This window comes from Oncorhynchus mykiss, chromosome 8, assembly GCF_013265735.2.
Source record: "Oncorhynchus mykiss isolate Arlee chromosome 8, USDA_OmykA_1.1, whole genome shotgun sequence".
Taxonomy (NCBI): Eukaryota; Metazoa; Chordata; class Actinopteri; order Salmoniformes; family Salmonidae; genus Oncorhynchus; species Oncorhynchus mykiss.
Window position 1 is genome coordinate 15,241,915 of NC_048572.1, and position 144,179 is coordinate 15,386,093.

The 144,179-nt window shown below is 42.6% G+C and overlaps 3 protein-coding genes across 5 annotated transcripts; 2 read left to right on the plus strand and 1 right to left on the minus strand.

The window, feature by feature from the left end:
* The first annotated feature begins 16,396 nt into the window (after positions 1-16,396).
* Positions 16,397-18,417, plus strand: LOC110529464 (homeobox protein Nkx-2.2a-like). Its single transcript, XM_021611645.2, has 2 exons — positions 16,397-17,109; positions 17,574-18,417. Exons 1-2 carry the CDS (start codon positions 16,866-16,868, stop codon positions 18,116-18,118), a joined length of 789 nt encoding a protein of 262 aa, XP_021467320.1. The 5' UTR covers positions 16,397-16,865; the 3' UTR covers positions 18,119-18,417.
* Positions 18,418-32,713: 14,296 nt separating this feature from the next.
* Positions 32,714-35,017, plus strand: nkx2.1b (NK2 homeobox 1b). Its single transcript, NM_001124224.1, has 2 exons — positions 32,714-33,195; positions 33,373-35,017. The coding sequence occupies exons 1-2, from the start codon at positions 32,829-32,831 to the stop codon at positions 34,038-34,040; spliced, it is 1,035 nt and encodes a 344-aa protein (NP_001117696.1). The 5' UTR covers positions 32,714-32,828; the 3' UTR covers positions 34,041-35,017.
* An 828-nt stretch (positions 35,018-35,845) lies between these two features.
* Positions 35,846-82,082, minus strand: LOC110529465 (5'-3' exoribonuclease 2). Of its 3 annotated transcripts, none has more exons than XM_021611646.2 (31): positions 81,617-82,081; positions 80,967-81,094; positions 80,679-80,790; positions 80,446-80,557; positions 80,242-80,300; positions 72,325-72,414; positions 72,024-72,096; positions 71,777-71,827; positions 70,416-70,573; positions 68,569-68,643; positions 68,047-68,180; positions 67,873-67,930; positions 67,477-67,584; positions 67,154-67,198; positions 64,898-65,041; positions 64,608-64,652; positions 63,887-63,975; positions 59,613-59,748; positions 57,065-57,172; positions 56,892-56,981; positions 56,611-56,683; positions 56,319-56,402; positions 54,209-54,306; positions 53,551-53,630; positions 53,387-53,443; positions 51,781-51,849; positions 48,042-48,176; positions 46,754-46,884; positions 41,632-41,695; positions 39,216-39,372; positions 35,846-36,184 (listed from the first exon to the last, which is right to left on the minus strand). In XM_021611646.2, the coding sequence occupies exons 1-31, from the start codon at positions 81,689-81,691 to the stop codon at positions 36,122-36,124; spliced, it is 2,901 nt and encodes a 966-aa protein (XP_021467321.2). In that variant the 5' UTR covers positions 81,692-82,081; the 3' UTR covers positions 35,846-36,121. The 3 variants fall into 3 exon arrangements, with proteins under 3 accessions (XP_021467321.2, XP_021467323.2, XP_021467322.2); XM_021611648.2 differs by lacking the exon at positions 81,617-82,081 and adding an exon at positions 81,215-81,520; XM_021611647.2 differs by lacking the exon at positions 64,608-64,652 and having other exon boundaries at positions 81,617-82,082.
* Positions 82,083-144,179: the final 62,097 nt, after the last annotated feature.

Sequence of the window (144,179 nt, forward strand, 5' to 3'; positions counted from 1 at the left end):
GGCAGAAACAGCTGGTTAGTGGTGATATAGTATAGCCTTTACCAACAGACTACAGGGCAGAAACAGCTGGTTAGCTGCTATATAGTATAGCCTTTACCAACAGACTACAGGCAGAAACAGCTGGTTAGCTGCTATATAGTATAGCCTTAACCTACAGACTACAGGCAGAGACAGCTGGTTAGCTGCTATATAGTATAGCCTTAACCTACAGACTACAGGCAGAAACAGCTGGTTAGCTGCTATATAGTATAGCCTTAACCTACAGACTACAGGCAGAGACAGCTGGTTAGCTGCTATATAGTATAGCCTTAACCTACAGACTACAGGCAGAAACAGCTGGTTAGCTGCTATATAGTATAGCCTTTACCAACAGACTACAGGGCAGAAACAGCTGGTTAGCTGCTATATAGTATAGCCTTTACCAACAGACTACAGGCAGAAACAGCTGGTTAGTGGTGATATAGTATAGCCTTTACCAACAGACTACAGGCAGAAACAGCTGGTTAGTGGTGATATAGTATAGCCTTTACCAACAGACTACAGGCAGAAACAGCTGGTTAGTGGTGATATAGTATAGCCTTTACCAACAGACTACAGGCAGAAACAGCTGGTTAGCTGCTATATAGTATAGCCTTTACCAACAGACTACAGGCAGAAACAGCTGGTTAGCTGCTATATAGTATAGCCTTTACCAACAGACTACAGGCAGAGACAGCTGGTTAGCTGCTATATAGTATAGCCTTTACCAACAGACTACAGGCAGAGACAGCTGGTTAGCTGCTATATAGTATAGCCTTTACCAACAGACTACAGGCAGAAACAGCTGGTTAGTGGTGATATAGTATAGCCTTTACAAACAGACTAGAGGCAGAAACAGCTGGTTAGTGGTGATATAGTATAGCCTTTACCAACAGACTACAGGCAGAAACAGCTGGTTAGTGGTGATATAGTATAGCCTTTACCAACAGACTACAGGCAGAAATAGCTGGTTAGCTGCTAGATAGTATAGCCTTTACCAACAGACTACAGGCAGAAACAGCTGGTTAGCTGCTATATAGTATAGCCTTTACCAACAGACTACAGGCAGAGACAGCTGGTTAGCTGCTATATAGTATAGCCTTTACCAACAGACTACAGGCAGAAACAGCTGGTTAGCTGCTATATAGTATAGCCTTTACCAACAGACTACAGGCAGAAACAGCTGGTTAGTGGTGATATAGTATAGCCTTTACCAACAGACTACAGGGCAGAAACAGCTGGTTAGCTGCTATATAGTATAGCCTTTACCAACAGACTACAGGCAGAAACAGCTGGTTAGCTGCTATATAGTATAGCCTTAACCTACAGACTACAGGCAGAGATAGCTGGTTAGCTGCTATATAGTATAGCCTTAACCTACAGACTACAGGCAGAAACAGCTGGTTAGCTGCTATATAGTATAGCCTTAACCTACAGACTACAGGCAGAGACAGCTGGTTAGCTGCTATATAGTATAGCCTTAACCTACAGACTACAGGCAGAAACAGCTGGTTAGCTGCTATATAGTATAGCCTTTACCAACAGACTACAGGGCAGAAACAGCTGGTTAGCTGCTATATAGTATAGCCTTTACCAACAGACTACAGGCAGAAACAGCTGGTTAGTGGTGATATAGTATAGCCTTTACCAACAGACTACAGGCAGAAACAGCTGGTTAGTGGTGATATAGTATAGCCTTTACCAACAGACTACAGGCAGAAACAGCTGGTTAGTGGTGATATAGTATAGCCTTTACCAACAGACTACAGGCAGAAACAGCTGGTTAGCTGCTATATAGTATAGCCTTTACCAACAGACTACAGGCAGAAACAGCTGGTTAGCTGCTATATAGTATAGCCTTTACCAACAGACTACAGGCAGAGACAGCTGGTTAGCTGCTATATAGTATAGCCTTTACCAACAGACTACAGGCAGAAACAACTGGTTAGCTGCTATATAGTATAGCCTTTACCAACAGACTACAGGCAGAAACAGCTGGTTAGTGGTGATATAGTATAGCCTTTACCAACAGACTACAGGGCAGAAACAGCTGGTTAGCTGCTATATAGTATAGCCTTTACCAACAGACTACAGGCAGAAACAGCTGGTTAGCTGCTATATAGTATAGCCTTAACCAACAGACTACAGGCAGAAACAGCTGGTTAGCTGCTATATAGTATAGCCTTTACCAACAGACTACAGGGCAGAAACAGCTGGTTAGCTGCTATATAGTATAGCCTTTACCAACAGACTACAGGCAGAAACAGCTGGTTAGCTGCTATATAGTATAGCCTTTACCAACAGACTACAGGCAGAAACAGCTGGTTAGTGGTGATATAGTATAGCCTTAACCTACAGACCACAGGGCAGGAACAGCTGGTTAGCTGCTATATAGTATAGCCTTTACCAACAGACTACAGGCAGAAACAGCTGGTTAGCTGCTATATAGTATAGCCTTTACCAACAGACTACAGGCAGAAACAGCTGGTTAGTGGTGATATAGTATAGCCTTAACCTACAGACCACAGGGCAGGAACAGCTGGTTAGCTGCTATATAGTATAGCCTTTACCAACAGACTACAGGGCAGAGACAGCTGGTTAGTGGTGATATAGTATAGCCTTTACCAACAGACTACAGGCAGAGACAGCTGGTTAGCTGCTATATAGTATAGCCTTTACCAACAGACTACAGGGCAGAAACAGCTGGTTAGCTGCTATATAGTATAGCCTTTACCAACAGACTACAGGCAGAAACAGCTGGTTAGCTGCTATATAGTATAGCCTTTACCAACAGACTACAGGCAGAAACAGCTGGTTAGTGGTGATATAGTATAGCCTTAACCAACAGACTGCAGGCAGAAACAGCTGGTTAGTGGTGATATAGTATAGCCTTAACCAACAGACTACAGGCAGAAACAGCTGGTTAGCTGCTATATAGTATAGCCTTTACCAACAGACTACAGGGCAGAAACAGCTGGTTAGCTGCTATATAGTATAGCCTTTACCAACAGACTACAGGCAGAAACAGCTGGTTAGCTGCTATATAGTATAGCCTTTACCAACAGACTACAGGGCAGAAACAGCTGGTTAGCTGCTATATAGTATAGCCTTTACCAACAGACTACAGGCAGAAACAGCTGGTTAGCTGCTATATAGTATAGCCTTTACCAACAGACTACAGGCAGAAACAGCTGGTTAGCTGCTATATAGTATAGCCTTTACCAACAGACTACAGGCAGAAACAGCTGGTTAGTGGTGATATAGTATAGCCTTAACCAACAGACTGCAGGCAGAAACAGCTGGTTAGTGGTGATATAGTATAGCCTTAACCAACAGACTACAGGCAGAAACAGCTGGTTAGCTGCTATATAGTATAGCCTTTACCAACAGACTACAGGGCAGAAACAGCTGGTTAGCTGCTATATAGTATAGCCTTTACCAACAGACTACAGGCAGAAACAGCTGGTTAGCTGCTATATAGTATAGCCTTTACCAACAGACTACAGGCAGAAACAGCTGGTTAGTGGTGATATAGTATAGCCTTAACCAACAGACTGCAGGCAGAAACAGCTGGTTAGTGGTGATATAGTATAGCCTTTACCAACAGACTACAGGCAGAAACAGCTGGTTAGTGGTGATATAGTATAGCCTTTACCAACAGACTACAGGCAGAAACAGCTGGTTAGTGGTGATATAGTATAGCCTTAACCAACAGACTACAGGCAGAAACAGCTGGTTAGCTGCTATATAGTATAGCCTTTACCAACAGACTACAGGCAGAAACAGCTGGTTAGCTGCTATATAGTATAGCCTTTACCAACAGACTACAGGCAGAAACAGCTGGTTAGTGGTGATATAGTATAGCCTTAACCAACAGACTGCAGGCAGAAACAGCTGGTTAGTGGTGATATAGTATAGCCTTTACCAACAGACTACAGGCAGAAACAGCTGGTTAGTGGTGATATAGTATAGCCTTAACCAACAGACTACAGGCAGAAACAGCTGGTTAGCTGCTATATAGTATAGCCTTTACCAACAGACTACAGGCAGAAACAGCTGGTTAGCTGCTATATAGTATAGCCTTTACCAACAGACTACAGGCAGAAACAGCTGGTTAGTGGTGATATAGTATAGCCTTTACCAACAGACTACAGGCAGAAACAGCTGGTTAGTGGTGATATAGTATAGCCTTTACCAACAGACTACAGGCAGAAACAGCTGGTTAGCTGCTATATAGTATAGCCTTTACCAACAGACTACAGGCAGAAACAGCTGGTTAGCTGCTATATAGTATAGCCTTTACCAACAGACTACAGGCAGAAACAGCTGGTTAGTGGTGATATAGTATAGCCTTTACCAACAGACTACAGGGCAGAAACAGCTGGTTAGCTGCTATATAGTATAGCCTTTACCAACAGACTACAGGCAGAAACAGCTGGTTAGCTGCTATATAGTATAGCCTTTACCAACAGACTACAGGCAGAAACAGCTGGTTAGCTGCTATATAGTATAGCCTTTACCAACAGACTACAGGCAGAAACAGCTGGTTAGTGGTGATATAGTATAGCCTTTACCAACAGACTACAGGCAGAAACAGCTGGTTAGCTGCTATATAGTATAGCCTTTACCAACAGACTACAGGCAGAAACAGCTGGTTAGCTGCTATATAGTATAGCCTTTACCAACAGACTACAGGCAGAAACAGCTGGTTAGTGGTGATATAGTATAGCCTTTACCAACAGACTACAGGGCAGAAACAGCTGGTTAGCTGCTATATAGTATAGCCTTTACCAACAGACTACAGGCAGAAACAGCTGGTTAGCTGCTATATAGTATAGCCTTTACCAACAGACTACAGGCAGAAACAGCTGGTTAGCTGCTATATAGTATAGCCTTTACCAACAGACTACAGGCAGAAACAGCTGGTTAGTGGTGATATAGTATAGCCTTTACCAACAGACTACAGGGCAGAAACAGCTGGTTAGCTGCTATATAGTATAGCCTTTACCAACAGACTACAGGCAGAAACAGCTGGTTAGCTGCTATATAGTATAGCCTTTACCAACAGACTACAGGCAGAAACAGCTGGTTAGTGGTGATATAGTATAGCCTTTACCAACAGACTACAGGCAGAAACAGCTGGTTAGTGGTGATATAGTATAGCCTTAACCAACAGACTACAGGCAGAAACAGCTGGTTAGCTGCTATATAGTATAGCCTTTACCAACAGACTACAGGCAGAAACAGCTGGTTAGCTGCTATATAGTATAGCCTTTACCAACAGACTACAGGCAGAAACAGCTGGTTAGCTGCTATATAGTATAGCCTTTACCAACAGACTACAGGCAGAAACAGCTGGTTAGTGGTGATATAGTATAGCCTTAACCTACAGACCACAGGGCAGGAACAGCTGGTTAGCTGCTATATAGTATAGCCTTTACCAACAGACTACAGGGCAGAGACAGCTGGTTAGTGGTGATATAGTATAGCCTTTACCAACAGACTACAGGGCAGAAACAGCTGGTTAGCTGCTATATAGTATAGCCTTTACCAACAGACTACAGGCAGAAACAGCTGGTTAGTGGTGATATAGTATAGCCTTTACCAACAGACTACAGGCAGAAACAGCTGGTTAGCTGCTATATAGTATAGCCTTTACCAACAGACTACAGGCAGAAACAGCTGGTTAGTGGTGATATAGTATAGCCTTTAGCAACAGACTACAGGGCAGAAACAGCTGGTTAGCTGCTATATAGTATAGCCTTTACCAACAGACTACAGGCAGAGACAGCTGGGTAGCTGCTATATAGTATAGCCTTTACCAACAGACTACAGGGCAGAAACAGCTGGTTAGCTGCTATATAGTATAGCCTTTACCAACAGACTACAGGCAGAAACAGCTGGTTAGCTGCTATATAGTATAGCCTTTACCAACAGACTACAGGCAGAAACAGCTGGTTAGTGGTGATATAGTATAGCCTTAACCAACAGACTGCAGGCAGAAACAGCTGGTTAGTGGTGATATAGTATAGCCTTAACCAACAGACTACAGGCAGAAACAGCTGGTTAGCTGCTATATAGTATAGCCTTTACCAACAGACTACAGGGCAGAAACAGCTGGTTAGCTGCTATATAGTATAGCCTTTACCAACAGACTACAGGCAGAAACAGCTGGTTAGCTGCTATATAGTATAGCCTTTACCAACAGACTACAGGCAGAAACAGCTGGTTAGTGGTGATATAGTATAGCCTTAACCAACAGACTGCAGGCAGAAACAGCTGGTTAGTGGTGATATAGTATAGCCTTTACCAACAGACTACAGGCAGAAACAGCTGGTTAGTGGTGATATAGTATAGCCTTTACCAACAGACTACAGGCAGAAACAGCTGGTTAGTGGTGATATAGTATAGCCTTAACCAACAGACTACAGGCAGAAACAGCTGGTTAGCTGCTATATAGTATAGCCTTTACCAACAGACTACAGGCAGAAACAGCTGGTTAGCTGCTATATAGTATAGCCTTTACCAACAGACTACAGGCAGAAACAGCTGGTTAGTGGTGATATAGTATAGCCTTAACCAACAGACTGCAGGCAGAAACAGCTGGTTAGTGGTGATATAGTATAGCCTTTACCAACAGACTACAGGCAGAAACAGCTGGTTAGTGGTGATATAGTATAGCCTTAACCAACAGACTACAGGCAGAAACAGCTGGTTAGCTGCTATATAGTATAGCCTTTACCAACAGACTACAGGCAGAAACAGCTGGTTAGCTGCTATATAGTATAGCCTTTACCAACAGACTACAGGCAGAAACAGCTGGTTAGTGGTGATATAGTATAGCCTTTACCAACAGACTACAGGCAGAAACAGCTGGTTAGTGGTGATATAGTATAGCCTTTACCAACAGACTACAGGCAGAAACAGCTGGTTAGCTGCTATATAGTATAGCCTTTACCAACAGACTACAGGCAGAAACAGCTGGTTAGCTGCTATATAGTATAGCCTTTACCAACAGACTACAGGCAGAAACAGCTGGTTAGTGGTGATATAGTATAGCCTTTACCAACAGACTACAGGGCAGAAACAGCTGGTTAGCTGCTATATAGTATAGCCTTTACCAACAGACTACAGGCAGAAACAGCTGGTTAGCTGCTATATAGTATAGCCTTTACCAACAGACTACAGGCAGAAACAGCTGGTTAGCTGCTATATAGTATAGCCTTTACCAACAGACTACAGGCAGAAACAGCTGGTTAGTGGTGATATAGTATAGCCTTTACCAACAGACTACAGGCAGAAACAGCTGGTTAGCTGCTATATAGTATAGCCTTTACCAACAGACTACAGGCAGAAACAGCTGGTTAGCTGCTATATAGTATAGCCTTTACCAACAGACTACAGGCAGAAACAGCTGGTTAGTGGTGATATAGTATAGCCTTTACCAACAGACTACAGGGCAGAAACAGCTGGTTAGCTGCTATATAGTATAGCCTTTACCAACAGACTACAGGCAGAAACAGCTGGTTAGCTGCTATATAGTATAGCCTTTACCAACAGACTACAGGCAGAAACAGCTGGTTAGCTGCTATATAGTATAGCCTTTACCAACAGACTACAGGCAGAAACAGCTGGTTAGTGGTGATATAGTATAGCCTTTACCAACAGACTACAGGGCAGAAACAGCTGGTTAGCTGCTATATAGTATAGCCTTTACCAACAGACTACAGGCAGAAACAGCTGGTTAGCTGCTATATAGTATAGCCTTTACCAACAGACTACAGGCAGAAACAGCTGGTTAGTGGTGATATAGTATAGCCTTTACCAACAGACTACAGGCAGAAACAGCTGGTTAGTGGTGATATAGTATAGCCTTAACCAACAGACTACAGGCAGAAACAGCTGGTTAGCTGCTATATAGTATAGCCTTTACCAACAGACTACAGGCAGAAACAGCTGGTTAGCTGCTATATAGTATAGCCTTTACCAACAGACTACAGGCAGAAACAGCTGGTTAGCTGCTATATAGTATAGCCTTTACCAACAGACTACAGGCAGAAACAGCTGGTTAGTGGTGATATAGTATAGCCTTTACCAACAGACTACAGGGCAGAAACAGCTGGTTAGCTGCTATATAGTATAGCCTTTACCAACAGACTACAGGCAGAAACAGCTGGTTAGCTGCTATATAGTATAGCCTTTACCAACAGACTACAGGCAGAAACAGCTGGTTAGTGGTGATATAGTATAGCCTTTACCAACAGACTACAGGCAGAAACAGCTGGTTAGTGGTGATATAGTATAGCCTTAACCAACAGACTACAGGCAGAAACAGCTGGTTAGCTGCTATATAGTATAGCCTTTACCAACAGACTACAGGCAGAAACAGCTGGTTAGCTGCTATATAGTATAGCCTTTACCAACAGACTACAGGCAGAAACAGCTGGTTAGTGGTGATATAGTATAGCCTTAACCAACAGACTGCAGGCAGAAACAGCTGGTTAGTGGTGATATAGTATAGCCTTTACCAACAGACTACAGGCAGAAACAGCTGGTTAGTGGTGATATAGTATAGCCTTAACCAACAGACTACAGGCAGAAACAGCTGGTTAGCTGCTATATAGTATAGCCTTTACCAACAGACTACAGGCAGAAACAGCTGGTTAGCTGCTATATAGTATAGCCTTTACCAACAGACTACAGGCAGAAACAGCTGGTTAGTGGTGATATAGTATAGCCTTTACCAACAGACTACAGGCAGAAACAGCTGGTTAGTGGTGATATAGTATAGCCTTTACCAACAGACTACAGGCAGAAACAGCTGGTTAGCTGCTATATAGTATAGCCTTTACCAACAGACTACAGGCAGAAACAGCTGGTTAGCTGCTATATAGTATAGCCTTTACCAACAGACTACAGGCAGAAACAGCTGGTTAGTGGTGATATAGTATAGCCTTTACCAACAGACTACAGGGCAGAAACAGCTGGTTAGCTGCTATATAGTATAGCCTTTACCAACAGACTACAGGCAGAAACAGCTGGTTAGCTGCTATATAGTATAGCCTTTACCAACAGACTACAGGCAGAAACAGCTGGTTAGCTGCTATATAGTATAGCCTTTACCAACAGACTACAGGCAGAAACAGCTGGTTAGTGGTGATATAGTATAGCCTTTACCAACAGACTACAGGGCAGAAACAGCTGGTTAGCTGCTATATAGTATAGCCTTTACCAACAGACTACAGGCAGAAACAGCTGGTTAGCTGCTATATAGTATAGCCTTTACCAACAGACTACAGGGCAGAAACAGCTGGTTAGTGGTGATATAGTATAGCCTTTACCAACAGACTACAGGCAGAAACAGCTGGTTAGTGGTGATATAGTATAGCCTTTACCAACAGACTACAGGCAGAAACAGCTGGTTAGTGGTGATATAGTATAGCCTTTACCAACAGACTACAGGCAGAAACAGCTGGTTAGTGGTGATATAGTATAGCCTTTACCAACAGACTACAGGCAGAAACAGCTGGTTAGTGGTGATATAGTATAGCCTTTACCAACAGACTACAGGCAGAAACAGCTGGTTAGTGGTGATATAGTATAGCCTTTACCAACAGACTACAGGCAGAAACAGCTGGTTAGTGGTGATATAGTATAGCCTTTACCAACAGACTACAGGCAGAAACAGCTGGTTAGTGGTGATATAGTATAGCCTTTACCAACAGACTACAGGCAGAAACAGCTGGTTAGTGGTGATATAGTATAGCCTTTACCAACAGACTACAGGCAGAAACAGCTGGTTAGTGGTGATATAGTATAGCCTTTACCAACAGACTACAGGCAGAAACAGCTGGTTAGCTGCTATATAGTATAGCCTTTACCAACAGACTACAGGCAGAGACAGCTGGTTAGCTACTATATAGTATAGCCTTTACCAACAGACTACAGGCAGAAACAGCTGGTTAGCTGCTATATAGTATAGCCTTTACCAACAGACTACAGGCAGAAACAGCTGGTTAGCTGCTATATAGTATAGCCTTTACCAACAGACTACAGGCAGAAACAGCTGGTTAGTGGTGATATAGTATAGCCTTTACCAACAGACTACAGGCAGAAACAGCTGGTTAGCTGCTATATAGTATAGCCTTTACCAACAGACTACAGGCAGAAACAGCTGGTTAGTGGTGATATAGTATAGCCTTTACCAACAGACTACAGGGCAGAAACAGCTGGTTAGCTGCTATATAGTATAGCCTTTACCAACAGACTACAGGCAGAAACAGCTGGTTAGCTGCTATATAGTATAGCCTTTACCAACAGACTACAGGCAGAAACAGCTGGTTAGCTGCTATATAGTATAGCCTTTACCAACAGACTACAGGCAGAAACAGCTGGTTAGTGGTGATATAGTATAGCCTTTACCAACAGACTACAGGGCAGAAACAGCTGGTTAGCTGCTATATAGTATAGCCTTTACCAACAGACTACAGGCAGAAACAGCTGGTTAGCTGCTATATAGTATAGCCTTTACCAACAGACTACAGGCAGAAACAGCTGGTTAGCTGCTATATAGTATAGCCTTTACCAACAGACTACAGGCAGAAACAGCTGGTTAGCGGCTTAAAACCAAAATATCAACAACAACTTTCTATCGCTGGAATTGAACTTACAACTTTTGGAATCAGAGCAGATGCTTACCGAAATCTACTTGAAGGTAACAGCGCTTAATAGTGCCCCTAGTGGCGGGTTTCCACGTCATCTTCCAACGTCCTCAGACATGGATGGAAATGGAATAATGACTTGTATCCTGGATTACCTGGCTGTACAGAAAAACACGAACTGTATGGGAACAGCAGAGATAAATCATTTCCGTTTAAAATACCTATTTGTTCAGATCAAATTCCCAATCGCCTTCCCAAAACGTATTTGTTCCTTTTCCCCACTGTACGTACGTGTGCTCTCTTCATTCATGATGGTGAGAGCCTGAGGGGCGGCTCAGAGTCTGAGGGGAGCCTCAGATCAGGTAGATAAGGAAGAGTAAATGATGACATTGTTGCCATGGATGTTTAGGACATGTTCTCTGCAAGAGGTTAAACCGGCTGCTCTCTCTGTTTGGTATGAACCTATCCTGAGGCCAAAGCTGTCAGACTTGCTGTCAGAACGGCATCATCCAATAATCTATATTTGTTGTTCTACATTATTGCAGGGATATTTCACATACTGAACGTGCGAATTGAACATGTTTTTCACAATCTGAAGGAAATGTACTAGTCTTTCACTTCAGACCTTTGACTGCTATGCAGTCATCTTGACAGCAAACCGTTTTCTTATGGAGAGTGTCAATTGCCATTCTCAAAACCCATGGGATGAGGAAGAAAAAGGGATCTGAGGAGAGAGGATGTGAGGAACATGTGTGCAATTGAGATTCTCCCTTACTGTTGTAGGACTGCCTGCTGTCAGTGTATTATTGATACAAAGGCGCCACCATCTGGAAAAACATGCAAATTACAGTTCTTATCCAAATGCATGACCTAGTCTTTTTCGGACAGTGGATTTAAACATGCTATTGGAGCCTATTTTGCATACCTCTGTGCTTCGCAGATGTAGAGGGTTGAATTACACAGGTGGTGCAGTGCTAGTATTTCAACTGTGATTTTTGTATTTATTATGCCTCACACATCTCCTGTTGAAACCCCTATGGTTTAACCCACTGCACTCTATACACTTTTCATCTTCTTTCATCATTGAATGAATGATTGACATGTCGACACGCAGACCATGCCACCTGCTAACTTGAATTGAGAAGAGTTTTATGGGGAATACTACTACTGGTGGATGTAGGCCAGTGTCAGTGTGAGCCAGTAGGTGGCCCTCTTCACCTAACATTGACAAGGAAGTACTTCTAAAGGCAACGATGGGATTGGTTTAGGGCAGACAGAGGCTTTCAAGTTTGAAGTTGTGTTGTACAGTGGAATACCTTTCTTGCAAGCTCTTTTCCAACAATGTAGTAATCAATATCAGAAGTAAAAAAATATTATACTATAACATTAAGTAAAGTACAACAAAAACACACAATTAATGGAAAATAAGAAGAACATGAGAAAGTAACAAGATACAGTGCCTTGCGAAAGTATTCGGCCCCCTTGAACTTTGCGACCTTTTGCCACATTTCAGGCTTCAAACATAAAGATATAAAACTGTATTTTTTTGTGAAGAATCAACAACAAGTGGGACACAATCATGAAGTGGAACGACATTTATTGGATATTTCAAACTTTTTTAACAAATCAAAAACTGAAAAATTGGCCGTGCAAAATTATTCAGCCCCTTTACTTTCAGTGCAGCAAACTCTCTCCAGAAGTTCAGTGAGGATCTCTGAATGATCCAATGGTGACCTAAATGACTAATGATGATAAATACAATCCACCTGTGTGTAATCAAGTCTCCGTATAAATGCACCTGCACTGTGATAGTCTCAGAGGTCCGTTAAAAGCGCAGAGAGCATCATGAAGAACAAGGAACACACCAGGCAGGTCCGAGATACTGTTGTGAAGAAGTTTAAAGCCGGATTTGGATACAAAAAGATTTCCCAAGCTTTAAACATCCCAAGGAGCACTGTGCAAGCGATAATATTGAAATGGAAGAAGTATCAGACCACTGCAAATCTACCAAGACCTGGCCGTCCCTCTAAACTTTCAGCTCATACAAGGAGAAGACTGATCAGAGATGCAGCCAAGAGGCCCATGATCACTCTGGATGAATTGCAGAGATCTACAGCTGAGGTGGGAGACTCTGTCCATAGGACAACAATCAGTCGTATATTGCACAAATCTGGCCTTTATGGAAGAGTGGCAAGAAGAAAGCCATTTCTTAAAGATATCCATAAAAAGTGTTGTTTAAAGTTTGCCACAAGCCACCTGGGAGACACACCAAACATGTGGAAGAAGGTGCTCTGGTCAGACCAAAATTGAACTTTTTGGCAACAATGCAAAACGTTATGTTTGGCGTAAAAGCAACACAGCTGAACACACCATCCCCACTGTCAAACATGGTGGTGGCAGCATCATGGTTTGGGCCTGCTTTTCTTCAGCAGGGACAGGGAAGATGGTTAAAATTGATGGGAGGATGGATGGAGCCAAATACAGGACCATTCTGGAAGAAAACCTGATGGAGTCTGCAAAAGACCTGAGACTGGGATGGAGATTTGTCTTCCAACAAGACAATGATACAAAACATAAAGCAAAATCTACAATGGAATGGTTCAAAAATAAACATATCCAGGTGTTAGAATGGCCAAGTCAAAGTCCAGACCTGAATCCAATCGAGAATCTGTGGAAAGAACTGAAAACTGCTGTTCACAAATGCTCTCCATCCAACCTCACTGAGCTCGAGCTGTTTTGCAAGGAGGAATGGGCAAAAATGTCAGTCTCTCGATGTGCAAAACTGATAGAGACATACCCCAAGCGACTTACAGCTGTAATCGCAGCAAAAGGTGGCGCTACAAAGTATTAACTTAAAGGGGCTGAATAATTTTGCACGGCCAATTTTTCAGTTTTTGATTTGTTAAAAAAGTTTGAAATATCCAATAAATGTCGTTCCACTTCATGATTGTGTCCCACTTGTTGTTGATTCTTCACAAAAAAATATAGTTTTATATCTTTATGTTTGAAGCCTGAAATGTGGCAAAAGGTGGCAAAGTTCAAGGGGGCCGAATACTTTCGCAAGGCACTGTATATACAGGGTCAGTTCCAGTACCATATTTACAATGTGCAGGGATATTGGAGTGGTAGGGGTAGATATATATAGGGGTAAGGTGACTAGGCATCAGGATATATGCTTGTGTATGTGTGTGTGTGTGTGTGTGTGTGTGTGTGTGTTTATTTGCCTGTGCTTACCAGGCAGGCAGTTGGTTCCTCCTCCATCTTGCAGCCAGTAATGGTAACAGTTTGACAGGTCTGCCTAGGAGCTCTGCCCCCTGACACCACTTCACACTGGTTCTTCTCTCAATATTCTGTCTGGGTTGATTTGATTATAAAACAGGGATCTGCCAGCATACAGAATAAGGCTGGCAGGGCCCTCATTCTATATGATGATACATAGGTCACGATTACATACATATTGTGATTATATGCCTCACAATTCTTTGTGTAGGCCATTGCAATTCAGTTCCGCAATAGGATGGAACTAATTGTTGTTGTAATGCATTACATTTGGAATACTATGGTACTAAGGTATTTTAAATATAAAAACTTTCTTCCTGATAAATCTGCTAACAAATCCTCAACGTCAGAATATATCTGATAACATGTCATTTAATTGTTGAATCGATACAGTATTGCATTAGTTATCACAATACTGTTTTTCCCCTGGCCCTAGGAAGGATGTTTATTGTTGTGTCCTATGTCCTTGGCTTGTTTTGACCCTAAAGGTTAGAATATAACATCACCTTTAACTAAGAACCTGCTGGGAATGTTTGTTTGCTCCTTTGAGAACACAGAGAAGCTTCTGCTTGGCCATGATTTCTCTCTCTTGGACTGAGCCCAATTGACTATGGTGAAAATGGTTCAGTAGTTTCCAAAAACCAAGTAGTAAGTATCATGATGTGTATAATAATAACAAATAAGGTTTACAATCTGGCAAACATTGACCCCTAACTTAACAAACATCCATTTGGGCTACAAACATTCACCAAAGATCATAAATATGTGTACTTTAATAAACCATTGATCATCCTATATCAATTACCGAAAGGTTGTATTTGTCCTGGAATAAAGTTGTGTAAATTGTAAGGGGAGACCCTTCAGAAAGTGATCTGGTATCTCAGGAAGCAGGCGAGCAGAACGTGCATGGGCTCAGTGAGAGTTGTTTACCCTCTTTAGGACCTAAAGGCACTAGTGTGTACCATACAGATTGTTTTCCCATGGTGTGTACACTGTGAGTGAGAGAGTAAACATGTAAATATCAGTGAAGTAGTCTTGTAAGCGATAGCCTCTCAGTCAGTCTAAATTAGTTTAAGAAACCTGTTACTGGTCAAACAAATACACAAGCGGTGCCATAGTTATAACACAACAATAATAATAATAACGTGTGTTTGTGTGTGTGTGTGTGTGTGTGTGTGTGTGTGTGTGTGTGTGTGTGTGTGTGTGTGTGTGTGTGTGTGTGTGTGTGTGTGTGTGTGTGTGTGTGTGTGAGGTAGCGAGGCTGGGCGGTCAAAGATGAATGAAGAGATAGTCCATTGAAAGCAGTTGAATACCATGACAACTAGGGGCAACCTCGGATTTATTCCAAACAGTTACGGCACATTGTAAGGGGGCGTCAATCATCTATTATCTTGCAACCGAAATAAATGCAAAATCTTAGCCTACACAAAAACTTCCAAAAGGAGCCGGACATTTGTCTACATTTTCCCCATTGTCCGCAGCTTAGCAATCGGTTTGTACGTGTGTTTGCTTAGCCTGACCACCCAGGACTCCCGGAGGATTCGCTGAGAACGAGAATCATTGTCACCCACATCACATAGCCTACTAGATGAGGGCAGTGGAGCATAGACAAGGGGAGAGACATCAGAATAAAAAGATCTAAAACTTAATAATATGAACACGATATTCTGCGTGTTATATTGACTCAACGGCTTCTCATTCGATTTCCCGTGAATTTAAAATAAATTGTTGCAATGAAATAAGTGTTATTATTATGAAGAAATGTTGACTAACATTCCAAAGGGAAATAGCCTACTTGTATTACATTGTGTAGCTATTGATAGTCTAGCCAATGCTTGGATGGATGCATGCTGTAGTTAGCTATTTATGACAGAGACAAATAATTATAGTGATCAGAATAAAGACATAATATGGTAATAATATGGTAATAATGATGATAGTAATAAAGGAGAAAATGACAAACATGAAACATTTTCATCCTACTGCAAGTTCCGTATGTAAGACTCAATAAACGGAATTTATTATTCTCCTCTTAGAACGTATTTATCCAAATGTAGTTAGCCCATTTACAATAAACGCCTTGTAGAGATGTCAAACAACGTTCTGAGCCAGGCTATGTTTCATTCATGATAGGCCCTAGGATACTTGACTTAAGCCTGAACCAAAATATTGACCTAAAAGGTCTTCATGAGTTATCCGTATTAAACACCCACAATTCAAACTTCGATACGTAGACTAATAACATGCATCTTTAAAGGGTGTTTTTGCTCCTAAATAGATATGTATTTGCTTTGAAGCGATACATTATAATGGTTTGAAGCAATGCAGTATGGTGGTTTGTGTAAATGACATGCACAAACGCCCCTCCCCATCTCGGTAATTATCTGTCCCATAATACCAGTCATCACATTTCCGAAGCACCAATGACAGAGATTTGGATGTTCCCAAACCCTAGCATTTCACACCCACAAATATTCTTCATCCACTTGACTCCAAGGACCTCCTACACGCGTTCCGTCTTTCCCTGGTTTATTCCGATTCATTTTCCATTGCAGGCTCAGTGTTTTAACTAACCTTATATAGACCAATCCGACTGGCGATGGCTTCCTTTATGCAAGTGCTTCTAGTCGTGCAGCATCCATGAGCCTCTCCTCTCCATAAACTCCTGCGCTCCTCCATGACCAACACATTGGAGCACTCTCGACAAGCCAGCGATGAACAACTAGCATACTGCATGCCAGGATTCATTCTTCGTTTGGCTTGAATTAACCCAAACGACACGGCCTGAATATCATCTTAACCTCATTTTGAAATAGTGTCCTCTTGTTCAGTTTTACTGGTTCAGCATAGCAGCAGGGATAAAAACGAACTCCTGTTTACAGCGCGCACCACAGACTTTCTCACACCATGTCGTTCAACAACACAAAGATGGGCTTCTCTGTAAAGGACCTTCTGGATCTTCCTGACACCAATGGAGGTTCTGGAACGGAGGAGAACGAGGATGAGAACGAGGAGGAAACTAGTGAGATTATGACGCAAAATCCATCTTTAGAAAATGCTGGAAATGTGCCCTATAAGAGCCTTTTGTGTGATGGTGGTGGTAATTCCTACTCAAAATGGCTTGCCTCCTCCAACAGCATCCAATATTCACGTGAGTAGCTCTTAAAAAAAGTTTCATAATCATCTAGGTATATAATAGATTTGTCCACTTCCTAGTCATATCATCCTTTCAATTAGTTATCAAATAAGCCATTAATGAAAACAAAAAACCTTTGCATTAACGTTTTCACTATTTCATATTTTAGTTAGGCATATATCTTATGGGTTTGACTTATTAGTCTACTCTTAAAGTAGTTTATTCATGCGTAATCAGAATGTGTAATATTATACGTGCTTAATGCAAGTCTCCTTGCGTAATTATCCACGCGTAATCGTCATAGTTTAGCCCTTGTCACCAATAGGCCATTGTTTTAGATTATATAGGTAATCTCTTCAATATTTTCCATTCTTTGCTCAGATTAACTATGGGCTATGATGGAATATTAACTATATTTTCACTGTATTTATTGTCCATCTTTTATAATAATCAAACCGACGATTTTTCTTTTTAAACAGGTTTGTCAGTTGATTCTCGAAACGAACCCAAATCTCCAGAGCTCTCCGCTGACGAATCCCAAGATATCGACAGAGACACCGCAGTTGACAGCAGCGACTCTGGAACGAAGAGGAAAAGGAGGGTGCTGTTTTCCAAAGCGCAAACATATGAACTAGAGCGACGATTTCGACAACAGAGATATCTCTCTGCGCCTGAGAGGGAGCACCTTGCCAACGCACTACGACTGACACAGACCCAGGTGAAGATCTGGTTCCAGAATCACCGGTATAAAATGAAGAGAGCACGCGCTGAGAAGGGTATGGAAATGGTTCATCTCGTGTCCCCAAGACGGGTGGCAATTCCGGTTTTGATTCGGGATGGAAAACCGTGTGACACTAGCAAAACTCAGGAATTTGAGGCCTCGTTCAGGGCTGGAATACCTCTCTCGGCGTATAGCGCCTATTCTCTCCATCACATGCATATGCGCTCTCACTACAGCCCCGACGCCATGTCACAACTGCCCAGTCTGCATCACTTGGCGCAAATGTACCAATGGACTTGGTAGAAGATGGATAGGCCTACTTCAAATAACTTTGATTCGAAAAATATAAATACAACTTTTCCTGATTTGGATTGAAATTATTCTCTCTATTTTACTCATATCAAAGTTGATTATGGGGTGGCCCATGAGGTCTGGACGATGTTACGCCTCGTGAGATTCCGTTAATTTTATAATGTTTGCTAAATGAATGTTATAAATAAATGTTGTCTGTTGTAAAGTGCTCATATTATGAATTAATTTATGTTTTTTGGTGTACTGTTTATTTAACTTATATATTTATGGCCGTGAATAAACCTTTGTCAGTTTGATGTGGTTATTATTCATTTATTAAACTACATTCAATTACTTTTATACAGATCCAATAAGGGAATCGAATAGACACTTCATTTAGGGTAACTTGTTTATTATTTGTTAAAATTGTTATATGCGTATAGATGCAGTTACGCACAAAACTAGATGAATACGAGTTCCTTTTTTAAAGTAGCAGATCGTGCAAAACATGTTTTATGTTTTCCTGTATCTAATTCCGGGCAGATTTACTATTGAATCACAGAGGAAAAATAGAAACAACCCTGAAGTGAATCTCTATTGTAAACAGTCTTCTCAGAAGTAAAAACGCCCTATGCACGTGCCTACAACAAATAGGACTATTTTGCTATATTTTTCTTGCGTTTCCAGATTGAAAAAGTGTGTATGGCCAGGGTGTAATCCGTTACATGTAAGGGATTACAAATGTGTTACATTACAAGAACATATATTGTAATCAGATTACAGATACTTCTGAAAAACTAGAATACTTGATGATTACTTCCAGGATTACTTTTAAATTCAGAAAGGATGTTTGCGAAAAAAATCTTTGACACTTCTCTGTTTTCTCAATGACATTTAAATCAGCATTGAAAAAAGATACAAGTTTAAGTTTGTTCCACCTGAGCGAGTGTGACCAGAGGTCAGAGACCCCTATGACGACACACCAAATGTGTTTGATGGATCGCGGGAAAAGAGCAGAAATTGATTTTTGTAGGCTACAGTCCAAGCTATGTCTTCCAATGGTGAGACTATCCAACTTGAATAAAAGCTTGGAGGTAAGGATGACCGCAGTGGTGTAGTCTACGGCGATAGAGATATCACTTATTGTTGATATCTACATAGCGCATTGATGTAAATCACACTGCTGCTCTCTCATTTAGCTATTTGCGCTTTACGGATTGTGGTTGTTGTGGATGGCTGTTCACATCTAAATGCATATTTGAACCCAATAATGGTTGAATTCAAGAAGTTTAACCTGCCTATCAATCATTGTTTTTGAAACCAGTGGACAGCCAGTGAAAATGCGCTCTTGCAGCAACTGCATAGCCTGTGGAAAAAAAGTCTGGCTTCTATTACTCAGTCTAATTCATGCTGGAAAGAAATACATCCATAGGCCTAATGGACACATGCTCAAACCCGCACTCTTTTGATATACTTAAAATATGTAGTTGCTACAGTTTTTGGACTTATAAATTATATATATTAATGTAAAGATATCATTTAATCTTATGTAGTAGAAATGTATGTATGTAGTAGAAAGCTATGGGTTAGAAGAAGCCTATATAACCAATCCATAAAGTAAAATGTAACATCCATGTACGGCCAGCAATGTAAACTTTTACATTTTTATCCTGCAATAGAAGTCGTTCAATTGGTAACATACACGTTTGTCTTCTTCTAATGCCTCTTAAGGGGAAAGTAATCTAATAGTAACTGAATGTAATCAGATTACGTTACTGAGTTTCAGTAAACCAAAAGTTATGTTACTGATTACAATTTTGGACAGGTAACTAGTAACTGTAACAGATTACATTTAGAAGGTAACCTACCCAACCCTGTGCATGGCTTATAGGATTGTATATGTATGGATATTAGTACATTCTGTAGTTAGAAAATAAGAAGCATCCTCTGTTGTAATTATATAAAAGACCCATTTGACATTCTCTATTCCTATAAATAATGTTTCCTGTTGCAAAAAAATCATTATAGTCAATAGAAACACAATTGAAACTACATTATTTTTCACTCAGTTTCTCACCGAACTGCATTGCTTATCAATTCACAAAGAAACCCCCAATTATAGAATAGAGTGCAGCTGTGAATGTTTTGCTGCACAGCATGGAAAAGAGAGGGGATGTTGTGGCAGTGGTGGATGGAGAGCTGTGGAGGTTTTTGTTCCTATTTCTGCTGTGGAGGTTTGGTCAGCTCATCTCTCAGTAAGGATAAGGAATAAGTATCTGAGGTTTTGTAAAGGCTGTCACTTGGCTCTTTTGTGACCCTTGTTGGACACGTTGTATTCCGTATGGGCAGCTGGCCTTGTGGAGGGGATGGGGAGGGACCCCTAATAAAACCCAACTTGTGTCTGCTTTCAAACATCCCATTGTTACCACCCAAGGGGGAAAATAATTACAAATTCATGCAGCATCTTTTCAGGGAGGGGGTCCTTATCCTTAGGTTCCTCTGTGCAACCCCACTCTTTCCATCTCTCCCTCTCTCTCGTACTTTCTCTCTCTCTCTAAATATTTGTAACCAGTTTTTCAGATACTTTGCACATAAAATATCTGTACTCACTCTAGTTTTCTAAAACACATGTTGTAGTCAATGGATAACTGTACACTCATCATGCACTTCAAGCACAACTTTGAAGTGATAAATAATACACAATAGGTTTATAAGCTATAATGTTACTTGCATTCCTTAAAGAGTACCACAGTATGAGTCATAATACCCATAAAACCCAGGGGTCAAACAGGGAAATGGTTCCAATTGTTTTTCCACCATAAATTATTCCCATAGGTGATTTTAGAAACACTTCAAATAAGGGCTGTGTTTCGTGTAGGCTTACCCTGGCGTGAAGTTTTGATAACTGTGTAAATCTCATTAGGACAAGGTGACTTTTATCAATATATTCACCTGTATTTACCCCCAAAAATGAAATGTTAATAAGCTGCTAATGTGAGTCTCATAAAGAATTACAAATGCCATGATCAGGACGAGACTGATGAATTGAGGCAAAGGTAAGAATCTCTGGATTAACCATCTAATGTTAGCTAAATGTAGTAATTAATAAATTGGCAACATTTCTTTAAATGAACAAATGACACCACCAATGTGGGGCTCTAATAAGTCAACCAGCAGCTGAGCATCAAACAACTATGTAGTATTTGTCGCCACAAGATGGCAGTATATGCCTTAATGAAAAAGGATAAAGATGCCTACAGTGTTCACAGGGGATTTGTATTATAACCATTGGCTATACTGGATATCCCTTACCTCTTCCCAGAACCAATATTACACCGACTTTGTCATTTGAGCAGTTAATAATTGTAATCTAATTTATTTGCATTGAGCATTTTAGACAAATGTTTTTTTTCCCTCAGTTGTTGTTACAGGAAGGTGTAGGTCTTTAATTAATGAGATATTTTTTTCAAAATGTATTTTGATCATATCTATTTAAATCTAATCATGTTTAGAGGTTAAGAGTTTGAATATCCATTGACTAGTTTAACAGACAAATAACAGTTAAACGAGAGTGTCTGTAAAAATCTTGTTTTGCTCAACATTCACCTCATTCAGTTTAGAACAGGCAGCATGGGCACATGGGAGAGCTGTTAGGGGAGTGGTTTGTCCACAGAGGGGAGCAGTTGGGCAAAGTACCTTGGATGAATACACAAGAATGTTCTCATTTACTAGTGATATTTGAACCTACATGCATTAATGGAGGTGGAATGGTGGGGGGGGGGGGGGGGGGGGGGGGTAGTGACATGCAGTGACAACATCTGTATCACTATTTGTTTATTTTTCAGGGGTTCTTAAAAACATTCTTCAAGCTCTGTCAAGTTGGTTTTTGATCATTGCTAGATAGCCATTGTCAAGTCTTGCCATAGATTCTCAAGACGATTTAAGTCAAAACTGTAACTAGGTCACTCAGGAAAATTAAATGTCATCTTGGTAAGCAACTCAAGTGTATTGGCCTTGTGCTTAGGTTATTGTTCTGCTAAAAGGTGAATTTGTCTCCCAGTGTCTGTTGGAAAGCAGACTGAACCAGATTCTTTTCCTCTAGGATTTTGCCTGTGCTTAGCTCTATTCCATTTATTTTTATCCTAAAAAACTTCCTAGTCCTTGGTGATGACAAGCATACCCATAACATGATGCAGCCCTCTCTATGATAAAAAATATGAAGAGTGGTACTCAGTGATGTGTTGTGTTGGATTTGCCCCAAACATAACGCTTTGTGTTCAGGACATAAAGATAATTTCTTTGCCATATTTATGCAGTTTTACTTTAGTACCTTATTACAAACAGGATGCGTGTTTTGGAATATTTGTATTCTGTACAGGCTTCCTTCTTTTCACTGTCATTTAGGTTAGTATTGTGGAATAACTACAATGTTGTTGATCGATCCTCAGTTCTCTCCTATCACAGTCATTAAACTGGAACTGTTTTAAAGTCACCATTGGCCTCATGGTGAAATTCCTTAGTGAGTTCCATCCTCTCCTTCAACTTAGTTAGGAAGGACACATGTATCTTTGTTGTGACTGGGTGTATTGATACACCATCCAAAGTGTAATTAATAACTTCACCGTGCTCAAAGGGATATTCAATGTCTGCTTTTTTTAAATCCATCCACCAATAGGTGCCCTTCTTTGCAAAGCATTGGAAACCTTCCTGGTCTTTGTGGTTGAAATTCTTTGCTCGACTGAGGGACCTTACAGATAATTGTATGTGTGGGGTACAGAGATGAGGTTAAACACTATCATGTTGAACACAATTATTGCACACATAGTCCATGCAACTTAGCATGTGCATTTTTACTTCTGAACTTTTATTTTACCAATTGGTAGTTACAGTCTTGTCCCATCGCTGCAACTCCCGTACTGACTCAGGAGAAGCAAAGATGGAGAGCAAGCCGTACTGCTTCTTGACACACTGCTCGCTTATCCCAGAAGCTAGGAAACACCATACAGCTGGCAACTGATGTCAGCTTGCAGGCACTCAGCCCTCCACAAGGAGTCGCTAGAGCACAATAGGACAAGGAAATCCCGGCCGGCCAAACCCTTCCCTAACCCGGACGACGCTGGGCCAATTGTGCACCGCCTCATATGTCTCCCGGTCACAGCCAACTGTGACACAGCCTGGGATCAAACTCAGGGCTCTAGTGACGCCTCTAGCACTGTGATGCAGTGCCTTAGACAGCTGCGCCACTTGGGAAGCCACCTTCTGAATTTATTTAAGCTTAACATAACAAAAGAGTTTAATACTTATCGACTCAAGACATTTTAGCGTTTCATTTTTTATTAATTTGTAAACATTTTTTCAAACATAATTCCACTTTGACATTATGGGTTATTGTGTGTAGGCCAGTGATACATCTCTGTAACACATTTTTGGAGGAAAACGTCAAGGGATGTGAATGCCTTCTGAAGGCACTGTACCTCCTGACAAAACTACAGATGTAGGATATTAATTTAATCTGTCTTCTGTTGCTGAGAACGTGTAGTGTATTCAAGGTTTAAACATTCGTAATTTCAGACTTGATTTGCCCTCACGAAAAATGTATCAACCCCTATAAAACAAATTCCATTAATTATAATCCACATAATAATTCCCATTTCCTGCCGATTCAGGATTATTTTCCTGCTGTAGCAAACTGGCTCAATTTAAGATCCTACATCTGTAGGAACTCCAGTCCTGACTGTAACTCTTCCACATATTCAGCATTCTTTACTTATTGATTTAAACCATAACCATTTCAAGTGTGGTTTTCCCTTCTTTATCAAAGACAAAGCACATGTTTTTGTGTTAATTTCCCCCCCCCCCTCCCCATCACAGTGGGGGGATGAAGAAGTAACCTTCGGTGAAGAAGTGAAACACCTACTATACCTCTGATATATGATCCAGAATGATAACCACACTGAAACCATACTATGTCCTTTGGGTTATGCTCATCCTTCACAGGAAGAATAAATAACATATACGCTAGATAATGACTTTCCTCATAAGGATAATAGTGCTGCCTTATCCTATAGAATTGTCATACAGTGATATACAATGGTTGATTTGGCAACCCTGAGCTGAAGGACCATTGTATCCCAGTAAAAGAATGCTGCCTGCAGACTCCAGTAGCCTCCTTCAACCTCAGATCCTCAGGAAGGAGCATTGTGAACCGTCATCCATCCTCCCCTGGACAATGGCTAGTCTCCCTTGTTTCCTCAGTGCACTCTCCACCTCTTTCATACCCACAGACAGACATGCTCTGTGAGCCTGGAGCAGCACATGGTGTGCATCCCAAATGGCACCCTATTCCCTATATTAGTGCACTACTTTTGACCAAGCACTACTTTTGACCAGAGCCCTATGGCCCCTGGTCAAAAGTAGTGCACTATATAGGGAATAAGGTGCCATTTGGGACGTGCAAGAGTTTCATTCCCTGCAGCCAGTGGCACAGATGTTAATCCCATGGCACAGTGGCACTCTGGAAATCTTGTCTACTCGTCTAAGCGTGGCCTTGCCTGTCTGCCTGGCTGCTGGTCGTCCACTCCCTCTCAAGAGCTCTTCACGAGGAATCTGACCGACGCCACACCCTGTCCCCTACATAGTGCACTACTTTTGACAAGAGCCCTATTGGCCCTGGTCAAAAGTCGAACACACTAAATAGGGAATAGGGTACCATTTGGGATGTAGCCTGGATAGAACGCATGTCTCACAATAAAACACGACAACAACAAAACACAACACGACACAACACTCAGGGGCTCCTGAGTGAAGCAGCGGTCTGAGGCACTGCATCTCAGTGCAAGAAGCATCACTGCAGTCCCTGGTTCAAATCCAGGCTGCCTCACATCCGGCTGTGATTGGGAGTCCCATAGGGTTGTGCACAATTAACACAGCGTCTTCCGGGTTAGGCTGTCATTGTAAATAAGAATTTGTTCTTAACTGACTTACCTAGTTAAATAAAGGTTTCAGTAAATAAAATAAAAACACAACAGCCTAAGGCATTTATTTTGGACTGAATATACCTTTCGCCTCTGGTTCATCATAAAGATGTCAGTGCTGTAACTAACTTGCATGTAAGGTGAACTATTTAAATCACTAACTGAACAATTCCTATAAAATGTTTGAAACCCTATCACTCAAAATAGTATCCCAAATAAGCACTTTTTTATTTTTGCACTGACTTTACTGATAACAGCTTTATTGAGGAAAAATGTACTTACTATGACGGTGATATGTGGTTGTTTCACCTAGCTATCTTAAGGTGAATGCACTAACTGTCAGTCACTGTGGATAAGAGCATCTTCTAAATGTATTTTGTCCATAGATTTCATAGATTAGTGGGTAAGAGGTCAACGATTACCCTCCCCCTCCCCCCTCTTCCTCTGACTGGGAGTTGGTTGCTGGGCTGGCCAGGGCAGGAGCCAGGTGGTCTGGATCCCTCCTGTGAGTGGCTTGAGTGGCTGCCTTTCCAAGAGCCCCGGAACACAGCTGCTTGTCCCATTGCTCTTCACAAGAGCAGGGGATTAAATGGAGAAGAGAGAGAATGAGGGACAGAGACAGAGAGAGAGTAATAGGTAGAAATTGAAAAACGGGAAATGGAAAAAAGGGAGGGTAAATCGAGATCTTTCTAGCAAACATAGTAGGCCTATGTCATACTGCATACAGACATGAACCAGGGTTGTGAGAATAGAGGGTTTCACAAAACAGCATCTTCAATTAAAGGTGTTCTTGTCAAAATCTGAATTTTGAACTACATTTCCTGTGTATACGTGGCATGCGGCTCTCCCACCTTCTGTCAAGGTTCATGAAAGGTTAGTTTAGCGCGAGGAAGTTAACCTCAAAAATCTGGACAAAATGGAAGTAAGAAATTATATTTTTCCTACAGCTTTATTTCTAGAAACTCTAATGGTATTACGCGGGGAGTCACACAAGGTAGGTAGGGATAACACAGAGAATGGCCCTGACGAGAAGATCTCCGGATGCAATTAACAAAATAGAAGTCAGAGTTTATTCAGCAAGGGTGCATGTCAGGAGACCACTCCCCCGTATAAGACCGACACAAAATCAATAAAGCTTTAGTGTTAATGATCATTCTCTAACATGAGGGATAAACTGTGGGTGATGTTCTGCCAGATGGGTGTAAATCCACGTTAACTGTTTTTTCACATCATAATGACTGTGTAGTGTTCTCCTTAACACAAAAGAGAACACACAACATGATTAGTCTCGTAATATCCCAATATCAATACGTCGTTTCAAATATTGCATTTTTCCTGATCCGCAGAGGGCAATCTTCTTCAGTTAGCTGGGACAGAGATGTGGGTGATTTCGATGAAAATGCAATCACTCTCCTGAGTGTTTATGTGGTTTGCTAAATGAATTGTGACGTGCGCTGCAAAGAATAGGCGGGAGAAAATCAATTTAATTGCGATACCTAAACTGTAAAGTGCCACTTATCTTTATACTCGCTGTTGGGCACTTTGTGGCTGTGCTTTTCATTACGGTGTACTAGATAGTAGCATAAAATCATATTACACGTGAATAACCTGATTGAAATAGTGATAATATCTATCACATTACACAGTCATATACAAAATAGCAGAATTTTTCCACATCCTCAGCATATTGTACTAAGCTCATAAGGTACATTATTCAATAATCAATGGGTATAGCCTACATTTAATTACAATAGAACAGTAGTCAATCTTACAATCTATTCCTGTAATGCTCCTTACACAGTATGCTATGGCCCAGCTGTGTGAGGCTGAAGTGAACGGCCGTCATATTACACATGGCATCTGCAAACTAAATTGGCTAGCATGATACAATGGCTCACATCAAAGGAACCATCACAGTTCATTTCAAGTGCATGCACAATACACCAGGCCAAGGATCAGGCATGTCCAGCGAAGTAGTCTTCTTCACAGAATATAAAATCTTCCTTGTTCTTGGTGGATGTCTTTGCATATTCATCTATTTTCAAGTGACCCTTTAATTATAGACAGCAGATTCATATTCCTTGGATCTTTGTTTTGTACAGATGTTTTCATGCCAATAATTGATAACAAATATTTCATGACTATATCTCACAATTAATTTTAGCAATAGGGGACAGAATCACAATAGGACATGGTTATACATACATATATAAACCTTTACATTCATATAATTAATAATTTAAGCCATTCAATGGCTCAATAAAGACATTGAAGAAGGTGATATGGAAAATATGTAAAGACCCCATTCCCTATCATATCAGTCTGGATGCTTTGCCTCATGGTGTAAAAAAAAAAAGACTAAACATAGGCTATAAAGAGAGCTGTTGTGCTGAGATGTATGGTGTCCCAAATTTGGGGAGCAATATATGTAGAAATACCATGGAACTGGAAATAGATCTTTATCTCCTTTTGGAGTTACCATGCTAGCCTGCCAATAGAATACCATCAAATTGATGTGTGTGCCCTTGAGATGATTGGACCTGATATTGTTAGGTGTGTCATAGAAACACCCTAGAAAGATGACCTTGAGATAGGCTAGCTACATACAGTATAGGCGTATACTAGGCTATAGGCCTATAATCATTATTATCCTCGTCATTGGTATGTCTACTAGTCTAACAGCTTACTATGGCATTTGACCAATTTCGCTTCGAAATTGATTATTTTGCTTAATTTTCTATAAAATGCGCTATAAAAATAGAACCTGAAAGTTTCAGATGTGTCGATTATGCACGAATTTCTTGGTGTATGTGTATCAGTTTCTATTCCTGCTTCTACTAGCCTACAGAAACACCATTCAATTCTAAATTATTATATACGATAATTTATTTGATATCGGCCACTGATATCCTTTGATTGCACTTTAATCAATACAGTTGTCCACACTTGAACGATATAGCCTACTGCAGAGTCCAAAGCTAAAGCCACAGTCCCCAACGTATTAGCATTTAATTCCCTAAGAAACATGAATTGAAAGACAAAGAATACTGGAGCAGATGGACAGGGTCTTGAGTAGGCTCACACTTTTATCACTTGGAAATGTGTACAATGCAGACCCACGTATCTAGACGACTGCATGCGAAAAATGTAACAGTTTGGTGCACTAATCTGCCCAAACAATCAGCACTTAATAAAAGGGTCGATCCATAAAATACACATTGGGAAAATCAAAATACAGTAAAGCAATAAATTAAAGCCCTCCATGAGCAGAAAGCTTGAGAATAAACTGCTATTATACGTATACTAATATGTCCATATTTCGCTTTAAATTCGCTTTAAAGTAGTACGTATATTCTACATATAGATGCCGCTTGAATTTCCGGATAGCACATGGTAATCGATTATGTCTAGAATACAACTTTTTCTTAAAATTATATTTTACACGATACCCAAGTGCTTCCATTAAATCAATTAAACACATTACAAAATGTGTGTGGTATCTTATTAAATAGCCTGTTATCATGTTAAAACAATACTCTAAAAACAATCCTCTATTATACGTAACTAAATTGAATGTCAATTATAGGTTTATCTTCTTGTGATTTTGGTGCACTGCTGTAAGTAATTCTAACTTGTTTTCTCAGGTAAAGAGGTGGTCTTTGGCGACAGGTCAGGTTACATTTTATTGCAAAGCATAAATGACTAGGCCTGACATCTCATCGTGCCATGATATTTCTCCTGAATGTCAAAATTAAGATTAGTTCAGTAGACTTGACTAATTTCACAACTGTATCAAGTAAATTAATTTTCCAATTGTTGATTTATGCATTTAGGCTACTATGCTCTTTAGACCACCAACGAGATTTTGCTCGTGCATGCCCCCAAAAGCCATTTTTATAGGGTATAGACTACCTACCTAAAAGAGAAGCCACCGTGTGTGCATGCAGTGGAACCTAATATTTAAATCTGACCTCTCCTCTTGTGAAACATATTGTCATTATTTACAAAATTGTCAGACAGTGTAGTCGGCAAACATAGCCTCTAGGCCCTCGGTTGAGCAAATACCCAGGGGGTTTGGTGTAATTCAAATGAACTAATCGTTCATAAGGGATTGACTAAACAAAGAGAGCAGACATACAGGTTCGTCTCGTGCACAAGGAATGACGAACCAACACGATTCGATAAGATTAGTAGTTTGTAGCACAGCTGTACAACTTAATATAGCTGCCCTTTGTCTTGCAAACAGGACTTCAATTTCTGTAAATGTCTCTTCTGCAGGAAAACGAATAGGCGCCAACTGTCCAGCAACATTCTGAAACCGTCGAACCGTGTAGGTTACAAAATATACTTCGGTAAATCATTTCTATCCATCTTGTTTATTTCTTGTTGACCTCGACGTGACATGAAAGTTGAGATCATAGCTTTTCGTTTAGTTGAATTGGGTTAGCTAACAAGCACGGACTCCGCACAAGCTCATTTGCTTCACTTACATCTCCGGTGTATTAGCAGGAACGGTTCAGGACCCGGCCTTCACTCTAAGCGCACAAACCCTTTACTGACCTCTCCAAATCTCTCATGTTATTGAGCCAGTGATGCCGAAATGCATCAAGTGCCCCATTGATGGCAAATATGCCATCCCTCTACTGCAAGACATAGGGGTATTTTCAAAATATATTATATTTCAAATATAACCTCAAAACGAATTGCATTTTTTGTTTATGATCCTAAAATATTTGATATGCATGTATAACCCCATAAATGTGTAGGGTGTACTTTTATGGGGGATAGGTAATGCACAATTATTATATAGAGGTAATATATAGCATAACAATATTTGAACACAATTCAAATATTATTTAGAATTCACAATAATTCGCAATTTGGTCCATTTATGTCACCTCAAAATAATCTGTCATTGTCGGGAAGCAGAAATTATGTAAAAAAATAAAGGCCTATGATTTTCTTTTTTTTGGGGGGGGGGGTCATTGTTCTGCTTAGTGCTAGAGTGTCTCTTATTTTCTTTCCCAATCAAAATGTCTGTTGTATTTTGTGCTATATTAGTTATGATGAAACAGACTATTTACATCCAGTGTCGCTGCATCTAATCAAAGGTGAAATTGAGTTTACTGTTTTGGCCTATAACTAGTATTTACACAATTACCTAAAACAGTTTTTGGATTGTTTAATCATTTGAAATGTCTAGGAAAGTAATAGGCCTATATCGGCCATAGGTAGTCTATGGGCTATATTGTTGTAAACGATTATGTAATAATACCTTTCTATACAATGTTGACCTATTTTGGGTTTAAGCGGTTTGCTTCATAGGATGATATTACATTATGTCAAGAATATAGCCAATTTGCTACACCATAATCAGCTCAATGTTCTATCGGTTTCTATTAATAATTGCTACACAAACGATTAGGTTACGGAACACCAATCTATCATAATAATTGCAGTCTAATTTGACCGGCTTCATTCATATTGATCAGGTATTCATGATAAAAAGTTACCAGTCATAGAAACATGATTAAGACAAAAACAATTTACCTCCAATGCAATGGACCCGAGCTGAAAATATCATTTTCACCTGCTGTAAACCAGCACATGCGATAGTCTATTCGAATAATATTGTGTGAATAGGCATATGTATTGATAGCTATCAATGCACGTTTTAATGTAAATACCGAAGTCATTCGTTTTTTTCGTTGTCTATGGAGCCATGATAATAGGAGCGCGTACGTTGGAATGAAAGTAGTGAGCAAAATTAGTAGTGTGGTGGTCCCTAGCCATACCCTCTGCCTGAAAGGTCCACGAGGTTGAGAGGCTTGGTTATTTGCATACAGAAACACACTGCACGGTGATGAGTATCTGCGGTAATAAGGCTACTTCTGGTAGCCATCACAGCACAATTGGTTTATTATTAACTATGATACAACGGGTGCATAGCCTACACATGAAAAGTAGAAGAATTTATCCAATCTGTACATTTTAATGAAATGTATGCTACAATTGTGCGAGGCAAACCTTGACGCAGGCCTGAGCAAAATTAGGAACAATGTTATCGAAATGAAATACTCTGGGCTTATAGCCAACAAGGGAACAATAATAGAACAATATGCTATACAGAATAGGTCTGCATTCGACAAGACAGAGAAGAGGACATTTAAGAACGTTTTTTAATTGGAAAATTAACAAAACTGAAACCATGAGTAAAGAGTAAACAAGAGAACGTTTCAATAGGCCAGTCAGTATCTAGCAAACGTGACTGTTCTTCAGCACTTAACCATTCTACGGCCTTGCAATCTCTTTCTGCTACAGGGACTTCACCTCTATGTGCACAGAATTTAGAAATGATCTATTAAGTTTTACTTCACTTTTATAAAGATTGACAAAAGAGAACATTAGGTGAAGATAACAGACATTGTATTTAACTGAACTAAATTCACCTGTTATTAAGTCAATAGCCTGCACCAAAGACATTCCTGGTAAAAAAAAAGAATTAGGCAGTTTAATAGTGAGTGACTTGAAAGTCACGAAATCACCATTACATTTGACCCCTTTCAAATGTTCAGATTAGCCTACTCGCATAGCCTACCTCTGAAGCGTTCGATGAGTTAAAGCACGTGAACTCGAAATCGTCTACCTGAGATAAAATTACCATTATAGATCAAAGTCTAAATGACAATGAGTTATTAACAACATTAGCATGCTACTGGTGATCCATCATTTTTGTTTTAGAAAATATAAGGCCTTAATACGCATTTAATTGTCTTAGATGAATCTTGTTCACATCAAGACTGGATTGGTTTGCATTGAATCGCTGGCATTTTTTGCGTTCTATGAGGATATTGTGCTATAAATTCTATTCTACCCGCGAGCTGTCCAAAATTAAATGGAGGCTAATTATAAAAGTACAAGGATGACTGGAATACAAGTCAACAAGTGGAATTTGTCCGTCTTCCAATGAGTGACTCGTTAACCGCAGTGAACACAATGTCACTGGAAAACACATGAAGGCTGTTTTTATTTCTTCACATCTACATATTTAAACATATTAATCCACTGTATTGTCTGAATGAAATGTAGTAAAGAATAAGCAAAAATACATAACAGCTCATAAAAACGATATGGTCTGATGCACCCATTTGTCAACATGAGAAATCACACACATAAAAATGCAAAATGATCAGAATGTGGCAGGTTGGATGATGAACTAAAGTGTCTTCATTTTTGTGCCCGATTCTCCGTCTCGTGTCTGCTCCAAGAGCTCTCGAGTTAATAAAAAGGTTGCCATTTCATTAGGCTATGGCAACAGTTTTACCTAACTTCAACAACACTATAGCTTGAGACCAAATAAACTTTTAAAATACGTTTCAAATCAAGTCCATATCCGAGGTATTTGTGAAGTTGACGTTTAAAGTTCAAACCATCTAGACGGCATCTTGCTGATCTGAACTAAAAAGTAGCATTTTCCTCAATTACCCCGGTAAAATGTCAATGGCCATTGTTGGATCGTTTGGCTCGTTGCTCCGCCCCTTGTGTTTGTCGTAAACCTGGCGCCTGGCTAGAGTAAACACAAGATAAGAGCGTCCAACGCTCCCCTCCTTCTCCAAGGCGATCAATTGGATATCTCAGACGGACCCACAAGTACTCTATTACGTAGGTGTCCTGTGAGCAGTGAGGGGACAACAGCACCACAGTCGGGCTTGTTCCGCGTTCAGCCATATTCACCTGCGGGCTAAACCATGTCCTTGAGCCCAAAGCACTCAACTCCTTTCTCAGTGACAGATATTTTAAGCCCGATCGAGGAGACCTACAGAAAGTTTGGAGGAATGGACTGTACAGGGAGCCTCGCGTCTCCGCTGGGAGCATATCGACAGACTTCGGTGTCTCAACCGGGACTGCAGCAGCACTCCATGGGCCATAACAACGGGGTGGCGAGCGCTTATCACATGCCACACAGCGTCTCCCAATTTTCCAGCGCCATGGGTGGATACTGCAACGGCAGCATCGGTAATATGGGAGACCTCCCGTCGTACCAAGACACCATGAGGAACGGCGCAGCAGCAACTGCATGGTATAGCGCAAACACCGAACCCCGCTATCCAACAAGTAAGTTGAAAAAGCTCAGTCTTGTTTCTTTTCAAATAAATGCCAAAGACAATTCGTTTTCAATAAAAAATAATAATAATGGAAACTACATTGTAATGGTGCATGATGCACAGCACCTAATTTAGACAGCATCTAATATGAATTTATTTAACAGCCTATATCTGTGCGCTATTGCAGTTTCTAGATTCATGGGGGCTTCCAATGGGATGAACATGGCCGGGATGGGGACGCTTGCTGGGATGGACGCCACCAAGTCCATGGTGACCCTACACTCAGCGCCCAGGAGAAAACGAAGGGTGCTCTTCTCTCAGGCCCAGGTGTACGAGCTGGAGAGGCGGTTTAAGCAGCAGAAATACCTGTCAGCACCTGAGAGGGAACACCTAGCGAGCATGATCCACCTGTCACCGACACAGGTCAAGATTTGGTTCCAGAACCACCGGTACAAAATGAAACGCCAGGCGAAGGACAAAGCCACACTGCAGATTCAACAGGAGAATGGCAATGTGTGCCCACAGCAGTCACCGAGGCGTGTGGCAGTCCCGGTTCTCGTGAAGGATGGTAAGCCCAGTCAGAACGGATCCAGCACACCGACGTCTGGGCATCAGCAGGTGCAGCAGCAGAACGTCTCTAGTGGAGCGATGACAGCTTCGGGCAGTGCGGTGGTCAATCACCATCAGAATCAGCTGGTGCATCATCCATTATCCACTGCTGAAGAACTGGAGGAAATGTCCCCCAGTCCCCCTATTTTACACAGCCAGATTAACATGGCTCAGACAGAAGCGGCTCTCATCGAGTACACCAATAACATGGTCAGTTCAAACCTGCTTTATGGCAGAACTTGGTAGAAGGAAGAAATGTACATTTGAATTCGGGAGACAATAACGTCAAGTGGATTTTAAGCCGGAAAGACATTGGTCGTTGATGACATTGAGGACAACAGAAGCACCAGAATTTCTTGACATTTTGGGAGGTGCATGGTGCACATATTATTAATTAACAGTCGGCCGTGCGTGTATACTTTTGATCAAGAGTATTTGATAAAAATGAGACTCCCAAGCACTCCGTAACGGTATTATTCGGGTGTAAAAGGGAGTGAAGTTATTTGTTGCGATTCAATTCTTTAAGGACACGAGGGTATCAGTCCGAAGTATTGTAATATTTCGATGAATGAACCTTAACTGTATATAGCTAACAAAAATATTTCATGTGACTATGATTTTTGTTTTTAAACGAAATATTTGTTAAAAAATTGTTTTGGTAAATTACAAAATGTGATTGCTGCTGCATAGCGTACATATATACAAATCACATTCCTGTTAAACTTTAACAATATATCGCTTGGCATGTAAGCATTACTGCTTATTTATGTTGATAGAATAATTATGAGGCACATTGACTGGAATGCATCGAATTTCACAGGTATAGCACAATGATTTCAAACAGATCTAATGTAATTTAATTATTCAAATGATATTGTACTTTACATTATAGCAATGTTACAATTTGTGTTGTTTCTTTCTTATTACCACCACACAATTATTGAAAGAAAACAGATTCAATACATGTAAATTCCAATATTTTCTGCCATTACAAGCCATCATGGTTAAGTGGAGATAAACATTTAAGCACCTAGTCTATACAGCATGATATAAAGTCCTAAAACGCAAGACTACTTGCAGGAGATTAAATTGGACCTGTTAGGCTAATGTTTGGGCGAAAAAGGTATATTATCAGGTGATGAAAGGTTAGAATTTCCAAGCAACTGTAACTGCACTCAATTGTTTCAGATTGTCATTTCCAATAAATATATATATTTTTTTTTATTCCTGGGTTCTTTGTGACTTTGAAATACAGGCTAGCAAAAATGCTAATTAATGTGAAGCTAAATTAGCCTAGTTGATAATATGACCCAAATTAAATAAAGGAATGGGCACATAATTGAGACAAATTATTATAATAATTTTGGTGGGTGCTTAAATTTTTCCTATTTCACACATGTACAAGTGTATATTATTGCATGTGTGAATTGCATATCCAAACTCCCCCTGAGACATCTTCACAGTGGGGTGAAGGCCAGGGTTTGCCATTATCAACGGCGACCCAGGAGCGATTAGGATTAGTGCCTTGCTCAAAGGCTAACAACAGATTTTTTCACCTTGTTAGCTCGGGATTCAAACAAGCAACCTTTTCGGTTACTGGCCCAATGCTCTAACCACTAGACTACATGCTGCCCTGTACTGCACGATCCCAGCTTCAGCACCAAGACGCCAGCAAGCCGAAAAAGTACATTGTGCTACCTGCCCGCTAAAATACCATTCAGCCATTCATCTACCTATGAAAATGGACCGTGACGATTTAATGAAACAAGACAGGATATAAAATAGGATGCTATTGGTTAATGACATTATTTTGCCTCAAAAACAAAGGCCTGATGCAACTGCCGTCGAGTTCGCTGATCTAAATTAATGACTAAAGAATTAAGTTGATAAAAACCTAAATAAACCCATTATCCACAGAGTTTAACTCCTTAATGATTTAGGTATTTTAAGTTCACAAACAAATTAGAATTATTTTTTCTACGAATGCTTGACAAAAAAAAGCTAGAGGTTGACAGAAATCAGCAGAAATGTGATTCTAAAAACCAAAGATGTGATGCAAAAAGTTGAATTTGGTTTTATTTCAGAAAATAGAGTAACTTGTACACTGAAATATGGAGCTAATCTTTCCAAATGAACTGACAATGACAATTGTCTTGACTGACTGGTATTTCACAAGTTTTACAGGTATTCTTAAAAATGCATTACATAGAAGAACATTTTAGGTAGAATTAAAAACAAAAACATCTTACAAGTCAACAGCCTGAAAAAGACGTGTATTTCGAAAAAATTAAAAATTAAAATCGCCTTCAGCACTACTAGGTCTGAATTTAACTCCAATTGTATTTTCCTTCTGGGGGTGGCAAGTGGTAATTCCGTCCAGAGTGGTATCCCTGTAAAACACAGAAAACAAGGGCCAAATCAGTCAGAAATTTGAGTATGAAGATCAAAGATGTCAAACATTTCAACAGTTTGCTTCATACTAATCTTCTTCTAATGTATATTTTGAGAGGCTGAATTAGTAGTTACCCTCTGTCTCCCTGCCATTTACAGTGCCTTGCAAAAGTATTCACCCCCCTTGGCATTTTTCCTATTTTGTTACATTACAACCTGTAATTTAAATAGATTTTTATTTGGATTTAATTTAATGGGCATACACAAAATACTTCCAAATTGGTGAAGTGAAGAAAATAACTTGTTTCAAAAAAAATCTACAGAAAAGTGGTGTGTGTATGTATTCACCCCCTTCGCTAGGAAGCCCCTAAATAAGATCTGGTGCAAACAATTACCTTCAGAAGTCACATAATTTGTTAAATAAAGTCCACCTGTGTGCAATCTAAGTGTCACATGATTTCAGTATTATTTACACACACACACACACACACACACACACACACACACACACACACACACACGTTCTGGAAAGCCCCAGAGTCTGCAACACCACTAAGCAAGGGGCACCACCAAGCAAGCAGCACTATGAAGACCAAGGAGCTCTCCAAACAGGTCAGGGACAGAGTTGTGGAGAAGTACAGATCAGGGTTGTGTTATAAAAAAACAGAGACTTTGAACATCCCACGGAGCACCATTAAATCCATTATTAAAAAATGGAAAGAATATGGCACCACAACAAACCTGCCAAGAGAGGGCCACTCACCAAAACTCACAGACCAGGCAAGGAGGGCATTAATCAGAGAGGCAACAAAGAGACCAAAGATAACCCTGAAGGAGCTGCAAAGCTCCACAGCGGAGATTGGAGTATCTGTCCATAGGACCACTAAGTCATACACCCCACAGAGCTGGGCTTTACAGAAGAGTGGGCCAGAAAAAAGCCATCCCTTAAAGAAAAAAAAAATAAGCAAACATGTTTGGTGTTTGCCAAAAGGCATGTGGGAGACTCCCCAAACATATGGAAGGCACACTGGTCAAATGAGACTAAAATTGAGCTTTTAGGCCATCAAGGAAAACGCTACATCTGGCACAAAACAAACACCTCATCATCCTGAGAACACCATCATGAAACATGGTGGTGGCAGCATCATGCTGTGGGGATGTTTTTTTACCGACAGGGACTGGGTAACTGGTCAGAATTGAAGGAATGATGAAGGCACTAAATACAGGGAAATTATTGAGGGAAACCTGTTTCTGTCTTCCAGAGATTTGAGACTGGGACAGAGGTTCACCTTCCAGCAGGACAATGACCCTAAGCATGCTGCTAAAGCAACACTTGAGTGTTTTAAGGGGAAACATTAACTGTATTAGAATGGCCTAGTCAAAGCCCAGATCCCAATCCAATTGAGAATCTGTGTTATGACCTAAAGATTGCTGTACACCAGCGGAACCCATCCAACTTGAAGGACCTGGAACAGTTCTGCCTTGAAGAGTAGGCAAACATCCCAGTGGCTAGATGTGCCAAGCTTATAGAGACATACCCCAAGAGACTTGCAGCTGTAATTGCTGCAAAAGGTGGCTCTACAAAGTATTTTAATTCCAGGTTTTAAGGCAATAAAATAGAAAAAAATTCCAGGGGGGGGTGAATACTTTCGCAAGCCACTATCATACGCATGCAAAATAACTGATCACTATCCACATAAACAATGTTCTGACTTAAAGCCATAAACAAACATCAGTAAACAAACATGTGCATAGTATAGGTAAGTGCTCCTAATGCCCTGGAGGCATGCTCCTAATGCCCTGGAGGCATGCTCCTAATGCTCTGGAGGCATGCTCCTAATGCCCTGGAGGCATGCTCCTAATGCCCTGGAGGCATGCTCCTAATGCCCTGGAGGCATGCTCCTAATGCTCTGGAGGCATGCTCCTAATGCTCTGGAGGCATGCTCCTAATGCTCTGGAGGCATGCTCCTAATGCTCTGGAGGCATGCTCCTAATGCTCTGGAGGCATGCTCCTAATGCCCTGGAGGCATGCTCCTAATGCCCTGGAGGCATGCTCCTAATGCTCTGGAGGCGTGCTCCTTGTAAGGTGGACATTGTTGGCGTCAATAATAGTTACTATCCAGGAAAAAGTTACAAAAGGCCTAATTCATGGTAAACAGGAGTTAGTGCACTCAAACAGGCAAAAGTCACTTTGTGCAGGCTTTATTCCATGATCAAATGAACACAGGTAGGGCTGGGCGATATGGCCAAAATCTCATATCCCGAAATAGGTCATTTCATATCCAGATAACGATACATTTCACGATATACACATTTCCTGTAAATTCAATGAATAAATAGTATATATAAAATGACCACATGTAAAGGCCTATTTCTTTTACATTTTGAATTATACTTAACAAATAAAAGGTATTTGCATTTGGTACCTTGGGTCGAGTGTTAGTATCAACTCACAAAACCCCCGTTTCTCAACCGTGTAAATTGGGGCCATGTCTTTGCAGATGTAAGTTGTAACGGCAGCTCTTATCTCTTTCCATCTTCGTGATTCTTTGCCATATGGTGTGCCGCGGGCAAAAGCCTCTTAAAGTCTTGAGTCGGGGGTTTGTTTTGAGCACTTGACTGTACTTTTCTAGGTCTCATCCATAGACTCTCCGTATTGTTTCACATGATTCTTGCGTAGGTGGTAAAAGAGGTTAGTGGTGTTCGAGTTTGTTGCGGCATATTTTGCGGAGGTTGGTTTTCTGGTCCGTGTCAGACTTTTGATACCCAAACCACGTCTATGCGACTGAAGTTACCCCTCTTTTAGGTACGAGCTCCCTGTCTCCGTGCCACGTTCACTATCCTCCATGTTTGTTTGTGGTGCAAATGTCCTTCCACACGACATGTGTAGATGTTTTTCTATCGTCACACGATATAAATCGTCATATCGCCCAGCCCTAAACACAGGTATATTGACGTTGAGGTCACGTCTTCCTCATTATTGATGTCATATGTTAGTCCTAAATAAAGTCAGCTGAATAATGTAGTTACCGGTTGTCCTCCACGGTCTCCTCTGCGGTCTCCTCTGTGGTCGTCCTGACCACGCTGCTGATGGTAGCCGCCCTGGCCCTGCCCCCCTCCGTGGCCTCCTCTCTGAGGCGACCGGTCCCAGCCATGCCCACCACCACCACCACCACCATACTGCTGCCTGTGTGGGTACAAACATTGTTGTTTTGGACTTTATGACTTGTTTAATTTGTTAGTTTCTGGACTGTAGGGTCTACATCACAAATCAACTCTTAACTGCCTTGTCATAGAAGATGACTAAACGAAATCACCACTAACTTGCAATAATTTAGATGTTATAAGTAAATTAGACAAACCAGAAATTAAAACAGCTAGCCAATGAACCGTTCAACTCATCATAATATAATACAATAAAAAATAGTTTCATAGTTTGCCGTATTGTACATTGCTCTTCTTAGATGTATTTTTCAAATTGGCATTATCACAGTTTACATTTATTCCGTTATTAGGGTTAAGTGCCTTGCTAAAGGGCACAGCTTTTTCACCTAGTTGGCTCGGGATTCGAACCAGCAACCTTCCGGTTTCTGACCCAACGTTCTTAACTGCTAGGCTACCTGACGCCCTGTACTAGCATGATCAGCTCCAAGACACCAGCAAACCGAATAAGTAGATTGTGCCGATTCATATCTAAATTCTGACATCTGTATGTGCCTTAGCCTTTCAGTACGTTTACATGCACAGTAATAACTCAATATTAAAATAGATGGCAGCAGGTTGAGTATGGCAGTCATGTTAACGCCTTAATCTGCTTATTTTAAATCTGCGCATGGTCATATTCGAAGTAAGCAAATGCCAATTAAAACACCTGGTTTCTGAGTAATCTTTCAAATTAGGAGTTCTAGTGGTGTATTTGATTTGCGCATGTGACATCACCGGTAGTGCAAGCTTCCCTCTTATGCATGAGTGAAGTGAGATCGGAAAACTGAAAGCATGCACTTAGTTTTCATATAAACTTTATATGTCCGATTATGCTTCACAAAACTAATTGTTTGCGTTTTTTTGCATTTATCATAGTCCCATCGTAGCCTGATTTCAGATGTGTCCTTGTGAACAATATTAGGGAAATTGCAAAGCATGTAAACGTTTAAGTCAAACTATTATATTAATCTCACTATCCGCAATTGTTTTGTGTGCATGTTAGCGTCTCATAGACAGCTACAAACACATTAGCCATGCTGGGCAATTTAGGCTTCAGGCCCTCCCTGCTCCAGTCCTACCCATTATTCAGTCTAAATATGTCAAAGCGCCTAATCAGGAGCAAAAAAAAACCCCAAACCTTTTCCAGTTCTATTGATGCAGCTTTCAATTGACCATGGTGACCTAGCAACATCCCTGCTAATTAGTATCGACCTGGAGATTTAATTCAGAAGAAAAAAATGGCCACCCATTTCACATGAATAAAAGTATGAGAATATTAAATGTATGCCAAAGTATCTAATAAACCAGACATTTACATGTGACTTGAATCGTGAATTGCACTCATCCCTAAAAAGAGGACGCCACATTGCATGTGTGTGACGCCCACACCACCAGTCCAAGACTAATGCCTCAGCAATGTGTCCATCCATAAGCCAAGCCACCATATTAAGTCTCATATTATTCACTACAATGGTCGAAGGAAGAAGGAACCGTCCTAGAAGGGCCCATCCCTCATTATTGAACCATGTCACATTCATCCCCAATGCCAGACTTAGTCGTGCACTGGAATCCGTAATCCCTCCTACAGGTTCCTTATGCATGTAATTTCAGTCCAGCTGGTATAAGTAGTTATAGAAACAGTTTTCAGTTCACCACTAATAACTAGTGACCTAAGGTGACAGAGAGCCACAATAGACCTGGAAGGCCTGAACAGTTGAACCAAAGAAGCTGATTAGTCCTTCAAGAGGTCTGGAGAAAGAATCAATGACGGGTCTGTGCGGACACTGTGGCGCCGAAATGATACTGCCAGAGCAGTATTAGTGATGCCTCATTAAGTTGGCCAAACCTCCTCAAGAGAAATTTGTTTAGCGCTCCCAAATTCTTAATTCATCTATAAGCCCCCCCATGGTGAAGCCCAGTGGCCTCAACTAATAAAGCAAGATGTTTCATCTACCTGTACATTTAGTGGGACTCAGTGGTCCCCCACTAAAGCACTGGAACAGTTTGTACTAACCACATATTACGCTAAACCTCATGTGTAGTAAATAAACTAATGTGTATCAAGGTTAACTTAAAATGCTGCAGCGAGCACCCCTTAAAAAAAATAAAATACTACTACATCGGTTTATAAAGTTTATATAAAATTCTACTGCATCAGTCATGAACTTAGTAGGCCCAGGATGAGGGAATACCGTGTAAATACATGCCTATGTATAAAAAGCAGACAAAGCCGTAGACTCACCTTGGATATTGCTGCGGAGGGTTGTATGGGGGAGGTGTCCCTAGAAGACCCTGCTGCCTAGAATCTGTGGGCGACAAGAGACTTTCAAAAAAGGGCGCCAACACACTAAGTGAACATAACGAGCGCAACTCTTAAAGAGCAATACTTTATTTATCTAAGAATTTTGTTCTGATGAGTTGCCATCAGTGTAATTTCCACACACACACACACACAAATAGATACAATCAGCTATGAGATTTGTCTCAGTAGAGTGTAAATGTTAGATTGACAAAATGGGACACCACTTAATTTGAAAAATAATAATAAGACAATTCCTTTGAGTGAAAGTTAAAAGTGCTGCATGAAATGTTTGCCAATCAATATGGAAACTCAGATTTGGTATACAACACTGCAACAGCATGTCAAAATGTACAAGTTAATTAACCCAATTAATTTCAGCTTTAACCTCAATATCAAACCCATAAATTTCAATCTTAAAACTGATCCAAGAGATAAAACAATCCCAAAGATAAAATGAAGCCCATTGAAGCACTAAATCACAATAAGATTTGAGGTGGGTGGAAAAGAGAAAAAATGCTTCATTTGCATTCCTTCCTTCAGGAAAATGAAATAAGCATTCAGTGGGCAGCATTGTGGATGGCTCAAGTACCCCTGGTTCTAGCGCAGCGAGCCCCTTTGAGAGCCGCTTCTTCTAGATCCGCTGTTGCCAAGGCAATGACCAGCTGCAAGCCTGGGACTTGTTTGTTTATAGGGGCAGGCCTGGTGAGTGGGTGAGACAGGAGGAGAGGGGGCGGGGTGAAGGGTGTGATGAAAAGAACTTCAGCAAAGAAAAGCCAGTCATTTACAAACCTGGATTGGAGGCTGGTGTTAAAAGAAATTTGATAAGAGGCGATGGGATCCCTGGGAAATAAACACGTTTGGCCTGGTGGTACAATACCTAGTGCTCAATGTTATGACATGTAGAGAGTTTAACATGGTCTGAGATGACCAAGAGAGAATATAGACTGGTTGGTCAGTCTGATTTACGGTGGAATAAAGTAGACCACAAGCCAACATAACTGAGCAAACTAAGGTTTTCAGATGTATAATTTTCAGCCACTTGAGAAACAGTTATTTTTTCTATGTATAACCGAAACATACCAACAATGCATAACTGTTTGTCCAGACGAAGTGATTAGGTTGGATCTGTAGATGAGTAAATCTTGACAGTTAATAATCTCTTGGACCAACACAACCTTATTGAGGACCACCCACTCTGGCCTGTGTCTTCTGTCCTACTCTGATGACCAGCAGGCAGTCACTCAACGGCGGACATTACAATTACACACCTGTCAATCTCCTTAATTAACAATGATCTAAAACTCTAGAGCCCAGGGCCATGTGATACAAAAGACAATGAAGGATTACACCTAAAATCCCCCGGTACAATATACAGTCACTGTATTAACCCAAGGGATTACAACTAGCTCAAACCAACTCACATGTCCCTCAATACACATGTTCTTCCATTACTATAGTAAAACAGTTGGTGAAGTTAAAAGTCTAGAACTTATGTTTGGAAATAGAATTCCATGGGATAAGACCGTTAAACTGCAACTTTTAAACGGTGCGACAAAAATACAATGTGACTGGACGTCAAAAGACTAAATGGCGACCAGCGGTGTCTCCCCGGTGGGTCATTACACAGCAGCCATTTTGAATAGGCACAACAAAACCCCACAGCATGTTTCAGAGACAGCGCGTTGACACATCACCACATGGGGGTAGAGGTGCAGTCAAAGGGGAAGTTAACTTTGGTTTCAACCCTCCCTAGTCTACCACACATCCAATCAAATGGGATCCTCCCAGAAGGCTTTTATCAGAAGGGCCAGTGTGTCCAGAAGCACTTGACAATCTCATTACCACCCCCAGTCTCCCAGAGCAGCTAGCACCACTAATCAGCAAACGGGGACACCGGGAGGGACACAGGAGCCCCCCCCAACCCAACACAAAGGACCCAGCCGGACCAGGGTGATTACTGACAACCTAGTGGATCCTCTCAGAGAGAGACAGTTAACAGCAACAAAAGCATGTCTTTGAACTCCGAGCACACTACCGTCCTAGAGTTGTTTTCTAGTCTGGTCTCAATAACTAGTCAGGCTAATTGTGTTGTTGGGACCGATAATGCCAAGTCTGCATGTATACAGTGCCTATAGAAAGTCTACACCGCACTTGAATTTCTACACATTTTGTGTTACAAAGTGGGATTAAAATGGATTTAATTGTACATTTTGTCAATGATCTACACAACATACTCTGTCAAAGTGGAATAACAATTCTACTATATTTGAAAGACTAATGAAAAATAACACTAATATATCTTCATTAGAAAAGAATTCACCCCAGAGTCAATACATGTTAGAAACACCTTAGGCAGAGTCTTCTTGGGTAAGTCTCACCTGTATTGTGCTAAATTATTCAATTTAAAATTATTCACGCTCTGTCAAGATGTTGGTGATCATGGCTAGACAGCAATTTTAAAGTCTTGCCATAGATTTAAGCATATTTAAGTCAAAACCGTAACTTGGCAACTCAGGAACATTTACTGTCTTCTTGGTAAGCAACTCAAGCGTAGATTTTGCTTTGTGTTGTATGTTATTGTCTAGCCGAAAGGTGAATTCCTCTCCCAGTGTCTGGTGTAAGACAGACTGAAGCAGGTTTTCCTTTAGGATTTTGACTGCGCTTAGCTCCATTTCTTTTCATCCTGAAAAACTCACTAGTCTTTGCCGATGTCAAGCATACCCATAATATGATGCAGCCACCACTATGCTTGAAAATGCAGTTAAGTTACTCAGTGATGTCTTTGAACCCCCCCCCCCCCCAACATGAGGTTTGCATTTATGCCCAAAAGTGTATTACTTAGCTATGTTTTTTTGCAGTATTACTTTAGTGGCTGGATGTATATTTTTATTCTATAGATTTGCACTCTTCTTTTCACTCTCATTGAAGTCATTACTGTGGAGTCACTACGCTGTCATTGAAGTCATTACTGTGGAGTCACTACGCTGTCATTGAAGTCATTACTGTGGAGTCACTACGCTGTCATTGAAGTCATTACTGTGGAGTCACTACGCTGTCATTGAAGTCATTACTGTGGAGTCACTACGCTGTCATTGAAGTCATTACTGTGGAGTCACTACACTGTCATTGAAGTCATTACTGTGGAGTCACTACACTGTCATTGAAGTCATTACTGTGGAGTCACTACACTCTCATTGAAGTCATTAATGTGGAGTCACTGCAATGTTGTTAATCCAGCCTCAGTTTTCTACCGTCACAGTCAATGAACTCTGTAGCTGTTTTTATAAAATCCCTAATGGTCTCATGGTGACATCCCTAAGCAATTTCCTTCCTGTCCTGCAGCTCAGTTCAGATGGACGGCTGCATCTTTGATTTGTCTGGGTGGTTTAATACATCAGCGACAGCATAATTTCCATGCTTAAAGACATATTCAATGTCTGATTTATTGTTACCCATCTACCAATCACAGCAGTTTCTTTATGAGGCTTTTGAAAAGCTCCCTGGTCTTTGTAGACGAATCTGTGCTTGAAATTCAATACTTGACTGGGGAACCTTACAGATGTATGGGGAAAGAGGAAGGGGGTAGTCATTAAAAATAATGTCAACCCCCAGTATTTCACACAGAGTGAATTCATAACTTGTGATTTGTTAAGCCAGATTTTACTTCTGAACTAGCTTAGTTTTGCCTAAACAAAAGGGGGTGAATACTAATAATTTTTTAATAAATAAAAATATATTTTCACTTGACATGTGTATTTTGTGTAGATTAATGACCCCCCAAAATGACAATTACATCTATATAAATCCCACTTTGTAACAACAAAATGTGAAAAGTTCAAGGGGGTGTAGACTTTCCATAGGGAATGTGGTTATTAATCTCATTAAATATAACAATTCATAATCATGAAACCTGTACATAAATGAGTTGACCAAAATGGCTAGATTCTCTTATTACGGATGGGCATGGGAATAAATACTACAATTATTTCTACAATTATTTCATGTAAATTGCTCTTACTGACTTAATGTGTAGGCCATCTGGTTATTCAAGGAAAGTGTCAAAGGTACAGTAGTTGGTGAAATTAAGCAGTTACAATTCACATCAACTAAATGTTAATATCAAGCCGCCAGAAGTGTAGGAATAATTACATCTCTTCAGGAGGACTAGAAGAACATGAATAAAAAAATCCCACCGTCACGTAAAGTGACAATTTGAAGAGAAACAGGCCCACAATCAGATGGGCCAGAGTATTAACCCTGATTGCCTTAATCAAAATAACTCTCATATAGAAAAAGAGAGGATGAAGTTCGGTCCTACGCTGCTAATTGGCAAGTTTACCATCAGGAATAAACAGCATAGGCCAGGGGAGGCACTGGCTGCCACAATCCGAAGGAGCCAAGGCTTATTTGCATCAAGTGCCACCATAATAGTCTCGACTCCCCCACAAGCTATCAGCAGACAGATGAGATTATTCATCCATTTGCAAATTGGCACATCAAAGTCAAATTGGAGAACCGAGTCTGCTTCCCAAATGACAAACTATTCCCTATATAGTGCACTACTTTGGACTGGAGCTCTACGGGCACGATATAGGTCAAAAGTAGTGCACTATGTAGGGAATAGGGTGCTATTTGTAACACACACCTGCTGTCAGAGGAGCATGAGGCAAGGGCCCAACCAGGAGCCTCTGATTAGGGGCAGGGAAACAGAGAGAGAGAATGTCCCCCCTCCATATGTAGGTTCCATTCTCCATTCTAACTTCCCAGTGTTGAACAAAGGGCCATTTAATTGTATAATATAGTTATTTGTCTTTTCAGAAGAGGTATGATATCTCAGCCAAGGAGAAAGGAAGCGAAATGTTCCCGCAAGTAAGGAATGATGAAACAAAAGGCCTTATCGGAACGGAGATTACTGGCCGTCTGACAGCCTTTCTACTGCCCATTTTAGATGGAGAGAGAGTTACTACTTGACACAATGTAAAGGCTATATTTTAGTTGATCAGAAATGCAGTAAAGGTGTGTTTGTCAAGGCCTGCCCTGCCTGTGTGGGTGTAGGTCTTACGTTGGAAGGGTGGGAGGTGACCACCACTGCCGCAGTGGGGGGGCCTGTTGTAGCTCCCCTGGTGGTAGTTGCCAGGGGGCGCAGCGTTGCTGTACTGCCCACCTCCCTGCTGCTGTCTGTTCATGCTGTGACTGAAAACAACAGAACACGCAGAGTAAGTCACAGACGTTAAACATCAGTTAACGGCTGTTCCATATACACTTCTATAAGCGCCAGCTGCCAGCCAAATAGCTGACTACTAACCCTTGTGGCCGGGTACTTAATTGAGGAAGACATTTGGGTCCGGATGCCACGCCAAGCGCACCCAATACGGTGGCTACTTTAGATTCAGGAACACACCAAGTCTGAGGCATTAAACATCAGCTAACGGCAGAAATCCTACACATACAGAACACATTTCATAAAACATTCCTACTGAGATGTAGTATATTATAGACATGACTGCTAATACTAACCATTTCCTGTCACAGCTACACAGACTGACGAGTTTCAGAAGAAAGTTTTGTTTCTAGCCATTTTGAGCCTGTAATCGAACCCACAAATGCTGATGCTCCAGATACTCAACTAGTCTAATGAAGGCCAGTTTATTGCTTCTTTCATCAGCACGACAGTTTTCAGTTGTGCTAACAATTTCAAAAGGGTTTTCTAATGATCAATTAAACTTTTAAAATTATAAACTTGGATTAGCTAACACAACGTGCCATTGGAACACAGGTGTGAAGGTTGCTGATAATGGGCTTCTGTACTTCTATGTAGATATTCCATGAAAAATCAGCCGTTTCCAGCTACAATAGTCCATTACAACATTAACAATGTCTACACTGTATTTCTGATCAATTTGATGTTATTTCAAAAACAAGGACATTTCTAAGTGACCCCAAACTTTTGAACGGTATGTGTGTATGTGCGTGCACACACAAGTTCAGAATCAGCCAGATGTTCAATTGCCCAGGTTCCTTAAAGGGGCAATGCGGGATAGGTACATTCATTTTTAGACTTCCATGAACTTTGAACTTGGTTTAACTATTTACTTTGTTAATGTAACAGTGAACACTGTATAGTTTAAAACATCCCTCAGCTGTTCATCAAAAAAAGCATGGTGGGGGTGAACATTGTTTGAATTAGACTGCAGATTTAAATGATAATTCAGCCTTCTGAGAACATCTGACTAAGTAAAATAAAAGAGCCTAGATGGCATAAATCAAAAGGTGGGTATTTAATGGCGACTGTTGAAGGGACATCATAAAGGTCGGTCAATGCTATCTAGTTTGAAGTGGTGTGCACGTACCCCAGGGCCCTGAAGGCTGACTGGTCAAGGTGGACCTGCTGCCTGTTGGAGTTGAAACCCAGTTGGGGCCTCCAGTTACCCCTGCCACGGTTACCTCTCTCCCAGTCCCCAGGCTTCAGAACCTTCTCAGGCATCCTGAGGAAAGATTGTGGTAAGTACAATTTTTAGATTTTTCAAACAAATTAACAGTAACAAACAAACACCACCATACAATGTCAGAGCTCCATGATCAAACAAAAAATAAAGACAACACACATTTTAGACCCCACATGGGAAAATACAGTGCATTCGGAAAGTATTCAGACCCCTTCCCCTTTTCTACAATTTGTTACGTTACAGCCTTATTCTAAAATGTATTATATTAATTCCCCCCCTCAATCTACATACAATACCCCATAATGACAAAGTGAAAATAGGTTTATAAATGTTAGCACATTAACTTAAAATAAAAACAGAAATAACGTATTACATAAGTATCAAGACCCTTTGCTACGAGACAAAAAAAAAATAAAAAAAATCAGCTTGGTTGCATCCTGTTTCCATTGATCATCCTTGAAACGTTTCTACAACTTGGGGTTCACCTGTGGTAAATTAAATTGACTGGACATGATTTGGAAATGCACACACCTGTCTATATAAGGCCCCATAGTAGACAGTGCATGTCAGAGCAAAAACCAAGCCATGAGGTCGAAGGAATTGTCTATAGAGCTCCGAGACAGGATTGTGTCGAGGCACAGATCTGGGGAAGGGTACTAAAACATTTCTGCAGCATTGAAGGTCCCCAAGAACACGGTGGCCTCCATCATTCTTGAATGGAAGAAACTTCTAACCACCAAGACTCTTCCTCGAGCTGGCTGCCCGGCCAAACTGTGCAATCGGGGGAGAAGTGCCTTGGTCAGGGAGGTGATCAAGAACCCGATGGTCAATCTGACAGAGCTCCAGAATTCCTCTGTGGAGATGGGAGAACCTTCCAGAAGGACAACCATCTCTGCAACATTCCACCAATCAGGTATTTTATGGTAGTGGCCAGATGGAAGCCACTCCTCTGAAAAAGGCACATGACAGCACACTAGGAGTTTGCCAAAATGCACCTAAAGGACTCTGACCATGACAAACAAGATTCCCTGGTCTGATAAAACAAAGATGAAACTCTTTGGCCTGAAAGCCAAGCGTCTCATCTGGAGGAAACCAGGCATCAGCTGGCCAATACCATGACTCATGGTGGTAGCATCATGCTGTGCGGACGTTTTTCAGCATCAGGGACTGGGAGGCTAGTCAGGATGGAGGGAAAGATGAACGGAGCAAAGTACAGAGAGATCCTTGATGAAATCCTCCAGAGCGCTCAGGACCTCAGACTGGGGTGAAGGTTCACCTAACAGGACAGCGACCTTAAGCACACAGCCAAGGCAACACAGGAGTGGTGTCGGGACAAGTCTCTGAATGGTCCTTGAGTGGCCCAGCCAGAGCCCGAACTTGAACCTGATCAAACATCTCTGGAGAGACCTGAGAATAGCTGTGCAGCGGATGCACCCCATCCAACCTGACAGAGCTTGAGAGGATCTGCAGAGAAGAATGGGAGAAACTCCCCAAATACAGGTGTGCCAAGCTTGTAGCTTCATACCCAAGAAGACTCGAGGCTGTAATCTCTGCTAAAGGTGCTTCAACGTAGTACTGATTAAATGGTCTGAATACTTACATGAATGTTTTGTGACACACAGAAGGGAGATAAAATTGTGCATACATATAATGTAAACAAAGTTTGGAATTACACATGAATTCAACAAACAGTGAACAAACAAGGAAATCAGAAATTTAGATTTTTAATACATTTGCAAACATGTCTAAAATCTGTTGTTGCCTTGTCATTATGGGGTATTGTGTGTAGATTGATGAGCAAATAAAACAATTGAATACATTTTAGAACAAGGCTGTAATGTAACAAAATGTGGAAAAAGTGAAGGTGATCTGAACACTTTCCAAATGCGCTGTATGTCCATGGTATCACATCAGGACAAGTAAAGATTGTTTTTATTTGAAGTCCATCAGGCCTTGCCAGACAGTGACGTTAAAGTGAGTGACTCGTCAGTAGCCTACCAAATTGCATCGGTAAGAGAGCCATTCACTTAGCTCCCTCATATGCTTACTGGTAGACTTTTTGGAGATTATCTACAAATAAATTATGAAAACATTCAATGAATATGGTGAATCATTCTCACCGCAAGAACAATAGGTAGGCTAGTGGAGAGATATCATATTTTGCACAGGAGTGAGGCTAAAAGAAAACAGCTTGAATTGTTTTAAGCCAATGATACTTATATGGTATATTCAACGATATTGACATATGTCTAGTGATTTAATCAAAGTGTTCACAACGGACTAGTCAACTGCTGCTTTCTGTGTAGCAAAGCCCCGGTCAAACACCTGCTTCATTCATGCCTGTATTGCAGATGGCTGAGAAAACTCCTCAAAAGGAAGCTTGAAGCCTGTGGAAGTCAGCAGACTGCTACAGGATTCTTTAAAGGCCCAAATGCAGTCAAAATATTTTTTCTCTTGTGTTTTATATCATATTGTACAACAGCTGATGAAACACTTTTGCGCCCCTTGGGCGGTGGAGATCTTCAGGGTAGTAAGTTGGTTTGTTGATATCCCTCTAGTGGTGTAGGGGCTGTGCTTGGACAAAGTGGGTGGGCTAATATCCTGCCAGGTTAGCCCTGTCCGGGGGTATTTTCGGACGGGGCCACAGAGTCCCCCGACCCAACCAGTCTCAAGTATCTATGCTGTAACAGTCTATGTGCCGGGGGGCTAGGGTCAGTCTGTTATATCTGGTGTAATTCTCCTGTGTGAATTTAATTATGCTCCCTCCCTCTCCCCTCCCCTCCCGGAGGACCTGAGCCCTAGGATCATGCCTCAGGACTACCTGGCCTGATGACTCCTTGCTGTCCCCAGTCCAACTGGTCGTGCTGCTGCTCCAGTTCTGCCTGCGGCTAAGGAACCCTGAACTGTTCACCGGACGTGCTACCTTGTCCCAGACCTGCTGTTTTCCGCTCTCTCTCTCCCTACCACACCTGCTGTCTCGACCTCTGAACGATCGGCTATGAAAAGTCAACTGAAATTTACTCCTGATGTACTGACCTGTTGTACACTCTAAAACCACTGTGATTATTATTTGACCCTGCTGGTCATCTATGAACGTTTGAACATCTTGAAGAACAATCTGTCCTTAAATGACCATGTACTCTCAATCTCCACCCGGCACAGCCAGAAGTGGACTGGCCACCCCTCAGAGCCTGGTTCCTCTCTAGGTTTCTTCCCAGGTTCCTGCCTTCCTAGGGAGTTTTTCCTAGCCACTGTGTTTCCACATTTGCGTTGCTTGCTGATTGAGGTTTTAGGCTGGGTTTCTATATAGCCCTTTGTGCCCTCTGCTGATCTAAAAAGGGCTTTATAAATACATTTGATTGATTAAAAGTTTTATTTATTTATAAATCCTATTTTTCCCCCGCCTGAAAACACAATCTAGCATTAGAATGTACTAGACGGCCACCAAAATAGAATAGAGCTCATTTGGCAAAAATGTCAACCTGGGGGGGAGCCTGGTTGGCTACATGTGTTTGTGGAAAACACTGAGAATATACACCAGGTGTTATACACACAGTAAGATTATATACAACACCGATGCAATGGGAACATGTTAATTATAAAAACAAAGTATTCAAATATCTATATATAAAAAAAAACTTACTTAGCTCCAGGAAGAATGACAGCCTTGAACACAAAGGTCTCTCCGTACTGTGGGTCCTTATATTTCACCCTGCCAAGATAAAAAGGAACAATTTACACATTTATAAAACATCATTTTTGCTACAATTGATTTGATGAATTATTAATGTGTTAGTTTATATCGGAACTTAACCTGTATTTAGCCTTAGTGAAAACAGAAACATTATTTCCAAGACATGGATCCCCTAAGAGTACAGGCAAAGCTGACCCCAAACCTTGCCTTGGTAATATATTCAATAACCATCCTGCCCCAAGGAGAAATGCAGTGATCCCTGGTATTATCATCCTCCGATACTCCAGCGCTGGTCATAGAAAACGGTATCAATTCAAGTTTGGCATGAGTCTTGTTCCAGCTCAGTGTGAATGAGGGACACGTCTTCAAAATGGCCCCCTATATCTGGTCAAAAGTAATGAACTATATAGGGAGCCATTTGGGACGCAGGCCCGGTGTGAATGAAAGAGTCTCAGCTTCTCTTAGAACTGACCCCCCAGAGGGCCCAGCAGGTCATTTCATCTAAGGACCCAGTGACAGTTGCAGCCCTCTTGTGGTAAATATGAGAGTCTGAATTCAACCATTGTAGCAAAAAAAAAAAAAGAATTTAGTTTCACACAGAAGTTGACCTTCGACATCGCCTCCTGGTCAAGATCAATCACGAAGTTAGGCAGGAATGTGAATTTACGACTTACCACTAAGGATTGTCAACTTGCCCTTCTGGTGAAAATTATTACGGAATTCAGTCTGTGTACAGCCAGATATGGTAAAACATTCAAGTATGAATAAATTGTAGCTTCCATCAAATTTAATTGTTGCAGATAAAAGGCTCTGCCTGATGACATCGGGCACATAAAAAAAAATTTTTTTTAAAAATTAAAAAAAAAAAAATCGCTTGTGGTTATAGTCCCATGTACCGAATACAAAATATAAGTTAAATGGGTTCCCATCACATTTTCAACTCTACTGATGGTTCTCACAAAAAAAGGCTTGCGTTGTATAGCGAGTGTACCCACTCTGGTATTGGCATGTGCGCTCGAGCCAACAGCATGCAGGGCAGATGCAGTACTCTATCTACGCCGCTGTTGGCTACAGCATATGTATAGCCTACATGAGATTATTATGGACAAAAGAGCAAGATTATTTTAGTCAAAAACGTCAGCCAAGCGTTGATGAACATGTCAGCAGAATAAGACCCTCAATATTTATTGAAAAAGAGCATCAAGCTCATCACCTTGCACTTTCTCGGACCCTGTGAAGTTCATAATTGATTTAATTTGTAGCCTAATAAACTGCATACTTTCCCTAGTGGGAGGACCACACAACATGTCATCACGTGACTACAAATTTACTTTGTCGACATTTGGAAAATGTACATAAAAACGTTGTTTCCATCAAGCCTGTCATGACATTTTTTTATCCTACATGTACTTAACTCACATAAAAAGGTTGGATGGAAACCTGGTTAATAGGACTATGGAAGAACAAATATTGGGCAGCAGACCAGACAACACCATTTTGGTTACGTATACCCCCTGGGAACAAGAGGTTGTGAGTGTAAAATATGAATCCTTACCCAATGGCGGTGTTCTGTGCAATGTCCCGCAGCATGGGGATGGGAGACTGCACTGGCCTAACAAATGATGTTTCACAGTCATAGGTTAGCCAGGATTCTCTCCACAGAAGGATGGATAAATGGTAACTTCTAAATTGTATGATAATAAAATAGATATTCCTTACTTATCTGGTAGGATAGGGTCTTCGTCAAGATTTAATGTACCTTGAATTCCATGGCATAGTTCTGCTGGCATCTCAGTGCCCTGAGGAAAACACACAGAGCAATGTTAATATTTAAGCAATAAGCACAAGGAGTGTGTGGTATATGGCCAATATACCACAGCTAAGGGCTGTTTTTAAGCACGACGCAATGCAGAGTGCCTGGACAGAGCCCGTAGTCGTGGTATATTGGCCATATATCACAAACCAAGGTTTATTGCTATTGCTATTATAAACTGGTTAACAATGTAATTAGAGCAGTAAAAATAAAATGTTTTGTCATACCCATGGTATACGGTCTGATATTCCACGGCTGTCAGCCAATCAGCATTCAGGACTCTAACCACTCAGTTTACAAAACACTATACAATTTTAAATAAAAATTTTTAAATTTTACCTTTATTTAACCAGGCAAGTCAGTTAAGAACAAATTCTTATTTTCAATGACAGCCTAGGAACAGTGGGTTCCTGCCTGTTCTGTTCGACAGATCGACCTTGTCAGCTCAGGGGTTTGAACTTGCAACCTTCCGGTTACTAGTCCAACGCTCTAACCACTAGGCTATCCTGCCGCCCCACAATAAACTATTAGTTGATCAGGCTGCAGGGACATGGCTTTACATACCTCATGAGATTCTCCACGGTATAGTTCCTGGATGAAGTCACAGCAAGGATGAGACTTCCCAACAAACAGCATATCACTGCCAAGGCTGTTCCTCTTGTCTGAAAGAAAGAGAAAACATCAGCTGGAGTGACTGACAGTCAATATTCAAAACAATTTCTAAAAGGGAGTTCTATACACAATAAACCTATTGATTAGCACTAACACCACGGTCATTCAAGATACACATGGCTATGCGAGTTCAGGTAGTAATTTCACAGGTGGAGTACTTCAGTGATAAAGTAATGTTATACAGGTCATTCAGAAAGTATTTGACCTTTTCTCCACATTTTGTTCAGTTCAAGCCTTATTCTCAGATGGATTAATAAAATATCTACACACAATAACACAGAATGACAAAGCAAAAACAGGTTTTTAGAAAGTAGGAAAATTAAAAAGAACAGAAATACCTTATTTACATAAGCATTCAGACCCTTTGCTATGAGACTCGAAATTGAGCTCAGGTGCATCCTTAAGATGTTTCTACAACTTGATTGGAGTCCACCTGTGGTAAATTCAATTGATTGGACATGATTTGGAAAGGCACACATCTGTCTATATAAGGTCCCACGGTTGACAGTGCATTTCAGTGCAAAAAACAAGCCATGAGGTTAAAGGAATTGCCCATAGAGCTCCGAAACAGGATTGTGTCAAGGATCAGATCTGGGGAAGGGTACCGAAAAATGTCTGCAGCATTGAAGTTCCCCAAGAACACGGTGGCCTCCATCATTCTTGAATGGAAGAAGTTTGGAACCACCTAGACTCTTCCAAGAGCTGTCTGCCTGACCAAACTAAGCAATCGGGGGGAGAAGGGCCTTGGTCAGGGGGGTGACCAAGAACCCGATGGAGCTCCAGAAGAAACATCTCTGTAGTACTCCACCAAATCAGGCCTTTATGGTAGTGGCCAGACGGAAGCCACTCCTCAGTAAAAAGGCACATGACAGCCCGCTTGGAGTTTGCCAAAAGGCATCTAAAGGACTCTCAGACCATGACAAACAAGATTCTCTGGTCTGATCAAAATATTGAATTGTTTTGCCTGAATGCCAAGTGTCACGTCTGGAGGAAACCTGGCACCATCCCTACAGTGAAGCATGGTGGTGGCAGCATGCTGTGGGGATATTTTTCAGCAGCAGGGACTGGGAGACTAGTCTGGATCGAGGGAAAGATTGTACTTTAAAAAAAAAATGTTTTAACTAGGCAAGTCAGTTAAGAACAAATTCTTATTCACAATGATGACCTACACCAGCCAAACCCGGACAACACTAGGCCAATTGTGCACCGCCCTATGGCACTCCCAATTACGGTCGGTTGTGATACAGCCTGGATTCGAACCAGGGTGTCTGCAGTGATGCCTCTAGCACTGACCGCTGTGCCACTCGGGAGCCCCTTGATGAAAACCTGCTCCAGAGTGCTCAGGACCTCAGACTGGGACGAAAGTTCACTGAAAAGGACAACCCTAAGCACACAGCCAAGACAAAGCAGGAGTGGCTTCGGTACAAGCTTCAATGTCCTTGAGCGGTCCAGACAGAGCCCAGACTTGAACACGATTGAACATCTCTGGAGAGACCTGAAAATTGCTGTGCAGCAATGCTCCCTATCCAACCTGAATCTGCAGAGAAGAATGGGAGAAACTCCCCAAATACAGGTGTGCCAAGCTTGTAGCGTCATACCCAAGAAGACTTGAGGCTGTAATCGCTGCCAAAGGTGCTTCAACAAAGTACTGAGTAAAAGGTCTGAATAGTTATGTAAATGTGATCATTTTATTTGTAATACATTAGCTCAAATTTCTAAAAAGCTGTTTTCGCTTTGACATTATGGGGTATTGTGTGTAGATTGATGAGGGATTATTACATGAATTATTCAATTTTAGAATAAGGCTGTAACGTAACAAAATGTGGAAAAAGTCAAGGGGCCTGAATACTTTCCAAATGCATTGTACATTCATCTTCTAAAGGTGTGTTCGTCACACTTGAAATGTTTAATTAATAAAGTACTGTAACTGTACTACTGTGATACATATTCCGAAGGAGTGGTTTACAATGGTGGATTGAAGTTGAAGAATCCCATTACTCACTTTCCTCTGGAGAAAGGTTTGGGTAGACTTCAGCCAGGGCTGCCCTCAGCCTGCGCTCATCCACGAAGGGAAGCAATGCAACACCTACACACGGAGGGGAAAACGCATTCAATCAAATGTATTATATAAAGCCCTTTTTAAAATCAGCAGTAATGCTTTACAGTTACCAGGCCTGGACCCCAAAGAGCAAGCAATGCAGTGAGTATATCATTCAGGACATACAAACTAACCACCTGCATTCACTGCCATGTCAAGGTGTCCATTTAAATAGTCCATTACTCTGTTGACTTACCCTGCCAAGCGTATTTCTTTCCATTCAAGTCAATGGCAAAGTCATCAGGGTAGAAGTCAATGATGGAGGATTCCTGTTGGAGACGAAGCGACAGGTTAGGAAAACATGGGTGACAAAGCAGTTAAATCAACTTCTATGATCATAACATTGATCACACTTTATTTGGATGGTCCCCTAAATAGAACATCTATCAGTTCCACATCTATTGCCCCTTATAGATTAGCTACATATGCTCGGACTATGCTGAAATAGTTAACATTTTAAAATTAAGTGAAACTTACTGGGTTGCTCATGAGTGACCGCCATGTTTGGGGCAGGAAGTTTCCACTGGCGGCAGGGAAGACACCCATCAGCTGTTCCAGGGGCTTGAACTGAAACACAGGAACATTAGACCACACAAAACAGACAGGCCTAACAATGGGAGAGAGAGAAGCCTGACGTCCTCCATTCTTACCGGCTTGGTCCCAAGCTCAAAGTCGGTGAACATGCCTTTGATGTCTTTGAAGTCCGAGGCAAATGGGGCGTAGTGGAACGGGAAGTACCACTTCCAGGACGCGCACCCCTGTCAATCAACAGACAGTTAATGAGAGGACCAGGAGAAATGATCCTTCAATAACAGAATTTCCACTAAGCGTGATTAAATTACTAGCTAGCTAGGGGTCCATTTACTCCAGATTTGACTTGACTTTTCATTTATTGACATTAATGACTGAATTCAACATCAGGAAAATAGTAAATCATTACTTTGATTTATTTGCGTAAATAACTGACAATTCAACAGGAAACATTTGAATACATAACCTACTAAATAAAAACGCCCAGGGATTAATAAATACCCCTGGACTAGGCCTACAGATGAGGTCAAATATATTGCACCCTTGCAATTTACAATGTAGTGCATTGAGGGCAAAGAAACACTTGACTCAAACCACATTCATTCAAATTTGGAATAATTGAGTTCAGGCCATTGATGAATTTGAAGTAAAAAATAACTAAAAAATCTCAATATCAGTTTAGATGTTTTCTTCTTGGTCCTGTGCAATTGTAAATCAAACAAATACACGTGTGAACGCCAAACGTTTTCTCAATTTCAATTCATTTTGAGAGAAAATGGGGAGCTTATATGACCCTCTAATCTAGGTGACACTTGCCTGTGACTGACATTTAATTATCTTAAGATTGCATACTTGGAAAACTGGTAGGCGAAGTAGAGGTCGTTAAACCATAAAAGTTGAATCATTGGAAGGAATGGTGCAAATGGCTTGGAATTGGGTTTGGGAAGTCCGCCAACTGGCAAACGTACATGTCCCAAAACACTTTCCAATACCAGAGTTGATCAGGCTGTTGAGTGTGTCTAAGTTGTCCCACTCCTCTTCAATGGCTGTGCAAAGTTGCTAAATATTGGCGGAAACTGGAACACAGTGCCGTACACGTCAATACAGGGCATCCCACACATGCTCAATGGGTGACATGTCTGGTGAGTATGCAGGCCATGGAAGAACTGGGACATTTTCAGCTTCCAGGAATTGCTTCCAGATCCTTGCAATATGGGGTTGTGCATTATCATTCTGAAACATCAGGTGATGGCGGTGGATGAATGGCATGACACTGGGTGTCTGGATCTCGTCACGCTCTCTCTGCATTCCAATTGCCATCGATAAAATGCAATTGTGTTCGTAACTTTTGTCTGCCCATACCATAACCCCACCACCACAGGGCACTCTGTTCACAATGTTGATGTCAGAAAACCTCTTGCCACTCAACTTCATACACCCTGTCAGCCAGCTGCCCGGTACAATTGAAACCGGGATTAATTCGTGAAGAGCACACTTCTCTAGTGTGCCAGTGACCATCAAAGGTGAGCATTTGCCCACTGAAGTCAGCTACGATGCTAAACTGCAGTCAAGTTAAGACCCTGGTGAGCAGGACGAGCATTCAGAAGCTTCTCTGAGACTTTCAGTTTGCACAGAAATTCTTTGGTTGTGCAAACTCAGTTTCATTATCTGTCTGGGTGGCTGGTATCAGACGATCCCACAGGTGAAGAAGCCGGATGTGGAGGTCCTGGGCTGGGGTGGTTACACGTGGTCTGCAGTTGTGAGACCAGTTGGACGTACTGCCAAATTCTCTAAAACATAGGTGGCTTATGGTAAAGAAATGTACATTAAATTCTCTGGCAACAACTCTGGTGGACATTCTGGCAGTCGGCATGCCAATTGCACGCTCTCTCAAAACTTGAGACATTTCTGGCATTGTGTGACAAAACTGCACATTTAAGAGTGGCCTTTTGTCCCCAGCACAAGGTGTACATGTGTAGTGATCATGCTGTTCAATCAGCTTCTTGATATGCCACACCTGTCAGGTGGATGCTTAACTTGGCAAATTAGAAATGCTAACTAACAGGGATGTAGTGCTTTTCATGGATCATTTATTTTAACCCATGAAACATGGGACCCACACTTTGCATTTTTGTTCAGTGTATATTCAAATTATATTTGTGCAGGGGCAGATTTTTTACTTAAAAAAATTCCACCAAAGAATCCAGGCTTGAAACACGTATCCTTGGCTAGTGATTTACAATTTCAAAGTTACACCAATGGTTGACTGTTGGCTGGATGGAATGCTCTTCTCTTAGAGCAGGGCTTTCATAACTCAATCTTATTGGTATATTAATACATTTACTGCATGGTGATGTCACCATGGAAGGCCCAAACTCCATCCCACCAAAAAAGGATTAAACAACTCAAACAGCTCTTACACTAAAGGAGCATTATCATAATTTTCACAATTTCACAGTATTATTCCAACCTCAGTGTGGGAATATTTATTTTTTACTGCACTGGGCCTTTAAAGGCAATTTTGTGGCGGCCATTATGTTAATTCTTCACTGTGCTCGTTAACTTTTTCAAATAAGACCTTGCAAGTAAGCATTTAATTTTACTGTGTACACTACACTGTATCCTGTGCATTTGAAAAATAAAAGTTGATTTGAATCAGTGTCATACCTGGTAGTAGTATCGGAGTACCCAGCAGAGACCCTCCACGTAGGACTTCACCACCTTTTTGCGGAAGTCATCGTCAGTCGCGTCAACATCAAACTTGGTTTTGTAGTATCTTTGCTTCCAGCCGTCCTCCCACAACCTAACACACATGGACCGTCATGTTCTATTGTAAGGTTGGGATGACAAAGCCATCTAAACAGCCAGCAAGGCCAAAAGACTTGGGCCTCCTAATCAATAGAACTCTGTGAGAAGGCCATACTCAGTCTTGCATGTCTATCACAATTCTGTGTAACATATAATATATGCAGTGCATTCTGAAAGTATTCAGACCGTGACTTTCTCCACTTAAGTTAAAGCTTTATTAAAAAATGTATCAATTGTTTCCCCTCCATCTACACACAACAACCCACAATGAAAAAGCAAAAACAGGTTTAGAAATATTTGCAAATGTATAAAAAAAAGAAACTGAAATATCACATTTACATACAGTTGAAGTCTAAAGTTTACATACACTTAGGTTGGAGTCATTAAAACTCTTTTTTCAACCACTCCACAAACTTCTTGTTAACAAACTATAGTTTTAGCAAGTCGGTTAGGACATTACTTTGTGCATGACAAGTCATTTTTCCAACCATTGTTTACAAACTATTTTACTATATCACAATTCCAGTGGGTCAGCTTGGAAAATTCCAGAAAATTATGTAATGGATTTAGAAGCTTCTGATAGGCTAATTGACATAATTTGAGTCAATTGGAGGTGTACCTATTTCAAGGCCTACCTTCAAACTCCGTGCCTCTGCTTGACATCATAATCAAAACAAATCAGCCAAGACCTAAGATTTTTTTTTGTAGACCTTCACAAGTCTGGGGCATCCTTGGGAAAAATGGCTAAATGCCTGAAGGTACCACGTTAATCTGTACTAACAATAGTATGCAAGAATAAACACCATGGAACCATGCAGCCGTCATACCGCTCAGCAAGGAGACGCGTTCTGTCTCCTAGAGATGAACGTACTTTGGTGAGAAAAGTGCAAATCAATCCCTGAACAACAGCCTTGTGAAGATGCTGGAGGAAACAGGTACAAAAGTATCTATATCCACAGTAAAACAAGTCCTATATCGACATGACCTGAAAGGCCGCTCAGCAAGGAAGAAGCCACTGCTCCAAAACCGCCATAAAAAAAGCCAGACTACGGTTGCAACTGCACATAGGGAAAAAGATCGTACTTTTTGGAGAAATGTCCTCTGGTCTGATGAAACAAAAATAGAACTGTTTGGTCATAATGACCATCGTTATTTTTGGAGGAAAAGGGGGAGGCTTGCAAGCCGAAGAACCCTATCCCAAACGCCATGCATCATGTTGTGGGGGTACTTTGCTGCAGGAAGGACTTTTGCACTTCACAAAATAGATGGCTACATGAGGTAGGAACATTATGTGGATAAATTGAAGCAACATATCAAGACATCAGTCAGGAAGTTAAAGCTTGGTCGCAAATGGGTCTTCCAAATGGACAATGACCCCAAGCATACTTCCAAAGTTGTGGCAAAATGGCTTAAGGACAACAAAGCCAAGGTATTGGAGTGGCCATCACAAAGCCCTGAACTCAATCCCATAGAAAATTTGTGGGCAGAACTGAAAAAGCTTGTGCGAGCATGGATGCTTACAAACCTGACTCAGTTACACCAGCTCAGGGTTAAATGTCAGGAATTGTGAAAAACTGAGTTTAAATGTACTTGGCTAAGGTGTATGTAAACGTCTGACTTCAACTAAGTATTTAGACCCTTTACTCAGCACCTTTGGCAGAAATTACAGCCTCGAGTATTCTTGGGAATAAACAATACAAGCTTTGCACACCTGTATTTAGAGTTCCTCCCATTCTTCTCTGCAGTTCCTCTCAAGCTGTCAAATTGGATGGGGCGTGTTGCTGCACAGCTATTTTAAGGTCTCCCCAGAGATATTCGATTGGGTTCAAGTCCAGGCTCTGGCTGGGCCACTCAAGAACATTCAGAGACTTGTCCCGAAGCCACTCCTGCGTCGTCTTGGCTCTATGCTTAGGGTCGTTGTCTTGTTGGAAGGTGAACCTTCACCCCAGTCTGAGGTTCTAAGTGCTCTGGAGCAGGTTTTCATCAAGGATCTCTCTGTACTTTTTTCCGTTCATCTTTCCCTCAATCCAGAATAGTCTCCCAGTCCCTGCCGCTGATAAACATCTCCACAGCATGCTGCCACCACCATGCTTCACCGTAGGGATGGTGCCAGGTTTACGCCAGCTTGGCATTCAGGCCAAAGATTTCAATCTCGGATTTCATCTGACCAGTGAATCTTGTTTCTCATGGTCCCAGAGTCCTTTAGGTGCCTTTTGACAAACTCCAAGTGTGCTGTCATGTGCCTTTTACTGAGGAGTGGCATCTGTCTGGCCACTGTACCGTAAAGGCTTGGTGTGATGCTGCAGAGATGGTTGTCCTTTTGGAAGGTTCTCCCATCTCCACAGAGATACTCTGGAGGTCTGTCAGAGTAACCATCAGGTTCTTTGTCACCTCCCTGACCAAGGCCCTTCTCCCCCGATTGCTCAGTTTGGCAGAGCGGCCAGCTCTAGGAAGTCTTGGTGGTTCCAAACTTCTTCCATTTAAGAATTATGGGAGGCCACTGTGCTCTTGGAGACCTTCAATGCTACAGAAATGTTTTGGTGCCCTTCCCCAGATATGTGCCTCGACACAATCCTGTCTAGACGCTCTACGGACAATTCCTTCGACCTCATGGCTTGGTTTTTGCTGTGACATGCACTGTCAACTGTGAGACCTTCACGTCTTTCCAAATCATGTCCAATCAATTGAATTTACCAAAGATGGACTCCATTTCAATTGTAGAAACATCTCCAAGATGATCAATGGAAACAGGACGCACCCAAGCTTGATGTTGAGTCTCATAGTAGAGGGTCTGAATACTTATGTAAATACACTTTTTTAAATCTGTAATACATTCGCAAAAAATTCTAAAAACCTGTTTTCGGATTTGTAATTATAGGGTATTGTGTGTAGATAGATTACTTTTTTTATGTAATACATTTTAAAACAAGGCTGTAATATAACAAAACATGGAAAAAGTCTAGGGTTCTGAATACTTAATCAAATCTCCATAGACAAAGATTGGCTGTAAAATGGTCCATTCTGAATTAGTCTGACTTTCAACATGGCACCGTCACAGGATGCCACCTTTCCAACAAGTCAGTTCTTCACATTTCTGCCCTGCTAGAGCTGCCCCAGTCAATTGGAAGTGCTTTTATTGTAAAGTGGAAATATCTAGGAGCAACAACAGCGTTGGCCACACAAGCTCACAGAATGGGACCGCCGAATGCTGAAGCGCGTAAACATAGTCTGCCCTCGGTTGCAACACTCACTAGAGTTCCAAACTGCCTCGGAAAGAAACGTCAGCACAATAACTGTTCGTCTGGAGCTTCATGAAATGGATTTCCATGGCGGAGCAGCAGCACACAAGCATAAGATCTCCATAAACAATGCCAAGTGTTGGCTGGAGTGGTGTAACGCTCACCGACATTTGACTCTGGAGCAGTGGAAACACGTTCTCTGACGTGATGATTCACCATCTGGCAGTCCGACGGACACATCTGGGTTTGGTGGATGCCAGGACAACGCTACTTGCCCCAATGCATAGCACCAACTGTAAAGTTTGTTGGAGGAGGAATAATGGTCTGGGGATGTTTTTCATTGTTTGGGCTAGGCATACTTTCGGTCATATAGTGCATTATAGCCAGTAAGAGACCATTTCCTCATCTTCCATACAGGATTTGGGAATTACAATGGTCCATTGAAGACATGGAAGAGTAACTAGTTTACTGCTTTAGGAAGCAGCTGAAAGGTTTCGCCATATTAGTGGATTGGCGATGCACTGCACACATAATGAAAGATGAGCAGCATCTGTCTAGCCAATCCTTCACACTGGCCCACAGGGAGAGCAGCCTTGTAACAGCAAAGCCTCCATGAATACCAATTTAGCCCAATGGATTCAACAGCCTTCGCGAGTACATCACAGAAGAATTTATGAGAATATGCCTCCTTTCCATATTAATAACTTGCAGGCAGGAGGAGCTCCCAACCACAGAGGAGCTCCTAAGGGAACCATGCTGAACTGGAGAGACATAAATCAGACCATCACACCCTTGCTGAGAGGCCTGCCTGGTTGGTTGACTGACTGACTACTTGGATGAGACTGTCCTGGTTGGTTTACTCCCTAGTTGACTGACTGTAGCGTAGCCATTTACCTGACGTTATCCTCAGGCTCTGGCTCGCTGTCACTGTCCTCGGCTTTCCGCTTCACACCCCGGCCATCCTGCCCATCACTGCTTCCTGCCTGGACAAAACACACATCCTTACAAATAATTATACCTAAACCATCTGGCAGCAGATCGGTTTCTACCAATTGGGGACAGATTTTCATTCAAATATTCTAAAATCCACATAGAACAAATATGCACATGTCCCTCCAGAGGTCTTTCCATTAGACTATTGTGCATAAATCACTTTGGCGCTAAATCACTTTGGCGCTTAAGTTAATGTACTGAATAAAAACAGTTTAATGCATTTCCAGCTCTACCTATGTGTTTGTCAAAAACTTGCGATAAATAGCATACTTGCCCAATTATAAGAAAATAAAACATTCAGTTAATGTGTGCAGACCTTCACCTTTGCCACACTTCATTCATGTGCAAATATCTCAGGCTATTTATCTCATACATTTAAGTAACAAAGGCAGATTGAATAGAGGCATTAAGAGCTTCAGAATATACACTAATAAAAAATATAAACTAGCCCAGACCAGCATCAAAAAAACATGGAAATGTGTACTGCGCTCACACTTAAGGTACATATAAACGCTTGAACATGGACAAAAGTCCTCCACCACATTTGATCAATAAAAGACATGTACAATTCTAGACCAGTTACAAATCACTATAAATCAGAAGGTTCTCAGTGGAGGCATACCTGGCCACCATTCTTCATCATGGCTTTTAGGGATTGCGCAGCATCCTGAAATAAAAATACATCTTTAAATACCTATAAATTGTATAAGTGTCCTATATCGCCCTAACACCTCAACATTCATATAGATGTTCACTGTGCGGAGAGCTTGCGAGGAAGCATCTCATTGTACTGGGTACACTACACTGTATCCTGTGCATATGGCAACGTTGGATTTTAGTGGATAATAGCTGTTTTTTTCTTGCATCGTTGACCAGAAGCAATATCCCCCTGATAAGCCCCCCCCATCATACCTTGTTGTGCTGGTCCCTGCCCTGCATCCTCATGTCGAAGGCTTGGTGTCGGGCGTTCTGGACAACCCCAGGTCTGCCTCTGCCGCCAAGGGCCTGGGGGGCGAACTGACCAGCGGTCATGTAGGCTGGGCCCTGCTGCTGAGCCTAGGAAACACACAACTTATCATTTAGTTTAACAATTTGGGATACCTAGTCAGTTGTACAACTGAAATGCGTCATTCGCATTTAACCCTGATTCAGAGAGGTGGGGGGGCTGCCTTAATCGATATCCACGTCATTGGCGCAGTTGTTGTCCGGTATTAACTGCCTTGCCCAGAGGCAGAATGACAAGATTATTACCGTGTCGGTTCAGGGTCTTCATCAACCTTGCCAAGGCTTTCGACTCTGTCAATCACCATATTCTTATCGGCAGACTCAGTAGCCTCGGTTTTTCTGATGACTGCCTTGCCTGGTTCACCAACTACTTTGCAGACAGAGTTCAGTGTGTCAAATCGGAGGGCATGCTGTCCGGTCCTCTGGCAGTCTCTATGGAGGTGCCACAGGGTTAAATTCTCGGGCCGACTCTTTTCTCTGTATATATCAATGATGTTGCTCTTGCTGCGGGCGATTCCCTGATCCACCTCTACGCAGACGACACCATTCTGTATACTTCCGGCCCATCCTTGGACACTGTGCTATCTAACCTCCAAACAAGCTTCAATGCCATACAACACTCCTTCCGTGGCCTCCAACTGCTCTTAAACGCTAGTAAAACCAAATGCATGCTTTTCAACCGTTCGCTGCCTGCACCCGCACGCCCGACTAGCATCACCACCCTGGATGGTTCCGACCTAGAATATGTGGACATCTATAAGTACCTAGGTGTCTGGCTAGACTGTAAACTCTCCTTCCAGACTCATATCAAACATCTCCAATCTAAAATCAAATCTAGAGTCAGCTTTCTATTCCGCAACAAAGCCTCCTTCACTCACGCCGCCAAACTTACCCTAGTAAAACGGACTATCCTACCGATCCTCGACTTCGGCGATGTCATCTACAAAATAGCTTCCAATACTCTACTCAGCAAACTGGATGCAGTTTATCACAGTGCCATCCATTTTGTTAGTAAAGCACCTTATACCACCCACCACTGCGACCTGTATGCTCAAGTCGGCTGGCCCTCGCTACATATTCGTCGCCAGACCCACTGGCTCCAGGTCATCTACAAGTCCATGCTAGGTAAAGCTCCGCCTTATCTCAGTTCACTGGTCACAATGGCAACACCCACCCATAGCACGCGCTCCAGCAGGTGTATCTCACTGATCATCCCTAAAGCCAACACCTCATTTGGCCGCCTTTCGTTCCAGTTCTCTGCTGCCTGTGACTGGAACGAATTGCAAAAATCGCTGAAGATGGAGACTTTTATCTCCCTCACCAACTTCAAACATTTGCTATGTGAGCAGCTGACCGATCGCTGCAGCTGTACATAGTCTATCGGTAAATAGCCCACCCAATTTTACCTACCTCATCCCCAAACTGTTTATATTTATTTACTTTTCTGCACACCAATATCTCTACCTGTACATGACCATCTGATCATTTATCACTCCAGTGTTAATCTGCAAAATTGTAATTATTCGCCTACCTCCTCATGCCTTTTGCACACAATGTATATAGACTCTTTTTTTCTACTGTGTTATTGACTTGTTAATTGTTTACTCCATGTGTAACTCTGTGTTGTCTGTTCACACTGCTATGCTTTATCTTGGCCAGGTCGCAGTTGCAAATGAGAACTTGTTCTCAACTAGCCTACCTGGTTAAATAAAGGTGGAAAATAATAATAATAATAAATAAATAAATAAATAAAAGGGATTCAATCCAGCAAACGTTTACTGGTTACTGGCTTAACACTCCTACCCGCCCCCCTCCGAGATCTAAAAATCTGCCATTGTCCAAAAAAGCAAATAAGACTACTGGCATACAATACAGCAGACTTCAAGGGCCACAGTTGTGCACCCCTGATTTAAAACATCTATTAAGGGAAGGTTTCGAACAATACACAGCGCTACCACATTGACAATATAAATCAGAACAAATGAAAAATAGTTGAATTGCCCATTGAAATAAATGGCCTTGCATGCATACTCATAATTCTAAGAAAACATGAAGGTAAGGGGTTAAGTTCATCCAAAACATATTGTCAAGGAAATGAGAATGCATTCAACCACACGGTACAAAGTCAAGCTACAATAAAATAGCCCAATCCACTTCACTTACCTTCATTCTCTTCTTTTTGTCCTTATTCCTTCGCTTGAATCCCTCCTACAAGACAAACCTCATTTACACAAACAGTCAACTGGAAAAGTTACAGAACAGTGATTAACCGCAACTAAAATTGGCATCAGCTAAAATATCTTAAAATGACAGCGGAGTATCTGACAAATACCCGCTCGAAAAGAGAATTTATGAAACACCCAAGTCATGATTCATGTAAAGCCTATGGAAAATCTCCCACCCCTCAGTTTAACAAAGGAAGAAAATTATCTATTGAAGAGGAATAATTCCCTGCTGAAAGCTACTGCTTCCAGCTTCCATCTTACATCGTCCTCTTTGCGCTTCTTGAAGATGTTGTCCTCAGCCACGCCGATGGCCTGCATGATCAACTCAACACTCTCCAATTTGACAAAACCATTCTCTGTGATGTAGCCCTGTGAGCAGAGAAAGACCACGTTAAGGCTATGAACAGATACCTGGGCAAGGAAGAAAGTCAGGACAGCTTTAAGGGCCAGTTTCCCAGATACAGTTTAAGCCTAGTCCTGGACTAAACAACTATTCCAATAGAGAAATGACACAGAACATGTATTTTCATCCAGGACTAGGCTTAATCTGTGTTTGGCAAACTGACCCAACGGCTTCTGGGGTGGGGGATTCTAAGTAACGTCTCCTAAGAAACCATGTGAGACAGTCATAACCAAGCCTACACAGAGAACACTTACTCCAGTCTTGTGCACGACGTCTTTGTAGATGCCCACCAGTCGATCTATCGCACCCTCTCTGAAGGACACATGGAACATACCATCAACAATTGAAAAGTATGGAAACAGCAAGAATGTATTTTTGTCAAGGTGTTTTCAAGACGATAAGCTTCATCTCGGTTCCGTCAGGTTTACCTAATCTCTAAGGACGGTAAGTGAGGCAGGAAATCATTGCCAACAAAGAAGCACATGAAGACCCAGTCGTCGACAGTCCTCTCAAAGTCAAAGGGAAAGGGCAGACTGGCCATTGTCAGCTCTCGCTCCAGGTACTATAGGAAAAGGGAGCATGCCTTGATAAACTGATAAAAAAAACTAAAAAAAGAGATATGTCTCATTTTGATCTGAAATGTAATGTTCATTTCTCTACCATAAGCCGCCTGTCAGTAATAAAGCCCTTTTGTGGAGAAAACTCATTCTGATTGGCTGGGCCTGGCAGTCAAGTGAGTGGGCCTATTGCTGCACCCCCTGCCCAGTCATTTGAAATCCATAAATTAGGGCCTGATGAATTCATTTCAATAGACTGATTTCCTTATATGAACTGTAACTCAGCAAAATCTTTGAAATTGTTGTATTCATATTTTTGTTCAGTATAGTTACATGACCATAAATATAATTAATAGGCTTTTTGGAAATTCTAAGATGTCAGACAGAACGTACCTCGCGCAAAACGCACAGCCTGATGAATATGAACTCCTGTTCAGAAGCCGGCATAGTGTCTGCAAACTCATCGTGCTGCAATAAGAACACATTATTAGTCATAATTGCTCATAAAACGGAGAGCAAATGTAATGTACACTTTTTCGGGGGTGGTTTACTGAGCACAGATTAAGCGCAGGCTTGAATGGTAAACCAAACTCAATGGAGAATCTCCATTGAAAATGCTTTTTAGTTTAAAACCTTTTGTAACTAGGGGGCAGTATTTTCATTTTTGGATAAAAAAGGTTCCCGTTTTAAACAAGATATTTTGTCACGACAAGATGCTCGACTATGCATATCATTGACAGCTTTGGATAGAAAACACTCTGATGTTTCCAAAACTGCAAAGATATTGTCTGTGAGTGCAACAGAACTGATGTTACAGGCGAAACCCAGATAAAAATCCAACCAGGAAGTGCCCCATATTTTGAAAGGCCTGCATGCCAATGACTCCTTATATGGCTGTGAATGGGCTACGAATGAGCTTTCTACGTATTCCCCAAGGTGTCTACAGCATTGTGATGTCTTTTTACGCATTTATGTTGAAGAATAGCCGTAAGGGACCACATTGAGCAAGTGGTCACATGATGGCTCCCGCAGAAAATCTTGCGTAAAGTACTGAGGTAGCCATTATTCCAATCGCTTCTAATGAGAAACCAATTGTCCCGACGGATATATTATCGAATAGATATGTGAAAAACACCTTGAGGATTGATTCTAAACAACGTTTGCCATGTTTCTGTCGATATTATGGAGCCAATTTGGAAAAATGTTCGGCGTTGTAGTGACCGCATTTTCCGGTCGATTTCTCAGCCAAACGTGAAGAACGAAAGGGAGCTATTTCACCTACAAAAATAATATTTTGGGGAAAAAAGGAACATTTGCTATCTAACTGAGGGTATCCTGAGTGAAAACATCCGAAGTTCTTCAAAGGTAAATTATTTAATTTGATTGCTTTTCTTATTTTCGTGGAAATGTTGCCTGATGCTAGCAGAGCCTAGCATAGCATTATGCCAACTTACACAAATGCTTGTCTAGCGTTGGCTGTAAAGCATATTTTGAAAATCTGAGATGACAAAAGTGTGATTCAATATATTTCATTTGTGATTTTCATGAATAGGAATATTTTCTAGGGGTATTTATGTCCGCTGCGTTATGCTAATTAGTTTGAGGCTATGATTACGCTCCCGCATGCGGGGTGGGTAGTATCAAGAAGTTAAGACTAGGCTTAGTCTGCCTGTGAAAATGGCCCTTAGAAGGATACTTTAGGATTTTATCTACTTCCTCAGTCAGATGAACTCGTGATAATTCAATTTTTGTGTCCGTGTCCAGTATGAAGGAAGTTAGAGGTAGTTTAGCAAGCCAATGCTAAGTAGCATTAGCGCAATGACTGGAAGTCTATGGGTATGTGGTAGATTCTCCATTGAGATGGGGTCAATTCCAAATTTAATTTGAAAATCCAATTAAATTCTTGATTTCCCCCATGAAGTGGAGAACTTAAGTGGAATTAAATTAGAATTTACGGAATGAAAAGTTACAGAATTGGAATGGACTTTATTTTATTTTTTAGGCTGTCTCTAGAGTAACATGCTCAGACCGAAGGAAATGAATCCCAATTTGTGTAATTGTTAGGGATAATATTGAATTGAGAACGTAAATATTGAAATTTACCCAACATTGGAATTCAGAGGAATTGGATTCTCAGAATGCAAAGACTGACCTGGAATTTGAATTTAATAAAATGTACAGGGAGAGAGAATTGAATGAGGAATTGACCCCAACCTTAATGTCTATAAAGTAAAATTTACCTCTCCCTGTTTCTCCCTGGCCACTCCCTGGCAGTCCTTGATCTCATGGCCTTTCTGTCCACACATAGCACAGGGCCTAGGCTGGTTGGGCTTGAACTCTTCTCTGATGATGGTGAAATTGGGCTCGTGAGTGGCAAGACCCAGCATGATCAGGTCAGCTAGGGAAATGAACAGAAGATGCCATCCAAATTCAAAAAAATACAATTGGAAGTGAAGAGGAAATTCAGTAACTCTGTTTGGACAGTGGTAGTTGATGAAAAAGCTTCTTTGTTGTTTAAATGTAAACCAACGATTTTCAGCCCTAGACCTTGATCAGGGTTTTTGTGGAAACAGAAAATCTTGAAATACAGTGGAAGGCAGAAAACAGCTCTGAAGTACTGCGTTTTATACATGTACTGTCATCAGGAACAATGAACTCAGGTTTCTAAGGCTTTATGTTAATTAAATTACCTAGTCCACATGAGCCACGCATGCATTATCATCTACATGTGTCATTAATATACACGTACAATAGCATGATTTATCCATTTGAGGGGAGTGAAGCTTCACCCAAAATGGCACCTTATTCCCAGCATAGTGCACTACTTTTGACCAGAGCCTTATGTGCCCTGGTCAAAAATAGTGCACTATATATAGGGAATAGGATGTCACTTGGGACAGGCTGAATGACTCAGGCTCCTCTTCAAGCTAATTACATGCAATATTTTCCCTCTTTTGTCTACCAAGGGCATCATGAACCATTGAATGACTGAAGCTTTTATCTATCATGTCCTGCATAATTTCACCCATTTAAAACTAACTGGCCATTAATATAGCAGGACAATAAGGCCGGCAGAAAACAGAGAAGCCCTATCCTCTAACAAAATCCAAGGTTGGAGAGTTGCAACTAATGTTGCCAAACTTTTAAACAAGTGTAAGAACATTTTTATATTCACTATATCGATAACCATTTAGCAAAGCATCGCCTGCAGTTATGGTGCATAACTAAATCCTTTGCCGTCGTTTTAGAAAAACAAACATACGTTATCACGGTTATCATACGTTATCAGGTCTTTTGCCCATCTGGCTCAATAAGGTAACATTGTGTGCCCTACAACTATTAACAAACATTTATCAAATCCTGAATAGGTATCATTGTGCATTTAGAAGCCTTCTAGCTGGTTTGACAAGTCTTTCCTACAGTAAATGTGAGATCTAATTTGCATCATGTCTGCATTTATCATGCACTCTCATAATTCATCAATACTATGAAGGATACACGAAGCACAGCTTTTTGGAAGAGTTCTTGCCATTGATGCTCAATTTTCTCCCATTGTGTTGGTTACTCATTACTACAGAGACCATTGTGGTGCAAAGCTTACCGTCAGCTCCACAAAGACAGTGGTGTGTGTTGGGGTCATGGTGGGGTTGAGCTGTATAAAAAATAAAACAAATTTAAAAGATAAACGCATCATTACATATAGTTAGCTTACACACGATTGCAAAGCGTGTACTAAGATGGAAGGCCATTTGTGACTTTGTAATATGCCTGTGATTTCAGCCAAGTATGTCACAAATGACCTTCAAAATGGTCAACAATTTCATATTGAAAACTATCTTGACTCCTACCTCTCTGCCGTCTAATATAGTCCATGATCTTATGCTCCCCCTCACCAGGGACACTGGCATCAGACAAGATTACCTAGAATGAACAAAGAAAGCTGTCATTTGAGCAATATTGAATGCATATGACAGTGTCAGACATGACCTTTGTTTAATTTCCAAGAAAATATGTACTTCTTGACTGAGTAGAACAGACCAACACGTAAAACAGCAAGCTTTGAAATTGTAAAAATTAAAGAGCACCAATGCATTAGAAATTGTTGGTCTTTTTCCACAGATGCCATCACCTTTTTGGAATAACACCTACTGTAATGTTACGCCATCCAGGGTCATTACTGAGTCTGTCTGCAACGTAGTAACGGAGACACTTTGCAAGGTTGTCCATGAACTCTGTGCCCTAGAGATGATTTTCAAATGAACAATAATTAATTTTCAGACAGTATTCACAACTTTGCAGGTTCACAAAAAGAGCTGGTCCAAAAGTACCAGGGGCAAGTTCTTCTGCACTGTTAAAGTAACTGTCCAGTGTTTCCAGATTTCTAGGAAATATGACCTATAGCCAAATAATTCATACTTACACACACATACATATACACACACATATATATACACATACATATATACATATATATATATATATATATACACACAGTGCCTTGCGAAAGTATTCGGCCCCCTTGAACTTTGCGACCTTTTGCCACATTTCAGGCTTCAAACATAAAGATATAAAACTGTATTTTTTTGTGAAGAATCAACAACAAGTGGGACACAATCATGAAGTGGAACGACATTTATTGGATATTTCAAACTTTTTTAACAAATCAAAAACTGAAAAATTGGGCGTGCAAAATTATTCAGCCCCCTTAAGTTAATACTTTGTAGCGCCACCTTTTGCTGCGATTACAGCTGTAAGTCGCTTGGGGTATGTCTCTATCAGTTTTGCACATCGAGAGACTGACATTTTTTCCCATTCCTCCTTGCAAAACAGCTCGAGCTCAGTGAGGTTAGATGGAGAGCATTTGTGAACAGCAGTTTTCAGTTCTTTCCACAGATTCTCGATTGGAGGTCTGGACTTTGACTTGGCCATTCTAACACCTGGATATGTTTATTTTTGAACCATTCCATTGTAGATTTTGCTTTATGTTTTGGATCATTGTCTTGTTGGAAGACAAATCTCCGTCCTAGTCTCAGGTCTTTTGCAGACTCCATCAGATTTTCTTCCAGAATGGTCCTGTATTTGGCTCCATCCATCTTCCCATCAATTTTAACCATCTTCCCTGTCCCTGCTGAAGAAAAGCAGGCCCAAACCATAATGCTGCCACCACCATGTTTGACAGTGGGGATGGTGTGTTCAGCTGTGTTGCTTTTACGCCAAACATAACGTTTTGCATTGTTGCCAAAAAGTTCAATTTTGGTTTCATCTGACCAGAGCACCTTCTTCCACATGTTTGGTGTGTCTCCCAGGTGGCTTGTGGCAAACTTTAAACAACACTTTTTATGGATATCTTTAAGAAATGGCTTTCTTCTTGCCACTCTTCCATAAAGGCCAGATTTGTGCAATATACGACTGATTGTTGTCCTATGGACAGAGTCTCCCACCTCAGCTATAGATCTCTGCAGTTCATCCAGAGTGATCATGGGCCTCTTGGCTGCATCTCTGATCAGTCTTCTCCTTGTATGAGCTGAAAGTTTAGAGGGACGGCCAGGTCTTGGTAGATTTTCAGTGGTCTGATACTCCTTCCATTTCAATATTATCGCTTGCACAGTGCTCCTTGGGATGTTTAAAGCTTGGGAAATCTTTTTGTATCCAAATCCGGCTTTAAACTTCTTCACAACAGTATCTCGGACCTGCCTGGTGTGTTCCTTGTTCTTCATGATGCTCTCTGCGCTTTTAACGGACCTCTGAGACTATCACAGTGCAGGTGCATTTATAAGGAGACTTGATTACACACAGGTGGATTGTATTTATCATCATTAGTCATTTAGGTCAACATTCAATCATTCAGAGATCCTCACTGAACTTCTGGAGAGAGTTTGCTGCACTGAAAGTAAAGGGGCTGAATAATTTTGCACGCCCAATTTTTCAGTTTTTGATTTGTTAAAAAAGTTTGAAATATCCAATCAATGTCGTTCCACTTCATGATTATGTCCCACTTGTTGTTGATTCTTCACAAAAAAATCTATCTTTATATCTTATATCTTTTATATCTTATATGTTTGAAGCCTGAAATGTGGCAAAAGGTCGCAAAGTTCAATGGGGCCGAATACTTTCGCAAGGCACTGTATATATATAAATCAAATCAAATCTACACACATATACACACACACACACCCACACTACTCAAAAAAATAAAGGGAACACTTAAACAACACAATGTAACTCCAAGTCAATCACACTTCTGTGAAATCAAACTGTTCACTTAGGAAGCAACACTGATTGACAATAAATTTCACATGCGTTGTGCAAATGGTATAGACAACAGGTGGAAATTATAGGCAATTAGCAAGACACCCCCAATAAAGGAGTGGTTCTGCAGGTGGTAACCACAGACCACTTCTCAGTTCCTATGCTTCCTGGCTGATGTTTTGGTCACTTTTGAATGCTGGCGGTGCTTTCACTCTAGTGGTAGCATGAGACGAAGTCTACAACCCACACAAGTGGCTCAGGTTATGCAAGCTCATCAATGGCACATCAATGCGAGCTGTGGCAAGAAGGTTTGCTGTGTCTGTCAGCGTAGTGTCCAGAGCATGGAGGCGCTACCAGGAGACAGGCCAGTACATCAGGAGACATGGAGGAGGCCGTAGGAGGGCAACAACCCAGCAGCAGGACTGCTACCTCCGCCTTTGTGCAAGGAGGAGCAGGAGGAGCACTGCAAAAGCCCTGTAAAATGACCTCCAGCAGGCCACAAATGTGCAGGTGTCTGCTCAAACGGTCAGAAACAGACTCCATGAGGGTGGTATGAGGGCCCGACGTCCACAGGTGGGGGTTGTGCTTACAGCCCAACACCGTGCAGGATGTTTTTCATTTGCCAGAGAACACCAAGATTGGCAAATTCGCCACTGGCGCCCTGTGCTCTTCACAGATGAAAGCAGGTTCACACTGATTTTGTGACAGACGTGACAGAGTCTGGAGACGCCGTGGAGAACGTTCTGCTGCCTGCAACATCCTCCAGCATGACCGGTTTGGCGGTGGGTCAGTCATGGTGTGGGGTGGCATTTCTTTGTGGGGCCGCACAGCCCTCCATGTGCTCGCCAGAGGTAGCCTGACTGCCATTAGGTACCGAGATGAGATCCTCAGACCCCTTGTGAGACCATATGCTGGTGCGGTTGGCCCTGGGATCCTCCTAATGCAAGACAATGCTAGACCTCATGTGGCTGGAGTGTCAGCAGTTCCTGCAAGAGGAAGGCATTGATGCTATGGACTGGCCCGCCTGAATCCAATTGAGCACATCTGGGACATAGTCTCGCTCCATCCACCAACGCCACATGGCACCACAGACTGTCCAGGAGTTGGCAGATGCTTTAGTCCAGGTCTGGGAGGAGATCCCTCAGGAGACCATCCGCCACCTCATCAGGAGCATGCCCAGGCGTTGTAGGGAGGCACGGGGAGGCCACACACACTACTGAGGCTCATTTTGACTTGTTTTAAGGACATTACATCAAAGTTGGATCAGCCTGTAGTGTGGTTTTCCACTTTAATTTTGAGTGTGACTCCAAATCCAGACCTCCATGGGTTGATAAATTTGATTTCCATTGATAATTTGTGTGATTTTGTTGTCAGCACATTCAACTATGTAAAGAAAAAAGTATTTAATAAGAATATTTAATTCATTCGGATCTAGCATGTGTTATTTTAGTGTTCCCTTTATTTTTTTGAGCAGTAATATATATAGATATATATATATATATATATATTAGTAATTAATTAGCTAGCTATATATTTTACACATACACAGTACCAAGACATCAAAACTGTGAAATAACACATACAGAATCATGAAGTAACCAAATAAATGTTAAACAAATCTAAATATATTTTATATTTGAGATTCTTCAAAGTAGCCACCCTTTACCTTGATGACGGCTTTGCACACTTGGCATTCTCTCAACCAGCTTCAAGAGGTAGTCAAATGGAATACATTTCAATTAACAGGTGTGCCTTGTTAAACGTTCATTTGTGGAATTTCTTTCCTTCTTAATGTGTTTGAGCCAATCAGTTGTGTTGTGACAAGGTAGAGTGGTATACAGAAGATAGCCCTATTTGGGAGAAGACCAAGTCCATATTAAGGTAAGAACAGTTCAAATAAGCAAAGAGACACGACAGTCCACCATTACTTTAAGACATGGTCAGTCAATACAAAAAATGTCAAACTTTGAAAGTTTCTTCAAGTGCAGTCGCAGAAACGAACAAGCGCTATGATGAAAGTGTCTCTCATGAGAAAGACCCAGATACCTCTGCTGCAGAGGATAAGTTCATTAGAGTTACCAGCCTCAAATTGCAGTCCAAATAAATGCTTCAGAGTTCATGTAACGACACATCAACATAACTGTTCAGAGGAGACTGTGTGAATCAGGCCTTCATGGTCGAATTGCTGCAAAGAAACCACAACTAAAGGACACCAACAAGAAGAAGAGACTTGCATGGACCAAGAAACACGAGCAATGGACATTAGACCGGTGGAACTCTGTCCTTTGGTCTGATAAATTCAAATTTGAGAATTTTGGTTCCAACCGCTTTGTCTTCGTGAGACGCAGAGTAGGTGAACGGATGATCTTTGCATGTGGTTCCCACCGTGAAGCATGGAGGTGGCAGTGTGATGGTGCTTTGCTGGTGACACTGTGTGCAATTTATTTAGTATTTAAGGCACTCTTAATCAGCACCGCTATGACAGCATTCTTCAGCGATACGCCATCCCATCTCTGGTTTGCGCTTAATGGGACTATTATTTTTTTCAACAGGACAATGGCCAAAACACACCTCCAGGCTGTGTAAGGGCTATTTGACCAAGAAGGAGAGTGATGCAGTGCTGCATCAGATGACCTGGCCTACACAATCACCCGACCTCAACCCAACTGAGACGGTTTGGGTTGAGTTGGACCGCAGAGTGAAGGAAAAGCAGCAAACAAGTGCTCAGCATGTGTGGGAACTCCTTCAATGACTGTCGGAAAATCTTTCCAGGTCCTCATGGAGCTGGTTGAGAACGCAAAGCTGTCAAAGCAAAGGGTGGCTACTTTGAAGAATATCAAATATAAAACATATTTTGATTTGTTTAACACTTTTTTGTTTACTACATGATTCCATGTGTTATTTAATAATTTGTCTTCACTATTATTCTACAATGTAGAAAACAGTAAAAATAAAAACCCTTCAATGAGTAAATGTGTCCAAAAATACATAGATACACATATACAGTGGGGCAAAAAAGTATTTAGTCAGCCACCAATTCTCACGGGGTGAGATCTTGCGTGGAGCCCCAGATCGAGGGAGATTATCAGTGGTCTTGTATGTCTTCCATTTCCTAATAATTGCTCCCACAGTTGATTTCTTCAAACCAAGCTGCTTACCTATTGCAGATTCAGTCTTCCCAGCCTGGTGCAGGTCTACAATTTTGTTTCTGGTGTCCTTTGACAGCTCTTTGGTCTTGGCCATAGTGGAGTTTGGAGTGTGACTGTTTGAGGTTGTGGACAGGTGTCTTTTATACTGATAACAAGTTCAAACAGGTGCCATTAATACAGGTAGCGAGTGGAGGACAGAGGAGCCTCTTAAAAAAGAAGTTACAGGTCGGTGAGAGCCAGAAATCTTGCTTGTTTGTAGGTGACCAAATACTTATTTTCCACCATCATTGGCTAATAAATTCATTAAAAATCCTACAATGTGATTTTCTGATTTTTTTCTCTCTCATTTTGTCTGTCATAGTTGAAGTGTACCTATGATGAAAATGACAGGCCTCTCTCATCTTTTTAAGTGGGAGAACTTGCACAATTGGTGGCTGACTAAATACTTTTTTGCCCCACTGTATTTGCGAAATAATTACGTTAAAAGCAACTTTTCTGCGTTGGAATGGTCTGGACATGCAAGAGGTCGACCGATAAATCGGAATGACCGATTAATTAGGGCCGATTTCAAGTTCTCATAACAATTGGAAATCTGTATTTTTGGACACCGATTTGACCATTTACATTTTTTTTTTTTTTTACACCTTTATTTAACTAGGCAAGTCAGTTAATTAAGAACACATTCTTATTTTCAATGACGGCCTAGGAACGGTGGGTTAACTGCCTTGTTCAGGGGCAGAACGACAGATTTTTACCTCAGTTAACTAGTCCAACGCTCTAACCACCTGCCTCATTGCACTCCACGAGGAGCCTGCCTGTTAAAAATCTAGCAATCATAATCACTAGTTAACAACACATGGTTGATGATATTACTAGTTTATCTAGCGTGTCCTGCGTTGCATATAATCGATGCAGCGCAAGGGGATGATTTAACAAAAGCGCATTCGTGAAAAAAGCACAATCGTTGCACGACTGTACCTAACCATAAACACCAATACCTTTCTTAAAATCAATACACAGAAGTATATATTTTTAAACCTGCATATTTAGCTAAAAGAAATCCAGGTTAGCAGGCAATATTAACCAGGTGAAATTGTGTCACTTCGCTTGCGTTCATTGCACGCAGAGTCAGGGTATATGCAACAGTTTGGGCAGCCTGGCTCATTGCGAACTAATTTGCCAGAATTTTACATAATTATGACATAACATTGAAGGTTGTACAATGTAACAGGAATATTTAGACTTAGGGATGCCACCCGTTAGATAAAATACCAAACAGTTCCGTATTTCACTGAAATAATAAATGTTTTGTTCTTGAAATGATAGTTTCCAGATTCGACCATATTAATGACCAAAGGCTCGTATTTCTGTGTGTTATTATGTTATAATGAAGTCTATGATTTGATAGAGCAGTCTGACTGAGCGATGGTAGGCACCAGCAGGCTCGTAAGCATTCATTCAAACAGCACTTTAGTGCGTTTTGCCAGCAGCTCTTCGCAAGCACAGCGTTGTTTATGACTTCAAGCCTATCAACTCCTGAGATTAGGCTGGTGTAACCGATGTGAAATGGCTAGCTAGTTAGCGGGTGCGCGCTAATAGCGTTTCAAACGTCACTCGCTCTGAGACTTGGAGTGGTTGTTCCCCTTGCCCTATAAGGGCTGTGGCTTTTGTGGAGCGATGGGTAACGCTGCTTCGAGGGAGGCTGTTGTCGTTGTGTTCCTGGCTTGAGCCCAGGTAGGGGCGACGAGATGGATGGAAGCTATACTGTTACACTGTCAATACTAAAGTGCCTATGAGAACATCCAATAGTCAAAGGTATATGAAATACAAATGGTATAGAGAGAAATAGTCCTATAAATACTATATTAACTACAACCTAAAACCTCTTACCTTGGAATATTGATGTCTCATGTTAAAAGGAACCACCAACTTTCATATCTTCTCATGTTCTGAGCAAGGAACTTAAAAGTTAGCTTTTTTACATGGCACATATTGCACTTTTACTTTCTTCTCCAACACTTTGTTTTTGCATTATTTAAACCAAATTGAACATGTTTCATTATTTATTTATTTATTTATTTGAATGTATTATATTATATTAAGTCAAAATAAGTCATAATTCAGTATTGTTGTAATTGTCATTATTACATTATAGCTTTTTTTGGTCCTCCAATAATCGGTATCGATGTAGAAAAATCATAATCGGTTGACCTCTCAACCACCCAACAGAAGGGTGTATTCGTGCAAGAAGACCACTGATTGGTCAGTTCATCCTCTATTTTTTTAAATATATTTTTTTAACTAGGCAAGTCAGTTAAGAACAAATTCTTATTTTCAATGATGGCCTAGGTTAACTGCCTGTTCAGGGGCAGAACGACAGATTTGTACCATGTCAGCTCGGGGTTTGAACTTGCAGCCTTCCGGTTCCTAGTCCAACGCTCTAACCACTAGGCTACACTGTCGCCCCATGAGGAAAGCAAGCTTTTTTTAAAAAAGTGTTTCTGTAATTTATGCTTTGGTCACAAATACGAGTGTATGATGACTCAACAACATTATCTGAGTAGGAGTTAATAGATTATTACATTTTTAAAAGTAAGACTTTCACTGAACTGTTACTTTAAGATATTGGTGACAGAAACACAGCCTTAAAAAAAAGCCTCATACTTACTGGCGTGATACAGTTGCTGTCAAATCTCTCCTTGATTTCAACCGGTGGAAGATACCCTCCTAAAATGTGAGGATGGGCAGAAAAAAAGTTGTATATATTTAGTATGCAATTCTGTTAGGGAAAATATTTGTAAATAAGTGTTTAACAAAGACTCCCATCTAAAGACTATTGGAAGGGTAAGAAAACCTCTGAAAATATATGCACCTCTCCCGAGGATCTCCTCTCGGATGCGGGATTTCTCCTCAACCAGTTCCACTCCTTCCTTAGAAGCACGGAATCGCCTGGAGCGCTGCTGGTTCATTTTGGCGCGAGGGGCCTGTTCAGAGATAAACAAGGTCATATGTATAACAAATTGCTTTGTACAGAACTGTAGAAAATCTAAATAGGGATTCATAGAAAATGTTATTCTCTCATGAAAAGAAAGCAGCAGAATTTACCACTCCATCAATAGCCATGTAGAGAACCCTTCTGGGTCGCACAATATTGAAGAGCCGATCCATGTATTCAAAGATGGCAACCATCATTTCATCTTCATTTTTGGGTGCAGCCCTGTGAAAGTGAAGTAGAGTTTGAGGGTTTATACTACATTATCATCACAATTCATGGTAATGTACAAGAGTACCACCAATACCATGGGCCCTGGTCAAAAGTAATGCACTATAAAGGGAATAGGGTGTCATTTGGGACAAAGTCACATTCTATTTAATTATGTTAGTAAGACTAACTTGTCTTCAGGATGTGTACAGGGGTGAATGATCCCATTCATGTCCAAGTACAAATTGTCAAACTCCACTTCATTTGGATTCGGTTTGCTGGTATCAACAGGAATTCGTACCCCATTACATTCCTTGGACTAGGAGTAAAAGGGAAAAATAATTAAACATTATTCCTATTATCAAATGCATGTCTGTTTATGTACTGTTGCAATGACGCAACTAATATAAATAAGGTGGTTAGCGAGATTTAACGTTACTTGGTTATGCATTAGATTCCGTAACACGCCAAGTCAAAACATTGGCGGGCTGTCTCGCTTCTGCATGTTCGCAAACCAATGGAATACCAACTCGACACTTGCGCAACACAGGCAGCAAGGCTCTGCACACGAGTTTCTGTGTCAATCACTGCAAGTAGCATAGCTAACGTTAGCTATCTAACTGCGTGCATCCCATACATTGTTGTTCATTCAATCGACAAATGATATAATATGCTCTGCTAGCTATGTCGTTGAATAGAGAAAATTATGAAAACTATTTTAATATCTAAAGTGCAATAAGGTTAGTACATGCTAGATGTACTAAGAATTAAAGGGCACAATTATTACACGGTCTTAAATACGCAACACACTAGCTAACGTTAGCTGCCTACAAACACTTACCCTCTCCTCAGTACAATGGACAACAATTGTAGAATATTTCCGACTCAACCAACGAAAAAATGCGGGGACTCCCATCTCCCGTAGTTTTACAATACGCTACACACAGCTATAAATTATTATATAGATTTAAAATTATTTAGTAAAAAAAAAAACGGCTGTAGAAATAGCCGTTTTGCTAGCTACGCGTTAACAAATAAGCTCATGGCAACGGTTGATTTCCGGGTAATGCTGTTTTCATCTTCCGGGAGCAATTGTGTACAGGACAGGAGTCGAACAGCGCCCCATCGCGAATTCAAACAAAGAGAAGGCCGATTAGGTATTCAATTCTGCGATCATAACCAAGTGAGAAGGTAGTATTTATTTACAACATATTATTGGGAAATATCCACTTGGATGACCCTCCAGCTGGTAATTACTAGTGGTAAACTCATCTATCATGCTGGCTTCAGATGCTCGTGGGAAATGGGAAACTGGGAAGTGGTAAATCCAACATGATTGTGTGGTCAAGTACTTTTAAAGTCAGAACAATTATTCAACCAATAAGATTTTAGTTAGCTTGATTATCCATAGTTTGGTTGTAATTGTCAAAAACGTATTTGTCAAATCCAAAACTTTTTTGGACCAATGGGTCAAATAATGCTAATTGTTTAAATAACCTCTAAGAAAACCAATATTCCAAACCTCATGCCTCTTATAATCCGTTCGAACGTTGTTTTTATCCTTGTAGGAGGGCCAAAATTAGGGTGTTAAAATATTTTTTTATTTCAATGGAGGCCAGAGAAAATAAGTGGTCAAAAATAATGAAAATTGTGCAGCATCCGGTCAGCTAAACTGGATGCTGTGTGAGAATGAAGGCTGCCTGACAGGCTCACTTTCCCATTGAACCCCTCTTGTCGAATCCGCTGGACAGAAAACAATATAGAGATAAGATCGATATGGATTGAGACAAAACCTTTTACATTGAATTCAGTTCTTGTCATGCTAATTTTTCTTTTTGCATCCCACAGAAACAACTTCGAAGACGACCACCACAAAATGTAAAATTCTCAAAAGTTGTGGGTGAGAAAGCTGTACCTCTCAGTCAACATTGCTCAGTGCTTATTATCGGATGTATTACATGCAGACCGGACACGTCGCATGTGCGAGTGTTGCAAAATAAATGTAGAAATCCATGTTATTCAATTATTGCACCCATACTGCTCACGCGCGCCAACGAGCATCTGCGTTGCCAAGGGCTAAAATTGAACTCATTCCTATTTCTGACGCAGATCACACTGCAAGTCCTGCCTCTCCCATCTCCTCATTTGTTTATAGAAGCAGGTACCCACGTGCCATCTCCTCATTGGTTATACCCATGTGGGTGATTGAAAGATGAACTGTGTTGCCGGTAGTCGTGGTAATACAATGAAAGTTTAGATGCGATCACCATATAAGTTGAACGATTAAAAAGCCTGGAAGGAGGAGAGATGACTAGAAACGATTCGGTTCGCCGTTTTATGTGTGGATTAATTGTCGGAGTAGAGGTCCTTGTGCAGTTCAAGTAAAATAACAACTCAATGTTTATATGCCAGGACAAATTAGCTAGCAACAGCAAGTTAGCTAAATAGGACAAATTAACGTTAGCTAGCAAGTGCCAGCTAACTAGCTAAATTGAAATACATGTTTAATGCTTTTTGACCTGTCCCCAAATTAATGTAATTGGTTCAGAGTTTCTTTTGATATTTTAACCTGCGTGTTGTGATCGCGTTTGGTGTGGGGGGGGGCAAAATACATTTATGCACGATAGCGCACGGTTGCGCACGCGCGCAGCCGGTTTGGGTTCCGTGTTAGGTTACGAAATCTGACTTTTTGCATATACTCTTAATTAAATGTTAGCAAGAGACCCCACTGAATGATTCAGAACCTGAATAATCATTTGTCTTGGTAAAATTGGGGGAAAGGAAATAGGAAACTGGGAAGTGGTAAGTCCGACATGATTGTGTTCAAGTACTTTTGAAGTAGATGGCGCCGGAGGGTAGGGCTGCCGTCTTATCGGCTCTTAACCAACCATACTATTTTTTTTGTTTTTTTTTGCGTTGTTCTTAACTTGTTTTGTACATAATGTTGCTGCTACCGTCTCTTACAACCAAAAATATCTTCTGGACATCAGAACTGGGATAACTCACCTCAAATTGGACGAGGAGTTCTTCTTCAATGAGTCAGACGCGAGGGATATACTACGGACACCCGACCAGGCTCAGATCTGCTAGCTAACGTTCAATTGCTGAAAATAAATGGGACGAACTAAAAGCACGTATATCCTACCAATGGGACATTAAAAACTGTAATATCTTATGTTTCACCGAGTCATGGCTGAACGACGACATTAAGAACATACAGCTGGCGGGGTAAACACTCTTCTATCTGGTAAGACACGGAGGCGGGGCCCTATGCATATTTGTAAACAATAGCTGGTGCACGATATCTAAGGAAGGGTTTTGCTCGCCTGATGTAGAGTATCTCATGATAAGCTGCAGACCACATTATCTACTGAGAGAGTTTTCATCTGTATTTTTGTAGCTGTCTACATAACACCATAGACCGATCTGGCACTAAAACCGCACTCAATGAGCTGTATTCCGCCATAAGCAAACAGGAAAATGCTCATCCAGAGACGGCGCTCCTAGTGACCGGGGACTTTAATGCAGGGAAACTGAAATCCGTTTTACCTCATTTCAATCAGCATTTTAAATATGCAACCAGAGGGAAAAGAATGCTAGACCACATTTGCTCCACACACAGAGACGCGTACAAAGCTCTCCCTTTCCCTCCATTTGGCAAATATAACCATAACTCTATCCTCCCGATTCCTGCTTACAAGCAAAAATGAAAGCAGGAAGCACCAGTGACTCGGTCTATAAAAAAGTGTTCAGATGAAGCAGATGCTAAGCTACAGGACTGTTTTGCTAGCACAGACTGGAACATGTTCTGGGATTCTTCCGATGGCATTGAGGAGTACCACACATCAGTCACTGACTTTATCAATAAGTGCATTGAGGAAGTCGGATGTGGCAGGGTTTGCAAACTATTACAGACTACAAAGGGAAGCACAGCTGAGAGCTGCCCAGTGACACGAGCCTACCAGACAAGCTAAATAACTTCTATGCTCAGTTCGAGGCAAGTAACACTGAAACATGCGTGAGAGCATCAGCTGTTCTGGACGACTGTGTGATCACATTCTCCGCAGCCAATGTGAATAAGACATTTAAACAGGTCAGGATTCACAAGGCCGCTGGGCCAAACGGATTACCAGGATGTGTACTCTGAGCTTGCGCTCTGGCAAGTGTTTTCACTGACATTTTCAATCTCTCCCTATCTGAGTCTGTAATACCAACATGTTTCAAGCAGACCACCGTAGTCCCCATGCCAAAGACCACTAAGGTAACCTACCTAAATGATTACCGACCGGTGCACTCACATCTGTAGCCCTGAAATGCTTTGAAAGGATGGTCATGTCTCATATCATCACCATTATCCCAGAAACCCTAGACCCACTCCAATTTGCATACTGCACCAACAGATCCACAGATGATGCAATATCTATTGCACTCCACACTGCCCTTTCCCACCTGGACATAAGGAGAATGCTATTAAATGCTCAAAGCTCATCACTAAGCTAAGGGCCCTGGGACTAAACACCTCCCTCTGCAACTGGATCCTGGACTTCCTGATGGGCCACCCCCAGGTGTTAAGGGTAGGCAACAACAAATCCGCCACGCTGATCCTCAACACAGGGGCCCCTCAGGGGTGCGTGCTCAGTCCCCTCCTTTACTCACTGTTCACTCATGACTGCACGGCCAGGCACGACTCCAACACCATCAATAAGTTTGCTGATGATACAACAGTGGTAGGCCTGATCACAGACAGCGATGAGACAGCCTATAGGGAGGAGGTCAGAGACCTGACCATGTGGTGCAAGGACAACAACCTCTCCCTCAACGTGATCTTGACAAAGGAGATGATTGTGGACTACAGGAAAAAGAGGGCCGAGCACGTCCCCATTCTCATTGATGGGGCCGTTGTGGAGCAGGTTGAGAGCTTCCTTGGCGTCCACATCACCAACAAACTAACATGGTCTAAGCACACCAAGACAGTCATGAAGAGGGCACGACACAACCTATTCCCCCTCAGATCCTCAAAAGGTCTTACAGCTCCACCATTGAGAGCACCCTGACAGGTTTTATCACCGCCTGGTATGGCAACTGCTCGGCCTCCGACCGCAAGTCACTACAGAGGGTAGTGCGTACAGCCCAGTACATCACCGGGGCCAAGCTTCCTGCCATCCAGGACCTCTATACCAGGCGGTGTCAGAGGAAGGCCTTAAAAATTGTCAAAGACTCCAGCCACCCTAGTCATAGACTGTTCTCTCTGCTACCGTACGGCAAGCGGTATCGGAGTGCCAAGTCTAGTAGTTCCAAGAGGCTCCTAAACAGCATCTACCCCCAAGCCATAAGACTCCTGAACAACTCCCCCCCCCCCCCCCCCCCCCCCCCCCCCTACACACACCCACACGCACGCTGCTGCTACTGTCTGCTATTATCTATGCATAGCCACTTGAATAACTCTACCTACATGTACATAATTTACTCGGCCCCCCGCACATTGAGACATTGACCCACATATAGACCAGACCCACCATAGTTATTTACTGCTGCTCTTTTATTATTTGTTATTCTAATCTCTTACTTTTTGGGGGGGGGGTTTCTTAAAACTGCATTGCTGTTTAACCCTCCTGTTGTGTTTGTTTCATGTTTATTAATTCTGTGTTCCTGCTCCAAAATGACCGCCCCATTGTTGCTGATTATAAATCCATAATAATACATATATTTTCATCTAATGTTGTGTTAAATCTTTTTATCAACTGAAGTTATTGTGAACATTACAAGTTTTGAACTTCTATTTGCTATTCATGGCCTGTAGGCCTCACTGACCTGAGCTCATACAACTATTTTTTTAGTACAAAAAGCATAATGTATGGATTATTTTGACTATAACAAATACTCAGATGAAACATATTGTGCTATTTATCACTGACTACTTTGTGTCAAAGTTGAACAAGGACTCTCTCCTCACCAGTATCATGATCAAAGATATGATCAAGAGCCTCACATACACTATATCATTTGGTCATTGTGCTGCCACAGAAGGAATTGTGTGCAAGGCCTCAAAAAAGATTCATATATCAGAGCTGTGAGAAAAGTTCTATATATTATTGAAACAATGTTGTGATTGTTTGTGAGAATGCCAACAGGTGTGATTCCCACTGGGGAAAGATTATATTGGGGAAAGGTTCCAGTGGGGGTTGCCATGGAAGCCAAGAAGGGGAGTGAGGTGTGTGTGTGCTCAAACATACATGCATGTGGGGGTCTGGGAGAGGAAGTGTATCCATCTGATGAATGGGCATGTGCCTGAACTGAATTTTATACACTCATTTTAGTCTCACCCATTAATTTCTAATGACCAGTCATTTTTGACCTGGAACACCACAGGTGTACAAAAGTGAAATAAAACACCCAAAATGTGATGAAAATCATCAATTTGTATTTTGTGTGTTTAGATGCCCTGTGTGGACTAAGTCGTGGAACCTTATGACAATCAGATTAAATTAACTACATTTTTCAGAGAAATCTTGCAAATCGTTCCAATTCGACCATTGGACTCTTCACCATCTGGCAGTCTGACGGGCGAATCTGGGTTTGGCGGATGCCAGGAGAACGCTACCTGCCCGAATACATAGTGCCAATTGTAAACTTTGGTGGAGGAGGAATAATAATCCGAGGCTGTTTTTCATGTTTCGGGCTAGGCCCGTTAGTTCCAGTGAATGGAAATCTTAATGCTTCTGCATACTTGTGGTAACCGTTTGGGGAATGCTCTTTCCTGTTTCAGCATGACAATGCCCCTGTGCACAAAGCAAGGTCCATACAGAAATGGTTTGTCGAGATCGGTGTGGAAGACCTTGACTGGCCTGCACAGAGCCCTGACCTCTACCCATCGAACACCTTTGGGATGAATTGGAACACCGACTGCCAGCCAGGCATAATCGCCCAACATTAGTGCCCTACCTCATTAATGCTCTTGTGAGGGGGGTGTAGATATGACAATGAGTTATATGGAGAGGTGCGTGAGTTGGGTCATATAGGGCCCCACAGTGGAGGTGTCATAATACCCATAAAGCCTAGCCGTCAAACAGGAAAATGGTTCCAATCGTATGTCCACCATCCTTTTTTCCCATACGGAATTTTAGAAACACTTAAAATAAGGGCTGTGCTTCATGTAGGCTTACAGGTGTGGTTCCCATTGGGGAAAGATTATATTGGGGAAAGGTTCCCGTGACGTTTTGATAACCATTTAAATCGAGTTTTATAAATATAAAAGGAAAACGATTGAAACCATTTCCATGTTTGATGGCTAGGTTTTATGGATATTATGACGCATACTGTGGTACTCTTGCTGTCCTGCCTGAGCATTTCAAAATGTAATGAGTACTTTCGGATGTCATGGAAAATATATGGGAGTAAAAAGTGCATATTGTCTTTAGGAATGTAGTGGAGTAAAAGTTGTCAAAAATATAAATAGTAAAGTAAGGTACTGATACGCCTCAAAACAACTTAATATTTTTACTTAGTTACTTTACACCACTGCTATACCCTGTCTTAACCGGTTTTAACACAATTGCAGGCAACAGTACTTTTCCGTAACAACACGTTTGTGGCATCTTTTTCTTCCGTTACACGCACTTGTTCGGAGACGCAGATAGCTAATTAGCACAGGTAGTCGCCTCTATCTTCTGTCTGTCTTCTATAAACAAGCGCTGTAACATGGTAATATGGCATTGTGGAAACCGTAACCCTTTAAAATGTGTGTAGTAATTTAGCCTATTGTTTTTATTGAAATTGTATTATGGCTGATATGAAAGTCAAGTTCCATAATGTTTCCAAAACTGTATCGCTTGCCGGGAGTATTAGCGTTTAGAAATAGCTTCAGTGCTCCCTTCCGGAGCTTCGTGAATAGACCGTATGAATATACCGTCTATGAATGGATAGATATCCGTAGGACATCCACAATGTGAGGATTCCTTATTTTGTCTAGTAATTGAGCACCCACTCTCAACTTTGGTTTGTGGGCTAGGTCAGGCATTTTGCAATATTTCCTTTAATTTTTGAATTGCTTTGGTCCCTTTTCATTCAGGTTTGAGAAACGTTGTCCTATATATTTTGAACATATTTAGCATTAATATTCTTCAGAGAACAAAAAAATAACGTATACCATGATTATAATAGTGCTTCTCATCTCTATTCTGAATGGTATTCTGAATGGAAATGCATCTGTGGGTTATAATAATAACGTGTTGCACCAGGATAATAGCTGCAATAGCAACACATTTTAAATAGAAAATGGGGGCTCCTCTATTCTGCATGGCCTCCTTCAGAAGAAAAAGTCCATCAGCTGTTCTACTTCAGACAGCACCAGGCTGATTTCAAGACAGTGCTATTACCACAAAGAGCTACTGATGGAAAACACTTGCCTACTCCAATTTCCCATTTCCATAAACATTCATTTTGTAGGGAATTTGATTGAGTAAGATTCAGCCAATGATCTGAGTGTCTGAGATGGACACACACTGAGAGGAATGGGGGAATGTGATGCAAATCACTGCAGGTATTTCAGACTCCGTGTTCTCTAACAGGTCATGTATATTTCATCTGGCCAGGCTTGGTTGGTCCAGCTTTTTAGATGTTCAAACTAACATGGATAACTTAATCTGTTAGTGACAGATAGTATTAGGTTGTGTTTACACAAGTAGCCCAATTCTGATATTATTTTACTAATTGATCTTTTGACCAATCAGATCAACTATTTTGCCAATAATTGGGAAAAAGACCAGAATTGGGATACCTGTGTAAACACAGCCTTGGGGAGCAACAGAGGTTTTCTCACATATATGCTAAAAAAAAAGAAATGTGATAATGGGGAATAGTAGATAAAAAAGTAGATAAATAGATTTATATATATATATACACAGTGGGGCAAAAAAGTATTTAGTCAGCCACCAATTGTGCAAGTTCTCCCACTTAAAAAGATGAGAGAGGCATATCATTTTCATCATAGGTACACTTCAACTATGACAGACAAAATGAGAAAGAAAAATCCAGAAAATCACATTGTAGGATTTTTTTATGAATTTATTTGCAAATTATGGTGGAAAATAAGTATTTGGTCAATAACAAAAGTTTATCTCAATACTTATATACCGTTTGTTGGCAATGACAGAGGTCAAACGTTTTCTGTAAGTCTTCACAAGGTTTTCACACACTGTTGCTGGTATTTTGGCCCATTCCTCCATGCAGATCTCCTCTAGAGCAGTGATGTTTTGGGGCTGTTGCTGGGCAACACAGACTTTCAACTCCCTCCAAAGATTTTCTATGGCTAGGCCACTCCAGGACCTTGAAATGCTTCTTACGAAGCCACTCTTTCGTTGCCCGGGCGGTGTGTTTGGGATCATTGTCATGCTGAAAGACCCAGCCACGTTTCATCTTCAATGCCCTTGTGGATGGAATGAGGTTTTCACTCAAAATCTCACGATACATGGCCCCATTCATTCTTTCCTTTACACGGATCAGTCGTCCTGGTCCCTTTGCAGAAAAACAGCCCCAAAACATGATGTTTCCACCCCCATGCTTCACATGCTTCGTGTACTCCAAACACGACGAGTTGAGTTTTTACCAAAAAGTTATATTTTGGTTTCATCTGACCATATGACATTCTCCCAATCTTCTTCTGGATCATCCAAATGCTCTCTAGCAAACTTCAGACGGGCCTGGACATGTACTGGCTTAAGCAGGGGGACACGTCTGGCACTGCAGGATTTGAGTCCCTGGCGGCGTAGTGTGTTACTGATGGTAGGCTTTGTTACTTTGGTCCCAGCTCTCTGCAGGTCATTCACTAGGTCCCCCCGTGTGGTTCTGGGATTTTTGCTCACTGTTCTTGTGATCATTTTGACCCCACGGGGTGAGATCTTGCGTGGAGCCCCAGATCAAGGGAGATTATCAGTGGTCTTGTATGTCTTCCATTTCCTAATAATTGCTCCCACAGTTGATTTCTTCAAACCAAGCTGCTTACCTATTGCAGATTCAGTCTTCCCAGCCTGGTGCAGGTCTACAAATAAATTCATAAAAAATCCTACAATGTGATTTTGTGGATTTTTCTTTCTCATTTTGTCTGTCATAGTTGAAGTGTACCTATGATGAAAATTACAGGCCTCTCTCATCTTTTTAAGTGGGAGAACTTGCACAATTGGTGGCTGACTAAATACTTTTTTGCCCCACTGTATATATATATAAAAATAGATATAGATAGATTTTAAAATACACTTTTCTTCCCTGGGATAAAACAAAGTCTGGGACCAAAATGCTCTCGAACAGCTTCTACCCCCAAGCATAAGACTTGACCAGTTAATCAAATGGCTACTTGGACAATTTGTATTGTGCCCCTTTTTTTGTTTTTGCACTGACTCTCTTGCACTGTTTCTATGCACATCCACTGCACTCTACCCACACACTCACAAATACTACATTCACACATACAGTCGTGGCCAAAAGTTTTGAGAATGACACAAATATTAGTTTTCACAAAGTTTGCTGCCTCAGTGTGTATGATGGAAATTTGCATATACTCCAGAATGTTATGAAGAGTGATCAGATGAATTGCAAATAATTGCAAAGACCCTCTTTGCCATGCAAATTAACTGAATCCCAAAAAACTTTTCCACTGCATTTCAGCCCTGCCACAAAAGGACCAGCTGACATCATGTCAGTGATTCTCTCGCTAACACAGGTATGAGTGTTGATGAGGACAAGGCTGGAGATCACTCTGTCATGCTGATTGAGTTCAAATAACAGACTGGAAGCTTCAAAAGGAGGATGGTGCTTGGAATCATTGTTCTTCCTCTGTCAATCATGGTTAACTACAAGGAAACACGTGCCGTCATCATTGCTTTGCACAAAAAGGGCTTGACAGGCAAGGATATTGCTGCCAGTAAGATTGCACCTAAATCAACTATCGGATCATCAAGAACTTCAAGGAGAGCGGTTCAATTGTTGTGAAGAAGGCTTCATGGCACCCAAGAAAGTCCAACAAGCGCCAGGACCGTCTCCTAAAGTTCATTCAGTTGCGGGATCGGGGCACCACCAGGTACAGGGATTGGACTGCTGAGGACTGGGGTAAAGTCATTTTCTCGGATGAACCCCCTTTCTGATTGTTTGGGGCATCCAGAAAAAAGCTTGTCCGGAGAAGACGAGGTGAGTGCTCCCATCAATCCTGTGTCATGCCAACAGTAAAGCATCATGAGACCATTAATGTGTGGGGTTGCTTCTCAGCCAAGGAAGTGGACTCACTCACAATTTTGCCTAAGAACACAGCCATGAATAAATAATGGTAAAAACACATCCTCCTAGAGCAACTTCTCCCAACCATCCAGGAACAGTTTGGTGACGAACAATGCCTTTTCCAGCATGATGGAGCACCTTGCCATAAAGCAAAAGTGATAACTAAGTGACTCGGGGAACAAAACATCAACATTTTGGGTCCATGGCCAGGAAACTCCCCAGACCTTAATCCCATTGGGAACTTATGGTCAATCCTCAAGAGGCAGGTGGACAAACAAAAACCTACAAACTCCAAGCATTGATTATGCAAGAATGGGCTGCCATCAGTCAGGATGTGGCCCAGAAGTTAATTGACAGCATGCCAGGGCGGATTGCAGAGGTCTTGAAAAAGAAGGGTCAACAAAGCAAATATTGACTCTTTGCATCAACTTCATGTAATTGTCAATAAAAGCCTTTGACACTTATGAAATGCTTTTAATTGTACTTAAGTATTCCATAGTAACATCTGACAAAAATATCGAAAGACACTGAAGCAGCAAACTTTGTGAAAATTAATTTTTGTGTCGTTCTCAAAACTTTTGGCCACGACTGTACACACGCTCGCACACACAAAGCACACATGCATATTGATACCACACACACACTCACACATAGACACATTTTCAAACTCTTCACATACACTGCTTTATTCTGTTTATTATCTATCCTGATTGCCTTGTCACTTTTACCCCTACCTACATGTACATATTACCTCAACTACCTCGTACCTCTGCACATTGAATCGGTACTGGTACTCTGTGGATATAGCCTCGTTACTGTTATTTTATTGTGTTATTATGTTATTTTTTTATTCATCAAATCTGTCATACTTTTTAACTCTAAATTGTTGGGAAAGGGCTCGTAAGTAAGCACTTCACAGTAAAGTCTACACCTGTTGTATTCGGTGCATGTGACAAATACAATTTCATTTGCGGTGATCAATTTATATCAACAATTTGTTAAAGGCAGTTGTTGCAAGAGAATCATAAAGATGTTTGTACTTTCAACAAAACACTTGATAATGCACTTTACAGAGGGCAGAGATACTTGTACTTCACAGATTACCTCATTATGAGCAAAATATCACACAGTCAAAATACAAAGGCAAAAAGTAACATGTCCATGACGAAGTTCTAGAGAAATGTGATAATTTCCATTAGATAATAACAGTGGTGTTGCTCTCAGTGACCCAACTGGTTTGGATTGCCATGGAGACCGTTTCCAAACTGATGTCAGACAGAGGGAGAGGGCCCTCCTCTGGTTCTTCTCAGTCATTGTAACCAGTGGAATGTCAATCCTATAGTTTAGAACCATGTCCACCTTCGCCTCCTCTGTGATTTGGCCTTTCCCTTCTAATTTCTAGAGACCCAAAACACTTGGAGGAGAGAAGTCCAGGCAGAAATGACTGCGAGCGGCTTTAACTGGTAAGACCTGGAAAAACTTGCCCTCGAACTGAGTGAGATGGAGGACATTTGTCAATGGCCTAAGCTCCTTGTAGGAGCTAAGGGCTTAAAGGGCGACTGCACTTTCTGATTTGGCCTAATTTTTAAGATTGCCCATTAAGAAATGATAGTGGCCTTGACAGAAGCCAAACCAGAGTTGTTTTGGAGGTGTGGTTTGTTGCATAGAAATAGAATGACTAGAATGGGCATCCCATTCAATTCAATGATGGCATAATGGTTGTACAGGCGACCATTGCGAGTGTACCCATAGGAGCAAAGCAGGAAGTAAAACCAGGCAGTTTACCCATCAATCTTGAGCTTAAAAATGTATATTTTTTCAAACTGTACACCAGTGTTATTAAAAGTCGGTACAGTGTGGTCGGGGGGGGGGGGGGGGGGGGGGGTGGAGACAACATAAAGAGTACAGATTATTGTATGGGACAGTATAAACACATTTGTTTTAAAGATAATTAGAAAAATACAATTTTATTGAGTAAATGTATTTATTGGTTTGTTTTAATTTTGACTTGAGATGAAAATGCAATCAATTGAAGGTTGTTTGTTTGTTGACATTTTGGGGTGGGATTGCATTAAATACTTGGGGTAAAAATGGGGTCCCCAGACATTCTGGCAGAAAAAATGGTTCCCCCGAGTACAACTGTGTAAAGTACACAAATGTAAAGAGAACTAGATAAACAATTATTCCTCAAATTGTACAAAACAACAATAGCAATACACTTTTAACTAAATCAACACAAACTATTTTTATGTCTCTGTGTGCAGTATGAAGGAATTTAGATTTAGTTTCGTAAGCCAATAGTATTAGGGCAATGACTGGAAGTCTATGGGTATCTGCATAGTAGAGACAAAAGAATGCTATCCACGAGTTCCTCTGACTTTGGGGAAGTAGATAATCCTTAAGTATCCCTTTAGTCATAAATGAAAGATGAAGATTCAGTTCTCACCATACTATGAGTTATAGGAAAATGAGCACACATACATATTTTGAATCCACAAAGCATGTAACACTAGATTCAATGAAATGCAATGCAGTGCCCATGCCTGGAATCAGTCGAGTGCAGTGTTTTGCCAATAAAGCTTCACTTTGTCCCCTGAACTCATTCTATATTCATAACAAGAGACATTTGGACAATACACCTCTCAAAGGCTGCTGAATAGGTTTAATACTCATGTAAACAACTCGAAACCAATTACTTAATGAATCGGACCCTCCCAGAGTGAGCAGCCTCACAAAGAACGGTACATGCATTGTATTTGGCATTGAGTCCTCAAATTTAGGCCATGATCTCACAGTTTCAGTCGTGGTAAAAACAACAACAAATAATAATATCCCTGATTCTTAACACGTTGGCAACACAAATACACAGGACTGGCATTTTCAAGCATCTCTCAACATGACTTTTGATAACCCATGAACTTGCTAATAGTATACCGAAGTGATCACACACACACACAAACACACATTATACCTTTTTCTTATACAGTACTTGTTATTCAACACAGAACACACAAACCAAGTCAACGCATAACCAAAGTAGCGAGGACAATTCAGTCAACCTTTGTATAATCTGTATTTTAAGTGTGGGAAATACAATACAGTCTATTCTACTATGTTATTCCAAGCTGTTTTTCATCCAACTATTAATCGCTTCTTTTGATTAACAGATCTGCGAGCCGGGATGCCTGCCCTTGAAAAGGTCCGTGTGAATTCAGATATTATAATAGATCAGTTTATGTGTCCAAGCTTCTGATGGGGCCTTGAGCCCTGAGCTCCTTTGAGGGTGTCTACACACATCTGTTTCTGCTCATTGTTCCGCCTAGATAAAGAGAACCATAGGCAATGTTTCATTGTGACACACACCAGAACCATGTTTCATTGTGACACGTACCAGAACCATGTTTCATTGTGACACGTACCAGAACCATGTTTCATTGTGACACGCGCCAGAACCATGTTTCATTGTGACACGTACCACTACCATGTTTCATTGTGACACACACCAGAACCATGTTTCATTGTGACACACGCCAGAACCATGTTTTGTTGTGACACACACCAGGACCATGTTTCGTGACACACACCAGAACCATGTTTCGTTGTGACACGCACCAGAACCATGTTTCATTGTGACACGCACCAGAACCATGTTTCATTGTGACACGCACCAGAACCATGTTTCATTGTGACACACACCAGAACCATGTTTCATTGTGACACACACCAGAACCATGTTTCATTGTGACACACACCAGAACCATGTTTCATTGTGACACGCACCAGAACCATGTTTCATTGTGACACACACCAGAACCATGTTTCATTGTGACACACACCAGAACCATGTTTCATTGTGACACGCACCAGAACCATGTTTCACTGTGACACGCACCAGAACCATGTTTCATTGTGACACACACCAGAACCATGTTTCATTGTGACACACACCAGAACCATGTTTCATTGTGACACACACCAGAACCATGTTTCATTGTGACACGCACCAGAACCATGTTTCATTGTGACACACACCAGAACCATGTTTCATTGTGACACACACCAGAACCATGTTTCATTGTGACACACACCAGAACCATGTTTCATTGTGACACACACCAGAACCATGTTTCATTGTGACACGCGCCACAGTTGTAGTCTGCTTTGTTTGAACAACAACTAACACAAAACAACTTTTTAAAATGTTTTCTGTTTCAAGGAACTGGTGAAAGTTTAACTTTGATCATCAAGGTCTTTTTAATACATCACATTTTACTGTTCATTACCATGGCAACAAGATATACAGTACTGTACTGGTTAGACATGCTAAACTGTCGCATATGACATTCTGAAATACAGTGCTTGGATTCCAACATTTCTTGACGTTATCACGTGGAGGGATCAGAAGAAGATCCATAAAAAGAAAGTATGTGTTAATAGAAGAAATTATGCTCTTTTCACAAATGGCCCATTCTAGCCACAGCTACCTGTACTATAGGTCTGTAGGAGGAGAGGACGGTGTGGGTCTGTAGCAGGAGGGGATGGTGTAGGTCTGTAGCAGGACAGGACGGTGTAGGTCTGTAGGAGGAGAGGACGGTGTAGGTCTGTAGGAGGAGAGGACGGTGTAGGTCTGTAGGAGGAGAGGACGGTGTAGGTCTGTAGCAGGAGAGGATGGTGTAGGTCTGTAGCAGGACAGGACGGTGTAGGTCTGTAGGAGGAGAGGACGGTGTAGGTCTGTAGCAGGAGAGGATGGTGTAGGTCTGTAGCAGGACAGGACGGTGTAGGTCTGTAGGAGGAGAGGACGGTGTAGGTCTGTAGCAGGAGAGGATGGTGTAGGTCTGTAGCAGGACAGGACGGTGTAGGTCTATAGGAGGAGAGGATGGTGTAGGTCTGTAGGAGGAGAGGATGGTGTAGGTCTGTAGGAGGAGGGGACGGTGTAGGTCTGTAGGAGGAGAGGACGGTCTAGGTCTGTAGCAGGAGAGGATGGTGTAGGTCTGTAGCAGGACAGGACGGTGTAGGTCTGTAGGAGGAGAGGACGGTGTAGGTCTGTAGCAGGAGAGGATGGTGTAGGTCTGTAGCAGGACAGGACGGTGTAGGTCTGTAGCAGGACAGGACGGTGTAGGTCTGTAGCAGGAGAGGATGGTGTAGGTCTGTAGCAGGAGAGGATGGTGTAGGTCTGTAGGAGGAGAGGATGGTGTAGGTCTGTAGCAGGAGAGGACGGTGTAGGTCTGTAGCAGGAGAGGACAGTGAAGGTCTGTAGCAGATGAGGATGGTGTAGGTCTGTAGGAGGAGAGGATGGTGTAGGTCTGTAGGAGGAGAGGATGGTGTAGGTCTGTAGGAGGAGAGGACGGTGTAGGTCTGTAGCAGGAGAGGACGGTGTAGGTCTGTAGGAGGAAAGGACGGTATAGGTCTGTAGGAGGAAAGGACGGTATAGGTCTGTAGCAGGAGAGGACGGTGTAGGTCTGTAGCAGGAGAGGACGGTGTAGGTCTGTAGTAGGACAGGATGGTGTAGGACTGTAGGAGGAGAGGACGGTGTAGGTCTGTAGCAGGACAGGACGGTGTAGGTCTGTAGCAGGACAGGATGGTGTAGGTCTGTAGCAGGACAGGATGGTGTAGGTCTGTAGCAGGAGAGGATGGTGTAGGTCTGTAGCAGGAGAGGACGGTGTAGGTCTGTAGGAGGAGAGGACGGTGTAGGTCTGTAGCAGGAGAGGACGGTGTAGGTCTGTAGCAGGTGAGGACGGTGTAGGTCTGTAGGAGGAGAGGACGGTGTAGGTCTGTAGGAGGAGAGGACGGTGTAGGTCTGTAGGAGGAGAGGACGGTGTAGGTCTGTAGGAGGAGAGGACGGTGTAGGTCTGTAGGAGGAGAGGACGGTGTAGGTCTGTAGGAGGAGAGGACGGTGTAGGTCTGTTGCAGGAGAGGACGGTGTAGGTCTGTTGCAGGAGAGGACGGTGTAGGTCTGTAGCAGGAGAGGACGGTGTAGGTCTGTAGCAGGAGAGGATGGTGTAGGTCTGTAGCAGGACAGGACGGTGTAGGTCTGTAGGAGGAGAGGACGGTGTAGGTCTGTAGCAGGAGAGGATGGTGTAGGTCTGTAGCATGACAGGACGGTGTAGGTCTGTAGCAGGACAGGACGGTGTAGGTCTGTAGCAGGACAGGATGGTGTAGGTCTGTAGCAGGAGAGGATGGTGTAGGTCTGTAGCAGGAGAGAATGGTGTAGGTCTGTAGCAGGAGAGGACGGTGTAGGTCTGTAGGAGGAGAGGACGGTGTAGGTCTGTAGCAGGAGAGGACGGTGTAGGTCTGTAGCAGGTGAGGACGGTGTAGGTCTGTAGGAGGAGAGGACGGTGTAGGTCTGTAGGAGAAGAGGACGGTGTAGGTCTGTAGCAGGAGAGGACGGTGTAGGTCTGTAGGAGGAAAGGACGGTGTAGGTCTGTAGCAGGAGAGGACGGTGTAGGTCTGTAGCAGGAGAGGATGGTGTAGGTCTGTAGCAGGACAGGACGGTGTAGGTCTGTAGGAGGAGAGGACGGTGTAGGTCTGTAGCAGGAGAGGATGGTGTAGGTCTGTAGCAGGACAGGATGGTGTAGGTCTGTAGCAGGAGAGGACGGTGTAGGTCTGTAGGAGGAGAGGACGGTGTAGGTCTGTAGCAGGAGAGGACGGTGTAGGTCTGTAGCAGGTGAGGACGGTGTAGGTCTGTAGCAGGAGAGGATGGTGTAGGTCTGTAGCAGGAGAGGATGGTGTAGGTCTGTAGCAGGAGAGGACGGTGTAGGTCTGTAGGAGGAGAGGACGGTGTAGGTCTGTAGCAGGAGAGGACGGTGTAGGTCTGTAGCAGGTGAGGACGGTGTAGGTCTGTAGGAGGAGAGGACGGTGTAGGTCTGTAGGAGAAGAGGACGGTGTAGGTCTGTAGCAGGAGAGGACGGTGTAGGTCTGTAGGAGGAAAGGACGGTATAGGTCTGTAGGAGGAAAGGACGGTATAGGTCTGTAGCAGGAGAGGACGGTGTAGGTCTGTAGCAGGAGAGGACGGTGTAGGTCTGTAGTAGGACAGGATGGTGTAGGACTGTAGGAGGAGAGGACGGTGTAGGTCTGTAGCAGGACAGGACGGTGTAGGTCTGTAGCAGGACAGGATGGTGTAGGTCTGTAGCAGGACAGGATGGTGTAGGTCTGTAGCAGGAGAGGATGGTGTAGGTCTGTAGCAGGAGAGGACGGTGTAGGTCTGTAGGAGGAGAGGACGGTGTAGGTCTGTAGCAGGAGAGGACGGTGTAGGTCTGTAGCAGGTGAGGACGGTGTAGGTCTGTAGGAGGAGAGGACGGTGTAGGTCTGTAGGAGGAGAGGACGGTGTAGGTCTGTAGGAGGAGAGGACGGTGTAGGTCTGTAGGAGGAGAGGACGGTGTAGGTCTGTAGGAGGAGAGGACGGTGTAGGTCTGTAGGAGGAGAGGACGGTGTAGGTCTGTAGGAGGAGAGGACGGTGTAGGTCTGTTGCAGGAGAGGACGGTGTAGGTCTGTTGCAGGAGAGGACGGTGTAGGTCTGTAGCAGGAGAGGACGGTGTAGGTCTGTAGCAGGAGAGGATGGTGTAGGTCTGTAGCAGGACAGGACGGTGTAGGTCTGTAGGAGGAGAGGACGGTGTAGGTCTGTAGCAGGAGAGGACGGTGTAGGTCTGTAGCATGACAGGACGGTGTAGGTCTGTAGCAGGACAGGACGGTGTAGGTCTGTAGCAGGACAGGATGGTGTAGGTCTGTAGCAGGAGAGGATGGTGTAGGTCTGTAGCAGGAGAGAATGGTGTAGGTCTGTAGCAGGAGAGGACGGTGTAGGTCTGTAGGAGGAGAGGACGGTGTAGGTCTGTAGCAGGAGAGGACGGTGTAGGTCTGTAGCAGGTGAGGACGGTGTAGGTCTGTAGGAGGAGAGGACGGTGTAGGTCTGTAGGAGAAGAGGACGGTGTAGGTCTGTAGCAGGAGAGGACGGTGTAGGTCTGTAGGAGGAAAGGACGGTGTAGGTCTGTAGCAGGAGAGGACGGTGTAGGTCTGTAGCAGGAGAGGATGGTGTAGGTCTGTAGCAGGACAGGACGGTGTAGGTCTGTAGGAGGAGAGGACGGTGTAGGTCTGTAGCAGGAGAGGATGGTGTAGGTCTGTAGCAGGACAGGATGGTGTAGGTCTGTAGCAGGAGAGGACGGTGTAGGTCTGTAGGAGGAGAGGACGGTGTAGGTCTGTAGCAGGAGAGGACGGTGTAGGTCTGTAGCAGGTGAGGACGGTGTAGGTCTGTAGCAGGAGAGGATGGTGTAGGTCTGTAGCAGGAGAGGATGGTGTAGGTCTGTAGCAGGAGAGGACGGTGTAGGTCTGTAGGAGGAGAGGACGGTGTAGGTCTGTAGCAGGAGAGGACGGTGTAGGTCTGTAGCAGGTGAGGACGGTGTAGGTCTGTAGGAGGAGAGGACGGTGTAGGTCTGTAGGAGAAGAGGACGGTGTAGGTCTGTAGCAGGAGAGGACGGTGTAGGTCTGTAGGAGGAAAGGACGGTGTAGGTCTGTAGCAGGAGAGGACGGTGTAGGTCTGTAGCAGGAGAGGATGGTGTAGGTCTGTAGCAGGACAGGACGGTGTAGGTCTGTAGGAGGAGAGGACGGTGTAGGTCTGTAGCAGGAGAGGATGGTGTAGGTCTGTAGCAGGACAGGATGGTGTAGGTCTGTAGCAGGAGAGGACGGTGTAGGTCTGTAGGAGGAGAGGACGGTGTAGGTCTGTAGCAGGAGAGGACGGTGTAGGTCTGTAGCAGGTGAGGACGGTGTAGGTCTGTAGCAGGAGAGGATGGTGTAGGTCTGTAGCAGGAGAGGATGGTGTAGGTCTGTAGCAGGAGAGGACGGTGTAGGTCTGTAGGAGGAGAGGACGGTGTAGGTCTGTAGCAGGAGAGGACGGTGTAGGTCTGTAGCAGGTGAGGACGGTGTAGGTCTGTAGGAGGAGAAGACGGTGTAGGTCTGTAGGAGGAGAGGACGGTGTAGGTCTGTAGGAGGAGAGGACGGTGTAGGTCTGTAGGAGGAGAGGACGGTGTAGGTCTGTAGCAGGAGAGGACGTTGTAGGTCTGTAGCAGGAGAGGACGGTGTAGGTCTGTAGGAGGAGAGGACGGTTTAGGTCTGTAGGAGGAGAGGACGGTGTAGGTCTGTAGCAGGAGAGGACGGTGTAGGTCTGTAGCAGGAGAGGACGGTGTAGGTCTGTAGGAGGAGAGGACGCTTTAGGTCTGTAGGAGGAGAGGACGGTGTAGGTCTGTTGCAGGAGAGGACGGTGTAGGTCTGTAGCAGGAGAGGACGGTGTAGGTCTGTAGGAGGAGAGGACGGTGTAGGTCTGTATGAGGAGAGGACGGTGTAGGTCTGTATGAGGAGAGGACGGTGTAGGTCTGCAGGAGGAGAGGACGGTGTAGGTCTGCAGGAGGAGAGGACGGTGTAGGTCTGTATGAGGAGAGGACGGTGTAGGTCTGCAGGAGGAGAGGACGGTGTAGGTCTGTATGAGGAGAGGACTGTGTAGGTCTGCAGGAGGAGAGGACGGTGTAGGTCTGTATGAGGAGAGGACGGTGTAGGTCTGTATGAGGAGAGGACGGTGTAGGTCTGCAGGAGGAGAGGACGGTGTAGGTCTGTATGAGGAGAGGACTGTGTAGGTCTGTATGAGGAGAGGACGGTGTAGGTCTGTATGAGGAGAGGACGGTGTAGGTCTGCAGGAGGAGAGGACGGTGTAGGTCTGTATGAGGAGAGGACGGTGTAGGTCTGTATGAGGAGAGGACGGTGTAGGTCTGCAGGAGGAGAGGACGGTGTAGGTCTGTATGAGGAGAGGACTGTGTAGGTCTGTATGAGGAGAGGACGGTGTAGGTCTGTATGAGGAGAGGACGGTGTAGGTCTGCAGGAGGAGAGGACGGTGTAGGTCTGTATGAGGAGAGGACGGTGTAGGTCTGTATGAGGAGAGGACGGTGTAGGTCTGTATGAGGAGAGGACGGTGTAGGTCTGCAGGAGGAGAGGACGGTGTAGGTCTGTATGAGGAGAGGACTGTGTAGGTCTGTATGAGGAGAGGACGGTGTAGGTCTGTATGAGGAGAGGACGGTGTAGGTCTGCAGGAGGAGAGGACGGTGTAGGTCTGCAGGAGGAGAGGACGGTGTAGGTCTGTATGAGGAGAGGACGGTGTAGGTCTGCAGGAGGAGAGGACGGTGTAGGTCTGTAGGAGGAGAGGACGGTGTAGGTCTGCAGGAGGAGAGGACGGTGTAGGTCTGCAGGAGGAGAGGACGGTGTAGGTCTGTATGAGGAGAGGACGGTGTAGGTCTGCAGGAGGAGAGGACGGTGTAGGTCTGTATGAGGAGAGGACGGTGTAGGTCTGTATGAGGAGAGGACGGTGTAGGTCTGCAGGAGGAGCGATGATTACATTTCCGATTCTGAAGAAAATAACATCATTGCAACGGTCTATTTGGAGTTGAACGACTGACTTTTAAAACAGCCAGAGAGGGACTGTATCAAATTAGCCCCTTGGCCTCAACGTGTAGCAGTTTTGAAGGTGTAGCCAGAGTCTATTATGAAAGAAATTGTGTTTGTCAAGGAAGCCAAAGCTAGCATGCCAGGGTTAAGTTTTAAGTTGATGCAGTAAGTGAAAGGACATAGCCTTTTGTGCAGGTGGTATTAAAAAGTAATTGTGTTTGGTCAATTCACCTTGTGCTGCAATACAATCTTTACATCACAGCTAGCCTTGCCCCTCAGTTCCGTTTTCCATTTTCAGCTTTTGATGGAGACTGCAGTTTAACCAAACACGGGATTCCATCCACGAGTTGTTTTGATTGTATATACTGAGTTGTCCAACGTGTATGTTGCATCTGAATCATATCAATGCTGTTGTCAAATGGCAGTTCTACTTACCAGTGTGACTATGAAGGTTAAAGTGTAGCAACCGTGTGAATGGAATTTACAGTACATAATGTGATTTGTGATGCCATTGTCATTCACCGCTGTCTCTTCAACAGGAAACACTCAAGGTGTTACTGTTCACGAATCATGTTTATTTTTTATCTATTTATTTGAAGGTTGGGAAGATGTCTATAACATTAATACAATTTCTGTGCTGGCAAAGCCCTGATGGAAATGACTGCTTTTGAGTGGCTCCATGGGTTACTGCTGCTGAACCATAACAATTATTTGCTAGAAAATTGCTGCAAATTCCTCTTTTAATATCGGAATAAAAACGTAAAAAATGTCTCAATACCTTGTCAACTGTACATGATATATTCCCCCATCAATCATCTCTGTCACAACAAAAAGAAGCCCAACTATGTGAAATAATTATCTGCTTTCAATGCTGAGCAGTACAGTTGTGAAAAGGCTCAAGGTTTCTTGTGTTGGTACATTTATTGTACTCCAAAGCGTTGCTTGCTTTTTCTTAGTCAGTTAAAAGGTAATAAATATCTGAAATGGTTTGTTTCATATCCACCACTATCCTGATGATATTAACATGAAGTGACAGGTGGAATTATGGCACTTGTGCTGTATTAAAAGATGCCCATATCTGGTCAAAGTCAATACTACTCCCAAATGCAAAAGTGAAGATTTCCAGTGAGCCACACTTACTCTGCATAGCAGATCAGGCTCTCTCAAATTTGCACAGAACTCAATCGGTACATTTTTCTGCATCCACCCAGCCAGCTCTGTAATGCTGGTCCCCTATGGAGACCAGTGAGCAAAGACATAGTGATTTGACAGAGCAACATCTGTCACAAACATATAGAGATCTCTGTTCAGAGGCACCAAGAGGCAGCTGCTTGTACATAGTATGAGGGGTTGTTACATTCAACATGTAGTGAGACTAGTAAATTAAGAGTCCTTAAATAACGGTTTCATTGTTGTGCAGAACGAGATCCTCAAGCACATGCACCAAACAGCATATATTTCAGTATATTCACGGCATAAATGAGTTACCACTGTAGCTAGCTTTATGAATTCACAACGGACTATTTGGATGGTTATCGACCAAGAGACCCATGATGCGACCCAAAGATGATGACCTCAGGTACTGATAACAAAATGGGAGTTAACAGAGATATCAAAGGGCACCCAGGACATCCATGGTATATGTTCAGATATTAAAACATGAAAAAATGGGATCTGTCATGGATATTTTCATCATGCCTAATTGAAAAGGATGGTTTGTAATGTCGCTCTAAAACACTCTTTGTGGGATGTAAAGCAGTTTAATTGGGCTAAATTGATCTGAATTGAAAGCACTCTGTTAAAAGGAAGGGATGCCACTGGCAGTGGGCCTAGTGTGGCCAGTAATCCGAGAGCGCTAGGGCCCTTACCTGCCCATTAGCATGGAAATGCAGAGGATGAGCTTTGAGGATAAAGTGTTTTAATAACAAACATGTTCCCCCGGTTAGCCTTTAACTGGAGTGTGATTCAATTATTTTCAAAGGAGAGTTTGGCATGCATTTGCAGTGCACATCGGTCCCCAGCATATATATGAGTGTACAAAACATTAGGAACACCTGCTCTTTCCATGACATAGACTGACCATGTGAATCCAGGTGAAAGCTATGATCCCGTATTGATGTCACCACTTCAATCGGTGTTAATGAAGGGGAGGAGACAGGTTAAAGAAAGATGTTTAAGCCTTAACACAATTGAGCCCTGGATTGTGTATGTGTGCCATTCAGAGAGGATGAATGGGCAAGACAAGATATTTAAGTGCCTTTGGACGGGGTATGGTAGAAGGTGTCAAGGCGCACTAGTTTGAGTGTGTCAACAACTGCAATGTTGCTGGGTTTTTTACGCTCAACAGTTTCCCGTGTGTATCAAGAATGTTCCACCTCCCAAAGGACATCCAGCCAACTTGACACAATTGTGGGAAGCATTAGAGTCAACATGGACCAGCATCCCTGTGGAACGCTTTCTACACCTTGAAGAGTCCATGCCCTGACGATATATATATATACACAGTATGTGTTCAAATGGGCACTGGTCAAAAGTAGTGCAGTATGAAGGGAAATGGGCACCGCTCACATCAATCACCAAGGCAGTCAGATAAGTTGATGTATATGTGTGTGAAAAGGCAGACGTGACGGGTCGGGTCGCCCCTCCCGCCCAAACAACAGTGTTTTATTGGCAGTGCCCAGCACCTCAGACAATAGGACCTGTGTGACTGTCTGGAGGGCTGTCTGGAGCACAGGGGATAGTGTCTCACTGTTTGACCTACACGAAGAGGAGCCCTGCTTGTTCCTCTCTCTCTCGTATGCATTGATAGAGGATCTGATGGGCCGTTCCACCAACTGAGTACGTTTTGAGTAGTGTAACTAGGTAATTTAAAAATATATATATTTCACCTAATTGTGACATTCTGTCATAAAGGGCACATGTTCAGTTTGATAAAGAACACGTTTCCCCATCTCAAGGGGTTAAATAAAAATATTACTAGAGCAAGTGCCTATTAAGTGCCAAATCAAGTAACAGGGTTAAATCCCCTTGTGATGGGGATGGAAGCTTGTTGTGTGGGGCAGGGAGGGGTAATTGAATGCAAGCTTCAACCCAAAAAAAGAAACCCTAAAACATTTCTAGCCTGTCTATCTATGGGTAACAGGGTTAACGCGTTATGGTCAACCCGCTCAGTTTTCCACCACAAAACACCAGAAAATTGTCAAAAAGTGTTGAACCATCTAAACCATCTTACCTGCTTTTACACAATACCATTCTGACTATCAGATGTTCAATGTTTCTTTCAAACGGAATAGTTCTACAATTTTAAAATGAGAGTTTAGTTCACATAACAGGGTTGACCTTGAGGGACAGGTTGTTGTGGTTTTTACATTAAAATGAATCACTAATTACATGAAATAAACTTCTTCAGAAATGACTTTGTCAAAGCAACAAATGAATGAAGGTTTTACAATGATGGGGATAACTTCCTAGAAGTTCCCAGGATGCACAGAGGGACATGTCAAAATGCTGACTTCAGCAAGTCTTCATTCATATAAAACTGAATTATTCATTTAATTTGATTTTTTAAATTTGACCTTTATTTAACTAGGGAAGTCGGTTAAGAACAAATTCTTATTTTCAATGACGGCCTAGGAACTGCCTGTTCAGGAGCAAAATGACAGATTTGTACCTTGGGGATTTGAACTTGCAACCTTTTGGTTACTAGCCCAACGCTCTAACCATTAGGCTACCCTGCCGCCCCAATAAGGTACCCCTGGGGTTTGTGGTACATGGCCAAAATACCACTCCGCGCTGCGTCGTGCGTAAGAACATCCCTTAGCCGTGGTATATTGGCCATATACCACAACTCCTTTTTACATTATTGCTTAAATACCACACTAGAGCCGAGTGGTCTCGCTGTGACCTTGAGCCTTGTGACAGTTAGAGGAGTGCAAATCCCGTGAATGACATTTATATTTGTGCCTATACAGTGAGAAGTGAAACAAGGTTGGGGTTTCCGGGAACAAAAGCAGGGACTTCGCTGCTCACATCTTTGTTTACTCTGACCTTCTACCAGACTAGCCTACTGTTATTGTCAATGTAAGCATATAAGCTATATGCTTAGTATCTGGAAAGTTGCTAAATAATGACAAACACACATTATTTTCAACCACTGTGTTGTAACTTTGGAGAACAGATGTATAAACCAATGAAGGCTGCTGAGAAAAGGACAGCTCATAATAATGGCTGGAATGGAGTGAATGGAATGCTATCAAATACATGGAAACCACGTGTTTGATGCCATTCCATTGACTCCATTCCAGCCATTTTTATGAGCCGTCCTCCCCTCAGCAGCCGCCACTGGTAAAAAACTATTTGTAAACTAATGGACAGTTAGCACATTAATTATCATAAATTCATTGTATAATATTTAGTACAGCTTAATGTAATGTGTTATCACCATACTATCATCGTTGCTTTCTGGCTTCTGCTTCCAGAGCACTTTACCGACCAGTTCCTAACCTTGGTCAAGACTGCCCCCACCTGGTAGAGTGTTGAACCAGCAGAGGCTTGTCACATGCTCTCTGAGCTGAGGGCAGGCAGATTTGATTTGTCAAAGGTCATGAATTTAAATCTCCTATGTGAAGGAGGTGGATATAGTGTTGATGACTTGTTAAAACAGCATCATAATGAATCAGTCAGTATACAGCATTGAGTCAACAGATCTGGGGCTGACCAGCTGTCCTCTCTCAGTCCTTTCTATGAAGTGTTTGTGGATGAGCTTAGGGCCCAAACTGTGAAATCACATAGAAGTGGATTAAAAGCAACAACCCCACTCGATTGGGGCCACACTCCTAAATTGATAAGGGTCCTCCGGTTCCTGCCTTAGGAATCCACATCAGAAATAGAAAATGCATTGTATTCCCCCATACTACGTATAAAGTATTGTATGAATGAAACAGAATAGGGACAGGGTTCCTATGATAAAAATAGTAAGCCCTAGTGATCACGATACATGGAGAGAGTTCTTGTGTGTGATCTGCTTGTGCATGTATGTCCTACTTTCTGTCTCATTGTGTGTGTATCTCTTTCCACCAGTCTCTGTGTAGTGGCGAGATGATCTTTATTCATTACATGCAAGGCTTCCCTTTTGTGTGCATAGCTGTCTTTCTTACAGCGGTCAGCAGGATCCATTCAGCCCTCAGATAACACAGCTCTCTCTGTAACAATAACGTCCCTTTTCTGCCCTGTCTGTATGTCCTGGATCTTCAGCCCCTGCTTCAGTTGGGTGGACTTGGTCCAGTCGACTCGGTGCCTTATGTGTCCATTCTGTATATGTCTGGGTCTTCTATGTTGAAAGTCAACTAACAACGTGCAGGAGGTGTAACATGGCTTAGCATGTAGCTCTGGAGACGGGGTATACAGGGTGCTCTTTGAAAAGGGTCTCCTATTCGCTTTTACAGGCATTGAGCTGTGCAGTCTGTGAATGGCACATTTGAACCCGTACTGTGTTCATGGACATATGCTTGAAAGCCTTCCACAAAGACAGCTCAGTATTCCTCTTATCTCCCTATTTTAGCATTGACATTTGAGTGCCTGCTGAATGCATGCTTTAACAAACAGCCCTTATCACCATGACATCTGGGTAAGCACACAATCCCCCAAATAGCCAAACTTCTTTACTTTGGCTTCTTTCTAGGAGTCAGGGGTGCTTCCCAGATGACACCCTGTTCCCTAGTGCACTACTTTTGACCAGAGTCCTATGAGCCCTGCTCAAAAGTAGTACACTGTATAGGGGATCGAGTCACATTTGGGACGCAACAAGGCAGATGCACCATAACTATTTATGTACCTAATAACTGATTTGTGAACTAGGTTATTCAGCCGAGGCCAAAGCCCCATGCTGTGGCATTCAACAGATCTCCCCATCATTAGGTTCAGAAACTTTGGCTTTGACATGAAAGCTTCATAACGACAGTAGAGTGACAGTTCTGGCCAATCAGTGTCGGCACCCCAGCGGGTGGCCATATTGCCCGCTTAGGGGACTTGTATTGGTACTGCATGGTGGGCATGTTTTGACTGTTGTTCTCTCAGTTAACAACTACATCAGAGACTGCTAAGCAGACGTGGGATAATGACATGGGTTTGGCTGTGTTTATGGGCCCCCTGGCAGGGCGGCAGGGCAGCGAGTGCAGCCAAAGCTACTGACCCTGCTTATGTGGAGCGTCTCATTACGCCGCTAATATGGCTCACAAACAAAGGCTTTAAAAGGGAAAAGTCACTAATGAGAAAACCCCTGCTAAATGGGAGTTCTCTGAACTGCCCTGGCTGCTTTCTGTTACACACACACACACACACACACAAACACAAAATAAACATTATGCTGACCAACACACAACACAGAATATTTCACTAAGGCCGTCAGTGTTTTCTAAATGCAGCTTTATCTGTCCTTTGTAGATAGTATTGTCTAACGATGAGAAATAACAAACAAAAAGCCCTCAGTTCTTGAAGAACGGGTGATGGTGAAATAACAGTAGGCTGCAGAGAAACCAGGACTCCCACCATCCATCTATCTGCTTTGCTTTATCACAAAATCATGGCCTTCTTTGGGGAATTATACATCTAGGCCTACTGTACAATTAAATATTAACAAGAAACCAGGATAGTTGTTGCCTATTTCAAATTCTGAGGGAGGCCAACAATGCAAATACTGTAAAATAAAATGTCAGTCAGAGATAGATTTAGCAGAGCAGAGGCTTCTGTTATGCCTCCTCCTAGCTGCCAAATGATTCCAGTCCCCTTCACTCACTCCAAGCCCTCAATCCTAATCATCTGCCCACACTACTATGACTGCCAGCCACCGCTGCCTCTCTATACACATGGAACAGGAAAGGAGGATTATTGCACAGATGGCTGTGAATGAATGAGAGATCCTTCAGATGTAATGATGCTACAATTGTGTATTCAGGAGGGAAAATTCTCCCTTTTTTAAGGAAATCTATCCAGACATAAACCAGGACACAGTGAAGGGGGCATTTCGTTTCTGGTAGACAGGGTATTGAGCGATAGGAACCAATAAACACTGTCCAGTTAATGATGGTGTCAGTGGGGATAATTTATGAGAGAGCAACACAAAAGAATATTGTTCACAAATAACTATTGCTTTCTCCATCCTCATTAAGAGAGACTGAGGGCTACTGTTTAGTGCCTGCAGCAGCAGCAAAGCTATTCTCTGTCCCTTGGATAAAGGCCTTTGTGTGTGTGTATGGAAACTACAGATGACTGTGTCACGATTCCGGAAGCTATAAAACGGATGGAGGATGATAAGCCTACATCAATCATGAATGAGTATGGAGAGATTGATTCCTTTTGGATTTCACAGGACAAAACTGCACTATATTGACATCAGGGCTATTTTGCTAACTGTTTGCTTATTGTATGCACAGTTTACTTTCAACTGAATAGAATGTAAAATAACTTTGTTGGTAGAACAAAAAGTAAATGATGAAAATATCATACTTTTCCCCCCTCCATATATATTGCATTTTACTCTTTTATAACCATAACAGAGGTAAATATAGAGCTCCATAAATCAAACATGTAGAGTACACACCTTCCTCTTTCATTATCAAGCTTTGTGCCATTTTATATGCACATTAAACACCATTACATTTTCCTCTAATTATTTATTTTTCAAAATTGTCCTTGACCTCACCTGAAATGCATTTGTGAAATAGCTTTTAGTAATTGCATTCTTCCAACGGTTTGGCTTTTTTTAAGTGTTTTTTTTTTCCTCCAACAAAATTCCAGCATAAATCTCGTCCCATGCGTTTTAACAGGAAATATGTAAATTATATAATAATTCTAACCAATTATCACTGGATAGAGCAGCCACATCAATTAAATTAATTTCCAATTATTTCAGTACACAAATGATATATTTAACAGGTGCAACGGGTCAATGTACATTTCATTAGAGCATTATATATTTGAAGCCAAATAATTTACTGCAGTCATTAAAAAGAACAGACTCTGCTTTTCAGTGGATTCTCAAAAGCATTTAGTTTAGTACTCTAGCCACCTAGTTGGCTGCCTCTCCGGTCCACTTCTATCTGCTCGTTCTCTTGCTGTGGGGGAATAATAGCTAGCTGCCTCTGCAGATAGAGGCTGTCGTGTGTGTGTGTTAGACTCCAGATATTGTGCGACCTTGAGCACGATCACATCTATCAAGGCAGTGTATGCATCCCAAATGGCACCCTATTCCCAACAAATTGTACTACTTTTGACCAGGGCCCATGCCCTATATAGGGAATAGGGTGCCATTTCAAATGCAGCCAGTATGATTCCAGTCTTGTCAAGATGTGCTAAAGCAATTTACAGAGGCACAATACCAGTGGATACTTCATTTTTGGAAAATTGGCTCCACTTCGAACCGTATTCATAAATTGATAATAAAGGTTGCTGCATTAACCTGTGATACATGGTGGCATTTTACACAACAGCCTTTGGTTTGGTGTGAAATTGAAACTAAAGGTGATCATCAGCAGATTTCTGACAAGCTTATGCAAACGCTCTACTACCTTTAACTTACAAACCTACTGTCATCATTATAGAGCAGGAGAGAAATAGTTTGGCAAATCACATTTTATTGGTCACTTACACATGGTTAGCAGATGTTAATGCGAGTGTAGCGAAATGCTTGTGCTTCTAGTTCGACCCTGCAGTAATATCTAACAAGTAATCTAACAATTTCACAACAACTACCTTATACACAGAAGTGTAAAGGAATGAATACGAATTTGTACATATAAAGATATGGATGAGCGATGGCCGTGCGGCATAGGCACAATGCAGTAGATGGTATAGAGTACAGTATATACATATAAGATGAGTAATGTAGAGTATGTAAACATTATATAAAGTGGCATTGTTTAAAGTGGCTAGTGATACATGTATTACATCCAATTTTTTATTATTAAAGTGGCTAGAGATTTGAGTCAGTATGTTGGCAGCAGCCACTCAATGTTAGTGATGGCTGCTTAACAGTCTGATGACCTTTGTGATAGAAGCTGTTTTTCAGTCTCTCGGTTCCAGATTTGATGCACCTGTACTGACCTCGCCTTCTGGATGATAACGGGGTGAACAGGCAGTGGCTCGGGTGGTTCTTGTCCTTGATTATCTTTTTGGCCTTCCTGTGACATCGGGTGGTGTAGGTGTCCTGGAGGGCAGGTCATTTGCCGCTGGTGATGCGTTGTGCTGACCTCACTACCCTCTGGAGAGCCTTATGCTTGTGGGCGGAGCAGTTGCCGTACCAGGCGGTGATATAGCCCGGCAGGATGCTCTCGTTTGTGCATCTGTAAAAGTTTGTGAGTGTTTTCAGTGACAAGCCAAATTTCTTCAGGCTCCTGAGGTTGAAGAGGCGTTGTTCCTTCTTCAACACGCTGTCTGTGTGTGGACCATTTCAGTTTGTCCGTGATGTGTATGCCGAGGAACTTAAAACTTTCCACCTTCTCCCGCTACTGTCCCGTCTATGTGGATGGGGGTGTGCTCCCTCTGCTGTTTCCTGAAGTCCACGATCATCTCCTTTGTTTCGTTGACGTTGAGTGTGAGGTTATTTTCCTGACACCACACTCCGAGGGTCCTCACCTCCTCCCTGTAGGCCGTCTCGTCGTTGTTGGTAATCAAGCCTACCACTGTAGTGTTGTCTGCAAATTTGATGATTGAGTTGGAGACGTGCAAGGCCACGCAGTCATGGGTGAACAGGGAGTACAGGAGAGGGCTGAGAACGCACCTTTTTGTGGAGCCTTAGTGTTGAGGATCAGCGGGGTGGAGATGTTGTTTCCTACCCTTTTTATTTTTATTTCACCTTTATTTAACCAGGTAGGCTAGTTGAGAGCAAGTTCTTATTTACAACTGCGACCTGGCCAAGATACATATAAAAGCAGTGCAAAGCAGTGCGACACAAACAACAACACAGAGTTACACATGGAATAAACAAACATACAGTCAATAATACAATAGAGAAAGTCTATATACAGTGTGTGCAAATGAGGTAGGATAAGGGGGGGTGAGGCAATAAATAGGCCATAGTGGCGAAATTATTACAGTACAGCAAATTAAACACCGGGGCGATAGATGTGCAGAAGATGAGTGTGCAAGTAGCGGTACTGGGGTGCAAAGGAGCCAAATAAATAACAATATGGAGATGAGGTAGTTGGATGGGCTATTTACAGATTGGCTATGTACAGGTGCAGTGATCTGTGAGCTGCTCTGACAGCTGGTGCTTAAAGCTAGTGAGGGAGATATGAGTTTCCAGCTTCAGTGATTTTTCCAGTTCGTCCCAGTCATTGGCAGCAGAGAACTGGAAGGAGAGGCGGCCGAAGGAGGAATTGGCTTTGGGGGTGACCAGTGTAATATACCAGCTGGAGCGCGTGCTGCGGGTGGGTGCTGCTATGGTGACCAGTGAGCTGAGATAAGGCGGGGCTTTACCTAGCAACGACTTATAGATGACCTGGAGCCAGTGGGTATGGTGACGGATATGGAGCGAGGGCCAGCCAACGAGAGCATACAGGTCGCAGTGGGGGTTAGTATATGGGGGCTTTGGTGACAAAATGGATGGCACTGTGATAGACTGCATCCAATTTGTTGAGTAGAGTGTTGGAGGCTATTTTGTAAATGACATCGCTGAAGTCAAGGATCGGTAGGACAGTCAGTTCTACGAGGGGATGTTTGGCAGCATGAGTGAAGGATGCTTTGTTTGCGAAATAGGAAGTCGATTCTAGATGTAATTTTGGATTGGAGATGCTTAATGTGAGTCTGGAAGGAGAGTTTCCAGTCTAACCAGACACCTAGGTATTTGTAGTTGTCCACATATTCTAAGTCAGAATTCTAAGTCAGTAGTGATGCTGGACGGGTGGAAGAGAGGGTCCAGATTGTCTAGCCCTGCTGATCTGTAGGGGTCCAGATTTTGGAGCTCTTTCAGAACATCAGCTTTTTGAATTTGGGTGAAGGAGAAATGGGGAGGCTTGGGCAAGTTGCAATGAGGGGTGCAGGGCTGTTGACCGGGGTAGTGGTAGCCAGGTGGAAAGCATGGCCAGCCGTAGAAACAAGCTTATTGAAATTCTCAATTATCTCGGATTTATCGGTGGTGACAGTGTTTCCTAACCTCAGTGCAGTGGGCACCTGGGCGGAGGTGCCCTTATTCTCCATGGCCTTTACAGTATCTCAGAACTTTTTGGAGTTAGTGCTACAGGATACAAATTTCTGTTTGAAAAAGCTAGCCTTTGCTTTCCTAACTGCCTGTGTATATTGGTACCTTACTTCCCTGAAAAGTTGCATATCGCCGGGGCTATTCGATGCTAATGCAGTACGCCACAGGATGTTTTTGTGCTGGTCAAGGGCAGTCAGGTCTGGAGTGAACCAAGGGCTATATATGGTCCTGGTTCTACATTTTTTGAATGGGGCATGCTTATTTAAGATGGTGAGGAAGGCACTTTTAAAGAATATCCAGGCATCCTCTACTGGCGGAATAAGGTGAATATCCTTCCAGGATACCCGGGCCAGGTCGATTAGAAAGGCCTGCTCGCTGAAGTGTTTTAGGGAGCGTTTGACAGTGATGAGGGGTGGTCGCTTGTCCGCAGACCCATTACGGACGCAGGTAATGAGGCAGTGATCACTGAGATCCTGGTTGAAGACAGCAGAGGTGTATTTGGATGGCAGGTTGGTTAGGATGATATCTACCCTCACCACCTGGGGGCGGCCCGTCAAAGTCCAGGATTCAGTTGCACAGGGCGGGGCCGAGACCCAGGGTCTCGAGCTTAATGACGAGTTTGGAGGGTACTATGGTGTTAAATGCTGAGCTGTATTCGATGAACAGCATTCTTACATACAGTAGGTATTCTTCTTATCCATATGGGTTAGTGCAGTGTGATTGCGATTGCGTAGTTTGTGGACCTATTGGGGTGGTAAAGCAAATTGGAGTGGGTCTAGTGTGTCAGGTAAGGTGGAGGTGATATGATCCTTGACTAGTCTCTCAAAGCACTTCATGATAACAGTCGTTTAGCTCAGTTACCTTAGCTTTCTTGGGAACAGGAAATAAGGGTGGCCCTCTTGAAGCATGTGGGAACAGCAGACTGGGATAAGTATTGATTGAATATGTCTGTAAACACACCAGCCAGTTGGTCTGCTCATGCTCTGAGGACGCGGCTAGGGATGCCATTTGGGCCGGCAGCCTTGCGAGGGTTAACACATTTAACTGTTTTACTCATGTTGGCTGCGGTGAAGGAGAGCCCGCAGGTTTTGGTAGCGGGCCGTATCAGTGGCACTGTATTGTCCTCAAATGTCATGTTCGTTGAAATGAATATCAGACCAAGTTGACATCCACATAATTTTAATAAAGAAAGAGAAACTTAGCAATGACAAAGACAAATAAACAATAAACTAACAACGAACCGTGACTACAGAGATGTTATGTGCACTAACTCAAAACACATACATTCAAACAATATCCCATAACCCACAGGTGGAAAAATGTAACTTAAGTATGATCCCCAATTAGAGACAATGATTACCACTAGCTGCCTCTAATTTGGAATCATACACAAATACCAACATAGAAAATTAAACCTAGAACCCCACATAGAAATAATAAACTAGACTAAAAAACCCTAGTCACGCCCTGACCTACTCTACCATAGAAAATACAGGATTTCTATGGTCAGGACGTGACATCAAAGCGAGAAAAGAGGTTGTTTAATTTGTCTGGGAGCAAGACGTCGGGGGGGCTGGTTTTCTTTTTGTAATCCGTGATTGACTGTAGATCCTGACACATACGTCTCGTGTCTGAGCCATTGAATTGTGACTTTACTTTGTCTCTATACTGACGCTTAGCTTGTTTGATTGCCTTGCGGAGGGAATAGCTACACTGTTTGTATTCAGTCATGTTTCCGGTCGCCTTGCCATGATTAAAAGCAGTTTTGCGCGAATGCTGCCAGCCCGGGTCGCGCATTCGATATTCTGATAAAAGTTAGGGAGCCTTGTTTTCTGATTAGCTTTGTTAAAATCCCCAGTCACAATAAATGCATCCTCAGGATATGTGGTTTCCAGTTTACATAGAGACCAATGAAGTTCTTTCAGGGCCTTCGAGGTGTCTGCTTGGCTGGGGAATATACACGGCTGTGATTATAATCGAAGAGAATTCTCTTGGTAGATAATGCGGTCGGTTTGGTTGTAAGAATACTAGGTCAGGTGAACAAAAGGACTTGAGTTCCTGTATGTTGTTATGATCACACTACGACTCGTTAATCATAAGGCATACACCCCTGCCCTTCTTCTTACCAGAGCGATGTTTGTTTCTGTCAGCGTGATGCATGAAGAAACCGGGTGGCTGTACCGACCTGTACCGAGCCATGTTTCCGTGAAACAGAGAATGTTACAATCTCTGATATCTCTCTGGAAGGCATCCCTTGCTCGAATTTCGTCTACCTTGTTGTCAAGAGACTTGACATTGGCAAGTAGTATACTCAGAAGCGGTGAGCGATGTGCCCGTCTACGGAGCCTGACCAGAAGACCGCTCCGTCTGCCCCTTCTGCGGTTGTTTTGACTTTACTCATATATCCAATAGTTCTTCCTGGCTGTATGTAATAAGACTTAAGATTTCCTGGGGTAAACAGTGTAAGCAATAATACATAAAACACGAAATACTGCATAGTTTCCTAAGAACGCGAAGCGAGGCGAACATCTCTGTCGGTGCCATGTTTTCTCATCAAAGCTGGGTTGGCAGGTCATTCACTTAGCTTATGTCACAGTGTCATGTATTGTCATGTTGTGTCTTGTTTCTGTCCTTTCTCTTCACCCTGTCTCCCTCTGCTGGTCGTACTAGGTTACCTTTTCTTCCCCTCTTTCCCCCAGCTGTTCCTTGTCTTCTCTGACTACCTCGTTCACCCCTTTTCCCACCTGTTCCCTTTTTCCCTCTGATTAGGTCTCTATATCTCTCTCTGTTTCTGCTCCTGTCTTTGTCGGATTCTCGTTTGTGTTACTCATGCCTGAACCAGACTATCGTCGTGTTTGCTGCAACCTTGTCCTGTCCTGTCGGAATCTGCATGTTCATCTAACCTTGTCCTGTCCTGTCGGAATCTGCCTGTCCATCTGAGCCTACGTGTGTTTCGTCATTAAAGAAACTCTGTTTTGTTAATTCGCTTTTGGGTCCTCATTCACGCACCTGACAGAAGAATCCGACCAAGAATGGACCCAGCGACTTCGGATCCTCTCCACTCAGCCGTCGAGATCCAGGGAGCGATGCTAGGCAGACACGAGCAGGAATTGTCTGCTGCTCGACATGCCGTTGAGACCCTGGCCACCCAAGTCTCCAACCTCACAGAACATGTTCACCATCTCCGCCTCGATCCACCGGCCACTTCCAGGGCTTTCGAATCTCCGGAGCCCAGAATCAATAACCCGCCGTGTTACTCTGGGGAGCCCACTGAATGCTGCTCGTTCCTCACCCAGTGTGATATTGTGTTTTCTCTCCAGCCCAACACTTACTCCAGGAGCACTGCTCGTATCGCCTACGTCATATCTCTCCTTACTGGACGGGCTCGTGAGTGGGGCACGGCAATCTGGGAGGCAAGGGCTGAGTGTACTAACCAGTATCAGGACTTTAAGGAGGAGATGATACGGGTTTTTGATCGATCTGTTTTTGGGGAGGAGGCTTCCAGGGTCCTGTCTTCCCTATGTCAAGGTAATCGATCCATAACAGACTACTCTATTGAGTTTCGCACTCTTGCTGCCTCCAGTGGCTGGAACGAGCCGGCTTTGCTCGCTCGTTTTCTGGAGGGTCTCCGCGCAGAGGTAAAGGATGAGATTCTCTCCCGGGAGGTTCCTTCCAGCGTGGATTCCTTGATTGAACTCGCTATTCGCATTGAGCGACGGGTTGATCTTCGTCACCGAGCTCGTGGAAAGGAGCTTGCGTTCTCCGTTGCCCCCCTCTCCGCATCACTACCATCTTCCTCTGCCGGCTCGGGTGCTGAGCCTATGCAGCTGGGAGGTATCCGCATCTCGACTAAAGAGAGGGAACGGAGAATCACCAACCGCCTCTGTCTCTATTGCGGTTCCGCTGGTCATTTTGTCACTTCATGTCCAGTAAAAGCCAGAGCTCATCAGTAAGCGGAGGGCTACTGGTGAGCGCTACTACTCCTGTCTCTCCTTCAAGATCCTGCACTACCTTGTCGGTCCATCTACGCTGGACCGGTTCGTCAGCTTCCTGCAGTGCCTTGATAGACTCTGGGGCGGAGGGCTGTTTTATGGACGAGACCTGGGCTCGGGAACATGACATTCCTCTCAGACAGTTAAGGGAGTCCACGGCCTTGTTCGCCTTGGATGGTAGTCCTCTCCCCAGGATTCAGCGTGAGACGCTACCTTTAACCCTCACTGTCTCTGGTAATCATAGCGAAACCATTTCTTTTTAAATTTTTCGTTCACCTTTTACACCTGTTGTTTTGGGCCATCCCTGGCTAGTTTGTCATAATCCTTCTATTAATTGGTCTAGTAATTCTATCCTCTCCTGGAACGTCTCTTGTCATGTGAAATGTTTAATGTCTGCTATCCCTCCTGTTTCCTCTGTCTCTTCTTCACAGGAGGAGCCTGGTGATTTGACAGGGGTGCCGGAGGAATATCATGATCTGCGCACGGTGTTCAGTCGGTCCAGGGCCACCTCTCTTCCTCCACACCGGTCGTATGATTGTAGTATTGATCTCCTTCCGGGAACCACTCCCCCCCGGGGTAGACTATACTCTCTGTCGGCTCCCGAACGTAAGGCTCTCGAAGATTATTTGTCTGTAGCTCTTGCCGCCGGTACCATAGTCCCCTCCTCCTCTCCCGCCGGAGCAGGGTTTTTTTTTGTTAAGAAGAAGGACGGGTCCCTGCGCCCCTGCATAGATTATCGAGGGCTGAATGACATAACAGTGAAGAATCGTTATCCGCTTCCTCTTATGTCTTCAGCCTTCGAGATCCTGCAGGGAGCCAGGTTTTTCACTAAGTTGGACCTTCGTAACGCTTACCATCTCGTGCGCATCAGGGAGGGGGACGAGTGGAAGACGGCGTTTAACACTCCGTTAGGGCACTTTGAATACCGGGTTCTTCCTTTCGGCCTCGCTAACGCTCCAGCTGTCTTTCAGGCATTAGTCAATGATGTCCTGAGAGACATGCTGAACATCTTTGTTTTCGTTTACCTTGACGATATCCTGATTTTTTCACCGTCACTCCAGATTCATGTTCAGCACGTTCGACGTGTCCTCCAGCGCCTTTTAGAGAATTGTCTTTTTGTGAAGGCTGAGAAGTGCACTTTTCATGCCTCCTCCGTCACATTTCTCGGTTCTGTTATTTCCGCTGAAGGCATTAAGATGGATCCCGCTAAGGTCCAAGCTGTCATTGATTGGCCCGTCCCTAAGTCACGCGTCGAGCTGCAGCGCTTTCTCGGCTTCGCAAACTTCTATCGTCGTTTCATCCGTAATTTCAGTCAGGTGGCAGCTCCTCTCACAGCCCTTACTTCTGTCAAGACGTGCTTTAAGTGGTCCGTTTCCGCCAAGGGAGCTTTTGTTCTCCTCAGGAATCGTTTTACATCCGCACCTATCCTTGTTACACCTGACGTCTCTAGACAGTTCGTTGTCGAGGTTGACGCGTCAGAGGTGGGCGTGGGAGCCATTCTTTCTCAGCGCTCCCTCTCTGACGACAAGGTCCACCCTTGCGCGTATTTTTCTCATCGCCTGTCGCCGTCGGAACGTAACTATGATGTGGGAAACCGCAAACTGCTCGCCATCCGCTTAGCCCTAGGCGAATGGCGACAGTGGTTGGAGGGGGCGACCGTTCCTTTTGTCGTTTGGACCGACCATAGGAACCTTGAGTACATCCGTTCTGCCAAACGACTTAATGCGCGTCAGGCGCGCTGGGCGCTGTTTTTCGCTCGTTTCGAGTTCGTGATTTCTTATCGTCCGGGCTCTAAGAACACCAAGCCTGATGCTTTATCTCGTCTCTTCAGTTCTTCAGTAGCCTCCACTGACCCCGAGGGGATTCTCCCTGAGGGGCGTGTTGTCGGGTTGACTGTCTGGGGAATTGAGAGGCAGGTAAAGCAAGCACTCACTCACACCCCGTCGCCGCGCGCTTGTCCTAGGAACCTTCTTTTCGTTCCCGTTCCTACTCGTCTGGCCGTTCTTCAGTGGGCTCACTCTGCCAAGTTAGCCGGCCACCCTGGCGTTCGGGGTACGCTTGCTTCCATTCGCCAGCGTTTTTGGTGGCCCACCCGGGAGCATGACACGCGTCGCTTCGTGGCTGCTTGTTCAGTCTGCGCGCAGACTAAGTCCGGTAACTCCCCTCCTGCCGGCCGTCTCAGGCCGCTTCCCATTCCCTCTCGACCGTGGTCTCACATCGCCTTAGATTTTGTCACCGGACTGCCTTCGTCAGCGGGGAAGACTGTTATTCTTACGGTTGTCGACAGGTTCTCTAAGGCGGCTCATTTTATTCCCCTTGCTAAGCTTCCTTCTGCTAAAGAGACGGCACAAATCATCATCGAGAATGTTTTCAGAATTCATGGCCTTCCGTCAGACGTCGTTTCGGACAGAGGTCCGCAATTCACGTCTCAATTTTGGAGGGAGTTTTGCCGTTTGATTGGGGCTTCCGTCAGTCTCTCTTCCGGCTTTCACCCCCAGTCTAACGGTCAAGCAGAACGGGCCAATCAGACTATTGGTCGCATCTTACGCAGTCTTTCTTTTCGCAACCCTGCGTCTTGGTCAGAACAGCTCCCCTGGGCAGAATACGCCCACAACTCGCTTCCTTCGTCTGCGACCGGGCTATCTCCTTTTCAGAGTAGCCTCGGGTACCAGCCTCCGCTGTTCTCATCTCAGTTCGCCGAGTCCAGCGTCCCCTCCGCTCAGGCTTTTGTCCAACGTTGCGAGCGCACCTGGAAGAGGGTCAGGTCTGCACTTTGCCGTTATAGGGCGCAGACTGTGAGAGCTGCTAATAAGCGTAGAACTAAGAGTCCTAGATATTGTCGCGGTCAGAGAGTTTGGCTCTCCACTCAGAACCTTCCCCTTAAGACAGCTTCTCGCAAGTTGACCCCGCGGTTCATTGGTCCGTTCCGTATTTCTCAGATCATTAATCCTGTCGCAGTGCGACTTCTTCTTCCGCGATATCTTCGTCGCGTCCACCCGGTCTTCCATGTCTCCTGTGTTAAGCCCGTTCTTCGCGCCCCCGCTCGTCTTCCCCCCCCCCCCCCATCCTTGTCGAGGGCGCACCTATCTACAGGGTCCGTAAGATTTCGGACATGCGTCCTCGGGGCCGTGGTCATCAGTACCTAGTGGATTGGGAGGGGTACGGTCCTGAGGAGAGGAGTTGGGTTCCCTCTCGGGACGTGCTGGACCGTTCGCTGATCGATGATTTCCTCCGTTGCCACCAGGTTTCCTCCTCGAGTGCGCCAGGAGGCGCTCGGTGAGTGGGGGGGTACTGTCATGTATTGTCATGTTGTGTCTTGTTTCTGTCCTTTCTCTTCACCCTGTCTCCCTCTGCTGGTCGTACTAGGTTACCTTTTCTTCCCCTCTTTCCCCCAGCTGTTCCTTGTCTTCTCTGACTACCTCGTTCACCCCTTTTCCCACCTGTTCCCTTTTTCCCTCTGATTAGGTCTCTATATCTCTCTCTGTTTCTGCTCCTGTCTTTGTCGGATTCTCGTTTGTGTTACTCATGCCTGAACCAGACTATCGTCGTGTTTGCTGCAACCTTGTCCTGTCCTGTCGGAATCTGCATGTTCATCTAACCTTGTCCTGTCCTGTCGGAATCTGCCTGTCCATCTGAGCCTACGTGTGTTTCGTCATTAAAGAAACTCTGTTTTGTTAATTCGCTTTTGGGTCCTCATTCACGCACCTGACACACAGTCTGATGTATAGTTTGGGCACCCAAGTGGCGCAGCGGTCTAAGGCATTGCATCTCATTGTTAGAGACGTCACTACAGACCCTGGTTCGATTCCAGGGCTGTATCACAACCTGCCATGATTGTTAGTCCCGTAGGGCGGCGCACAATTGGCCCAGCGTTGCCCGGGTTAGGGTTTGGCTGGGGTAGGCCATCATTGTAAATAAGAATTTGTTCTTAACTGACTTGCCTAGTTAAATAAAAGTTAAATAAAAAAAAGATTAGCTGGGCATAGACCTGAGTATCTCCACCCATCAGGGCTACAGCAGAATAGAGCCATAGTCATATATGGGGTTATTTAGAGGAGAGTGAGCGAGTGAGTGAGTGAGTGAGTGAGTGAGTGAGTGAGATATTTGGGACACAGACAGTGGACTGAGTGAGTTAATGAGTGAGAGTGACAGTAAAAACTGCTAGTGACTAGTTTGTTTGGATGACACTTGTGAAATGTCAGCATAATGTACTGTTCAGCTAAGCCCTGCTAATGGAGGTTAACAACAGAGCAGAGAGAGCTCCATCTATGACCACCCCCAATCACAGCATTTGCTTAATAACAGTTAAACACAGTAGAGAGGGTCAAAACTACAAACACATGATCTCTTCCACTCTCTTTCTGGTCACACTTTATTTAGATAGTCCATTTGTAAATGCTCTACAGATGGTCACACTATCGACAAACTATCTGTTGATAAGCAACTGCTTACTAAGGTTATGGTTAGAGGTAGGTTTAGAATAAGGATTAGGTTAGGATAAGGGTTAGGTTAGGATGTCTGTCTGTCTGTCTGTCTGTCTGTATGTCTGTCTGTCTGTGTCTGTCTGCTTCTTTCTTTCACAATCACTGAGCGAGATCATGATGGACTGGGAGAGCATATCTACAGTCAGATCAATATACTGAAAACATGCAGAGAACTGTGGATCAAACGGTATCTCTTTCAAATCCTGAAGCTTCTGTTTGGAGTCCGTGTGCTTGCCTGCTCATTTTTCACAAAAGAGGACTGTGAGCTGCTTAGCAGTTTGTGTAGTTAAAACAGTCCCAGGGGGTACGGGGCCAGACCACCAACACATTCTGCCACCATGCTGCTTAAACAGATCAAAACAAAAGCACAATGATGCTTGCCGCGGGAGCTCTTTAGTTCCCTCAACCCAGTGGCGGTTCTAGCTTGTATGGCTCCATGGGCGAACTCTGCCTGTAATTTTTATTCAGACCTTTGGAACAACACAAATAAATAATCATAACATTTAAAACTATATACATATAAAAATGTTTTCAAAAATAAGACTCATAGATATCAAAAAGAAGTAACAACTACAAATATAAACAAATTGTAGTATATAAATACAAATAAAAAAGCTAATCTAATTATTACATTATAACCCTATAGCTAATAAAAAAACACACAAATAAATCTAAATTGCACAAATCCTATATCATACAAATACACAACTAGAATAACACACTTATAAAGAAGAGAACCTGATTATTACGCTATTGCACTCCAAACAAGAAACGCACAAACTAAATTGCACAACTGCCATCTAAACCCTAACCTTTCTTGCCTTCCTTGATGCAAAGTCATCAATTACATCATCATAAGAAATTTGCCCAGCAATTGCATGGTTAATACCGATGACTGCAAGACCACTAAGGCGTTCCTGTCACATGGTGGACCTCAGGTAGGATTTGATGAGCTTCAGCTTTGAAAAGCTCCTCTCTGCTTCAGCTACGGTCACTGGAAGAGTAAGACAAATTCTGAGGCCCACAAATGTGGATACATTTCTGGGAGCTCCCTTTCATGTATAAATATCAGCAGCTCAAGCAGGGTCCTGGTCTTCGATGACAAGTCAGGCAAGTTCTTCAGTTCCTGTGCAAGATCTCTGCCATCCAAGTCTGAGTATTCTATATAGTGCAGTGTCACACTAAGGGTATCACATTGTTCTGTCAGCTCCTCATTTGAGAGACATTGGAAGGTTGCCAGCACTCCAAACTTCTTTCCCACATTTTCCAATGTGGAAAATCTTTCCTGAAGGGCTGAGGTTGCAGCATCAACAACGACATTGAAAATTGTCACCTCCAGCTTCTTCAGGGCATCACTCAAAGGCTCACCAAATAATTTATAGGAAAAGTGCCACTTTGTGGACCTCAGAATTTTTTGTTGTAGAACGGCCTCTACATTCATACCCTCGCAAATATCCTTGGCTGACATTTGTGCAGTCATAAAGCCTGTCGTGCTGTAGTTGCTGAGACCTCTCTCTGACTTTCTGAGAAGACTAACTGCGACATCCACATGCATACTGGGAGACTGCATCAGCTTGCTCACATGTTGGATCTGGCTCAAGATGTCATACCACACCACTGTACAGATGCTGAAGCGGTATGATCCCACCTCCTCTGACAAGGACTGGGCCTCAATCTTCATCACAGGATCTTTGGTTTGATCCCCAACCTCAATCAGTGCCTCTCTCACCTCTGCTGCCTGATACCTCAGTGACTCAACACTCTTAACTTTACTCTCCCACCTTGTCTCAGTCCACATCTTCAAAGTGATGTCCACATGTTTTTTCAGGATGGCCCATCGCTGTGTGGAGGCTGAGAACAAGGCGTACAGTTTGTGTAAGATGCCTGTGGCATCGACAGAACTTTTAGCATCAGCATCAGCCACAACCAGGTTCAATGTGTGAGCCCCACATGGCCCAAATAGAGCTCTTGGATTCATTTCCAGGAGTCTGCCTTGGACACCTTTGTTTTTTGCCTCTCATGTTGGCCCCATTATCATAAGACTGTCCTCTACAGTCCTCAAAATGAATTTTTAGCTTCTCTGATCTTTTGAGAATCAGGGATGCCAAATGTTGGCCTGTGGAATCCTCTGCCTCCAAAACCCCCATCAAAGTTTCCTTTATGTGGGGCTCCTCCTTCAGTGACACAATTCTAATCACAACTGTTCAATTTGGCTGACATCTGAGGTGAAATATAGAATGATAGAGAAGAATTTTGCCAGCTTGATGTCACTCACCATTATTGAAATGACCTTGCTGCTCAACAAATCAATGAGTTTGTTCTGTATTTGGTGGCCAAGGTAGCTGGAGGTGTGACTCGAGGTCCCTTTTGGACACGGTTCAGGTGCTCTTTCATGACTGGATCAAATTGTGCCATCAGTTCAACCTCTTTGAGGAAATTTCCATTTGATGGAGAGCAGTGTTTCTGTGTGTTGTCTTAGTGCCAGATTTCTAATTGCCAGAGACTACACAATAGCAGCCAGACATGTCAACACGTCTTTCCATCTTGTCCTCTCAGCCTCCATAAGTGCCATCTCATGCTTATCAATTGTTTCCCCTTTTTTGATCCTCATTGCCAGTTCTTTCCATGTTTTCATGCAGTTTTGGTGTTCTCGACTGCTGTCGTGTGAAGTCAGCAAGGAACTTGCATGTTTCCAGTCTGTCAGTTCTGAGTTTGCTAAATTCATTTTCTGCTTCGAAAATAGTTTTCAGCAGAAGAAGAAGAGGCTGTTGTTTCTTTCAGAATACACCAACCAACTTCTAGGGATTTTTTTCACTACTCACCAAGATCTTCCTGAAATACTGGTGGTGGCAACTTCACCATCACTCTCATTCCCTGGGGAAACAAAGTTAGGTGGTACCTCACTTGGTCCTCTGCAAACTAGTTGTGTCCGAATTCTGTCCGTCAGAACTGAAGGCCAGCCATCAGGGTCTGTGGACAGGGTCTGTAGACACTGGTTCATTCTCAGCAGCAGGGTCTGTAGACAGGGTCTGTAGACACTGGGTCATCCTCAGCAGCAGGGTCTGTAGACAGGGTCTGTAGACACTGGGTCATCCTCAGCAGCAGGATCTGTAGACAGTGGTTCATCCTCAGCAGCAGGATTTGGTGGGGATGCTGTTACAGGCATTTCTAATGGAGAGTACATGGGCATTAGTTTACATGTTATTCACAGCATTTATAGTGGTGGAACATCCCACATACATACCCAGTAATAATAAAATCATCATTGTTACCTACAATATGGAAACTTAAAACTTTGCATAAATGGAATGATTTATTTTGTTTATGTTATGCAGGGATGCACACATAAACACACCATACGACCTCATTGGCTAATTATAGGCATAAGACAAGGCATAACTCAATATATCACTAAATATACAAAATAATAGCATAATATAGACAGACGTCTTTTAAGTTAGCCTACAGCATTGGAAATTCCCCCTACTGAGCTCAGAACCTAGTCAATACAAACACAGAAAACCTTTATGATGTCACCTCAATGAAAGTTTACCAAATCAATAATGTGCTCTTTAGGTTGTAATCGTTTTGCTGCAGGCTACACACATTATCATGATGAAACTGTGTGAAATTATATCCAATGTTATGTACACTAGTTGGACAGAAAACAGAATATTGTCGCCCTACGTGTAATACTGTCAACCAAGAGTCAAGACTAAACCAGTTCACCTTGGTGGTGTAGCAGACTGGTTTTATACTATTCTGAATGATTTCACATAAACCAGAAAGAATGCAACAATATGTCCGTGAAACTATATATTCACAGTATTATGAATGAATTGTGGTTTATTTGGTAGCATTTTGTTGTGTGAATGATTTTACTAATTGCATTAGTACTGTACAAAGTTAATGGTGCACTATTTGATAGATTCTCCCGCTCCTCCTACCTTGGGCTTCCAATGGGGAGACCTGAGGTAAACCTACCCCCGCCCCCCTCCCCATCTCATACTTCTGAGTTGGAGACTTTCACGAACTAGAATCAGGGAGCCCACTCCGGCAAGGTTAATTTACCCATAGTCCCACATGGTGACATGATATCATGGAGGTGACGTGCAAATGAGCGATAGAAAACCTATTGCGCAAATGTCACCATTACAAAAAAAATTGTACGGGCGCCCTATGCCGCCCCAGGCAAGATGCTGCCCTCCTTGGCTAATTATGTCACCCATACCTAAAAGATGCTGCCCATGTCACCCATACCTACATCCACTGCTGCCTCAACCTCTGACTTGATGTTCTGCTACCCTGCTGGCATCGAGCTGTGTCCCGTTGGTCTGGAACCACCACAGTTATAGTAACCGTCGCTAGGCTAAATGCCCTTTTTGGTGAAAATATTCCAGTAGTTTGTGCCCACTCCCAATGGAAGCACAAGTACTAGTTTTACTGACCTTGGATCAGTCTTCTGCATATTGCAGTGAAATATTCCTTAACACTAACATTGTGTTATTCCTGTAAAACTATACAAGAGTGTGAGTTCTTTACCTATTAATAAAGAAAATAAACTACTTCATGTGAGAATGTCTCTTGGTGTGGAGGGTAATCCATACCAAATACATGAGTGATGAACCAATGGCACATCTGGTCTGGTGTAAAAATGTGATATTTAGTGACAGGATTAGCATTCCACCCCAGAGTGGTGGTTGCTGGGGGAGAAGGGTGCATGACCACTTTATCATGCCCCCTCAGAGCTGAAAGCACTGGGAGGCCTGTGGTAAGTGATGCTCCGGCTCGTTTCAATGGCCACTTAGATGCTCAGCCTCTCTTACATATACTGGGAAAATGTATCTGTAGTGCTGCCCTGTGACTGAGTGTGTATCTGTGTGTGTCCTCCCCGTCAATGTCAAAAAGCTGTACCTACTGTTGTGCGTTAAGGCACTCACTCTCCTGTCTGTCCTGCAGACTTGTAGTTAATTTGGAATATTAACTATGGGTACATACAAACACACCTTTCTCAGCATAGCATTGTGTAAACTTTGAGTTGTGCAGTTTATTGTACACTGCCTGTCATGCTTTACTGCTCAAAGCCCATTTTCTGAATTGGTTAGTTAGAGTATGTTGAGCTGCTTGCTTATTCCACTTCTACGGCTCTATCCCTCTGACTGTAAGCCGAAACACTTTCACCTGTCTCTCCCTAGAATCAGGTTACGTCCCAAATGGCACCCTATTCACTACATAGTCTCTAGTCAAACGTAGTGCACTATCTGCCCTGGTCAAAAGTAGTGCACTATATAAGGAATACTGTGCCATTGGGGAAGCATGCTGAGACGATCTTCCTCCGCCAGCCTACCAAGGCTATGCTGTGACTCACGAGCATTAGAGACCCACACAAAGGTTATACAGTATAATCCACAGCATTGTTCCTAGGCCAATTCCCTGTTGTATTCCTGATTAACTTCGATGTGGGACCTATTACGATAAATCAGTCAATCAAATCAATCAATCAATCACATTTATTTATAAAGCCCTTCTTACATCAGCTGATGTCACAAAGTGCTGTACAGAAACCCAGCCTAAAACCCCAAACAGCAAGCAATGCAGGTGTAGAAGCACGGTGGCTAGGAAAAACTCCCTAGAAAGGCCAGAACCTAGGAAGAAACCTAGAGAGGAACCAGGCTATGAGGGGTGGCCAGCCCTCTTCTGGCTGTGCCAGGTGGAGATTATAACAGAACATGGCCAAGATGTTCATAGATGACCAGCAGGGTCAAATAATAATAATCACAGTGGTTGTCGAAGGTGTAACAGGTCAGCACCTCAGGAGTAAATGTCAGTTGGCTTTTCATAGCTGATCATTCAGAGTATCTCTACCGCTCCTGCCGTCTCTAGAGGGTTGAAAACAGCAGGTTTGGGACAGGTAGCACGTCCGGTGAGCAGGTCAGGATTCCATAGCTGCAGGCAGAATCAAATCAAAGTGTATTTGTCACATGCGCGAATACAACAGGTGTTGACCTTACAGTGAAATGCTTACTAACAAATAACTAGCAAATAAGGCTTACTAGCAAATAAGGTGTTAAAGGTGAACAATAGGTAAGTAAAGAAATAAAACAACAGTAAAAATACAGGCTATATACAGTAGCGAGGCTATAAAAGTAGCGAGTCTACATACAGACACCGGTTAGTCAGGCTGATTGAGGTAGTATGTACATGTAGATATGGTTAAAGTGACTATGCATATATGATGAACAGAGAGTAGCAGTAGCGTAAAAGAGGGGTTGGCGGGTGGTGGGTGGCGGGACACAATGCAGATAGCCCGGTTAGCCAATGTGCGGGAGCACTGGTTGGTAGGCCCAATTGAGGTAGTATGTATATGAATGTATAGTTAAAGTGACTATGCATATATGATAAACAGAGAGTAGCAGCAGCGTAAAAAGAGGGTTTGGGGGGGCACACAATGCAAATAGTCCGGGTAGCCATTTGATTACCTGTTCAGGAGTCTTATGGCTTGGGGGTAAAAACTGTTGAGAAGCCTTTTTGTCCTAGACTTGGCACTCTGGTACCGCTTGCCGTGCGGTAGTAGAGAAAACAGTCTATGACTTGGGTGGCTGGGGTCTTTTACAATTTTTAGGGCCTTCCTCTGACACCGCCTGGTGTAGAGGTCCTGGAGGGCAGGCAGCTTAGCCCCCGTGATGTATTGGGCCGTACGCACTACCCTCTGTAGTGCCTTGCAGTCAGAGGCCGAGCAATTGCCGTACCAGGTAGTGATGCAACCAGTCAGGATGCTCTCGATGTTGCAGTTGTAGAACCTTTTGAGGATCTCAGGACCAATGCCAAATCTTTTTAGTTTCCTGAGGGGGAATAGGCTTTGTCTTGCCCTCTCCCTGACTGTCTTGGTGTGTTTGGACCATTCTAGTTGGTTGTTGATGTGGACACCGAGGAACTTGAAGCTCTTAACCTGCTCCACTACAGCCCCGTCGATGAGAATGGGGGCATGCTCGGTCCTCCTTTTCCTGTAGTTCACAATCATCTCCTTAGTCTTGGCTACGTTGAGGGATAGGTTGTTATTCTGGCACCACACGGCCAGGTCTCTGACCCACTCCCTATAGGCTGCCTCGTCGTTGTCTGTGATCACTGTTGTGTCGTCTGCAAACTTAATGATGGTGTTGGAGTCGTGCCTGGCCATGTAGTCGTGGGTGAACAGGGAGTACAGGAGGGGACTGAGCACGCACCCCTGTGGAGCTCCAGTGTTGAGGATCAGCGTGGCAGATGTGTTGCTACCGACCCTCACCACCTGGGGTTGGCCTGTCAGGAAGTCCAGGATCCAGTTGCAGAGTGAGGTGTTTAGTCCCAAGACCCTTAGCTTAGTGATGAGCTTTGAGGGTACTATGGTGTTGAATGCTGAGCTGTAGTCAATGAATAGCACTCTCACATAAGTGTTCCTTTTGTCCAGGTGGGAAAGGGCAGTGTGGAGTGCAATAGAGATTGCATCATCTGTGGATCTGTTGGTGCGGTATGCAAATTGGAATGGGTCTAGGGTTTCTGGGATAATGGTGTTGATGTGAGCCATTACCAACGTTTCAAAGCACTTCATGGCTACGGACGTGAGTGCTCGGGGCTGTAGTCATTTAAGCAGGTTGCCTTTGTGTTCTTGGGCACAGGGACTATGGTGGTCTGCTTGAAACATGTTGGTATTACAGACTCAATCAGGGGCATGTTGAAAATGTCAGTGAAGACACCTGCCAGTTGGTCAGCACATGCCCGAAGCACACGTCCTGGTAATCCGTATGGCCCCGCAGCCTTGTGTATGTTGACCTGTTTAAAGGTCTTACTCACGTCGGCTACGGAGAGCGTGATCACATAGTCGTCCGGAACAGCTGATGCTCTCATGCATGCCTCAGTGTTGCTTGCCTCAAAGTGAGCATAGAAGTGATTTAGCTCGTCTGGTAGGCTCGTGTCACTGGGCAGCTCGCAGCTGTGCTTCCCTTTGTAGTCTGTAATGGTTTACAAGCCCTGCCACATAAGACGAGCGTCGGAGCCGGTGTAGTATGATTCAATCTTAGCCCTGTATTGGCGCTTTGCCAGTTTGATGGTTTGTCGCAGGGCATAGCAGGATTTCTTGGAAGCTTCCGGGTTAGACTCCCGCTCCTTGAAAGTGGCAGCTCTACCCTTTAGCTCGAATGTTGCCTGTAATCCATGGCTACTGGTTGGGGTATGTACGTACAGTCACGGTGGGGACAACGTCCTCGATGCACTTATTGATAAAGCCAGCGACTGATGTGGTGTACTCCTCAATGCCATCGGAAGAATCCCGGAATATGTTCCAGTCTGTGATAGCAAAACAGTCCTGTAGTTTAGCATCTGCTTCATCTGACCACTTTTTTTAAAGACCGAGTCACGTGTGCTTCCTGCTTTCATTTGTGCTTGTAAGCAGGAACATTTAACATGTTGATAGAAATTTGGTAGACCTGATTTAGGTTTCCCTCCATTAAAGTCTCCGGCCACTAGGAGCGCCGCCTCTGGGTGAGTGGTCCTGAGGCATGGTCCTGAGAGAGAGAGAGAGAGAGAGAGAGAGAGAGAGAGAGAGAGAGAGAGAGAGAGAGAGAGAGAGAGAGAGAGAGAGAGAGAGAGAGAGAGAGAGAGAGAGAGAGAGAGAGAGAGAGAGAGAGAGAGAGAGAGAGAGAGAGAGAGAGAGAGAGAGAGAGAGAGAGAGAGAGAGAGAGAGAGAGAGAGAGAGAGAGAGAGAGAGAGAGAGAGAGAGAGAGAGAGAGAGAGAGAGAGAGAGAGAGAGAGAGAGAGAGAGAGAGAGAGAGAGAGAGAGAGAGAGAGAGAGAGAGAGAGAGAGAGAGAGAGAGAGAGAGAGAGAGAGAGAGAGAGAGAGAGAGAGAGAGAGAGAGAGAGAGAGAGAGAGAGAGAGAGAGAGAGAGAGAGCACACACCTTCACACTCCTGGGCCGGACTACACTCAATCATAGGACCTACTGAAGAGATGAGTCTTCAAAAAAATGTTTACGGTTGAGACCAAGTCTGCGCCTCTCACATGGATCGGCAGACCATTCCATAAAAATGTGACCGTAGCGTTCGTGTAGGTATGTACGGCAGGACCAAATCGGAAAGATAGGTAGGAGCAAGCCCATGTAATGTTTTGTCGGTTAGCAGTAAAACCTTGAAATCAGCCCTTGCCTTAACAGGAAGCCAGTGTAGAGAGGCTAGCACTGGAGTAATATGATCAAATATTTTGGTTCTAGTCAAGATTCTAGCAGCTGTGTTTAGCACTAACTGAAGCTTATTTAGTGCTTTATCCAGGTAGCTGGAAAGTAGAGCATTGTAGTAGTGACAAAAGCCTGGGTTAATTTTTCTGCATCATTTTTGGACAGAAAGTTTCTGATTTTTTACGTAGATACGTAAAGCTGTTCTTGAAACAGTCTTGAAATGTTGTCAAAAGAGAGGTTAGGGTCCAGAGTAACACCGAGGTCCTTCACAGTTTCATTTGAGACAACTGTACAACCATCAAGATTAATTGTAATATTCAACAGAAGATCTCTTTGTTTCTTGGGACCTAGAATAAGCATCTCTGTTTTGTTCGAGTTTAAAAGTAGAAGATTTGCCACCATCCACTTCCTTATGTCTGAAACACAGGCTTCTAGCGAGGGCAATTTTGGGGCTTCACCATGTTTCATCGAAATGTACAGCTGTGTGTCATCCGCATAGCAGTGAAAGTTAACATTATGTTATCGAATGACATCCCCAAGAGGTAAAATATATAGTGAAAACAATAGTGGTGCTAAAATGGAGCCTTGAGGAACACCGAAATGTACACTTGATTTGTCAGAGGACAAACCATCCACAGAGACAAACTGATATCTTTCCGACAGATAAGATCTAAACCAGGCCAGAACTTGTCCATGTAGACCAATTTGGGTTTCCAATCTTTCCAAAAGAATGTGGTGATCGATGGTATCAAAAGCAGCACTAAGGCTTCCGGTGACGCAACTTAGGAAATGGCTGCCTAGTTTTTCGTACTGCACATCGGTTGGGTATTTCCCCCCCTAAATTCAAGTATTTACTCTGAGCATTATAATAACTTATGGAAAAGGGGAAAATAGGACAAGGTCGCGGAGCTACAACAACAGCCCGTAACAAGACAGCAGAAGATATAATCGTCGATGAACCCGAAATGGCTAATGCTAGTGCAAATAAGATAGCAGCAGCAAAAGAACCCTCATTTCGTGAGGTGATAAAGGAGGAATTGTGCGAGGTGCTCACAGGCTTACGAGAGGAACTTCGAGAAGATGTAAGAAAATAACTAAATGAGTTCAAGAAGGACATTAACCAGAAACTGGAAGAAAACAAATTAGAACTTCACAGCATATCTGCAAGAATGGGGGACACAGAACAGCGCATTGGGGAAACGGACACATGGAACTCAGCAGTCAAGGAAATCCTTGAACAGTCACTGAAAAGCCAACACGCACTACAGGCAAAAGTGACAGAACTCAAAGGTTTCTCACATCAACACAACATTAGACTTTATAACGTGTTAGAGGGCGCAGAAAAGTACTCTATGCCCAACTTCATGGAGGGTCTATTCAAGGGCATACTTGAAGACGACACTGACCTGGGAATCGAGAGAGCACACCGAGCTCTGGCCTCAAAACCCCCCAGTGGCGCCCCACCAAGATCCATAGTAGTACGGTTCCTAAAAGTCTCAGTCACAGAGAAAGTCTTACATGCAACCTGGAAAAAGCCTGTTAACTTCCAAGGCCAACGAGTGTTCTTTGATCATGACTACGCGGGAGAGACACTGAAAAGAAGAAAAGAATACACCCCCTTTAAGAAAGCACTTAAAGAGAAGGGTATTCGCTTCCAAACACCATACCCGGCAAAAATGCGGGTATTTCTGGAAAATGGCCCGGTTACATACGAGCATGCAGACGAGGCGGCTGAGGACCTGAAGTCAAGGGGCTTCCCAGTGGAGTTTACCGCCAGGAGAAAGGCGACATCACCAGCGTAAAGACTCGAGCAGGCTCTCCCATGGATCGTTGTCGACAAGCAGGGTCATGGAGAAAGAGGGAAACCATCTCGACGAGAGGACGTTCACATCCGAGAGAGGCATTTCCAACGGGAAGATGTAAGACACTGAATCAGATTTAACAGAATGAATAGTTACCGCGATCTGTTAAGACATTGGGTTGTCACGGTTGACATTGCAATAGGTAAAATATCTCCCCTATTTCCCCCCAATGCTGAACAAGGGTGAGTAGCCAAAAGCATGTGTTCTTTACGAACATACTAAATAGTGTCACGCTAATAACATATATATTAGCTAAGGATTAATGACACATTGACAATGGGGCGACAGAAGGGCATATCAAGGGGAGGATTCATGATATGCACGCATGACCGATATAGTTTTCACTTGTAATTAACCAATGTGTATAAGTGACGAAATTTTCGGTTCCACCAGGTCTTGTTTGTGACTACGTCAAACATTTTCATATCTAAGCGAGGGGCCCATCCTGCGGACAGGCTCATCCCCTCAAACCCCAGAGGCAAGAGACAGTCCTCTGACATGGGAGTCCAAATACCAAAATATTTTCCCACTTTGGTTTACTTTATTATCGTTCTTGATTTTTCGTTCATTTTTAGGTTCAAGATAAGCAGGCAGATATGGTGCATAGTTTTTTATTTATTTATGTCGATGCATCATTGGGAATTTAAGGTCAGAAGTCTCAATGTAAACGGACTGGGGAGTGACGTCAAGAGAAGTAAGGTAATAGCAAAGATGAAACGGGAGAGAGTTGACATACTATTCTGGCAGGAAACTCACTTATCCCATCCTGAACACGAGAAACTCAAGAAAATGGGATGTAGGAACACTTTTGTTTCTTCTTACAAAATGGGTAGAAGGGGAGTTGCAATCTTGATCCCAAATTCAGTTAATTTTGAGTTTATGTCAGAAATAAAAGACAAGGAGGGCAGATTTATACGTGTTAAATGTAAACTGGAAAACCAGGAAGTTACATTATTTAATGTATACGCACCCCCAGGGAGTGACATGGTCTTCTACGGGAAGGTGTTTGATGTAATTGCCACAGAAACCACTGGCACTCTTATCTGTGGAGGGGACTTTAACACAATTCTAAACTCAAAATTGGACAGCACAAATCAAAATAGGAAAATGAGCCTAGTTGCCAAAAAGATCAATAGGATACTGCAGGATCTAGGACTGCTCGATGTATGGCGTGACACCCACAAGACCGAGAAGGAATATACTTTTTACTCAGTCCGCCACACTGAATACTCCAGGTTAGACTACTTTTTTATGTACAGTGCAGATAGACACGGGCTTAAGGATTGTAGGATCGGGCAGAGCGACTTTTCAGATCATAATGGAGTTTACCTAACTCAACTCCTTGATAGCAAACCAATAAATACTATATGGAGACTTAATACAAGCATGCTGAATGATCCAGCATTCAAGGAATCAATAAAGACAGAATTGAATGTCTATCTGGAGAATAATGATAACGGGGAAGTATCTCCTACATTGTGGGATGCAGCTAAGGCGGTTATTAGAGCAAAGATCATATCCACATCATCTCTCAAGAAAAAGATTAAAGCACAAAAACTGCTGAAATTACAGGAAACCCTAAGAAACTTAGAACGATCTCATAGTCACCTCAAAGACCCGCTTATATTACGTGAGATTCAAAAGGTAAAACAGGAAATTGACCAGATTTATAGAGAAGTATCGAAAAAGCTTAGGTTCCTGAAACAACGATATTATGAAACAGGCTCAAAGGCAACTAAATTACTAGCATGGAGACACAGGAAACAACAAGCACAGAACACCATTTTCAAAATAAAAGACCCCAAAACAAAAAAGATCACATGCAAATTAGATGAAATACAGAATGCATTTGAATCATATTACACAAATCTGTACAAGCAACCAGAGAAGGCAGATGCACAGACAATAGAGCACTTTTTGAACTAACTTGATCTCTCCTCAATTGGGACAGAGCAAAATGATAGACTAACTTTAGAAATATCCACCGAAGAAATTAATAAAGCAATATCTCAACAAAAAGTCAACAAGTCTCCAGGCACTGATGGCTTCCCTTCAGAATGGTTCAAGACCTTCAGAGAACAATTAGCACCTCTACTTAAGGCCTGTTTTAACTGGACTCTGAGGGAGGGGGGTCTCCCACCATCATGGAGAGAGGCCACCATATCAGTAATCCCAAAAAGAGGGTAAAGATAAGAAAGAATGCAGTTCAGATAGACCTATCGCAATTCTTAACACAGATTATAAACTATATGCATCAATAATAGCCAAAAGAATGGAGAACATAGTCCCAGAATTGATTGACGGAGATCAAACTGGTTTCATACAAAATAGGCAGACACAGGACAATATAAGGAGAACACTACATGTCATGGACCACATTACTCAGAATAAGACAAGTGCAATATTAATCAGCCTAGATGCAGAAAAAGCATTTGATTCAGTGGGATGGGATTACCTATTCCAAGTTATGGAAAGATTTGGTTTCAACAAAGAAGTGATACAGTGCATCAAAACACTGTATTCATGACCGACCGCTAGAATAAAGATAAATGGACATTTGACACAAATGATAAAATTAGAGCGAGGGGCCAGACAAGACTGTAATCTTTCACCCACGCTCTTCTCCTTGTACCTCAAACCATTAGCACAGGCAATAAGACAGGACCCAGGAATTTCAATAAGAGGAAGTGAACATAAGATATGCATGTATGCTGATGATGTTCTGTTATTCCTTAAAGACCCAGGCTCAAGTGTACCTACATTGATGGACGTTTTACAAACATTTGGAACATATTCAGGGTATGTGCTTAACGTACACAAGACCCAAGCCCTAGTATATAATTACACCCCACAGGAAGAGCTCAAGAGTAGGTATAACTTCACCTGGACCTCTTCATCTATTAAATATCTGGGAGTAAATTTACCAAAAGATACACCCAAACTTTATTGCATGAATTACGATAACATCAACAAGAAAATATATGATGACCTAGACAAGTGGAATTCACTTCCCTTAGATCTTAGTAGTAGAATTGAAACAATCAAAATTAACATCCTGCCGAGGTGACTGTATTTGTTCCAATCACTGCCCATATAAATCCCACCTAAACAGTTCAAGGAATGGGATAAACAGATATCAAGGTTTATCTGGAACAGTAAGAGACCAATAACTAGATATACAACATTACAGTTACCAAAAAATTGTGGGGGTATGGCCTTACCAAACCTAAAAGATTATTATGTGTCAGCCCAATTGAGACCTCTGGTGTGTTGGTGCAATTGAGAATATGAATCCAAATGGAAAGACATCGAGACTACTTTGACAGAGACACACATACAGTCAGTTTTGGGAAATAAGGACATGGTAAAATAAATATACAATAGACAAAATCAGTGGATTAATTTCTCTCTGAAGACATGGTTTGGGTTAGTTAAGCAAAATAATTTAGAGAGGTCAAACTGCTGAGTTGGCCCGCATACGACCCCAGCTTCATCCCTGCAACTCAGGACAGCAGATTTAAACAATGGACGCAGAAAGGCATCACATCATTCAGTACAAATATAAGGGATGAGGACCTAGATAACTTCCAGGACCTAAGTAAAAAACATGGCTTGGATAAACAAGATTTTTACAGATATCTACAAGGTCGACACTATTTCTTAAGGGTGATAAAAGTGACTGACCCTCGAGCACCTCCACAATTAATCCAAGTATTCACTAACGCATACAACTTGGGGAGTAACAAAAAAACGATTTCAAATCTCTACTTGGGTATTCAAAGAAACATTCTACAAACTATATTAAAAAGAAATGGGAGGAGGAACTTAACATTGAAATAACTGATGAAACATGGTTGAACATATTCGAGACAAAGCTCCACCGACGCATGGTCATGGAGAGAATTCTGTTGGAAGAATGTTATACGTTTTTTCATAACACATAAACTGAAATCAAAACAGACTGGCTCACTACACCCTTGTTGGAGAGAATGCTGTCTATTGTGGGCGGACCACTCTCATATCTTTTGGACTTGCCCCGCAATCGAAACTTACTGGGGAGAAATAAGATCTAACATTGGAAAAATAATGGGATTTGACATAGAACAAACATTAATTTATTTGTACATGGGTGAAATACCTGATAACTTACACACTAGAGAAAAGTACCTGTTGAAAGTCCTACTGGCAGCCAGTAAAAAGGCTATCACTAGGAAATGGCTACAAGAAGACCCTCCCACCGTGTCACAATGGATAGACATTGTAGAAGAAATACACCACATGGAGCGTATGACCTTTGCTTTAAGAACTCAACAGGAGAGAGGTCAAGAATACTGGGAAAAATGGGTTTCGTACTTGGAAAAGGTCTAATTGAAAGATGTCAATGTAACTAATATGATGATATGATGATGAAGGTATGAAGTGCACTGTAACTGACATATATTTTTTTGTTGTTATTTTATTTGACTTTATTTGTACTTTCTTTGTGTTCCTACAATAAAAACAAAGTATATAAAAAAAGCAGCACTAAGGTCTAGGAGCACGAGGACAGATGCAGAGCCTCGGTCTGACACCATTAAAAGGTATTTTACCAACTTCACAAGTGCAGTCTCAGTGCTATGATGGGGTCTAAAACCAGACTGAAGCATTTCGTATACATTGTTTGTCTTCGGGAAGGCAGTGAGTTGCTGCGCAACAGCTTTTTCTAAAACATTTGAGAGGAATGGGAGATTTGATATAGGCCAATTTAGTTTTTTATAGTTTCTGGGTCAAGGTCTGGCTTTTTCAAGAGAGGCTTTATTACTGCCACTTATAGTGAGTTTGGTACACATCCTGTGGATAGAGAGCTGTTTATTATGTTCAACATAGGAGGGCCAAGCACAGGAAGCAGCTCTTTCAGTAGTTTAGTTGGAATAGGGTCCAGTATGCAGCTTGAAGGCTTAGAGGCCATGATTATTTTCATCAATGTGTCAAGAGGTATAGTATTAAAAAACTTCAGTGTTTCACTTGATCCCAGGTCCTGGCAGAGTTGTGCAGACTCAGGACAACTGAGCTTTAGAGGAATACGCAGATTTAAAGAGGAGTCCGTCATTTGCTTTCTAATGATCATGATCTTTTCCTCAAAGAAGTTTATGAATTTGTGTGAAAGCCATCCTCTCTTGGGGAATGCTTATTTTTAGTTAGCTTTGTGACAATATCAAAAATACATTTTGGATTGTTCTTATTTTCCTCAATTAAGTTGGAAAATGATCGAGCAGCAGTGAGGGCTCTTCGATACTGCACGGTACTCTCTTTCCAAGCTTGTCGGAAGACTTCCAGTTTGGTGTAGCGCCATTTCCGTTTCAATTTTCTGGAAGCTTGCTTCAGAGCTCGGGTATTTTCTGTATACCAGGGAGCTAGTTTCTTATGACAAATGTGTTTTGTTTTTAGCTGTGCAACTGCATCTAGGGTATTGCGCAAGGTTAAACTGAGTTCCTCAGTTAGGTGGTTAACTGATTTTTGTCCTCTGACGTCCTTGGGTAGTTGGAGGGAGTCTGGAAGGGCATCTAGGAATCTTTGGGTTGTCCGAGAATGTATAGCACGACTTTTGATGCTCCTTGGTTCGGGTCTGAGCAGATTATTTGTTGCGATTGCAAACGTAATAAAATGGTGGTCCGATAGTCCAGGATTATGAGGAAAAACATTAAGATCCACAACATTTATTCCACGGGACAAAACTAGTTCCAGAGTATGACTGTGGCAGTGAGTAAGTCTGGAGACATGTTGGACAAAACCCACTGAGTCGATGATGGCTCCGAAAGCCTTTTGGAGTGGGTCTGTGGACTTTTCCATGTGAATATTAAAGTTACCAATGATTTGATTATTATCTGCCATGACTACAAGGTCCGATAGGAACTCAGGGAACTCAGTGAGGAGTGCTGTATATGGCCCAGGAGGCCTGTAAACAGTAGCTATTAAAAGTGATTGAGTAGGCTGCATAGATTTCATGACTAGAAAACTTTGTTTTTTTTGTCATTTGAAATTTGCTATCGTAAATGTTAGCAACACGTCCGCCTTTGTGGGATGCGCGGGGGTTATGGTCACTAGTGTAACCAGGAGATGAGGCCTTATTTAACACAGTAAATTCATTGGGCTTAAGCCATGTTTCAGTCAGGCCAATCTCATCAAGATTATGATTAGTGATTAGTTCATTGACTATAACTGCCTAAGAAGTGAGGCATCTGACATTAAGTAGCCCTATTTTGAGATGTGAGGTATCACAATCTCTTTCGATAATGGCAGGAATGGAGGAGGTCTTTATTCCAGTGAGATTGCTACGGCGAACACCTCCATGTTTAGTTTTGCCCAACCTAGATCAAGGCACAGACACGGTCTCAATGGGGATAGCTGAGCTGACTACACTGACTGTGCTAGTGGCAGACTCCACTAAGCTGGCAGGCTGGCTAACAGCCTGCTGCCTGGCCTGCACCTTATCTCATTGTGGAGCTAGGGGAGTTAGAGCCCTGTCTATGTTCGTAGATAAGATGAGAGCACGATAAGACCTGTTATCAACACAGGACCCTGACGGCCCACTCCTTGGCTTGCCACTTGACATTTATGAATGACAACAGGCCCATGAGCAGGTGCCTGGAAGGGAAAAGCCAGAGAAGATGGTAATTCATATCATCTTCAGCTCAGCAGTATGGCTTGGGTTAAAATGTCTATGCATTAACACTGTTATAGTCTTTACAGAAACCTTGTTGTGTTGCATTTAGGGCTTTTGCGGTGACCGTACTACCTTCACGTGGTCACGCATCATGAAGGCAGTCAAATTCCACGTGACCGTTTAGTCACGGTAATTAGGCTTCTCCAAGCTCTTATGCTGCTGATGGTCATTAGAAGTGTTGTTACTTCACTTTAACATTAATCTGAAGACTATTATTTATCTAATTAACTAACCATGTTTAATTGTTACCCAATTAAATGAATCATGTAACAATAAACACTTTCATAATTTTTCATATTACATACACAACACATAGTATGGAAACTTCATGCATGTAGTGGGTATACTTTCCAAGTTACAGTATTTCCTTTATAACATTTTTAATGACATCTCAAAATTACAAACAAAATGAAATTAGTGTTCTGTAGATCGCCTCTGACCATTCCCCACATTCTATGTTAGAAATATTGTTCCTGTATTTGCTTTTAAACGGGTTCGAGTTTCAGTGGGAAAGGTCTGTTGAAACAAAGATCATTCCTTTGGTGAATCTTGACAGGGCAGACCTGAATCTTCTCCCTTGATTTACGATAGGGCGTGAGTTGTTAACCCCTCCTAGTTCTTTCCTCCCTCCCCTAGGTTTAGATGGGGTCTGATAGAAGTTACTCTTTGCAAACCTGATCTGACCTATTTTGATTCTTGTGGACAATCATGGCAGTAGTCTACCAAACTTGCTAACTGCCTGGTACTCAGCTCTCTATTGTCCCTCTAATCCTTCTGACATCTATGCAAATGTATTCGAAAATCTAATCAAATACTTAATTAGAACCCATGAGCTCATGTTGAGCAACATTTCTATAGGTTATGCAGTTGTGTGAGAAAACAAGAGTGATGGCCTCTACTAAAAAGAGGAGGATCCCATCAGCTTTCTGTAGGCTAGGCCTACTATATTTATTTGTCAACTTTCCTAATATTAAACACATTGCTTATCTTTACAACAGGAGTATAGCCTACCTGGCTGGCATGAAAACGAACTACGAAAAGCGTCCTCCATTCGCTATTTAAGTGCATAGATGACATATATTTTCTCCTGCTGCCACTGTTTCGAGACGTGCATGATAATGGTCCATTCTAAATCATAACAAATTTCACACATTTATTTAGAATTTTTTTATTAACCTTTATTTTACTAGGCAAATCAGTTAAGAACAAATTCTTATTTACAATGACGGACTACCAAAGGCAAAAGGTCTCCTGCGGGGACGTTGGCTGGGATTGCAAATATAAATATTGGACAAAACACACATTACAACAAGAGAGACACCACAACACTACATAAAGAGAGACTTAGGATGTCCAAACAAAGTTGTCCTGTGGCTGTTGTATTTTGGAGATTGCAAGGAGGATATCTTCTGATGTGGAGGTCTGGTTATGAAGAACCCTACTGGAGTCTGATGGGCTTTTAGCATTGGGGGTCCTGAGAGGAACTTCCCTACCTGCTCACTCGTAAGAAGCTCACTTGTTTCTCATGCATAATTGCATTTGAGGACACTTTTGATTATGGAGTTTTCCCACTAATGGAACATTTGCACTTAAAGCCTACTATGTGCACATTGCTGCGCTTATAATGTGAAGAAATATTGTAGCCTGTGAGAAAGGCCATATCATGTGATGGAGACCCATGTGAGTGAGAGGTGCTTCGGAGTGCGCAGCACTCAAGGAGAAGGGCACATCGTCACTGCCCACTCAAAGCATGGATTTTTTTAGGGTGCATTACGGCCACAAAGGGGATGCTGCCGTGAAATTTGAGACATTATCAAGGGATGGTCAAATTGTGAATGAAAGACTGATGACGTGTGTACAGCCTGCGCCAAAAAACACAAAGCAGAGCTTATGCCTTTCAAGTGACTTTTTCAAGCGACGAGTCGCATCATGCAGCCTTTCAATGTATTAAAAATAAAAACATATAGCCCAACGTTTGTAGAACAACTGAAGTTACATGAATAACTCTAAATTAAGCATATAGGAGTTCCTATTTCATTGTTAAACACCTCAACACAGAATAGCCGAATGTGCGCACTCCCTCAAATCGTTTGGAGAAAATATTTATATTTTATTCAGCTATGTTCAATTGTATTCTTTATACTATAAGATAATATAAAACACTTCCACGGAATTCTAAGCAAATCTTGTTTGCTAAATGAACTAGTGTAGCCTACAGCCATTTGGCATAGCCAGATCAGGACCTAAAATGAGGAAAACTCAAGAGTATGCTATTCTGTTCTTCTGAAATAGACTACGTTTTCTTCATATCATCCTTCTTTAGACCGGTCTAAACTAAATACTGGATATATTGTGAAGGTGTCGGCTCTATTACATGGATTTTATTAGACTTTTTCAAATGTTTAAGATGTTCCAAAGGTCTGCATCTGTCACGACTTCCGGCTCCCCTGCCTGTTCGGGCGGCACTCGGTGGTCGTCGTCACCGGTCTACTAGCTGCCACCGATCCCTTTTTCCATTTCTGTTTGTTATGTCTGTATTGAATTCACCTGTTCCTTGTTTGAGATTTGTTTTAGGGCTATTTAAGCCGGTTAGGCCCGCCTGCTTTTGTGCGGGCTTGTTTTCTGTTTGTCTGTGGATGGATGTGTGGTATGTTCTCTGACCTTTTTGGTGTCCCGTTTTGGGTCGGTCATATTTTGTTCGCCTGTTGTGTTGACCACTTACCCATTTACCGAAATAAAGTCGGTTTTCTATGAACCCTCTGCGCCTGACTCCGCACCCACCACTCCTAGCTGTGTGACAACATCAGTGGCTTGTGTGGAAACCAGGAGATGAGACCGTAAGACGACGGTTATTTGGTGACAAGCACCGGCTGACAAAATGTTGTTATTGCCACAGCCCTAGTTGCATTTGATGTGAAAACCTTCAGGAAACTCTAGAAGCGGCTATTTGTTATAATGCGGTGAAGTGCTCAGTTAGGAATGCAGTGGCTAGCTCCTATTTGAGTCATCATAAACTCTCTGATCTGAATAACAACTTAATGTAGCACTCAATCAGTAAGCACTTACAACAAATACAGGTACAACTTCAATGCCACACACACAAACGCAAAGAAGGACAAAGAGAAAGCGCTTATTCTGCATAAAACAGACTGGAAACCACATCTCTCTCTCTCACACACACACACACACACACACACACACACACACACACACACACACACACACACACACACACACACACACACACACACACACACACACACTATAGAAGACAGCAGCACCTATATGGTTTGTCCTCTATCAGACCCTACATGGTGCCCAATTAAAGCACATAGATCTATATGAACTCTGCTCCATCAAAAGGTTGTCACCACTCCCCATCCCCTCCCACATACAGCCATATATACAGCCCTCAGACAGCCCTGTGCTAGCTTCCTTTCTTCAGCTGGACGGCTGTGGCTGTGTGGAGGTCATTGCTAATCCTGGGGGAGTTCTCACATTGTGTCTCAGCAACCAGTGGGTCAGAGCCATTCAAAAGGCGGGCTTTAGTTAAACATTCATTAGCAGGCCCCACCTATTGGTCAGAGTGACTGAGCGCTCAGGGGTGGGAGGGTTTCTGTTGGAAACGGTTTCTCCCACAGCTGTTCAGTGTTACATCATTAGTCATCTGCTCCATAGAAAGTGTTACCGTACAAAGGCCCTCTATGGAGGCAGTATTTGGGGGGCGTCGGTTCACATTAGCGGAGGGGAGGTGGAAGAAAATAATATCTATTTAATTACTGTGAAATGGCTGTGTTGTCTTATCCTTTTCACCACCTCCCATTGACAAAAGGCCAAACCCAATGTCTACATGTTATTTTGTTTTATTTCACCTTTATTTAACCAGGTAGGCTAGTTGAGAACACCTTTATTTAACCAGGTAGGCTAGTTGAGAACACCTTTATTTAACCAGGTAGGCTAGTTGAGAACAAGTTATTATTTACAACTGCGACCTGGCCAAGATAAAGCAAAGCAGTTCGACACATACAACAACACAGAGTTACACATGGAATAAACAAACATACAGTCAATAATACAGAAGAAAAAGTCTATATACAGTATGTGTAAATGAGGAAGGATAAGGGAGGTAAGGCAATAAATAGGCCATGGTGGTGAAGTAATTACAATATAGCAATTAAACACTGGAATGGTAGATGTGCAGAAGATGAATGTGCAAGTAGAGATACTGGGGTGCAAAGGAGCAAGATAAATAAATAAATACAGTATGGAGAATGGATAGTTGG

Bases quoted from the DNA above. Each gene is read 5' to 3' on its own strand.
- LOC110529464 (XM_021611645.2), top strand. From the start codon at position 16,866: ATGTCGTTCAACAACACAAAGATGGGCTTCTCTGTAAAGGACCTTCTG. The intron at 17,110-17,573 runs GTGAGTAGCTCT...CTTTTTAAACAG, and splicing joins CAACAGCATCCAATATTCAC to GTTTGTCAGTTGATTCTCGA.
- LOC110529465 (XM_021611646.2), bottom strand. From the start codon at position 81,691: ATGGGAGTCCCCGCATTTTTTCGTTGGTTGAGTCGGAAATATTCTACA. The intron at 41,696-46,753 runs GTAAGACCTACA...TGTCGCCCACAG, and splicing joins TCACCTCCCACCCTTCCAAC to ATTCTAGGCAGCAGGGTCTT. The intron at 39,373-41,631 runs GTGAGTCTACGG...GTACCCACACAG, and splicing joins CCTCCGCAGCAATATCCAAG to GCAGCAGTATGGTGGTGGTG.
- nkx2.1b (NM_001124224.1), top strand. From the start codon at position 32,829: ATGTCCTTGAGCCCAAAGCACTCAACTCCTTTCTCAGTGACAGATATT. The intron at 33,196-33,372 runs GTAAGTTGAAAA...GCGCTATTGCAG, and splicing joins CGAACCCCGCTATCCAACAA to TTTCTAGATTCATGGGGGCT.